This window comes from Malaclemys terrapin, chromosome 4 (assembly GCF_027887155.1).
Source record: "Malaclemys terrapin pileata isolate rMalTer1 chromosome 4, rMalTer1.hap1, whole genome shotgun sequence".
In the NCBI taxonomy this organism is placed as follows: Eukaryota; Metazoa; Chordata; order Testudines; family Emydidae; genus Malaclemys; species Malaclemys terrapin.
In genome coordinates, this window is record NC_071508.1 from 3146804 (window position 1) to 3262515 (window position 115712).

Sequence of the window (115712 nt, forward strand, 5' to 3'; positions counted from 1 at the left end):
ATGGGTGGATGAAGCTGATGGCGGTGTTGGAGTGGTTTCTGGATGAATTCCTGCCTGCCAAAGGCTGTAGGAGATATCCCCACTCCACATCCAGGGATGGGAGTTTGAAACTACGTACCAGAAAGGGGATTCCCCATCCCAAGAAACATCATAGAGGATTGAACACCCAGGACAGTGTCTGAGGAGAATCCCCAACTAGCAGCCAGCCTCCCTTCATTGAATTTAACATACTATCGCAGTTCAGGGAAACCTCACCTGTATTCCCCCACTCCTGGGCAGAGACCCTCATCTCTCTCCCGCCTGCGCATGGGTTTTCCAGGCTGCACAGTTCCCTGCCTACACTGTGATATCCCCAGCAAGCCAGATGGCCAAAACAGGCTAGCATCTGGGCTTTGTTTTGTCTCTAAATGCAGTGCCCAGCGAATTGCCAGCAGTTATCGGTTACCACACCACTCTTTCTAAGCAAGCACATTTATTCGTAAGGTTAAAGCATTACACAGAAAACATTAAAAAAAGAAAAGAACCTACACGCAAGCTAATCAGCTTACCAGAGACCACCCCAATCACTTCAGCTGATGAACAGTCCTTCAGATTCCACTAAGGAGTTGTTATGTGTTTACTAGTTTATAACATCTTCAGCTCAGAACCAGCTCCTGCACAAAGTGGTCAGTCTTTCCCTTATTTGGCTTGGGCCTTTGATCTTCAGATTCCAGTAACAGGTGATCAGCAGACAATGGTCCCCATCTCAAGGCATACAAGGCTGGATTTTTGTATAAGTGGAGGTGGGAATTTGCATTCACCTCGCCCTAGGTATTCCACCTAACTGTCTGACCCAAAAGTCCATTCCTGTCTGGCACATGGATAATACACTCCTTTGAAGTTCATACCACTTTCTAGGGTCCAGATCCCAACTCCCCCTTAGAGATCATATATAATCCTGGTCTACAATACTACATACCCTTTGCATTTAATACAATGGATGCCACAAATACTTAATCTTAAATCAATAAGGACTTTCCCAAGGATACAGCAGGAAATTGCCATATCTGTCACACATACCACATCATTTCCTCCAGGTACTGGCAGGAAACCTCGTCACCTTTGGTCATTACATATCAGCCTCATTTACCAACAATTTTACGTTTTCTTGCAGACCACCGATAAAACTATTAAATAGGATTGTGTGAATAACAGACTCTGTGGAGTCCCAGTGGAAACACCTTCATTTGATGGTGATTCCCCACTTACAATTCCTTTTTGATCTCCATTAGTTAGCCATTTAAAAAATCTATTTATTATGTGCTGCGTTGACTTTGCATATGCTATTTTTGAAAATCAGAATATCCTGTGTGTGGGGGACAAAGACAATTGGCGCTTAGTGCCTCTTGGACAGCCTGACACCCCTGCAGTGACTGAGGCTGTCTGAGCCAATAGGGGGCTAGAGTAAGACTGTCCCCTACAGAATCACCCTGGGTATGTCTACACTGCACACTAAGCCTGGGTCAGTGGGACCCAGCCTTGTGGACTTGGTGTTTCCATGCCCATGCTTGGGCTTCCACACTGAATTGCAAACCTGGGTTTACAGGTGCTGGATCCAGGACTCACTGCCATGCCAACACATGCATACTGTGCTGTGCAGACCTTCTGACTCGGGTTGGCAGTTTGACCTGCGTCCACACTGTAAAATGATAGAACTTGAACCTGAGTCACAATGAGACTTGGGCTCTGACACCCCCCTTCCCCACAGCAAGGTCTTAGGACTAAGGTCAGGAGTGCTTGCTGATCTGAGCCAGACTGATCTGTTTGTGCATGGAAAGGGGGCCTTGGGCTCAAACCTGAGTGAGAGCCCAGGCTTGTGTGCAGTATAGACATACCTCCCACCCCAGAGACAGGAGGTGTGGGGTGTCTGTTCCATGCCCCTCCACATACTTCCCTTTTCCCCCCAGTATCTCCAGCTCTGGGGGTCTCCCTGCTTGGGAGTGCATAGGGTTGCCAACACTATATTTCAAAAATAAGGGACTGTTTTCTTAGCACTCCTGCCCGACCCCTCCTCCTGACATTATTAATTGCTATTATTATTTATTATTTTATTGTATTTATTAAGCAGTATTCACCGATGTTTGTCAAAGGTATCTCTTGCTGCTTTTTGCAGCACTCAGCAACTCCTGAGATCGTTGTGCGGAGATGAAGAAATAAGGGACTGTTGACAGCCCTAGGGCAGCAGCAGCTGCCAGGGATGGGGGCCTGGGAAACGCCTGAGCTGCGGCTCGGAGCTGGGCCCTGCTGGAGACCCAAAGAGCCCGGCTTGGCCAGGGAAAGGCCCCCACCCCATCTTAGGGGAGAGGGGAAAATGTCTGTCTCCCCTGCATTGGGGGGGCTAGAAAAGTCCCTGCTGGGGAATGTAGCCTGTTTGCATCCTATGCTGGGGAGGGGGAGCTTGAATTATCCCTAAACCCCCACCAACACTGACCCCCTCACCCCCTTCCCCCTGGCCCCTCCATTTCCCCTCCTCAGCCACTCCCCAGCTCGTCTAGAATGTGCCATGAGGTGGCAGTTAAACCAGCAAACTATGGGGCAGCGGGGGGGGGGGGCACAGTGGGTGGGGGAGCTGCTGCTGTTCCCTTCTGTGCCCCATCCCCTCAGCCCAGCTGTGCCCCTCTGCCCCAGGCAGGGGCAGGACATTCAGGATGGGGCTGTTTGCTCTTCAGCCTCGGCCCCTCCTGGTTCGCTGCCCCCAGGGAGCTGCTGCCCCATCCCCTCAGGCTGAACTGTGAGGAAAGAGCCCTGAGCCGTCTGAGGGAGGGAGGCCGCGCCGAGGCCATAGATGGGAGCAGGGAGCAATGGTGGGGGAAGGGCATTCAGACACTTGGCAAGAGGCTTGTTAATCAGCAGTGTAGCAAATCTGTCCAGATGGCACAAAGTGAAGGTGCAAAAGGTGCATGGCGACAGCACCGCTGTGAATCACCGTCCTTCAGGGTCTAGCAGAGGGACTTGACGGGGAAGAGCCCTGCAGGTCTGGGCTGAGGATAGTTTCTTAGTGGGAAAGGACCAGGAAGAGCTGGGTGTTTCCTTGGAGGGACTGGACAAGACCAAGGTGCATTTTGTAAAGCCTGCCTGTCTTTGAAGCTTGGTGCTTTGGGGGCTTTTGGTCCTTCCAGACACCTTGGCCAGCATGTCACACGGAGACGGGCACTAGCACAGGGGGTGGCAGGCGTGGTTGTATTGAGCCCCTTAGATGTATTTTTTAGCCTTGATCAATTAATTTAAATAGACCTGTGCGGTTTATTGCCCACGTGGTGTCCCTGTGCACAGGACTAGGTCCTACTATCATGTGTGAGGGTCAGTTGGGCATCTGGCACACAACTGCCCCAACAGGAGGAATTATGCAGGAAAAAGTGTCTGGTTCCCCATGTGAGAACAAGGTCAGTAATGGGGTTCCTAGGGAGCAGTGCCACAGCTGGGGTTCTTTGTTGTATTTATTAACGACCTGCAATAAAGGAGTGAAGAGTGAGATGGGAAAAGTTGCAGATGCCAGTGAATTATTTTGCTTGGAGGGGACTGTGAGGGACTCCAGACAGGGCTACATACATAGGTAATTGGGCAGCATAATAGGAGGCTACATTCAGTGTAGGAAGTGCCAGGTGCTGCGTGCAGGAAGGAACAATGTAAAGTGGGTGATATGGGGTAATCCACTAAGCATCTTAGATTATCAGCTCTTTGGCGCAGGGAGCATCTCTTTGTTCAGTGTTTGTACAGCACCTAGCTTCATGGCATCCTGGTCTGTGCCTGGGCCTCAGAGGTGCTCCCGCAGTTACAGACAACAACAATTAAAAATAATTGATAGGGAACAAACACCACTTAAGATTTGAGAAAAGATTCCTCCTTTGGGACACTAGAGGGAGCCTTTCTCCCATTCAGTCATACTCTGCCCTTCAGGGAAAAGGGATTGGCACAGGGAGGGGACAGGTTTCATGGGTCAGAGTCTGAGCTGTGAATGTCATTATTGGTGATAGCTAATGTTACATGTTTTGATCACTGTCTGTATTTTTCTTTGTTTATACAATTTAGTTCCCCATGTAAGTGGGGAAAATCCTGGGGTTGAGGGTTGGCTGCTTTTCTTAGTGGCTGGCCCTGTGTATCCCACCCCATCAGTTATTGACTTGTAATGCATTATGTCTGGGCCCAGGCACTGCAGGGAGAACCTGTACAGATCAGGGCTCCTTGGAGCCTTCTAACTGTACCAACACCCTCCTTGCTGTGAAACTGGCCAAGACTGGGTGTCCATGTGCACTTGGGACCTGCAGCTCTGGGAAGGGCAGGGGCTTCTATTTGGGAGAAGCTCGCCTCCAAGTGCTGACCTGTTTGCTTTACTAACTGGCTGCGCTATTAAACTGATATTGAGAGGACATCGCTGTGTGTCTGGGTGTGAGAGCAGATTTCCAGAGCTCCAATTTATGGAGTGAGGGATGAGTGTCTTGAATATATCCGCATCCACATTGCTATTGCTGTTACATGATGTTAGCAATACCATTTCAGGGGCGATAGCCCATGGTTTTGTGCATCACAGGGAGATGCTCTAAGAACCGTTTTGCTGGTACTGTCTCCTGCCTTCACACATTTTTTGCTGATGGCAGTTCCTGCTCATTTCTCCCTTCTGCCGAACTGGGTGGAAGACATGATGAATGATGATCTAGTTCTGCTCCTGCTCCTTATTATGGGACAAATGTCTATGTGGTAGAGTAGGCAATCGATAAGATGCAGAATGGAACCTGGGCAGAACTTTCTGATGTGTCCAAGATGGCTGACCATGAGAGTGAATGACAATTCATTCATCTCCCATGGTGCAGATATGGTGAATGCCGGTATTGTTATGGCATGCCCGTGGGTGAACCATCACTTCTGATGCAGGAACACCAGCATTGTGTGGTAGTATCACATTCTGGAAACCTGCGATGACCAGCAGTGGCTTCAGAACTTCTGAATGAGGACACAGAACTTCATGGAGCTGTAGAAAGAGCAGGAGCTTGCACCAAATGTCAGCCCCAGAACACTTGATTCAGAGAAGCCATACTAATGCAAAAGCAGGTGGCTACTGCCCTGTGGAAGCTGACAACACCAGATAGCTATCAGTCCATTGCAAACCACTTTCCAGGGTTGGAAAGACCACAGTCAGGGTCCTGGTTGTGCAGGTTTGCGAGACAATTAACACTGTGATCTATCCATGTGTGGTTGCCATAAGAAGAGTTCCAGAAGTAATAGCTGGATTTCAGAGGACACAGTTTCTGAACAGTGCAGGGGACATCGATGACACTCACATCCCAATAATCTTGCTGAAAGGGACGAGTGAGTATGTGAACAGAAAAGATTATTGTTCACTTGTTCTGCAAGTCATAGTGGACCACAGAGGCAGATTTATGAATATCCACATGGGAAACAGTGGAAAGGTTCATGATGCCAGGGTACTGAAGAGATAGAGAGTGGGCCTGATTGGAGAAGAATGGACTTTGTTCCCCAGAAATGATATGGTTCTGGGTGTGTCTGTGCCAACTGTTATTTTGGGGGACCTTCACGTACCAGCTCCTAACTTGGCTCATGAAACCATACCCCAACATTAGTGACCCTGGAAGAAGGGAATTCAATGACAAACTCAGTAGCTGCAGAATGGTGATGGAGTATGCGTTTGCTTGACCAAAATCACATCGGTGCTGCCTATACACCCATCTGGATGCCAATGTGGCCAATATTTTGCATAATCATCATCTGTTGTGCTCTCTTTAACATTTGGGAGGGTAATGGGGAGTGATTCTGTCCTGAGTGGGTGCAGGACAAGTCTGGTTTCCAAATTGTATGCAGACAGCTGGATCCCACCCACATGCATGCTAGTCTGGGTTCTCAGAGGGCAAGGGAAATCAGGGATGCCATATGTGCACACATCTTGGAACAGCAGGGAGGCAGAGGATGGCCTCAGCCTGTGCTGAGAGACAACTTCACACCCTGTGCAGCTGATAGAAAAGCACATGTTGGAACATTGGGACATACTTGTGAGGCCACATAGCTTTGTGAGGGTTTTGTTCTCCTTAGCCAAAGTTATTATCCTTTCTGTTTCTGCAACATTGCATATATTAAAGACAATCATCATAGGACACCTTCATTGGGTTATCACTTTGGGATTGGGCTTGTCAAGAGGAGGATGGCAGCTGCATTGTGCAGTGGTTATTTTTCATTAGTTTTGTCTTGACTGTTCGTAATTGTTTAAAAACCTCTGTTATTGGGAGCACTCAGTGTTTCTTAGCAATCTTATCAACATTTGCTTTGGAGGTGGGAGGGAGGGGTTGTTATGCTTATAAGAAGCACACGGGATCTTTTTCAGGGGAAAAGGCAATACACCGCTTTTATTGAAGATACAACAATTAGCATATGCATTCAATCACACCACACACACACACACTGTCCCACCAGTTGATGTTATAGTTACCAGTCCAGAGTCTGGATAAACCTAGTGATCAGCTAGGTTGATCACGGGTAGGGAGGGGCCGGGTTCTGTCAGTTGTGACACGCTGCTCCGGGGAAGTCTTGGCAGGACGAACGCAAAGTTTCATGGCAAAGCACCCTGTTTATATAGTGATTTTCCTTCATTGGGACCAATGAGTTTTGCACCATCATGCTACAATCAATTGTTGTTTGATGAGTGCTTGGTTTCTTAAATTGTCCTTCTCATCCTTTATTCTAAATCATACAAAATACAAACATAAAATCCTACTACTACAGGGTGCACTCATTTTTTAACCATTCTTTGTCAGTGGTGCTAACTGTACTTAGTAGCTGTTATGGAGCCCTAATCCCAAAGCTGAAACTGTTCAAGGTTGTGGGAAAAGTAGTCATACATCCACCCAATTTAGGCTGAATCAATTTTTGCCTCTATTTATACAATTTCAGACAGATTTATGGTCACTTATAGAGTCTGAACATATATTTATGCAAGACAATAATAACAGACATGATAGAATTGGTATGGACCCAATTTACCACATTCTGGAGCACTAGGAAGTCCTTCCACCTTCTGTGATGATAATTGCCTCCTCTGAAGGATGTGACTGAAGGACCAGAGCAGGAGATCATATATTCATAGATCACACCTTTCTGGCCTTAGAATCTATGATCTCCTGGTCTGGTCCATCCGTCCTTTCCTTCAGTTTCTGGTCCAGTGTTTCTCCTATTTGGTCCTTGTTCACATTTGTTTTTTATTCATTTCCACATCCTAGATTACTTAACATTTTTCCAATCAGCATTAAGTACATCAACGCTTTTTTATGTAACCTATACAATATGGATGTGTTAGCTTCAATTTAGCCAACTTCTGCATTTTTTCTGCTGTTTTGCAGTTGTACATCATGTTGTTTTGTGTCACCCTGTTCCTGGGTTTTCCCAGTAAAAGTCTTCTTGTTGTTACAGATCTGTGTGGTTTTTAACATCAAAAACTTTCAGCACATTACTGTTGCTCTATAGACAATAAATCATTTAAAGCAGTTCAGCAATTCTATGTAAAAGAATTGGCAAAACCATATTTATGCCAGCAAGGTGTTGACTTAAGTGTGACCTCATATGAACTCGTTCATTATCCATAATTACAGATCATTAAAATATAACAAAGTTTTTAATCTTAACATTTACCATTTCTTCATTTTTATGTTTTAATATAATTCATTATGTGTTATCCTACTCTACCCTTTAATCTATAAAAAGGGGTGGGGGACTGGAATGCATGCTATGATTCTTTAATGTCAACATGTGTTTATCTTCTGCAAACTTGGGTTTTCAAAAGTGTTTTTCATTCAAAGCCTAGTTTTGATTGTGAATCATTAGGGGAAAAAAAGGTTCAATAGAACTTCCTGTGAATGCATTTTGAGGGGGTATCTCAGTTTTAGGGTCTTGATATTTAGATACTCTTTACAGATAAATACTAGGAGAGTGATGTGTTAGGTGTAGTGTGTCAGGCCTGATAAGAGTTGCTGTTATAGAAGCCTGAACCCTTTGCCACTGGGCACTGAGGGGCATTTAGGGTCACAGAGACCCATTGTGAACGAGACAATACTCAATTTGCTTGTAAACAGATAAATGGATGAACATCTCTTGTCTGACAGAGAACCTCTTTTTCACCTTTCCTGGTGACCAACTCCCAGACACAGACTAAGAACATATTTTCTGTATAGATACATAACTCCTTACATGTTATCCTTACATACATTTCACAATGATATTCATGACCAGTGTGACATTGGCATTTATTTGAGACCTCACATGACATTCTTCGATGAACTGGAATGCACCAGTCAGGCCCAAGAGATCCCCGTGACCCCTCTGAACCCCTTTTCCAGTTAGCATTGAAAGGTTCTTGGCTCACAGTGTAACTAAATATTGGCCCATTTACATAATTGAAAGAGAATAATTTGAATTACTCCTACATTGAGGTCTAAATTAACAGCAGCCACTCAGGAAACTTTTATAAACTAAGGCCTTGTCTACACTACGAGAGTAGTTCGATTTTACTTAAATCGAATTTTTGGAATCGATATTGCAAAGTCGAACGTGTGTGTCCACACTAAGGACAGTAATTCGACTTTGTGAGTCCACACTAACGGGGAAAGCGTCGACATTGGAAGTGGTGCACTGTGGTCAGCTATCCCACAGTTCCCGGAGTCCCCGCTGCCCATTGGAATTCTGGGTGGAGCCGCAAATGCCTTCTGGGTAAAAAAAAGGTGTCCAGGGTGCTTTTGGGTAACTGTCGTCATCCGTCCATCACTCCCGCCCTCCCTCCCTGAAAGCGCCGGTGGGAAATCAGTTCGCGCACTTTTCTAGTCAGTGACAGCGCGGACGCCACAGCACTGCGAGCATGGAGCCTGCTGCAACCATCACTGCAGTTGTGGCCGCTCTCAACGCCTTGCAACTTATCATACACCTTTCCCTGAGGCAGATGCAGAAAAGTCAGGCGAGGAGGCTACGTCAACGCGGTGATGGCCTGAAGTCTGAGAGTAGCACAGACCTCTCAGAAAGCAGGGGACCCAGCGCCGAGAACATCACGGTGGCAATGGGTCATGTTGATGCCGTGGAAAGGAGATTCTGGGCACGGGAAACAAGCACTGAGTGGTGGGACCGCATAGTGCTGCAGGTCTGGGATGAATCCCAGTGGCTGCGAAACTTTCGCATGCGGAAGGGAACTTTCCTGGAACTTTGTGAGTTGCTGTCCCCTGCCCTGAAGCGCAATGACACCCGGATGCGAGCAGCCCTGACTGTCCAGAAGCGAGTGGCCATAGCCCTGTGGAAGCTTGCAACGCCAGACAGCTACCGGTCAGTCGCGAACCAGTTTGGGGTGGGCAAATCTACCGTGGGGGTTGTTGTGATGCAAGTAGCCAAGGCAATCGTTGATGTACTGCTGCCAAAGGTAGTCACCCTGGGAAACGTGGAGGCGATCATAGATGGCTTCGCAGCGATGGGATTCCCAAACTGCGGTGGGGCCATAGATGGAACTCACATCCCTATCCTGGCACCGGAACACCAGGCCAGCCAGTACATTAACAGAAAGGGCTACTTTTCCATGGTGCTGCAAGCACTGGTGGACCACAGGGGACGTTTTACCAACATCTACGTGGGATGGCCGGGCAAGGTTCATGACGCTCGTGTTTTCAGGAACTCTGGTCTGTTTAGACGGCTGCAGCAAGGTATTTACTTCCCGGACCACAAAATAACTCTTGGGGATGTGGAGATGCCTATAGTCATCCTCGGGGACCCAGCCTACCCGCTAATGCCCTGGCTCATGAAGCCCTATACTGGCGCCCTGGACACTGAAAAAGAACTCTTCAACTACCGGCTGAGCAAGTGCAGAATGGTGGTGGAGTGTGCTTTTGGCCGTCTCAAGGGGAGATGGAGAAGCTTACTGACTCGCTGTGATCTCAGCGAAACCAATATCCCCATTGTTATTGCAGCTTGCTGTGTGCTCCACAATCTCTGTGAGAGCAAGGGGGAGACCTTTATGGCGGGGTGGGAGGTTGAGGAAAATAGCCTGGCTGCTGATTACTCACAGCCAGACAGCCGGGCGATTAGAAGAGACCAGCGGGAAGCGCTGTGCATCCGGGAGGCTTTGAAAGCAAAGTTCCTGAGTGAGCAGGGTAACCTGTGACTTTAAAGTTTGTGTATTGAGAAGCTAAACCTGCCCCCATTTCTTTGCCCAGTTAATGTTGACTATCCTATCCAGTTACATACCCCCTTCACCCCACTTCCAACACACGTTTCAAAATAAAAATAGTTCTACTTTGTTAAAGCACACCGTTTTCTTTAATACTGTATTCGCGGGAATTTTTTAAAACTGGGACGCAGACTGTGGTGCGGAGCGGGTGTACTGTAGTGGCGCGAATGCAGCTTCTAAACTCAAGGATTGACAGGCTCCGCTGCGGTGGGATGGTTGTTTCAACGGAGCCTGTCACTCCTCCTGATAGGGACTGTGTGTATGGGGGGGGTCTATGTGACTTTGTGGCAGGGGGAGGACGGTTACAGATCCCCTGCTGTGTGGCTCTGTGATCCTGCCTAAGGACCGCCGCTTAAGATCTGTAACTGCCCTCCCCTGCCACAAAGTCACAGAGCAACCCACCCCCCACCACATAACATGAAAACAACCTCCCAGACTAACCAGGGTAACTAGTCACTGCATCACTGCACTATGTATGTGCCCTGCTGCTGTGCCTGCCCCCGACTATATACCCTGCCAAAGGTGACTGTCCTGTCGAATTACCAACCCCCTATCCCCCCCTCCTGCAAAAGAACATGATGGAAACAGTAGTTAACAGAAACGTATTTTTTATTATCAACCAAACATGGAACTGGGAAAGTGAAACTTGGACGGGGGCTTGTGTCAGGCGGGAAGGAAAGAACTTGTCAAATTTTGGGGAATGAGAGCCTTCTGCTGCTCGAGCTCTCTGCAGGGGTGGAGTGAGAGTTAGCAGGGACTCTGCCGCCTCTCCTTCTGTGCACTTTGGGTGAGGGGAGTATGGGACTTGGTGGCGGGGGAGGGCGGTTAGAGATGGACTGCAGCGGGGCTCTGTCCTCCTGCCTCCGTTCCTGCAGAACATCCACAAGGCGCCGGAGCGTGTCCGTTTGCTCCCTCATTAGTCCAAGCAGGGTTTGAGTCGCCTGCTGGTCTTCCTGACGCCACCTCTCCTCCCGATCCATGTTGGCTTGGTGCATTCGGGTCAAGTTCTCCCGCCACTGGGTCTGCTGTGCTGCCTGGGCTCTGGAGCAGGCTATAAGCTCCGAGAACATGTCCTCCCGTGTCCTCTTCTTCTTATGCCTAATCCGCGCTAGCCTCTGGGAGTGTGATGACAGGCTAGGTTGTGAGACAGTCGCAGATGGGGCTGTGGGAATGGGAAAAAGGGAGTGAATTCCTCAGAAAGATAAATGTAGTTGTGAACAAAGAACATAGTCTTTCTCTGTTAACAAGACCATGCACAGCACCTCTCACATGCGCACTCAGCACAAGGTCGAATTCTCGGCCTTCGCATTCAGTGCCTGGGGTCTTCTACAGCACATTTGAGAAGCCTCTCAGGAGAACGGAATTTCTGTTGCAGGCAGACATGGTAAGCCGTAGACTTGTGGCAGCTTAAAACTTTAATATTAGCAATGGCCTCATTTCACATTGAAATCAATGTCGGTCCCTGCTGCCAGCAATTCGGCAAGCAGGAAGTCTGCTCCTGTCCCACACCCTCGCGGCTGTCCCCGGGAACGATCCCTTTCGGCTGCCCCTCTCCCGCCTCCACCGCGTGGCTGCAAACCAGCGGTTACAGTTCTGTAAAGGAACGGCAAAGCAGTCCCAACACTAACATTCCCCTACCTCATTCAAAGCAGGTCATCATGAGCGACATCACCCTCATGAGGATCTCTGACAGCGAGAAAGAGAGAATGCTCCGGGAAAGCCTGCAAAGACCAGGGCCGTATGCCGCCATGCTGTGCAGAGCAATGATTCCAGAGTACTTGATAGTCTCGTGGCGTGGCAACGTGTCCTACTACGGAGGACCCAATAAGGCCGCTCTCCCCAAGAACCTAATGCAGCGGATTTCCAATTACCTCCAGGAGAGCTTCCTCGAGATGTCACAGGAGGATTTCTGCTCCATCCCCGGACATATAGACCGCATTTTACTGTAGCTGCTGTAGCAGTGACTAACCAGTAGAGCGGCTTGGGCAGGACAATCATGCAAAACCGGACATTGCTAGATTTTTTTTCAATAGTTGCACTGCCCATGACTGAACCGTTAAGCTAATCAAACTAATCATGAGAAACCCATTTTTTAAATTGTTAATATTCCTGTTCTGTTACAAATAAATGTTTAGATTTTTACAACACTTACTGGCTGATCCTTCCCCAGATTCTGTGTCCGGGGTAACGGCTGGGGAGGGTTGGTAGGGGATCTCTGTAAGGGTGATGAAGAGATCCTGGCTGTCGGGGAAATCAGCGTTGTGAGCGCTGTCGACTGCCTCGTCCTCCTCATCTCCTTCCTCATCTTCCCCGTCCGCTAACATGTCCGAGGATCCAGCCGTGGACACTATCCCATCCTCAGAGTCCACGGTCACTGGTGGGGTAGTGGTGGCGGCCGCACCGAGGATGGAATGCAGTGCCTCGTAGAAACGGGATGTCTGGGGATGGGATCCGGAGCGTCCGTTTGCCTCTTTGGTCTTCTGGTAGCCTTGTCTCAGCTCCTTGATTTTCACGCGGCACTGCGTTACATCCCGGCTGTATCCTCTCTCTGCCATGTCTTTAGAGATCTTCTCGTAGATCTTTGCATTCCGTCTTTTGGATCGCAGCTCGGAAAGCACGGACTCATCGCCCCACACAGCGATGAGATCCAAGACTTCCCGATCAGTCCATGCTGGGGCCCTCTTTCTATTCTGAGATTGCACGGCCATCACTGCTGGAGAGCTCTGCATCGTTGCCAGTGCTGCTGAGCTCGCCACGATGTCCAGACAGGAAATGAGATTCAAACTGGCCAGACAGGAAAAGGAATTCAAATTCAAATTTTCCCGGGGCTTTTCCTGTGTGGCAGTTCAGAGCATCCGAGCTCGTACTGCTGTCCAGAGCGTCAACAGAGTGGTGCACTGTGGGATAGCTCCCGGAGCTATTAGCGTCGATTTCCATCCACACCTAGCCTAATTCGACATGGCCATGTCGAATTTAGCGCTACTCCCCTCGTCGGGGAGGAGTACAGAAGTCGAATTAAAGAGACCTCTATGTCGAACTAAATACCTTCGCGGTGTGGACGGGTGCAGGGTTAATTCGATGTAACGGCGCTAACTTCGACATAAACGCCTAGTGTAGACCAGGCCTAACAAAAACTCCCTATTACTGAATCCAGCTCTCTTCAAAGCTCTGCAAGGACAGTCAGCTTCAACCCTGACTGGTAAGTTTATTGCAAGGATTGCAAGAGATGTGGGTTTTGGGGAAGGCTCTGACTAAGGAAAGAAGGTAATGGCTTTGCAGACCAGTAGAGGAGAAGTGTGCCAAGAGTAGGGGTTGCAGTGGATGAAACCACAGAGATGGTTGTGGAGAAAATGCAAAAATACCGACTCGAGGCTGGCAATTAAACAGCAGGTGACAACACAGCAGTAGTAACAGTTTCACTTTTCACTCTTCCCAAGCAGCTGATACTCCTTGCAAAACAACTCAGAGATAAGCCTTATGCACAGTTTAAAGTCTAGATCTAGGGACTTATTAAGTGGACTGCAGGCAGCATGACATGGGAATCTACTGCTTGCTAAGTCTCTTTACCACACTCCCACTCATAAGCGATGGCGAGTGGGGGGGATGCAAGGTCATAGGGCCCCACCCAGATTTGCAGCTTGGTTTGTACTGAGGATGCGCACACGGACTGAGCATGCTCAGTAACACTGCTGAAGCCAGCTGCCATCACTCTCCCCTCCCCTGCCCACTGGCACACCCTTACCTTAGAGAGCTGGGAAGTTGCAGCTGAAATGCACAGCCTACAGGACACACCTCACAGGAAGTGAGATTCAGATTGGTGACCATTCTGTGTCCCTGCTTGCTTGGGGAATATCCCCAAAGGCTATGTGCCTGCAATGCACAGATAGATTCACACACACTCCCTCATGCTCTGTCTCCCTCTCCCTCACTCTTTCTCTCCCTCTTCCCACCTCACTCCATGAAAGAGGACCCAGGGAAATTAGCTCGGAAGGAGGCTGCTCCCAGCCAGGCCAGACCCCATAACTGCCTGGCCAGAGCCAGGGCCAGACAAGTTTGATATGCAAGGGATGCAATGCCTGGAACCGTTCATTTTCCAGGCAATCTCCCCCTGCAGGCCTGGGTATGGGCTGGCACTGCCCCCCCCCTTTCCTGCTGTATGGATTCGGCCAGGAAGAAGAGGAAGCTAGCCTGGGAGGCCTGCCCTAGACTAGTCCAAAACAGTAGCCTGCAAGAGGGTCCTGGCTGGGCTCCTGCCTGTGCGGCCCCTCTGTTTCTGAATACAAGTAGATAATTTTTTTTAAATGTCAAGCAAAGGATCGTTGACAATTTTCACAACTTTTCAGTAAACACAATACAACAAAGAAAATCAAGTACTCCAGAATTCAACAACATTTGCCCTCAACTTCAGAAATTGACCTAATTTGGACAAATCAAGTAGGCGAGTGCTCTACCAGTCCCTCCAAACTCTGCACCTTGACAAGAAGATTGTATCATAGAAGAATCAGAAAGGGAACATTCCGCTTTGGATTCTTCATCAGATGAAGAAGAGGTGGAAGGAAAAGAGTGGGCAATATGGTACGGTGAATGGAAACTGGAAGATAACTCACCTGGAAAATAAGGTAAGCCCAGGGAGTAAAATTCCACCAAGACCAAGTGATATTGTATAAATTGTATCTGATGCCCCAAAACAACCACAAACAAAATACAAGAATGAATGGCGTTCAGGTGTTTTATTATTCTGTTTTCAGTTCTCATTTGTTGAATATAGCAAGTGCAGATATGAAACTTGCTGGTCTGTAATTTCTTGGATCATCCCTAGAGCTGGGGAAATCCCAGGGATTTCCTCAGTATTACTAACAATTAAAATAAAAATGGAGAAAAACAAATCAGAGTTTTATAAGGCATGTAAATAGCCAGGCTACATGGCATAAATGAGCCACTAGCTAATGGGGGGTGTGGTAAATGGGGGGGGGGGCAACCTTTTATGGACACCCAGCCAGTCAGTTAGCTATAAAAATCCTTCTTAGTAGCTGTTTTCTACTTGCCTTACCTGTAAAGTGTTAAGAAGTCTCACTGAAATGCTTAGGTAGGAGGAAATGAGTTGGCACCTGACCAAAAGAACCAATAGGAAGACTAGAACTTTTTAAAATTGAGAAAAAACTTCCCTTCTTTGTGTGGTTGTTCTCTCAGCTAGAGAGACAGAGGGCAGCAGGTATGCTGTAAAAAGTTGGGGCCAGGTATGAAAATCATCAACATTGATACCCAGTAATTACTCATTTGGAACCCAGATATGTAAGTAGAACAGGAAATGTTTAGTTAGATGTGATTGGGTTTATCTCTTTATTTTGGGTTTGTGGCTTCTTCTGTGCTAAACACAGGTGCTTTTGTTTGTTTTTGTTTTGCTTTTGTTCTTTAAGTTGGACCCCCAAGAAAGCCATTCTTGGTGTTTAATCCTTGCAGTTGCTCTTTTAAAATCTAGCAACAGTCTGATTTTCCAGATGTTTTCTTTTTTTTTTTTTTTTTTAAATAAATTTACTTTTTTTAAGAACATGATTGAATTCCTGTGTCTTAGGAGGTAAAGAGGTTTGTGCATATGCTATTCATCAGCTGGTGGAAACAGCTGATTTCTTTTTTTCTTTTCCTTTTCTCCGCTCTTCCCTGAATGGGGGGAGGGGGGTGAAAGGGTTTGAGGGTATCCCACAGGAAGGAATTCCCTAGTGTGCCTTCCTGGGCTCTCAAAGGGGTTCTGCACTTAGGTGGTAGCAGCACTACTAACCAAAGTCAGAGTGAAGCTGTAACCTTGGGAGCTTAATACAAGCCTGGAGTGGCCAGTATTCATTTTTAGAGTCTTTGCGGGCCCCCACCTTCTGCACTCAACATGCCAGAGAGGGGAATCAGCCTTGACAGGGGGTTAGGAAGCTTTTCTGTGGGTAGGATATCGCATAACAGCCTACTGCAGGTTTCTGTGCACCTTCCTTGATGGAGCTAGTCCTGGCCACTGTCAGAACTTGGATGGATGCTGCTCTGAGCTGGCCTGGTAATTCCCAATTTCCAAAGCTTTCCACTTCATCAACCAGACACCCTCACATCCCCAACATAAATCTGAGGCACAACCTGCCAGTGGGTGGGATTTTCAAAAGCACCCAAATGATTTATGAGCATAAATTCCATTGGTCTTTCACTGGAACTTCTAGGTCACTTTGGCCTTCTCCACAGAAGGAAGTTGCACCAATTAGCTTAAGCTGATTAGGAGTAAATTTAAAATAAACCCAAATAAATCACTTTAAACTGAAATAAGTGGCCACACAAGGGCTTGTGCTAGGTCAACTAAATCAGCTTAAAGTTATAGCTGTGTAACTTTCTCATGTAGACAAACCCTTAGGCACTCCTGAAAAATCCCAACCACTAACTCCAGTAACGTGGAGAAGGAAGTATCTTACTGGCTCCATGAGCTGGCAGAAGCAAATTATCTTGCAGGCTAGGGGAGCCAGCAGCACCTTCTCCACATCTGGTTTTGCTGTGGAGCACCAGGCGCATTCCTGAACGGGCAGATTCTAATCTCTTTTGCCCTCAGGATTAGCCCTCCAGATCAGTGCTGAGCACAGAGAAACTACTGGTTCCCAAATACATCCACACTGAAGGTCATTCTGCCCCTCTTCTCTCCCCCTGTGCTAATTATTATGTTTCCTATTCATTTCTCCTTCCATCACTAATATATTTTGTCTATCAGCTCAGTGTATTTATTCTTGTTCCTCTCTTCAGAGACTATTCAGCCCTGCTAGGCCTGTCAGGTTGTCCAGTATCTGAACTTTATTCTTTGACTCATCCCCTTGTGTGTCTTTCCCTCTAGGTGGCCTCTAACCCCTTGACTCGTTTGTCTTTCCCATCATTGCCAACATTATTTTGTTTGTAGCGTGTAAGTGACCTTTGCATCACATGCTGGGAGGCATTATGCTTTTTCTCTGTAAAAGGAGTAAATTGTTTTCCCTTAGAGTCCAGAAAAAGCCCTGAGAGGAGATTGTGACCACGAGAAGCTGGGATTGGGTCCAGTAAAAGAGAATACAGAATAGGCCTGAGTGAGAAGTGGAGAGATGCCATCTTCCTGTTGTGGGAGTGAGTAGTGGAACCAGCTTGTACTCAGGGTGATCGTCTCTCAAAACCTTGTCTCTTTCTCTCCTGTAAGCCATTTCTCTTGTTAATTTTCCATGAAAATTCTTGGTACTCGATACACAAAATCAATCAACATCAGTCAAACATGACATTTTAGAATTTTATTATGTGAAATATAAATATGAAGGTAAATGAATGTCCAGTGATTGCCTGCCTCACATGACTGGAGAACAAAGCGTACCTCTGCTACCCGCTTTAATACACAACACACTAAGAAAGTGTAATATCAAATCAGATTACAGTGTTACCCAACTGTCATTCACTTCCTGCAAGAAGGTCTAGCACACCTCAGGGCATTCAGCAATCCTGGGTCCACGCTGCTCAGGCCCTGGTGCCCTTTGGCATAGTCCTGGGAGGAGAATCCTTTGACTCTGCGTCTAGGTCATGACCCCATTCATAACTCAGACTCAGAGGTCAGAGCTCAAGTTTTACCTCCTGACTAGGTCCCCCCATCAATTTTGGGTTGTCATAAATATAACCAGATTTTACTGGAAAATACATCAAAACAGAGAGAAATGTTGGGTGACCAGATGAGAGACGTGAAATATCGGGACGGGGGGGGGGGGGGGGGCACTGTGCCGGCAGAGAAAAAAAAAAAAAAAAACAACCTACGAGCCGGCGGCGGAGGAAAAACAAAAGCAAAAAAAAAACACAAAAAAAACCAGGAGCCGCTGGAGCATAGGAAAAATTGGTGAGGGCTAAGCTTCCACCGGCAGCTCCACCCCCCACCCCCGCACACCAGCTCATCTCCGCTCCACCTCCCCTGAGCTGGCTGCAGCTTCTCCCCCTCTTCCAGGCTTGTGCCGCCATACAGCTGATTAGCACAAGCCTGGGAGGGAGGGGTGAGAAGGAGGAATGCGGCGTGCTTGGGGAAGAGGCGGGGCCAGGGTGGGGATTTGGGGAGGGATCCAATGGAGCAGTGAGGGGGCGGGGCTGGGGGCGGGGCAAGGCTGGGAATTTGGGGAGGGATCCAATGGGGGAGGAAGGGGGCGGGGCCGGGGTGGAGTTGGGGAGGGGAGGGCCTGAGCCCCCTCCGCCTGTGCACCGGAGGCAAAATATCAGGACAATTCACATCCCGACCGAACATCGGTTGGGACGTGGGACAAACAGGTACATATTGGGACAGTCCCCATAAAATTGGGACGTCTGGTCACCCTAGAGAAATGCCACTAAACAATCCTTCCCTCCCCTCAAAGCACAAACCTCTATTCAGATATTACAGAAGGCTTTGTGAGGGATAAAAAAAGTGTATGTTACAAGGTATGGAAATATTATCTACAGTGCAGCATAACAGGTACTTTCAGATTACAGGGTGTCCATTTTTCTCTCAGCCTGTCACTTTACGCTCCCAGGAAGTGTCTGAACTCAGCCTATCTCATAGAAGAAGGAATCCGTGCCTAGGGTGGGTCTCTGTTCTAGGGGAACATGCTTCCTTTGTCTTCCCTGAAATCCCATCCCTCTGTAACTACAGTGACATGTTGCCCATTACATCACCCTCACAAAACCAGTTTGGTCTGACTCCAAGATTGTCCCATCCCCTAACAGGGTACAGAGTACACAGTCTCCTCTGTCAATTCTTATGTCTGAGAGAGAATGCATGGACACTGCCATCCTTGGTCAACCCATCTTCCAGTGATCATGTGTAGTGAGTGTTTGAGATAAGGTCCTGGATGGCCTGAACTGGGGCTTATACAGTATCTGAATAAGAAACAAATTAGATCAGGTGAAAATCATGACTGTAAATAGTCAAATCATCAGTATTTATGCAGCAGGTGAAAGTGATTGCAGTAAAGCTAGGCATTGACTGTCACAACTCCTTTAAAGCAATTATAAATCATGTTTGAAAACAGGAATTACTGTAATATTCACTCACATCTTTATAGCCACTTTCATCCTGAAGGATCCTTAGGAATGTTACTAACTGAGATGGGCCAAACCATGCCATGCACGCAGACAGGACGAAACCCAGAGACGTATCAGCCAAAATGGCAGTATGTAACATTCCACCTGTGACCACTTAGCTGCACTAACTGCCCTCTCTGGCACTCCCCACAGCCCCCCCCGCCATGCACAGGGGCTGCAGGCAATCACAAGGGGAGTAGCCAATAGCACCATGACTTCTAGGCACTATTGCCAAGGGTGAGAGGGGTGTGTGGGGCAGAGGGAAAGACCATTCACAGGGATGGGGTGGGTTTCCCTTGGATTCTCAGTGTCTTTTGGGGATTCCCTTTGAATCCTCAGGGTCTGTTGGGTTTGCTGGCTGCATCCTTCCCTTCCCTATTACGTTACATTGCAAATCTCTCTCCTTGGTGGTTTTGAAGTACTTTCCTCCTCCTGTGTTTTTCCCCATGGAAGTCAAGCCTCACGGCCAGGCTGTTTAGTGTCAGATTAGCTACAGTACAGGCTATTGATACTTTAAGTAGCAGAAGTGGATGGTTGGTGTTTGGGATCTCTTTGGAGGGAACACTCATCTGGGAGAGGTTTGCAGGTCACTTGATGGTCCCACTGCACCAGCAAAATCATAGAAGATTAGGGTTGGAAGAGACCTCAGGAGGTCATCTAGTCCAACCTCTTGCTCAAAGCAGGACCAACACCAACTAAATCATCCCAGCCAGGGCTTTGTCAAGCTGACCTTAAAAACCTCTAAGGATGGAGATTCCACCACCTCCCTAGGTAACCCATTCCAGGGCTTCACCACCCTCCTAGTGAAAAAGTGTTTCCTAATATCCAACCTAGACCTCCCCCACTGCAACTTGAGACCATTGCTCCTTGTTCTGTCATCTGCCACCACTGAGAACAGCTGAGCTCCAACCTCTTTCAGGTAGTTGATGGCTGCTATCAAATCCCCCCTCACTCTTCTCTTCTGCAGACTAAATAACCCCAGTTCCCTCAGCCTCTCTTCATAAATCAGTGGTGAGGACAGATTTGGGGTTTGGGTCACTTGCTCCTTAAGAAAAAGATGCAGAAATTCCATGTTTGAGTCTTTCCCTCATCTTTAATTGTGACGTAAAAAGTTATGTGATGTAAAATGTGAAAAAGCAGTGTTTATTTATCTGTTCGAAAGCTGCAAACTGTGCCTGATATTCTAAGACAAACAAAATTACATATTTAGAAGATATGGGATTTTCTTCACATGCCACATGTAAAGAAAATTAATTTCTGTAACTTTCCACTAACAGAGTTTCTCAGCCTGTTTCTGGCTTCCATGCAAAAGTTTCCTTTAGGCTCTCTAGTGCCTGCTCTTTGGTAATATCACCCCAGTCCTCAGGGAGATCAGCAGGGAGAGCATCAAACGCCTTAGCAAACTGGTGATTGAATTTCTTGAAAACAAACTTCCAGTAATCAGAAGCGGTGATGCTGGGATCTGGCTGGATGAGCCAGTCTGGAAAAAATTTGCGATAATCTTTATAAGGATGAGGTTCCCATTTTGTCTCTGAACATGTGAATGTGCCATTGGAAACCACTGCAGAAGAGCATATATCATAGGTAAGTATCTCTGTTTTGCTACCCTGGTATTCCCCTAATCCTTTAGGTCGATGCACTGCTGCAAAATGCTCCTTGTGCGCAGGGGCTCCTGCGTCACAGGGGACTTTACAGAACGGACACTGCTTCCCGCAGCCAAACACTCGCTTGAAGATCTCATCCTGAGGCTTCACTGTAAGTTTTGAGAGTTTTGCCTCAATGTCCAGATTTTCAAAAGTGGATAAAACTTGTTTTTTGAGGTCAGGAATAAAATGTAATATAAAAGCTGAAAATTGGTCTGCACGTGCTGTGTTTTTAAACAGTATCACTTCAAAACTGTCCCTGGGAATGACTAGATCCTGTTGCAGCTTTTCACAAAGGTTTTTTAGAAAGACAGAGACTATCTTAGTCTTCTCACCTTTGGAGTTTTTCAGAGCATTGTTGAGTTTATTAATTACTGGGGATAAAATCCTTTTCTCTAAATCTCCCAATCTTGCCTTCTCTCTGTAGTGTGTTAACAAGTGTTTCTCTATCCAGGTCTTGATTAAATCAGCATAATTCCTTGTGTATTGCACATAACTGTTAAAGTCATTTTCTTCCAACAGCTGCTTCAGAACAAAGAATTGGAAAAAGCTCCGGGTGCTGTACTCAATAGACCATTCACTGCTGAGAAAATCATCCACGATTTCTGTCCCAAGTCTCTTGTTCATGTAGTCCACCAGAGCAGGTCTCAGACACTGATCACAGAAATTCCAGGCCCTGTCTTGATACTCATCCTTCTCTAAGTACAGAGCTTTGAACGTGGAGAGATACTGAGGTTTCAGTTTCCTCAGACGTCGCTGAGGATCATTTTCTTTAATGAATTCTTCATGCATCTTCTGAAATGCACGTGCTGCATCCCCCAAAATGTGAAGCTTTAGGTCAACTTCAAAGTATGCACTGGTGTCAAGGTTTCGAAAATTAGCCTGCTGAAGCTGCTCGTTAATCATCCACAACAACTCTCTGCAATAAGTTTCATCATAATCTGCTTTACCATTTACTTTTCCTTCAGTGTAACTATTGCACTTATCTATTAAGGATTTAGCCAGAGCCTCTGTTTTATGCAAGTGTTCTTGTGTAAAGAATTCTTTCACACCTCTGAACACATTGGAGACTAAGTATTCCTTTTGCATTCTGAAAGATTGTGTTTTATAAGTAGGCAAGCTTTTGGCTTCCTCTAATCTCTGCCTTACTGCACTCCCCCTATTCGCTAGGTCTCTTCTCAGATGAAACTCCATATCTTCACTTATTTTGCGTTTCTGTAAAGGAATGAGTGATAATTCAGACAATGTTTCACTCCACGTGTTGTCAAATTCTTTCTTCAGTTCATTATTATTTAGTTTGCATTTGCTTTTCCTGCACTGGTTCAGAAGCCTATCAACTTGCTCTTCAATTTTTCTCTTGTACTCTGACATAATAGCATCTGTTTTGTGCCTGCCTTTCTTAATTCGAATCGCTTCTTGCCACTTACTCAATGAATAACTCTCCAGTTCATTCCTCAGACCATTTGCACTTCTACAAAAATCTTCTTTGTACTTTTCTATCAGGTGCAGATTTGCTGCTCCACTTTCAAAATATTGTTTTAAATGATCCAAAATCTTCTCTGCTTCTTGCCTCAGTTTGTCCTGTGCCTCATTCTTTAGTTTGGTTAAAACATTGGTGTCTAGTTTATCTGGTGGCTGATTTTGGATGAAAGTTTCCTTTTCAGATACCCAGAGATGCATCATCTTGCGGAAACCCCATTCCCATTCTGCATACTTCACAGACAGCTGGTTATAGGCTTCAGCGACGAGACTGTTTCTAAAGCTGAAGATGAAGTTCTCATGTTTTACAGCATTCCACAGTCTCTTCACCCATTCGATAAATTGGGGAATGTCCTTGGGGGATCTCTTTTGTGAAGAGCCTTTCAGAAATGCAAACACATTTTTCTTTAATTCATAAACCTTTTCACTGTATCCCACATTCACTGGAGCCATGGGAGGGACTCCAAGCCACAGGCCAGGGATGTACCAATTGTGTTGTTCCAGAGCATAATCCATTATATCAGAAAATTTCATCTCCCTGCCTTTCTTTTCCATGTTTGCTGCAGCTTTGGTCATTTCATCCATCTGTTCCAGGAGGTGTTTCCTGTCTCTCATGTTTTGTTCATCTGCAGACACATCACTGACGTTCTGATGCACAAACTGGCAGTTCGGTTTTTGCCCGATTTCCTCCATTCTGAGAAAAGCATGGACCACAATTTGCAGAACATCCTGCATTTCGGTGGCGTTCTCCATGGCCATGTTAACGATGGTTATGTCACTCAATCCAACCACCAGCGTGGCCAGCTCATTGTCACGTTGATAACTATCCTCTAATTTGGCCAGTTCAGGGGCTTTCAGGCCTTCTGTGTCTATCACCAGGATGAAATCACAGCCCAGCTCCTGCTGAAAGTTCTCTGCCACTTTAATGAGTGTCATGAAGGCTCCTCGTGTACATCGGCCACTGCTCACTGCAAACTGCAGGCCGAACATGGTGTTGAGGAGGGTGGATTTCCCAGTGCTCTGCACTCCCAGCACCGTTATAACCAACATTCTGGACCTTTCCCCCAGCTTGGCATGGAGCTGAGTCAGAACATCCGTCACCCACTGCAGTGGGATGTTGGATACATCTCCATCGATCAGCTCCATGGGAAACCCTTCCAGCATCAGGTCAGCTGCTATGCCTGGGAGGTGGCTGAATTTTCTTTGCTTTTTTGCCTTTTTGCCAACCATTGCGTGTTCAGCCTCATATATCTGCCCCAACTCACGCAGGAAATGCTCCACCCCTAAGGAACTGGCAGAGATTAATTTGTCTAGTTCTGCCAACTGTTTGGGGTCATCTTTTGAGTGTTTGCATTTCTCTTTATATTGATCCTGTAATTTAGAAATATTCTCCCGAGCAATGTGATCCAGGTCAAACTTCATCCATTTCAGGAAGTAATGTTTTTCCATGGGCGGCAGGTGTCCTATTCCCTTGATAAATGTACTGACACCATCAGTAGGGTGATGTGTATTCTGCTGAGCACGTAACTCTAATAATTTCTCTTTCAGTTGAGATTTGTATTTCTCAAGAGGGATGTCTCCTTGCCTTCTCATTTGGCACATTTCTTTTTCCACTTCAGCCAACTTTTTCCATGGCTCCCCCTGGAGTCTCAGATTTTCCCTCTTGTACTCTTCCACATCTTTTATTTGTACAGTGATTTTCTTTGCATATTTGCAGGTGCTCTGACATTCCTTACTATCCTCATCTACCTGGATGCCTAATTGACATGCAGTCTCAGCCATGGCTTCGATACTCACTCTCTTGGGAGAAGATGTCATTACGGCTGCTATTGCAGACTGCAGATATTTTACAAACGCTGCCTTATTTGTGGCGCGTCCTTTCTGCAGCACATGTGAGTTGTTCAGTTTTAGCACTGGGGCCAACTTTTTCAGGAAACCCAGTGTTTCCTTGGCTTCCCCAGACTGACTATTAAGGATGAAGTAGTATTTAGTGGCTGATCCCTGCAGAGATGATAAGAGTGCGTATTCTCTGTCACTGATGCTCTCAGTAACTATGAACACTGCTGAGGAAACCTGTGTTAAAAAACAAAACTGCAGCTGGTGCGACTCAATGTCTCCACGCAGGTTTGTAACCGCAACGGGTTCTGGGAAAAGATCTGAACTCTCCCTTCCACCAGGGAAATACCAGGAAATCTCAACCAGCCCATCTGCGATTTCCCGAGGGACGTTCCCAGACTCCATGTCCCGATGGACAAAGAAATTGTGCCTCTGCTGGGAGGGGCTCAGAATGTCATTAAGGAGTTTGGACTTGGAGAAGCTGCAGCTCCCCATCCGCACAAAGGAAATGGTTGGCATTGCTGTGAGCACCAGGCTCTCCTCTCTGAACCCTCTGCTCTCCGCCAGGGAGTGCGGCCTCCACTTCCTCACAATGTCCCTCATGGCCCACAGCATTAGAGTGCCCTTGGGGGTGTTGAGGGCAGGTAGCAGCAGAGGGAGGGCAAACTGGCACGTGGACATTTTGGACAGAATCTCCTGCTGTAGGAAACAGTCTGAGCAAAGCAGCACAGCACAGAGAACATCAAGGGGGTTCAGAGAATCATTGGTGACAGTGTCACTGAGAAAAAAATAATGTTCATGAATATCCAGCTCTTCTTTGTCCACAGTTAGTGTTTGATCAGTGGGTGCCCTGTGCTCAAGGCATGTGCTTCTTGCCATCCCACTCAGAGCCAGGAGCTTCCTCAGGAAATGCCAAGGTAAATCTTCTATTGTCTGAGGAGGCCGGTCCTCTAGACATTGTGGGGTGATTTCCAGGACATCGCTCAGCTTTAGTTTCTTGCTTCTGTATTTCTTCATTTTTAGCTTTGACTCGATGTACTGAATGGCTTTTGGTCTCTCTGCAAAAAGGTGATACAACAACAAAAGTTCTCAGATAGAATTGTTACTTTGTTATTAAGGCTGTAATGTGAAGGGAATTGTAATTACTGAACAAAAATCATGGAGGCCCGCATGTTCCTTTTAAGTGACAGGTACTTAAAAGAGTTGTGTAGCTGCTATTCCCAAGCACCATTCATTTGGAGCAACTTTCACAGATTGGATCCACTTGTCACACACACAGTCATCCTAACTGAAATGCCACACTTAAGTAGAGCTGGGCAAATTCTTTTGGACAGGTTGTGTATTCAGTGAAAAATGTGGTTTTGGTTGGCCTGAAATTATTGCAAATTTGACACAAGTAGCTTCAGTCATTCATAAAATGCCCAGAGGAGAAAGAGGAGGTGCTGCTGCTCTTCCCTCCCACCCCATAACATGTAGTCCAGTGGATGTGGGAGAGCAAGGTTTGAATTCCCGCTCTGGCAAAGGCCCCAATTGAACTTTTTAAGTCATCAAAAATTTTTTAAAAAATTGGATCTGGTTTAATGCAAACCAAATTTTTATTTATTTATTTATTTTTGGAACTGCCATCAAACCAAAACCTCAATTATTCATCCAGCTCTGCTCATACTTAGTCTTTCAGGCAGTGAACAAATTCCTCCTTATCCCCACCTCCGTTTACTAATCCGTTAGATTGTTTCCATGCCCCAACCTTTTTTCTCAGGACATCCTATTGGGGCAGGAAATGAGGATTGAATATGCAGTCAACAGTTAAGCTTCTTGGCCCATAGTAGCAGTACATTTTACCCAGAAGACATGACTTCCAAACTTCAGTAGAATAGGACTATAGCCTGGAAAACGGTGATTCAACAAAAAACAGAAGATGAGCTCATAGGGCAATGCAGTAAAAGGGCTAATGCAATCCTGATATTAATGAACCGTGGAGTGGTGAGTATGCATAGGGAGGTGATTTTATCACTGTATAAAGCATTGGTGAAACTGATACTGGAATATTGTGTCCAGTTCTGATGACTGTTGGTTTCACCAAGATGTTCATTAGGGTGGAGGGAGGAAATCAAAATGTTTTGTTTCGACATTTTTAAAATCAAACATTTTGCTTCTTCAATTCAAGATGACTTTTCTTTTAGAAATTTAGTTTTAGTTTTATTAAATACAATTCAAAATGGTAGAAATTGCTCTAAATCTAAATGAAACATGTCAATTTCAGGTGAAACAAAACACTTTGACATGAAACTATTTTTATCTTATTTAGATTTGTCAAACACTATTGTTGGGGTCCACTGGGCATAGCTACCAGGTAACTCGGGAGAGTGGAAGGCCAAAAGTGCCGATGAAGCTCTTCTTCTCTGGGCCTACCTGAACCACAGTGACTCCATCTTGGGAACTCTCACCTACTTCTGTGCTAACTGCTTACATGCTCTGAAGTAGGCTGAAGCAGAAATGTAATGTCAGCTTTTTAGCACATGGCTGCAGTTTCACTCACACTAGCAAAAATAATAGAGATAAGGAGCGGGGGAAAGGAGGGGTAGTTAGTTTGCAGACGTCTAATCCAAGGTCGCAAAGACTGGGAAAGTTTTCTCACAAGCTTATGTAGAGTTTATTGTAACAGTTGTCTGGATGGGAGGGGTAAGGAGGAACAGCCAGACAAAGAAATGTATGCAAACAGTTTAGAGTATAAAAGGTAAAATTTGTTTGTATTTGTTGCACTTGATTTGAGACATGTTGGTCTCCTAGTGCCATTTCAGAGCTCTGAAATAAACTTGGCTTGCTTTCTCCCCTCGGTGTCTTTATTGGTGCCAAGCACACCAGGCAACGAACCCCTGTTTGCCATCTCGAGGCCCAGTTCTGGGCAGGCAACACTATGAAAAATTTGATTTTCAGATTTACCTGAAATGATCCCCCACCCCCAATTCTTCTGCATTGCCAGCAAACCAAAAAATCCATTAATCACACTGCTTTACTGCTGGGCTCTTCAAGTACTTGAAGATAAAGACTCCCCTGGGTGGATGCTCTTTAAAATACATTGAAACAAGTGTGAAATGTGCTAGCACTCACCAGGCAGGGAATATTCAGAAAGCAGATTCATGCACTGACGTCCATGTTGTAGATTGTTTAAACTCTCCAGGAACTGCTGACATGTTGCCTCTCCCTCCTGAAGTACTTTTTCTATCACACGTCTGACTCTCTCCTCTGGCTTTTTAATTCTCCGCCAGGCATTGTGTTCCTTCACAGAGATAATGGACTGGGACCGTAACTCTCTCAGGAGAGCATCTGGCTTTCGTTGAAGAATCTCAGTTAATCTTTTCTGCTCCTTGAAGAGAATCTCTGAGCACTTGGCTCCAGTGGCCATTATTGCAGCATCAGTAGGACCTTGCACTGTACAAAACAAGAACCCAGAAAGGTTTGTCGGGAAGGAACAAGAACAAAAGACTTAATGTGCAAAGGGAAGTTGCTGTGTATGCGGTAGTGCAAAGGGCCTCTGCACTTAAGGCCTTGAGCAGGGAGGAGCAGATCAGGGGGACACTTCACCTCATAGATAAGGTTGAGTTGAGTGTTGCACCTAAAGCACGGATACAACCTGTTTGTTATGTGTGATACATACAGCATATCTTCTCCCCCCCCGCCCCCCAAACACACAGAATTATACCACTTACTCTTTGGGCACTGAAGGAATTTTCAGAGAATTTATAAATAAATCTGATCCTTAATTGAGGAATTAAAATTAAATAAAATATGAGTCCTTTAAGTAATTTAGCACACAGAAGTAGTAACCTCCCCCCCCTTTTTGCCCCTAATTTTCACGGTAGCAGAATAATACAGACTCTTCACACTTCCCATATGATTAATCCTCATTGGACTGTTGTTCATGTGCTACATTTAAATATGTTTTAATATGAATGTTAGCTTTTTTTCAATTATTCTTCATAATGAAAATTTTTCTTGTGAAGCAAAGGCTGAACTGTATAATAGTCTACAGCAGAGAATTCCACTGACAACTGCCCTCTTTCAAAATGGTTGCCCTCTTTCTTGTTCTCCATGGGACTGAAGCAATAATTGTGCTCAGTTATTGGCTACTTTTGATAGGGTTTCTTTCAGAGTGTTCTCAAGAGGACTGACTGCCTCCACCTCCTCACAGCATAGGAGACCACCATCTTCTTTGAATGCTGCTGTAGCATCAATCCCATTGAGAACAGTGGAAGATGGTGGCCATTTGGGAAGGAGGAAATTCTATCTGACAGAAACGTTCAAACATCAAAAACAATTACCATTAATCCCTAATATCTTTTTCAAAGCTACTTCCGACACCAGAAGTACTCAACAAGTGTGCCATGATAGAAGGGAGAACTATGGTGAATATATTTGCTGGCTAATATATGGAGGTGCTGAGGAAGGAGAACATAAGAACGGCCATACTGGGTCAGACGAAAGGTCCATCTCACCCAGTATCCTGTCTTCCAACAGTGGCCAGTGCCAGGTGCCCCAGAGGGAATGAACAGAACAGGGAATCATCAAGTGATCCATCCTCTGCTGTTCATTCACAGCTTCTGGCAAACAGAGGCTAGGGACACCGTCCCTGCCCATCCTGCCTAATAGCCATGGATGGACCTAGAATTTATCTAGTTCTTTTTTGAACCCTGTTGAAGTCTTGGCCTTCACACCATCCTCTGGCAAGGAGTTCCACAGGTGGACTGTGCATCGTGTGAAGAAATACTTCCTTTTATTTGTTTTAAACCCGCTGCCTATTAATTTCATTTGGTGACCCCTAATTCTTGTGTTATAAGAAGTAGTAAACAATACTTTCTTATCTACTTTCTCTACACCAGTCATGATTTTATAGATCTCAATTGTACCTCCCCTTAGCTGTCTCTTTTCCAAGCTGAGAAGCCCCAGTCTTATAAATCTCTCCTCATACGGAAGCCGTTCCATACTCCTAATCTTTTTTGTTGCCCTTTTCTGAACCTTTTCCAATATATCTTTTTTGAGATGGTGCGACTACATCTGCGCACAGTATTAAAAATGTGGGCATACCATGGATTTATATAGAGGCAAAATGATATTTTCTGTCCTATTAGCTATCCCTTTCTTAATTATTCCCAGCATTCTGTTCACCTTTTTGACTGCTGCCTCACATTGAGCGGATGTTTTCAGAGAACTATCCACAATGACTCCAAGATCTTTCTTGAGTGGTAACAGCTAATTTAGACCCCATCATTTTATATGTAGAGTTGGGATTATGCTTTCCAATGTGCATTACTTTGCATTTATCAACATTCAATTTCATCTTCCATTTTGTTGCCCAGTCACCCAGTTTTGAGAGATCCTTTTGTAGCTCTTCGCAGTCTACCTGGGACTTAATTATCTTGAGTAATTTTGTATCATCTGCAAATTTTGCCACTTCACTGTTTACTCCTTTTTCCAGATCATTTATGAATATGTTGAATAGGACTGGTCCCAGAACAGACCCCTGGGGGACACCACTATTTACCACCACTATTTATACACCACTATCTCTCCATTCTGAAAACTGACCATTTATACCTACCCTTTGTTTCTTATCTTTTAACCAGCAACAGAGAGTCCTGTGGCACCTTTAAGACTAACAGATGTATTGGAGCATAAGCTTTCGTGGGTGAATGCCCACTTCGTCGGCTGCATCTGACGAAGTGGGCATTCACCCACGAAAGCTTATGCTCCAATACATCTGTTAGTCTTAAAGGTGCCACAGGACTCTGTTCCTTTTTACAGATCCAGACTAACACGGCTACCCCTCTGATACTATCTTTTAACCAGTTACCAATCCATGAGCGCACCTTCCGTCTTATCCCATGGCAGCTTACTTTACTTAAGAGTCTTTGGTGAGGTACCTTGTCAAAGGCTTTCTGAAAATCTAAGTACACTATATCCACTGGCTCCCCTTTGTCCACATTGTTGACCCCCTCAAAGAATGCTAGTAGATTGTGAGGCATGATTTCCCTTTATAGAACCATGTTGGCTCTTCCCCCAACAAATTATGTTCATCTATATGTCTGACAATACTGTTCTTTATGATAGTTTCAACCAGTTTGCCCGGACCTGAAATCAGACTTACCGTCCTGTAATTGCTGAGATCACCTCTGGAGCCCTTTTTAAAAATTGTTGTCACATTAGCTATCCTCCATTCATCTGGTACAGAAGCTGATTTAAATGATAGGTTGCAGACTACAGTTAGTAGTTCTGAAATTTCACATTTGAGTTCCTTCAGAACTCTTGGGTGATACCGTCTGGTCCTGGTGACTTACTGCTGTTTAATTTATCAATTTGTTGCAAAACCTCCTTGTGACAGGTTCAGTCACAGAGACTCCCCTCGAGACTGTCACTCAATGAGCTGGGACACCACTGAGAACAACCTTCCTGCCAGAACCGGTGCCCCTCCACTCTTGTCTTGCTGCTGCAGACACATCAGTCAGCTCCAGCACAGACCCAGAGATTGTGCTACACCTCTCTGCAGTTCACTGTAATTGAGATTCACTCAGCCCAGGGGCTTCTCAGCTAACAGGGACTTTCCCAGCACCCAGTGTTCAGCCTTTCTGGGAGCCTGAACCCCAAATAAATCCATTTTACTTTGTTTAAAGCTTATACAGGATACATTCATAAATTGTCCGCCATCTATAACACTGATAGAGAGATATGCATAGCTGTTTGCGTCCCGTCCCCCCCGTCCCCCAGTATTAATAACTTACTCTGGATTTATTAATAAACAAAAGTGATTTTATTATGTGTAAAAAGGAGGATTTAAGTCGTTTCAAGTAATAACAGACAGAAAAAAGTAAGTCACCAAGGAAAATAAAACAAAACATGCATGTCTAAGCCTAATACATTAAGAAACCAATTATAGATATTATCTCACCCTTAAAGATGTTCCAATAAGCTCTCTTCACAGACTAGACTCCTTCCTAGTCTGGGCCCAATCCTTTCTCCTGGTACAGTCCTTGTTATATCCAGCAGACATCTCATAAGAACATAAGAATGGCCCTACTGGGTCAGATCAAGGGTCCAGCTAGCCCAGTATCCTGTCTTCCGACCAGTGCCAGGTGCCCCAGAGGGAATGAACAGAAGAGGTAATCATCAAGTGATCTCATTCCCAGCTGCTGGCAACAGAGGCTGGGGACACCAGGTGGTAAGCAGGGATTTTCTCATGACTGGCAGCCTCCTTTGTCCTGCTCCACCCCCTTTTATAGCTTTGGCACAAGGTGGGAGTCTTTTGTCTATCTTTGGCCCTCACCCCTCCTTCTAAATGGAAACGTACAAGATTTAAAATGATTTCAGTATCAGCTGACATGGTCACATGTCCCTGTGACCTCATTCCCCATTCCCTATGGGCTGCCCACATGTACAAAGGAAGGCGTTCAGGTACATAAATAATTTACAGCCAATTGTCCCGGTCAATGGGAGCCATCAAGTTCCTAAAGCCCCATTGACGGCCCTCAGCTGGTGTGACTACAACAATAATAGAAATTCATATCTTATATTTCTAACTTCAGATATAAGAATGAGACATGCATACAGTAGATCATAAGCTTTCTAATGATACCATACAAGGGGTATTTAGTGTAAAGCATATTCCAGTTACATCATATTCACATTCATAAGCATATTTCCATAAAACACATGGAGTGCAATATCACACTCCTCTAATGATACCTCAATCTGGGACAGTTTCTCAGATCTGTCACCTAAAAAGAATGGCTGAGGTTTTGGAATCTCCCTTGCATCCTCAGCCGTGAAGACTGATACAAAGAATTCATTTAGTTTCTCCGCAATGGCTTTATCATCCTTGAGTGTTCCTTTAGCACCTTGATTGTCCAGTGGCCCCACTGGTTGTTTAGCCCTCTTCCTGCTTCTGATGTACTTAAATTTTTTTTGCAATTATTTGTTGAGTCTTTGGCTAACTATTTGTCAAATTCTTTTTTGGCTTTCCTAATTGTATTTTTACACTTTATTTGCCAGAGTTTATGCTCCTTTCTGTTTTCCTCACTAGGATTTAACTTCCACTTTTTAAAGGATGCCTTTTTGCCTCTCACTGCTTCTTTTATCTCGCTGTTTAGCCATGGTGGCTCTTTTTTGGTTCTCTTACTATGTGTCTTTAAAAAGTTTCCATGCAGCTTGCAGAGATTTCACTTTTGGCTCTATACCCTTTAATTTCTGTTTAACTAACCTCCTCATTTTTGTGTAGTTCCCCTTTGTGAAATTAAATGCTACAGTGTTGGGCTGCTGTGGTGTTTTTCCTGCCATGGGGATATTAAATTTAATTATATTATGGTCACTATTACCAAGCGGTCCAGCTATATTCACCTCTTGGATCAGATTCTTTGCTCCACTTAGGACTAAGGGTATGTCTACACTACCACAGGAGATAGATCTAAGTTATGCAACTTTAGCTATGCGAATAGCATAGCCGAAGTCGACATACTTAGATCTCTTTACCGCAGTGTCTTCACTGCAGCAAGTCGACAGCTGATGCTCTCCCATCGACTCCACTTGCGCTTTTTGTTCTGGTGGAGTACTGGAGTCGACGGAGGGCTCAGTGGTTGATTTATCGCATCTATACTAGACGCGATAAATTGACCCCCGCTGGATAGATCACTGCTCGTCAATCCAGAGGGTAGTGTAGACAAGCCCAAGAATTGCCTCTCTTCTGGTGGGTTCCAGGACCAGCTGCTCCAAGAAGCAGTCATTTAAGGTGTCAAGAAACTTTATCTCTGCATCCCGTCCTGAGGTGACATGTACCCAGTCAATATGGGGATAATTGAAATCCCCCATTATTATTGAGTTTTTTTTATTTTAATAGCCTCTCTAATCTCCCTGAGCATTTCACAGTCACTATCACCATCCTGGTTAGATGGTTGGTAATATATCCCTACCGCTATAGTATTATTGGAGCATGGAATTTCTAGCCATAGAGAGGAATTTGGAGGTGGGCGAGTGTGTGCACAGGTTAAAGTAGGGAGATGCAAGAGACGGGAATTTTGGGTGTGCACACAGGGAAAATTAAGAGGGTTCAAAGGAATGGGGAATTTGGAGGACAGGAAGAAGAGATAAACTGTGGTGTGCACTCTGGTTGTTTCATGTTGCTCTGGTAAACAAAGCAGCTGTAAATGCAGTTTAACTATCTCATGTTCTGGTTGCTTTGTGCTGCTCCAGAATGGGATAAAGCAGCCAAAGTGTACTCTGGAATCTAACCATAACAATTAAAATAAAATAAAAAGATTTAAGGTTATGATACCTCCTGGCTCCACACTGTTAGAAATATCCTGTGGTACCATTATATTTGAGTTTTGTTTATTTTTCAACTGAGATTTTTAATTAAAAAAACCCAGGAAATTCCTAGGCAAAAGCTACATTAAAATGGAGTTAAGGTTGTGAGCACATATCAGTAATTTAGGGTAAAATAATTTTCAGGGATGATTTAATTATCCTCAAACCAAGCGTTACAAATGGAGGAAAATCAGAATTAAGGTTAAACTTAAAAGAAATCCAAACATGTTAAGGTCTGGAAATGTAGAATTAGGGTGCATAAGCAACCTTATTTTTGTCCTCTCAAGGACTCTTCCAACTTTCCACATAGCCCATGCCATGAGTTTTAACTATATTTGAATATAGGTAGGATTAATGGCCATTTCTCCCATTATTATCCTGTGACTGCATGACCGGGGGGGGGGGGGGGGGGGAGGGAATGAAAAACATCAAATGCAAGTTCAAAACTCAGTTAAATCTAATCTGGGTCCACAAACACTAAAATGACATAATCATATTATTGCATGACATCCCTACAGGGCAGAGTTTTTTGCTGAAGGAGAGAATCTTTCAATTATAAAGAACAATGGGGAAAAAACTAAAAAACATATTCAAATCTGCCAATAGAGAGGGGGCTGATCTCTTTTTGGCTCATTACTTACCAACTCCTGCTACATTGGTCAGTCTTTCTGCCAGATCTCTTCATCAATTGCTCTCAGCTCCTTGAACACCCTTCAGTCCTTCCTATAGTTGCTGATCAGCGGTCAGACGGCAGGCCTGAAGAATCTACTTTCTGCAGTTTTCGAGAAGATGTTGTCATATCCTGTCTTCAGCTAGTTTTCACTCAATTTGTCTTTAAATCTCTGGAGCCCTCATCCCTCGGCTCTTTTCACTGTCTTCTCCATGCTACTGGCTCAGATAGAACCCTGAGCAAACTTCTGGGCCATCCCAACCCGTCAGTCAGAAAACTGAGTCTGCATCTGTAAACACTCTGCTGAAAAAAGATTTGTTTTCAGAGATGAATCAAGGGAGAAAAACTGAAACTTTTGTTTCTTTCTTGCATTCTGCTCCCAACCAGCCCTCTGTTTTCTGGCTCCCTACACTAGTCAATGCAGAGCCTTTCAATTCACTTTAAATCCCCAGTGCAAAATCCTCACAGTCTAATCCAGTTCCTTCTGAAGTATTCTCCAGACACTTGGCTCTGTCCGTCTGATCACTGCCCTACTCTACTGCAGATAGAAAGAGACAGACAGGAGATAGCAAATTACAGAAATGACACTTATTAGGTTCATTAGAACAAAATTTACCAAGACAGAAAACAAAGAAAGAGACTAAAAAGGAGAGGAGAGGAGAAGGAAATACCACAAGGAGTGTGATGAAGGAAGTGTTAGCAGACTGGATTCTGCCCTATGCTGCAGTGCTATTGGTCTCTAGATATAGACTTTGAACTGTTCCAAAAGATTATCTCAAGGCTGGTTTATAAGGAGCAAAAGCTGTAAGTGCCTCATTCATCTTAAAGGAAAAATATATTATACGGGCTAAAGTCTGAGGTCAGGACAAGATTCTGATCTCAGTTATCCTGGTGTAAAATCAGAATGACCCCTGCTGTTATCATTGGAGTCAGGGCCAGATTCTGATTTCAGGATAATGAAGAGGGTTATAATCATTTTACGGACAAGAGAGATACTTCCCTGTTCCCAAGCATACAGTGGGTTAATAACAACTCAGCCTTGCATAGATGAGTCATGGAAAGGCCATAAAAGCAGTTACAGGAACAGGAGGGAGAAAGTGCCTGGAAGAAAACTGGACTTTCAACCTATGGCTGTGGGTCTGCCTTAGAAACCCTGACCTGGGATGGGTGATGGCTGATTTTAAATGGAAAGCCTCAAGTTATGAGGGAGGTTTTAAATGTATTATAGGAGTATAGATGGTTATTGGATTAAGGTTTTATGCTGTTACACAAATAATAAACAAAGTCCAGTAGTGGTTTAGTGTAAATGAAACAGGAGCGGATAGGAAAGGAACACAATTAACAGATCCTCCCAATGAGATGTTGAGTAAACAACAGTAAATGCTAGTTATGGCTGGAGGAGGGCATTGAATCATTTGCAGTCCATGTATAGCACTAGCCTATAGAGAGGCTGAGCTCAATAGTGTTATGGTCTCTGTCAACAGGCAGGAGGAGGGGCTTGTAGTGTAGTCCCCAAATTTGACATTCCCGAGTGTACCCCAGAACTTGACAGTACTGCAGTCAACCATTTTGTATGTCCAACTACTGCCAGCTGAAACCCAAACATCACATAGCTAGGGATAATCTTAGGCCCTGAGAGGCAAGGTCATGCAACTGCACGTTGTCAGTTTTGCTATCAAAATGAAAGGTTGGCAAAGAAAGTTAAAGATTCATGAAAATAAAAAATGTTTGGACAGCCGACTTTGGTTTTAGACACCTCTGACGTAAGTTTTATTGTTGTTATAATTAAAAATGCTCACTAATAAAAAAATAATGAATTGTTTTTGGCTGTTGCTAGAAAAATTGTCAGTCTACTAGGGGCTATTCTAAGTTATGTGCCTTGTTTAAAAAAAATTATAAAAAGTTTAGCTGAAAAGTGTTCTTTGAAGCAGTCCCAAAGAGAGCTCCTTTAGGCAAGATTCTGACATTTAAGTTATCCAGCAGCCAAAGAGTAGAGTGCCCCGCATCCCCCCAAACGTGGCTGTTAAGCCCTCAAAACCATCTCTTAACTTTAGGTAAATAGAAATGTTTTGGGATGCTCTAAACCTCTGACGATAGCATGTGTGTGTGTTTGCTTAAAAATCTAATACAAATAATTTTAAATAAAAGCACTCTTACTTATATCAATCATATATCAAATAATAATAAAAAAACCCGTATATCCTCCCCCTTATTTTATTCCTAACGCTGCCTTAAGAAAAAAGAAAAAAAAAAGAAAAAAGAAAGGTACCCCTGCTTTGGGTTCTAAAAATCCTGGGTAACAGTAGGTGAACGTGACAGTATCTTGAACTATCACAAAGTAGACGGAGCTGGGCTGTGGGATTTTGTGCATCCTCACAGCAAGAGGAATTGGAAATCAAAAGTAGGATTTAAAAAAGTGACCATTTCCTCCTTCAAATCAGGACAGAGTTGAGTTTGGGTTGTGAGACCCACAAGACAATAGAAATATTTGGCAGGCTGATGTACAAAAACACCATAATGGGGCAAGATTTGCACAGACCAGCAGGGAAATGGGGGAAGAATATCCGTGGAGATACCCTTCTCTGTCCCTGACAGGCCCCACAGGAGTGGGTAATGTGTGGAATATTTCAGTGCAATGTGTTGCTTTCACTCCAGTGACATCAGTTTTTCTTCACCCCATCTGTTTGCTAAAGATTACACAGTATTGCGGGGGGAAAAGAGAAAAACCTCAGGCTTCTTAATTTAAAACTATAGAGAGGGTTTGTCTCACTGGGAGCACAGATTTCCCGCAAGACCTCTTTCTGTCCTAGGCAAGGGCCTTTATAGCGCCCCTCAGATTCCAGGCCAATCCCCGATTGGCTGCTCCAGCCTCCCTATATGCAAATGAGCCCCCTGACCACATCTGCTGAACGTAATGTGGGTGCACGTGGCCCCAAGTGGTGGGGAAGGCGGCTCATAGGATGGCCAGGTACCCAGTTTTTGACTGGAAAGTCCAGTTGAAAAGGGGACCTGGGAGTGTCCAGTCAGATGTAGTGACCGGACACTGAAAGTCAGGTTGCCATGGGGGAAGGTGCTGGGTCATCAACCACACCAGCCTCTGCTTAGCCCGGGCCACCTACTACCTGCAGGCAGGTTCTAAGTCAGGCTACAGCAGCTCCTGTCCTGGAGCAGAGGGAGCCCAGCTGGTGGGGGAAAGGAGGTGGCGACAATCCAGTTATGGGGGGTGGAGAGCAGTAAGCAATGGGGGGAGGAGAGGAAGGAGTGAGTGGGGCACAGGGCCTTGGGGTAAGGAGGCAGAACAGGGGTGGGATGAGGCGGAGCAGGGGCAGGACCCGGGGGAATAGGAGGATCAGGGTGGGGGCCTAGGGGGTCTGGTTTTCAGCCTAGAGAAAGTTGGCAAAGTAGGCTCAGAATGTCCGAGGTGACAGTTAAACTGACATAACCGATGTCTGGGGATCGGGGGGGGGGGATTTAGGAAAGGAGGATGGGGGCAGGGAAGTTGGGGGGATTCAGGCCTGCATAGAGGAATAGGTGGGAGTAACTTACAGGGGCAAAGAAGGGAGGGGATTTGAGGGATGGGGGTAGGGGTGACTCTAGAGGGGGCAAAGTAAGGGGGAATGTGAGTGAGCTTGGGGAGGCAGAGGAGGGAGGATTTGGGGAGTTGATGGGATGGGGTTTGGGATGGGGGAGGTTGGTGGGGCAGAGGGGAGAAAAGAGTCCAGAGAAGGGGGCAGATGAAAAGAAGGAAACAGGAGGAGTCTGGGAAGGAGAGGATTTGTTTTGAAAAAGCATAGTGCAGTGGGGCAATTTACTGGGGGGGGGGCTATTAAGAGGGTGAGGGGCACTGTTTCCCCAGCTACTTTCCAACCCCCCAATGCTGGGAGGGACAGACATTTTCCCCTCTCGCCTGAGACAGGGCTGGGCCTTTCCCTGGCTGGGCTGAGCTGGGCTCCTTGGGGCTCCAGCAGGGCCCAGCTCCAGTCTGAAGCTCAGACCTTTCCCAGGCCCCCAGCCCTGGCTGCTAGAGCTGCCCCCTGTGCCCCATCCCATCAGTCCAGCTGGGCCCCACTGCCCCGGATGGGGCGCGGGACTCTCAGGACGGGGCTGTTTGTGCTGCAGTCTCAGCCCCTACTGAGTGCCTGTCCCAGAGAAGCTGCTTCCCCATCCCCCTCAGGCCAAGCAGCCCTGGGCTGAAGGGGAGAAGATGGTGACTGAAAAACAAGCAACCATGAAAGGGCTGGTTGCCTCCCTGACCTGGAAGTGGTGGGGGGGGAGGAGAGAATTGGGTTGTGTGGTCAGTCCCAATCCTGTCCCAGTCACACATTTCTGTCAGTTTGATTTAGGGTGACCAGATGTCCAGATTTTATAGGGACAGTCCCAATATATGGGGCTTTGTCTTATATAGGCATTTATTACCCCCCAACCCTGTCCCGATTTTTCACACTTTCTATCTGGTCACCCTAGTTTGATTATAATTTAAAATCCTCTCAGCTCCCCTGTAGCTGGGAAAAATCCCACTCCTGAGGTTGGGGTTTAGCTATTTACTCCAACAACTCATTCACTGCTCCTGCCTCTGTGATGATTCACCTGAGCCCCATTGGGTTTGGGCCCCCCTCTGAGAATCCATATGGCCCAGATCTCCCTAGAATGTATTCACTGCAGCGCCCCCTTTCCTCAAGGTGAGCTGGGTGTCCCTCTATCTCTATGGTACTGTCTGACTGTGTGAAATATTGGGGGTGTCTCTGGGAACATCTCACCCCAAATCACTGACCAACCAGCTTTCCTTACTGGACATTTCCTTAAAATAAATTGTTATTGGAATTGTATCTATTCTAGCATTTATGTGGCCCTCATCACCATAATATCTGACCACTCCCACAAGTTAAAAAATGGATAATGTTATTCTGTCCTTTCCACTTATGGCTCTGTCACATTTTCAAACACAACCCAGTTTCCTAATGCTAATAGGACCCCAAAGTGAGGCTTAGAAACTCTGGGCTTTTTATTTTATTTTAATGAATCTGTGAGATTAAGGATGCTGTTGGAGGAAAGTTTGGGGGAAGAGGGTTTTGCAATTTAGATTAATGATCACTCTTGTTTCTTCTGGCAGGAAGCTTCCAGTTCTTGATCCAGCTCCAGTGAATGGCCCATGTCCCCAGATTAATTAAACAAAAGCTCCATGGCACTGTAGGGGTAAGTACGTGTGTGTGAGCTTTCTCTCCACAGCTTTCTCCGCTATAGTACATTGGAAATGAAGACTTGCCTACAGCCACACTGGAACCAGTTTAACTAAATGGGTGTTTTTAAACTGATTTCATTAAATTGGAGCAAGTGTGGGTGTAAACATTTTTAAATTTGAGTGGTTTATTGTAGTATAGTTTATGGGCTAGTCTACACACAACTATTCTTTATGCTCAAGGAGTTGTTATGGTTGGCTGTCAAACTGGGAGGGTGTATCTAGTGGGGTCATGCAGTGGTCAGTCTTGGGTCTGGTACTATTCAATATTTTCGTTAATGACTTGGATAATGGAATGGAGAGTATACTCTTAAAAATTGCAGATGGGAGGGGTTGCAAGAACTTTGGAGGGCAGGTTTAAAATTCAAAATCACTTTGATTAATTGGAGAATTGGTCTGACTTGAATAAGATGAAATTTAATAAAGATAAGTGCAAAGTATTTCACTTAGGAAGGAAAAATCAAATGCACAACTACAAAATGGGCAATAACTGACTAAGCAGTAGTACTGCTGAAAAGGATCTGGGGGTTATCTGTAAAAGGATCACAAATAGAATATGACTCAACAATGTGATGCAGTTCCAAAAATGGCTAATATTCTGGGGTGTATTAACAAGGGTATTGTATGCTGCTTTACTTGGCATTAGTGAGGCCTCAGCTGGAGTACTGTGCCCAGTTTTGGGAGAGAGAGAGTCTAGAGGAGAGCAACAAAAATGATCAAAGGTTTAGAAATCCTGACATATGAGGAAAGTTAAAATAACTGGCATACTTAGTCTCGAGAAAAGAAGACTGAGGGAAGACCTCATGACAGTTTTCAAACATGTTAAGGGCTGTTATAAAGAGGACTGTGACCAATTGTTTTACATGACCACTGAAGGTAGGACAAGAAGTAATGGGCTTAATCTGTAGCAAGGGAGATTTAGGCTAGGTATTAGGAAAAACTTTCTAAGTCTAAGAGAAGTTAAGCTCTGGAATAGGTTTCCAAGGAAGTTTGTGGGATCCCGATCATTGGAGGTTTTTAAGAACAGGCTGGACAAACACCTGTGAGGGATAGTCTACTTGACCCAGTCCTGCCTCAGCAGGACTTGACGGACTTGATGATTCCTCAAGGTCCATTCCAGCCCTGCATTTCTGTGATTCTTTGATTTTAGGACCTTGGAAAAAGCCACCTGGGAACTGTACAGAAGATCAAACAACAACCAACAAATATAGCATTTTAGAATTTTATTTTAATGAATGTAAATGCAAAAATAGACTCATTACCCAATGGCTTCCTTTGTGTACCTGGAAAATAAAACCCACAGATATAGTATATATAGAAAAAGCTAGAAAAGCTTTCATAATATTGTAGGAATTGCAACATGACAAACCTAGAGTGTGCATTTCAAGCAATTTGAAAAATCTGTTTTAAAATATTAGAAAGAAAAAAAGCGATTGTGTGGGATTTGCTGCTGTGGGAATATGGGACACAGTTTCACCTTATAGCCAGAATATCTGACACTGGACACCACTTAAAGGAGTTAAAGTTTCTAAGGGCTGCCAACCTGGCACCTTTCATCAGTTCTAATTTCACTCTAAACTACTGCATACGTTTAAAAACAACAACAACAACAACAACAAAAAACCTGACATATCTTCCCTCCCCCACCCCTTAGCTCAAGATAATTGTTCATTCCCAGTTGTGCAACAGCCCCGGTTTATAGTGGTGGAAGCTGGAGCATCTGCAGAGATGAATTGTACATTGTACCACCCAAACCGCTAAAGAATCCTGACGTTGTATCTGTATGGTACAGCAGGAGAATAGGGAATGATGTGAGTGTGATGGAGAAAATCACAGAGACAGACAGAGACTGAAAGGCCGATTCAAGCTCACATGGATGGAAAATGTCTCTTCCAGCACCCTGCACATTCATAACCTGCAGGAAAATGACATGGTCATTTACCACTGTCAGTTCTTCATCTTCCTCTTCAATCCACCCTGCATTTTAGATGGGAACGGGACCAGACTGAGTGTTACAGGTACTGTACGTTTGGGGTTTTATTGGGTCACACTCACTGTTCAGAAGGAACTATTTGAAACAGATGCATAGCAGGAGGCAGGCAATCTTTGATGTGACGCAATTGACTTCAGTTGAGTCACTTCAGATTAACAACCATGTAGATGAGATCAGAATACAGCCCTAAATGTATTGACTTCAGTGGGAATGCTTTGCAGTTACACCTGAGATCAGAATCTGGCCCTAACCACTTTGACTTCAGTGTCCGCACTCCAGATTTACATCAGGATCACTGAGATCAAACTCTAGCCCTGACTCCATACGGATCACTCTTGTTATGTCTCCAGCTACCAATAAGCCAAATAAACTCCTTCCATAGAACTAAAATAACTTTAATTTAACAAGAGTAAACACAACAAGGACACAACAAAAAAAGGCTGCAAATGAGAACAGGTCAGTCTCCCTGTTAAGCTACTTTCCAGGGCACACCTAGCTTCAGTCTCCTCACAACCCAGCTGACTTCTAACTTGCAAATTTTGAGCTCTGCCACTCTGAGAGAGTTGCAGAAGTTAAAGGTACAGGAGCAAAAATAAAACTATCATATTTTCATAAAAGGTGTTTACACCACAACTCTCAGATCCCAATCTGAGTTTGCAGGGCTTCTTACAGAAGAAAAGGTGTTGTTGTTTTTTTTAACTTGTTAACTAAACACATTTGATACAGTATTACTGAGACACAATAAATGTGGAGCCCCACAATGTCATCTTCACAGTAATTTTTCAGAGTAGAAACACACTTTAAAGGGGGACATTCCTTGAGCAATCAGGAAGAGAAAGAACATTATTAAAATGGGCGGGTGATTCTCTCTCAGGTTGTGTCTATGCTAGCATATTTTGTAGTTGCGATTCACCTTTGGAGTATCTTTATTAGCAGTAGCAACAATAAAGGTTGAAGTGCAGGCAGGTGGATTCAGGCTCAGAGCAGGGTTAGACGGCATGGTCGTAAAAATATCTGAGCTGTGTCTATACTACTATTGCGGCCAGCAAGGAAGCTGCCTAGTGGTGAATTAAAGTTACAGGTGGAGATTTTAAAAGTAATGGAGCTAGGTGTCTAACTGTGGTTGGTGCATTTGAAAACCTTCCCCAAACTACTGAAGAGTCAGGGTGGTGTACAAAGGGTATGTGCCTAGGGACCCAGGTAGGACTGTACTCAGGTGGCTTGCCTGTCCTGCTGCCTATGCCACTGAAGGTACACTTCATTTTTAGTGTGCTAGCTTGAGGAGAACTAGTGTGTGTATGTTTACCGAAGCTGTAAATTACACCCAGCTCCAGCGTAATGCAGCGTCTACTCACTCCATGCCTTGCCTCGTGTTCTTTCCCCCTTTGGGGTAGGCAGTTAGCACACCACAAGATGATGATAGGGAATAGTCCTACACAGAGAGCTCAGGATCTGCATCTAAGGCCAGTACCAGTACAAATAGTGCAAAGTGCAATCCTTAGGCCCCACTTAGGTACCATGTGGGCCCTGTTTGTATATTATTTTGTCTGGAGGTTACCCAGGTTATACTAATATTAAAATGTGTTTTTACACCTTGATGTTGCACAAATGGGTAAATGCTCTATTCTTGGAGCTAACATCACAACTGGAGCACTTCACTGGGCGCTAGATGACACTTTCTTCCACTGAAACTCAGCTGCCAAAGACAAATTTTCTAGATGTATCTAAGGTAGTTAGATGAGTTCAGAAATCCCAATTTTGAGTGCTTTACTTGTTATTTGTAGGACAAATTGTCATGAAAAAAACCTTTGTTTCTCTGTTGATCTCCATGTGGAAGCTACAAACTCTAACTGAGTTTTCTCACATGCCGTTTAAATACTCTGTAGGAAATATATTTAATTGTTGTAGGTGTACCAGCGTATACATCCCATTTAAACAGGCTCTCAGTATATTGGCTATTTCATACTGAAGACTTCCTCCAGGCTCTCCAGTGCCTGTTTTTTGGTTATTTTCCCCCAGTCTCTTGGGAGATCAGCTGGTTCAACATCATACTCTTTAGCAAACTGTTCATTGAACTCCTTAAACACAAACTTCCAGTAATTGGAAGCAGTGAGGCTGGGATCTGGCTGAATGCACCAGTCTGGATAATAGCAACGATAATCTTTGTAGGGATGAGGTTTCCATTGTGTGTCTGAATTTCTAAATTTCTCATTAGAAATCACATCTTCAGAACATGAGGAATGTTCAAGCCTTTGTGTGTTATTACTTCCATCTTGCCATAATCCTTTAGGCCGATGTACAGTTGCAAAGTGCTCTTTATGGTCAGTACCTCCTGCTTCGCAGGGGACTTTACAGAACGGACACTGCTTCCCACAGCCAAACATTCGCTTATAGATTTCATCCTGGGGCTTCAACGGCAGCTGCGAGAGTTGAGTCTCCATTTCCAAACCTTTAAATTGAACTAAGATTTCCTCTTCCAGATTAGGAAGAAAAGACCGAATAAAAGCAGAGAACTCATCAGTATTTTCTGTGTTTATAAACCGTATCCCAATTAAATTTTCCTTAGATATGATCAGGTCCGTCTGCAGCAATTGACAAAAGTTGTCTAAAAAGGCAGAGACTGAGTCAATCTTTTTTATTCTGGAGTTTTCTAGAGCGTCCATGACTTTTTTTATTATCGTGGACAGAATTTCTCTTTCCAAATCTTCCAAACTGTCAGTCTGTCTATAGTGATCTACCAGGCATCTCCATACCCATGTTTTGACAAACACTTCATAGCTTTTAATATATTTCACATAGTTACTGAAATTCATCTCCTCCAGCAGCTTCTTCTGCATAGTGAACTGGAAGGAGCTCCGGCTGCTGTATTCAGTGGACTGTTCCCTCCTGAGAAAGTCTTCCACTATCTCTATCCCTAGTCTCTTGTTGACATAGTCTAGCAGGGCAGGTCTCAGACACTGATCACAGAAATCCTTGGCCCTTCTTTGGCAGGCATCCTCCTTGTGCAAGTAAAGGTCTCTAAATCTTGAGAGATAGTGAGGTTTCTGTTTCTGCAGACGTTTCTGAGGATCATTTTCATTGACAAAATCTTCGTGCATTTTCTGAAATGCATGAGCCACTTCCCCCAAAATGTGAAGCTTCAGATCAACTTCAAAGAGACCGCTAGTGTGAAGTTTTGAAACATCCTCCTGTTGGAGCCTCTCATTGATCATATACAATAATTCTCTGCAATAGGTTTGATCATAGCCGAGTTTGGAATTTACAGTTTTTTCACAATAACTTCTGCACTGGTCCATTAAGGATTTGACAAGTTCCTCTGCTTTATAGCAGAGTTCCTGTGTCAAACCTTTTCTTCTGGTTTTCAAACCACGTGTATCTATATACTCCTTTTTCATCCTGAAAGAATTCATTTTATAATTCAACAAGTTTCCTGCTTCTTGTAGCTTCTTATTCACTGCACTTCCACGATTCCCCAGGTCCCTTCTCAGCTGGAACTCCACATCCTGATAAATGTCACATTTCGGTAAAGAGAAAGGGTTTAATTCTCTTAATGATTTTTTCCACATTTTTTCAAATTCTGCTTGCAGTTCTTTATTGTCTAATTCACATTCTCTCTTCCTATGATCTTCCAAAATCCTGTCAACTTTCCCTTCAATTAGTTTCATATATTCAGTCAGGATATTGTCTATCTTGTGTTGGCCTTCTTTGATGTGAATGGTTTCCTCACACTTGCACATGGAATAACGTTCAAGTTCTTCCTTGAGGCTCTTTGCACTCCTGGTGAAATCTTCTGCATACTTTTCTATCAAGTGAAGATTTGCTGCTCGACTTTCAAAATACTGTTGTAAATTATTCAGAATCTGCTGTTCACCGTACAATAATTTCTGCTGCATCTCATCTTTTAAGTTACCAACGTGCAGTTCATCAGGGGTATGATTATGAATTAGAGTTTCTTTTTCTAATACCCAGAGATGCATTTCCTTGCGGAAACCCCACTCCCACTCTGCATACTTGGCAGACAGCCGGTTATAGGCCTCAGCTATGAGGCTGTTTCTGAAGCTGAAGATGAAGTTCTCATGTTTTACAGCATTCCACAGACTCTTCACCCATTCGATAAATTGAGGAATGTCTTTGGGAGCTCTGTTGTCTGAATATTTCATTAATTCATACAGGTATTTCTTTAATTCACACACACTTTCACTGTATCCTATATTCACTGGAGCCATGGGAGGGACTCCATGCCACAGCCCAGGGATGTACCAATTGTGTTTTTCTGGCTGATACTCCATAATATCAGAAAATGTCATTTCCCTGCTTAGTTTTTCCATCTTTGCTGCTGCTTTGGTCATTTCATTCAGCTGCTCCAGGAGGTGTTTCCTGTCCCTCATGTTTTGTTTATAAGCAGACACATCACTGACGTTCTGATGCACAAATTGGCAATTACGCTTTTGTCCTATTTCCTCCATTCTGAGAAAGGCATGGACCACAATTTGTAGAACATCCTTCATTTCAGTGGCGTTCTCCATGGCCATGTTAACAATCGTTATGTCACTCAGTCCAATCACCAGAGTGGCCAGCTCATTGTCATGTTCATAGCTATCCTCTAATTTGGCCAGTTCAGGGGCTTTCAAACCTTCTGCGTCTATCACCAGGAAGAAATCACAGCCCAGTTCCTGCTGAAAGTTCTCTGCAACTTTAATGAGTGTCATGAAGGCTCCTCGTGTACATCGGCCACTGCTCACTGCAAACTGCAGGCCGAACATGGTGTTGAGGAGGGTGGATTTCCCAGTGCTCTGCACTCCTAGCACAGATAAAACTACCATTCTGGACCTTCCCCCCAGCTTGGCATGGAGCTGAGTCAGAACATCTGTTACCCACTGCAGTGGGATGTTGGATGCATCTCCATCGATCAGCTCCATGGGAAATCCTTCCAGCATCAGATCAGCTGCTATGCCTGGGAGATGGATGAATTGTCTTTGGCATTCTGCCTTGTCTCCTTCTTTAAACATTGAGCATTCAGCTTCATAAAACTGCCCCAACTCACGAATGAAATGTTCAACACCTAAGGTACTGGCATCTTCCTTGAAGTTATCCCCTAATGGTTCACATTTTGATTTATATTCAGCCCATAGTTTAGAAAGATTCTCCCTAGATATACAATCCAAGTCAAATTTCAGCCAGTTCAGGAAGTAATGTCTCTCCACTGGAAGTATTTGTCCTATCCCATGAAGAAACTTACTCAAACTATGAGTCAGGTTGAATTGATTCTGCTGTCTACGTAATTCCAACCTTTCCTCTCTCAGCTGCGATTTATATTTTTCTGTGGGGGTGTTCAACTGCCGTTTCATACGGCACAGTTCTTTTTCCACCTTAGCCAGTTTTTTCCAGAGATCTCCTTGGAGCTTCAGCATTTCACTCCTGTACGTTGGCAAATCTTTTACTTCCTTAGTTATTTCTTTAGAACACTTCCTTGCATTCTGACATTCCTCACACTCCTCATCTATCTGGATTTTTAATTCTTGGGCTGTCACAACCATGTCTTCAATACTCACTGTCTTGGGAGAAGAGTTCATTATGCTCCCTATAGTGGATTGCAGTGTTTTAAGAAAAGCTGTCTTATTGCTGGTGCTGTCTTTCACCAGTAGTTGTGATCTATTCAGTTTTAGTACTGGGGCTAATTTATTAAGGAATTCCAAGGTTTCGCTGTGTTTCCCAGCTTGGGCCTTGAGGATGAAGTAGTATTTAGTTGTTGATTCTTTCAGAGAGGATAATAGTTTATATTCTCTTTCACTGACTCTGTCAGTAACTATGAACACTGCTGTCGAGATCTCTGTTAAAAAGCGAAACTGTAGACTGTGAGACTCAATGTCTCCACGCAGATTTGTAACTGCAATGGCTTCTGGGAAGATATCTGAATTTTCCCTTCCTCTAGGAAAATACCAGGAAATCTCTACCAGTCCACTGGCAATTTCCTGAGGGATGTTCCCAGACTCCATGTCCCGATGGACAAAGAAATCCTGGTGCTGCTGGGAGGAGCTGAGTAGCTCATTGAGAAGTTTGGACTTGGAGAAGCTGCAACTCCCCATCCGCACAAAGGAAATGGTTGGCATTTTGGTGAGCACCAGGCTCTCCTCTCTGAACCCTCTGCTCTGTGCCAGGGAGCGCGGCCTCCACTTCTTCACAATGTCCCTCATTGCCCACAGCATTAGGGTGCACTTGGGGGTGTCAAGGGCAGGTAGCAGCAGAGGGAGGGCAAACTGGCACATGGACATTTTTGACAGGATTTGCTGTTGCAGGAAACTGTCTGAACAACCCAGAATGGCACAGAGAACATCGAGGGGGTGCAGAGAATCACTAGTGTCAGTGTTCAGAACAGTGAAAATATCATCAATATCCATATTTTCTTCATCTTCATTGGTTCCTTGATCATCAGATGCCATCTGCACTAGACTTGTGTTTCTGGCTGTCCCATTCAAAGCCATGACCTTCCTCAGGAAATGCCAAGGTAAATCTCCTAAAGTCTGAGGAGTCCAGTTCTTTAGACTTTCCAGTCTGATTTCCAGGACATCCCTAAGTCTGAGCTTTTTGCTTTTGTGCTGCTCCAGGTTTAACTTGGAGAGGATGTTCTGGAATGCTCTTCTCTCTACTGAAATATGTTAAAACATGAAAATTAATTTCAGAATTGAATAATTTGTTATACATAAATTTTTACACATTTTTATTTTGACATTGAGGTGGTTACTTGAGGATTATACCATTAGGTTGTAAATGCCAGCTATATTTAATGTTGCTTAACTTGTTGCCACTAGCACTCATATTTAAAGTGACCTACAATTATTAGGGTGTACATATGGTGTTCTCCGTATCCCCAGTATATCTGAAGAAGATTTTTTTAAATATATGCAACTGTGTAATTTTTATATCTCTGGTAACCTTGCCATTTAATCATTCACAGGTTTTACGTTACCTTTTCACAAAGCTGCATGGGAAAACTTCCATAGCAAGAGAGATTGAAAATATGAAGCTTGTGTGCTTTAGAGAGGAGGTGAATAAAAGGAGACATGATAGAAGGTAATTTGGTGCAGGGATTGCCTCTTTTATATGCTTGTACAGTGTTCAGCACAATGGGGCTCCAATAGCTATAGTGACCTTTGGGCACTTCAGTAATTTAAATATTGAATAATAATGGAATAGAAAATAGTTCCTGTGGTAGAGAAGGTAGATCAGGTGATGTGGTAGATCAGGTGATGCCCTGAAGGCCTCCTGATGTCCTATAACAATTCTGTGTGGCTCAGAGCTCCTGGCAGACCCCTCATGCTCCCATCATTCTGCTTCTAAGTCACCCTTTCCTCCCTAGACTCAAAAACGAAAGCAAAAATATTTTAAAGTACATCAGAAATAGTGGGGCCGCTGGACGATCAAGATGCTGAAGGAGCACTCGGGAAAGATAAGGCCATTGCAGAGAAACTAAATGAATTATTTGCGTCAATCTTCATTGCAGAGGATGTGAGGGAGATTCTCACATCTGAGCCATTCTTTTTAGATAACACATATGAGGAACTGTCCCATATCGAGGTGTCATTAGAAGAGGTTTAGGAACATATTGATAATTAAACAGTAATAAATCACCAGGACCAGACGGTATTCATCCAAGAGTTCTAATCTCAAAGGCTATGTCTACACTAGAGAGCTTACAGCAGCGCTACTGCACTGATGTAGTTGCGCTGATGTAAGATGTAGTAGCCGTTCTAAGATGATGAGAGTGAGCTCTCCCATTGACATAATTAATCCACCTCCAATGAGTGGCAGTAGTTATGTTGGTGGGAGAAGCTGTCCCCACCTGCGCTTATGTTGGTGTAACTTACGTTGCTTGGGGGGAGGTGTGGTTTATTCACAACCTGAGCAATGTAAGTTATACCTACTTAAGAGGTAGTTTATACATAGCCAAATATGAAATTGCAGAACTACCAAGTGTGGTATGTGATCTATAACTTAAATCAGCTTCTGTACCAGATGACTGGAGGATAGTTAATGTGACACCAATTTTTAAAAAAAGATTCCAGAGGTGATCCCGGCAATTACAGGCTGATAAGCCTAACTTCAGTACCAGGCAAACTGGTTGAAACTATAGGTAATAAAAGAATTATCAGACACCTAGATGAACACGATTTGTTGGGGAAGAGTCAACATGGCTTCTGTAAAAGGAAATCATGCCTCACCAATCTACTAGAATTCTTTGAGGGGTTCAACAGGCATGTGGACAAGGGGAATCCAGTGGATATAGTGTATTTAGATTTTCAGAAAGCTTTTGACAAGGTCTTTCACTGAAGGCTCTTAAAGAAACTAAGCTGTCGTGGGATATAAGTGTACTCTCTATGCCATGATCTAAATAGTTGACGAAGACATTGAAAAGAACCAGACCCAGGACTGATCCCTGCTGAACCCCACTTGTTATGCCCTTCCAGCATGACTGTGAACCATTGATAACGACTCTCTGGGAATGATTATCCAACCATATATGCACCCACTTTATCGTAGTTCCATCTAGGTTGCATTTCCCTAGTTTGTTAATGAGAATCTTAACAAACTAGGGAATCTTAGAGTCGTAGTGGATAGTTCTCTGAAAGCATCCCCTCAATGTGCAGTGGCAGTCAAAAAAACTAACAATGTTGGGAACCATTAGGAAAGGATAGATAATAAGAGAGAAAATATTGCCTCTATATAAATCCATGGTATGCCCGCACCTTGATTATTGCATTCAGTCCTGTTGTCTCACCTCAAAAAGATATATTAGAATTGAAAAAGGTGCAGAGAAGGGCAACAAAAATGATTAAAGGCATGTGTCAGCTTCTATATGAGGAGAGATTAAAAAGACTGGGACTTTTCAGTTTGGAAAAGAGACAACTAAGAAAGGATATGATAGAGATCTATAACATCTTGAACAATGTGGAAATGAATAAGGAAGTGTTATTTATTCCTTCACATTACAGAAAAAACAGAAATTAATGAAATTAATGAACCAATGAAATTAAGAGGCAGCAGGTTTAAAAGAAACAAAAGGCAGTACTTCTTCACACAACACACAGTCAAGCTGTGGAATTTGTTGCCAAGGATGTTGTGAAGGCAAAAAGTACAACGTGGTTCAAAAAAGAATTAGATTAGTTCATTGAGAATAGGTCCATCAATGGCTTTTATATGCTTAGGGATACAACCCCATGCTCTGGGTGTCCTTAGCCTCTGACTGCCAGAAGCTGGGAATGGACAGCAGGGGATGGATCACTCAAAAATTGCCCTGTTCTGTTCATTCCCCTTGGGGCATCTGGCATTGGCAGCTGTCAGAAGACAGGACACTGGGCTAGATGGACCACTGGACTGTTCATATGTTCTTAAGCACCTTGTTGTTTGTGGAGTATTTAGGAGCAGCTCAGTGGGTGCAGGAGGAGAAGATATAAAGAAAGCAGTATCACAAGGCACACTGATGTGTTGCCTGGGGCTGCCTTCTTCACCTGATTAACCTGCTGTGGTCTGTAGGAGCAGAATTGTCATCTGATGAGCCATACAAGATTCACTGGAAGTAAAAGGAAGGAGAAGGGGCTAGTTTTTCACCATTGCTTTCTCCTCCTCCCCACCTGGACCTTCTGCTTCTAGCAGCTCCTGCCGGTGGAAAAACCAGAGGCTGTCTGGTTGGGTGAGAGAGGAGGATGTGGGAGGAAGCTGGTCTCTTGTTGAGTGGAATGGGTGTCTAGGCAGGAAGGGAGGTGCAGGAAGAGACAGTGAGAGAAACCATTTCCCTGCCTTTTTAACATGATAGACATACTGTGGTTCTTCAGAAGAGAGTCCCACTGCTTTAAGTTGGTTCACCACTAGAGGTTTGGTTCACCACTAGAGGTTCCCAGGTATAGAAAGAAGGGAAGCGATGCCTTTTTGTGCAGGGTTAAACTGCTGCTAAGCAGAAATCATTCAAGACAACCTGTTACACTAGATAACACTTCAATGTGCTGTCCCCCACACCATGCATATTTGTCCTGGCTGCTGGTCCATCATGACAGATGGGTGGCCAGGCCAAATCTGCTGGTCTAGGCAGCTGCCTAGAAATCTGCCATTCTCAGCAGCTGCCTAGTCCGACTATATTTAGAATGGCTTCTTCTATTAAGATACCCCCATCTAGCCTGCTCTGCTCCTTCAAGCACCCAGTATTGCCACCAATACTCCCGCCTAATCCTTCTTTCCCATATAACTCCCTCAATCACTTAGAGCCCACAAGTATGAGATCCATGGAGGTAGTGGATTAGTGGTACAAGGCTCCTAAAACTTATAAGTATGGGGGTCCCATCAAGCCTCATAAGTCTTGTCAAGGTGTTGATGCACTGAACCAGGTGGAGTTCTGCAGATCTTAGGATGTTTGAAGCCATGGTAGCACAGGAGGCAGTGTTGTCTAGCTGCCTGAGTACTATCCCACCCAGTATCCTGGTTACATACTCGACCAATTAGCCCGTGCAGCCATTTTCAGTGAGCTAGACCAATCAAAGCTAACTTAGATCTGTCTACATGAGTTGCAATTGCATCTCCTGAATGCAGTGTACACACATCCTAGAAACTTTTGAAATCCCCCTGCCCCCGCAATTTATTTTTTAATCCAACTAAGCTCTTGGCTTCAATAATATCTTTAAGGTGAAGTTAAATTTTCTGGTACCTACAGTATATAATTAAGTAATAATAAATATCAGATTGTTTTCAGAAGCATCATAGAGCCAGCTATTAAAGGTGTTTAGGCACCTAAGGATGCAGGCAGGTGTCTACTGGGATTTCAAAAGTGCCTAGCAAGTTAATGCCTAACTCCCATTGATAGATCTTTGAAAATCTAGTCTCTGGGAGCCTAAGTCTCATTGCAGGCTTCCTGGAGTTAAAGAAACTCCTATGGAATATTCATTAATTGTTCATGATGGGTTTTCTTGCACTGGTACTGGTCAATGTCAGGTACAGAGTACCAGACTAGATAAAACATTGCTCTGACCTGGTGTGAGTTACAAGCTTTCAAGCTACATGGAGCTCTTCTTCAGGTCCAGGAAAGGTACTCTGTGACACTCCGAGTACTTTTCCCAGACCTGAGGAAGAGCTCTGTGTAGCTTGAAAGTTTGTCTGTCTCACCAACAGAAGTCGGTCCAATAAAAGATATCACCTCACCCATCTTGTCTCTCTAATATCCTGGGAGTGACACATCTACAACAACACTGCATACTGATCTGGTATGGTAGTTCCTTTGTTCCTATATTCCTATGTGAGGGGAGAGGTAGTAGGACGAGAGTGCTGAGAGCTGCAGAGAAGTCCGGGTGCTCAAAGAGCATGATGCATGACATAGTTTAAGAACCTTAATGAAACAGAATTCATGATAGTCACTTAAGGGCTGATATGTACAGGGAATGTGGCAAATGGGTAACATTTAAGGAGATGATGTGGTGTGGTGGAGAGACAGAATTCAATTATGAAAAGGTCAGAGAGGGAGCAGCGCTGAGTGAAAATGAGGTCAAGTGGTTATCATAGTGAGTTGATCCAGGGTTGGAAATCAAATGAAGAAATAAAGATGAGAAGTTAGGAGGCAAGAGGGTACATGGGACATTGATGTGGAAGGTGGAATAATTCAACATGAAGGTTGGAGACTGAGATGAGAGGAAGTGGAAAAGCCAGCTATCAAAATCAGAGATAAAGGTGTTTATAGGCGAGTCCTGGAGGATTAGATAATAACTATAGGGCAGGAGATAGGATAATATACTTTGAGGCAGTGCTGTTCAAGAGAATAACCAGTATGTCATCAGAATATGCACACAAACTCTCCAGCATTTTTTTCACTGAGTCATATTTTTCAGTTTTGAGAACAGAAAGTATGTCTCACCCCATTCATGCTCTGGCTCATTTTGTAGAGTATTTGTAATCTTTATTTTCTTCTTTGGTAGAATTTCCTCTGAAGAGTCTTCCCCACTAGCCATTTCATCCAAACTATGAATTCTGAAATAATTAAATCAAAGAAAAAGTGTTTGTTTATGAGAGCAAGATGATGGATTTGTGAAGCAGCCAGAGTTAGATTTAATTGAGCAGGTTGCATTATAGGGTAAGAACAGGTTAAAAATATTTAGATAGGTCAGATGTATTCAGGTTGGCAGGGACTGATAAAATTCATCCTAGGATACCTAAGGAACTAGCTGAAACAATCTTGGAACTCTTAGCCATTATTTTGGAGAACTCATGGAGGACAGGTGACGTCCCAGAGGACTGGAGAGGGGCAAACATAATATCTATCTTTAAAAAAGGGAACACCGAGGACCTGAGGAATTATAGACTAGTCAGTCAAACTTTGATACCTGGAAAAATACTGGAACAAATTATTAAACAATCATGTGGTCTGGGTGAAATTACTATAAAGTGGGTGCACAACTGGTTGAAAGACCATACTCAAAGAGTAGTTATCAGTGTTTAGTGGTCAAACTGGCAGGATGTACCTAATGGGGTCCCGCTGGGGCTAGTGCTGGGTCTAATACTATTCAATAATTTCATTAATGATGTGGATAATAATAGAGTGGAAAGTACGCTAATAAAATTTGCAGATGACATCAAGTTGGGAGGGGTTACGCTTTGTAGGATGGGATTAGAATTCAAAACAGCCTTGACAAATTAGAGTACTGGTCTTTATTGAATTTCATCTTGTTGATTTCAGACAGTGCAAACTACTACACTTATGAAAGAAAACTCAGATGCACAGCTACAAAATGGGGAATAACTGGCTAGGCAGTAGTATTGCTGAAAAGGATCTGAGGGTTATAAAGGTTCACAAATTGAATATGAGTCAATAATGTGATGCAGTTGCAAAAAAAGCTAAAATCATTCCGGGGTGTATTAACAGGATGCTTTATGTGAGACACGGGAGCTAATTGTCCCACTCGGCACTGGCGAGGCCTCAGCTGGAGTACTTTGTCCAATTCTGGGGGCCCCACTTTAGGAAGATGTGGACAAATTGGAGAGAGTCCAGAGGAGAATAACAAGTATGATTAAAGGTTTAGAAAATTTGACCTGTGAGGGAAGGCTAAAAGGAACTAGGTATGTTTAATCTTTAGGAAAGAAGACTGAGGTGGGATCTGATAAGTCTTCAAATATGTTCAGGGCTGTTATTCAGAGAATGGTGGTCAATTGTTCTCTATGTCCACTGAAGGTAGGAGAAGAAGCAATGGGCTTGTTCTTCAACAAGGCAGATTTAGGAAAAACTTTCTAAATCTCAGGGTAGTTAAGCTCTGGAACAGGCTTCCAAAGGAGGTTGTGGAATCCCAATTACTGGAGGGTTTTAAGAACAGATTGGACAAACACCTGTCAGGGATGGTCTAGGTTTCCTCAGTCCTGCTTCAGCATGGAGGAGCTGGAGTTGATGAGCTCTTGAGTTCCCTTCCAGCCCTATATTTCTATGATTCTATAATTATGGGAATGTCACACCATAAGAATTGCCACACTAGATCAGAGCTGAGCTCCATCTAGCCCAGTGTCCTGTCTCTGACGGGTGGCCAGCACCAGATGCTTCAGAGGAAAGTGTAAGAACCCAGCAGAAACAGATGTGGGGTAATCAGGCCCCCACATTAGGTCTCATCCTTGTGTCTAATAGTTACAGATTGTCTTAAACACTAAAGACCAAGGCTTAATATCCCTTTCAAAATTGTATCACTAATTATGATAACTCTCATTATTGTTGATATCCATATAAATGTCCAATTCTTTTTTGAATCTTGCTAAGAGTCCACAATCTAATTACAAGTGGTGCAAAAAAACTGTACAAGAAAACTTAGAGTTTCATAACCTAAGCTCCGGCTGAAGTAAGTTTATTGTCTAATAAAAAATAATAATGGCAACCATCCTGAACTTAACATCATAATTTCATTTTAAATCCCTGTTTTCAGGTTCTTATTATGTCTCAGAAGACATTTACCCTTTGGTTGATGTTGGTGGTGGAGCAGGGCTCTCTGGCTTGTCGTCCACGTCCATCACTGATGATGTGTCACCAGCTAGTGCTGGACAGCTAGTGCTAGCACTGTCCATGTGTCTTTTCACTGGTTCTGAAAAGCAGGAGGGTAAAATTAGTAGTTCAGAGATGTTATTTAATGAGGTATAAAGAGAGAAATCTTCGGGCCCAGACAAGTTCTGTTTTATTGAGGTCCTGAGAGGATTAAAGGTGGCTCTATGCCAACTTTATGCCCACTCCCAAATCCTGTGGCTGGCCTAGCCTCCTTTACAAATAGAGTGGGATCTACATCAGTTCCATAGCACCATCAATAAATTATCCTTTGAATGAAAATGTCTGTGAACAGACAAAAAGTCATTGGAGATGCTGGATATTTCACAATACAAAATGCCCTTTATAATCATTGTACAAATGACTGGGTTCTCCCTTGATATCCCTTACTTCTCCCACTCTGCCTCTTTCAGCTCTATGAGTCTCTTTCTGTATTACTTTCTTCTTCTTTCTCGTATTACTCCTCCTTCTAAGTTTTCATTTCATACAGATCAATAAAATAGGAACTGCCAGACTGGATCAGAGCTGAGGTGCATCTTCCACTGTGCTGTCTCCGTCAATGGCCAGAACCAGGTGCTTCAGAAGAAGCTGCAAAACCCAGAAGTGGCAGATGTGGGATAATCTACCCCCACATTAGGTCTTATTTGGTTTCTAATAGTTAGATATTGGTTTAAATCCTGAAGCATAAGGCATAGTATGCTCTCCCCACTAAATGTTTATAATGAATTATGATAAATCTAGATGTTCTTGATACCCATATACAATTACTAATTGCCACCTCAATCGTGTAATATTCATTCGATTAATTAATTTAATTATTTTACACCAATAATGACAAATGCTTTGGACCAAATTGAATTTTTTTCACCCATTATTGGTTGCTAGTGTCAAGTGAAGTTTCATTGCACAGACTTTATCCCATCTGCTCTGTCTGGAAATGTGTGTAGTGTTGTATATTTATAGAAATAAACGAAACATTTTAAAAGAAAACACAAAGATTTTATTAGTGACTGCAGAGGGGACCCTGCCTTCAGGAACTCAATGTTGTCAACCAAAAGCATTCAAAAGTCATGAGTCAGACTCCCAGATATCACAATTGTCTTTGAAATCATGAGTTTAAAAATATCAAAATTATGGTTTATAAATGTTATTTATTATTTGCTATTTGCCATCTGGGTTTTGACTTTTCAGAGGAAAGCTGTTCACCTCAGTGTATGTGTGTGATCATGTCAGGTTCAAAATTCAACTTGAAGTGAACGTGAAAAACTGAAATTTATGTGGCACCCATGAGGTTGGATCGAGGACCCAATCATTTGCTGGAGGCTTCTGGGCTGTGACTGGGCCCTGAAAAGAAATGGCCTCTCTGCTGATTCCTCTTATTTTTTCCTAACCCCTGGAGTGAGGGAGCTGCCATTCCGTCTTTCTTCCTACCCCCTCCCTGCCTTTTCATTCACCATTCTGCCTCCCTCCCTTTTCCACCCAGTTCACCCCACTTCATGTTCTTCCTCCGTGCTCCTCCACACGTTCCTGTTCCCAGCTTGTTCCCTCTATTCGCCTGCCCCACATGTTCCCTCTCTTTGCCTTTACAGTATTCCACTCCTCGCATTTTCCCCTCTCTGCTATCCTCTGTTCCTCTGCTTCTCCTTCGCCTCCCAATCCCTCTAAGCATCCCTCATGCCCCCCATGTTCCCTTTCCTCCTCAGTCTCCCTCCTATAACACCTATGTTTCCTTGCACTGCTTCTTTCTCTCTCCTAGTCACAGTAACTGCCCGTCTCCTGACTGTTTCCCATCCAGCCCCATCACCAGACTGTGACAGCCATCTTTCCCTGAACACAATGGGAGATAGTGGCCATCTTTGCTGAAGCAGCCTGACTTTCACATGAAAAGATCTGGGAAAATGGCAGACATCTTAAGTGAGGGCAGTTTGGTTTCAGCCCTGTTGAAACAATGGAAGATGGTGGCCATTTCAAATCAGAAGAAATTGGCAAATTTGAAGCCAGGAATCTTGAGATCATGGGGAACTATTTTTAAAAAATACTGTATATTGTGAGACTTGTGATAAAATCTTGTGACTTAACAACACTGGGATCTTCCAGTATGATCTCTGTCTGTCTGTCTGTCTGTCTCTCTCTCTCACACACACACACACATGGTGGGGGATGAGTAAGGAGTAGGAGCTGCCAGTAACTGTAGAGAGCGGGTGAGGCCATGCAGAGTCCCTGCAAGGAGGCCCTCTCTTTAAACACTTTTTATTAACATGGACTCTATTGGCCTGATCCAAACCCCTTTGAAGTTTTTTGATTGTCCTTTCTGATCAGGCTCTGTCTGACTGGCTAATCCCCCCACCCCCATTCCCTATAGGACTTTGCACTGACCCTGAATCTATGGCATTTGGTGAGCAGGGTGGGAGGAGGGCACATTGGAATTGTGACATCAGAGCAGGGTGATACCTGGACAGAGGAGAAGGACATAATTTTTGATAAGTGTAGGGGAGGAAGAAATTAAATTAGCAAGACGTGTAGCACATACTGCCTTGGACATTTTGCTTATGTGGTGTTTGTCTATAGTTATTTATCCACTTTGATTATTTAGATTGTAAGCTCTTTGGGCCAGGGCTGTCTCTTCTTGTGGGCCTAGCACATGTTAGGCACAACCACAACATTAATAGTATTCATTATTATTATTTTCTATTAAGATGAAAAAATGAAACATGGATCTGAAGAACGTGAAAAATATGAACCAAAATCATAAAAAATCTGGGGAGGTCTATCCCACCACTCCTGACTTCTCTCAAAGTTCCCCTAGCAGCACAAAGGCCATTTTGCAGCTATGTTCAACTCAAGCATATTTAGGAAATAATCAGTTCTAGATAATAGACAGTAAAGTTGAAGATGAAAAGACAGAGGTGCAAACTTGGCTGCATTGAATTCAACAGGGGCTTTGCCCGATTACACCCAAGTTTCCCTGCCTGATGGGGGCTGCTGTCCTCTCCTAAACAAAGTTTCTTACCAGCTTTTTTGCTTCAGTGAGATTGTCTGCCAGGCCCCTCAGGTTGATGGCTCAGCACCTCCACAACAATCTTCTCACCATAGTCATTCACATAGCAGCTGACCAGCCAGGCTTTCCTGTCTCCAGTTTATTCCAGTGGCCTGAGTTATACTCTTTTTCCGCCTTGATTGCATTCAGGGTGGATTTGTACTTCCAGAGATTTGTCTCCCCCAACTCTTCCAAGGTCTCCAGCAGATGATATTCCACTCTGTTCTCCTGTGCTTCTCAGACGTTACCTGAGCTGACTCCTGGAGTAGAAGAAATCAGGGATATGCATCTGCAGATAGAGATTTTTTATGTAAATGAAAGCATCTCTCTAATGCGTTCAAGCTCAAAGCAACCTCCTCCACCATCATATCCCACAAATCTGAGCAGTTCACTTAAATCCCAAAAGCAACATCCCAAGCCCAGTGCTAAACCAATTCCATCTCTTATTTGCAGGAATTTACCAGTCTCAGTGTTATCACTGCCCCACTCTTGTGCAGATGGAGAGAGAGAATGGAGATTTCAAAACAGAGAGATGATATTTGTGCAGATCCATTGGGGAAAATCTAGGAGAAGAGAAAGGGAAGGAGGAGAAAACAGGTGGAACTGCCACTTGGGTGTGTTGTAAAGAGACTTAGCAAACAGCTGATTCCAGACTTTGAACTGTGAGTACAAGTTAACCTTGCTTATCTCTGAGTTGTTTTGCAAGGAGTATTGGCTGCCTGGAAAGAGTGAAAGTTGAAACTGTTAGATCTGTTCTGGACTCTATATTTGTCTGTTTCCTCCACCGCCATCTCTCTGCTTTTCTTTACTCCACCTTTAAACCATGGCACACCTCTCCTGAGCTGGTCTGCAAAGCCTCTGCCTCTCCTCCCATTCAGATCCCACTTGTAAACCCACATTTTTTGCAACCCCGGTAGAAACTTCCAGAGAAGTAGTTCCTCACTATTATTTTATCTCTTTAAAAATAAATCTGCTCATCAAGCTCTCTTCTAGTCTTCACTTAGTAATGTTGTATTAATTTAGATGGAATATACGGGCCCAAAGAGTCAAAGGTGTTAACATGACCCTATAATGGACCAGTGTTAAAAAAAGATTCGGGGTTTAGTATAGAGCCTTCAGCCTGCTTAGGGTCATGGCAAAGACATCATTTAAACATCTTTTTAACCTTTTATTAAAGACACAAAAAGGAAGGAAACCGTTAACGCGTTTGAAATGTAAAGTATTAATAAGGCTTTCATTTTAACAACTTCCCTTGTTGCCTTTCCCTTTAGCTGGAGGGAGTTTTTAGAAGGAACCTCCCCTGCCCCAGCTCCCCCATTGGACAGTCCTTTAGAAGATGATATTAAAGATACATTGAAATGGGTTGGACCTGTTATTGTTGCTATTGTTGTTAAAGTCTGATCCTGTTTCCTAGAAGACAAAACAAGACAAACACACAAGACAGAAGAGAAAACAGGAGCAAAGATAGAATATGCAGTTTCTGTCTCTGACGTTGACTCTTCTTTGCAACCTCACTGCTGGAGAAACACATGCTCAGCACAGGGTCTGATCAGCCATTCTGAGACCTGGCAAACTTGTACTATCATGGGACTGTCTAGGGGGGGCATTGTTTTTAACTGTCTCTTTCTGGTCACAGGCTCACAAGAATGTTGCAAAGTATACAGACTTGGCTGGATAAGCCCAGGCTCTCGTTAAACAGAAGGCAAGAAAGGAAATAAGGTGGGGAAAGAAAAGAACACACAAGGGTGTGTTTGTGTGTGCCAGTGAGGGAGAGAGATAAAGTCTTACATCCCCCAGCTGGTGTTCAGGAGTTAGTCGGAACTTGTATAAACACATAATCTGGGAATTTCTTCCGATGTATATTACCTCATCAGTGATAAATTTCAACATTCCATTTCTTCTCTTGTTAATGGAGTGAATTGCTCTGCTGGTTGTGAGAATCCCAGTTGAGAGGGAAAGAACATCACACCATGTGTAATCCCCATGAGAGTTTGTGATCAAATTGCTGTGTCTCCAGTCAGCCAATTGTGCCTCTTAATTTAGCCAGAGTGATGTTAACTGGATCAGAACCTCAACAGGAAGATAAAGTAACAACAAATATGAATCAAGTTCACACAGTGAAACGATCTCTCTTGAAATTACCCCACCTCCACATTATGCAAATTAAGTCTTCGATTTATCCTCAAATGCAACTGCTGTTAACTGACAAATCTAATCACACACACAGTCATCATGCCTGACATTTTAAAAACCCATTTGTTCTCATCAGAAAGTTTCTATGTAGTAGCATATACAGCTTAGAAATTTTAGAGGTTAATTTTCAAAGAGGCAAATGAGGATTTTAGCATCATGGGCACCATTGATGTTAATGGAAGTCACAGAGCTACAGCCATGTTCTCAGCTTTGAAACTTGATCCCCGTGGTTCTACATACACCCAACAAAGAAGGGGCAAAAAGTGTTTAAAGTGGGGATTGCTTTTGTAGTCTAAACTAAAAGCAACAGGTGCAGGGAACGTTTAAAACATGACTGAGGAAATAGATGGTAAGAAGATAAAGCTGCTGGTTTATGGTTTTATGATTTAATAGCTTAGTTGAAAATACAAGGCCAGCAGTCCAAAGACAGGAAAATGGTGTAAATGAGAAGTGAATGGCTGTCATCGACTCTGCAGGGCCCCCAGCAGCCATGCAGGTCTGGAAAGTTTCATGGGCTCCATATTCAAACTCTTTTGCTTATTGCTGAGGCCCCATTCTCTGCACAGGGGAACAATCAATCAGAAATCCTACGAACCAAAGTCATGTATATTCCAGTGCCCTATGTAGGAATCCCATGTATTGGGGATTAATTGCAAAGGCTTGGGATAAAATCCCTCACAAGAGGCTGTTAAGGAAGCAGTGATCACAGGGTCAGAGTTAAAGAGTTAAAGCTCTGTATTGAACTGATATCTGGTTTGGACATGGGGATGGGAAGCACTGGCACCAACTGACCTATTGGAGGTTGTTGGTGTAACTGACAGACAACTGAGGCTTTCCCCGTCTGGTAGTTGGGAGTGTTTGAGGGATGTTGGGTTTCTGAAGGTTCCTGTCACAGGTTGGCTGGCCCCTTAAGAATAGCTTGGCTCAGCCACACCTCTATCAGATTAGCTATCCCTCATCTGGACCTGATCAGCTGGGTGATTTCATTAAAAGGGCTGATAAAACTCAGTTTGAGTATGAAAACATAGGCAGACAGGCTCCTGTGAAAGGACCTGAATGCAAACCAAAACTGTCCAGAAAGGAAAGTGTGAGTCCAGACATAGGAGAGTGTCATGGAAGGTTGGGTGTTTCCTATTGGTGAACAGAGGAGAACAAGGTGTGTATTATAAAACTTACCTGATCATGATGCTCAGAACCCTCATATTTCTCTAATCTAGACCTACATCTATCAAACCAAGAGGTTTACTGGAACCTGAGAGCATCATGCACGGCCACACTGATTGTCTTTTGGAGATCCTTTGCCATTTAAATAGTCCTGTGCGGTTCATTGCCCAATGCATTGGGGTGACTCCACGTATCTCGGAGTGGCTCTGGGAGTCTGGGTATGGAATTGTTCCTTCCAAAAACAGGAATAAATGGCCAACTCTCAGTGTAGGAATGATGTTAATGCTATGTGGGAAAGAGAGGGGAGGTGATGCAGTTGATATGAATGGTTGTTTTAAGTCTGCCCACACAAGTGGGCCTTTTAATTTTTAAAGGGTGGAGGGCCCTTTAACCATTTCAGCTCAAGTACTCCAGACTCCCCTCTTCTCAGGAGCTCAGGATCTCCAGAAGTTGCTGGGGGTGGGGGGGAAGGAAGTGGGGTTCAGCTGCTATCGTGCTCCCTAAAGCTTTAGGATAATAGTAGGGAGAAGGGAGAAGAGCCAGAGATCTCATTAAGTCCACTAGGGACCTCAACATTGAACATCTATCTTACATAGGAGGTGATCAGATACTATGGTGATGAATGGCAGTACCAGATAGAAAGATAAAAGATGATACATTGAAAGTATCTAATATCTCAGCTAGTCAAACTCTGAAGCACTTAATGATTTAAGTGCATAAATGCTTAATTGTTCTTGTGCTTAAGTGGCAGAGCCTTAATTCAATTTGCTTCTAAACCCATAATACAGTGAGATGCTCAATAGGGTAAAGAACTACCCTTAGCTGCCAGTGTGTACCAAGCTCATCAATTTTATGGGGTTTGTGGTCATGGATTTCTTTGAAAAAACAATTTTTAATGTCTCCTTCTTATATAAACTTCCATACAGTCCTCACATATACACAAGAGGGAGATAAATGTTAAAAGTTGTTTTCTATTTGGAAAGACATCCAAATAGAAAACCATAGCTTAAAAAAAGGAATGCAGCACCAGCTACACCACTTTAGCCCTAATTGAATTTTTGCATGGAAAATATTGATTTTTTTTCTTTTTCATCAAAATGTGCAAAACCCATTTTCCAACACGTTCTTCTTAAACAGCCAAATTCATTACCCGCATGCTCTGCAATCCCACTGAAGCCAATGTAATTTCCTGGGGTGTAATTCACAGCTGAATTTGATCTATTCTCCTGCTACTTCTTTACATGTAACATCTTAAACCCTTTCCTTCCTCTCCACTCCCTCAGCAAAACCATGGTTGACAATTCAGTTACCTCGCCTGGACTATTGGAACCTTTTCCTCTCTGGCTTTCTTTTATCTCCCCAGAGTCCATTCAAAATAGTGCAGCTCAAATCCTCTTCTCCCATTGCTTTGACCATGTCATGTCACCCCACCCCTTGAATTTCTTCACTGACTTCCTTTCTGCTTCAAGTTCAAGATTCTCCTCCTTCTCTTCCAAGTCCTGCACAGGTTCAGTGCTCGTTTCTTCATCTCTTCCACCCATCTCCTCTAAGCACTTTCTGTCACAGTACCTGCTGTCCTTAGAATAACCTCCAAGTGACCTCCCTCTCTTCTTTCCATTCATTCATCAGATCCACTTCTCTTGTCTGGCTTTTCATCACTGATCAATATTGACTGTGCCCACTCCTACTCTTTTAAATTATTTTTTGACCAGTTTAGATTGTAAACTCTTTAGCAAAGAGACTTTGGGTGAAATTTTCAAAAGACCAAGTCACATTTTCAGAAATGAATAAGAAACTTGATGGGAAGTGCCTACAGATCTTTAAAAAATCTGTCTCTAAGTCACTTTTGAAAATGGGATTTAGGCATTTTTGAAAATTGTCCTCTTTCAGTAGTCGGTAAAGTGCCCTGTATGGTAGACCTATGGTTCTGTATAAATAGTCCATCATAATAATATAACCACAATTTAACGTTAGATGAGTTTCTGCATTTTAAAAAGTAAAACCAGAGATGCTAAGTAGAATTACTTTTTAACCACAAACATAAACACTGTTCAGATTGTTCCATTGGTTATACATTTAGCTGCTCTTTCCATACGGTCACTGCTCTGTCTCTGATCTGGCCCTGCCTGTGCTAGATCTGATAGAGCCCTTCTTTTGCAACACTCCGACTGCAGTGGTTTGCACTTCTTGACAAGTCTCTGATGTCAGAAGCGAGAATCTCATCTCTGGCCTTTGACCACACGGAGCAGAAAAACACGACGTCTTTACTATTTATTCTAAACCTTTTCCTATGAGTCTCTGACCTACCAAGAGATGGCCATCTACTTGTACAGGGGCACAATGAAAAGATTAACTCACTGAGATCAATTAACTAAAAATATCAGTGGAGTTCTATAGGGCCAGACTGTGCCATGAAGGTTACAGCCGTGAGCCGGGGGAAAGTGTGGAGCTGCCCTGCACCAAGAGGAGCTCTAGGAAGCATTGTTTGTCACAGATCTCCACTGTGCCACTACTTAAAAGGGCAGTTCTGCTGACCAGGAGATGTGGAGGGACATGGACATCGAAATTCCTTGTTTCCTTCTCATCTTCCCCAGGTACTAAAGTTATCTGTATTAGTTTTAAAAATACACCCATACGTGGCTGATCGAATCAGTGAAATTTGACTTTTTTTTTCATTTCAGTCCCATTTTTACTAATCTATTCAGCATGCAAAAGTACTACATGAACAGAACAAATAAATAATTACTAATCTAAGGGTTATTTACAAAATATCTGGGATTGGTATTCAGGATCCACTTTGTCCCCCGTCACTAACAAAAATGGTTTTTCATTACTTGATCAGCCCCAATTAAACATAATAACAAGCCCTACAAAAAAACTGCAAGTGCTGAATGGGATCTTATTCAGAAAAAAGCATTCTGAGTAATCTGAATAGTTAGTAGAGTAGCATTATGCCAGTTCTTGAAGCTACCAGAAGAGAAGACCTGATTTCATGTGTTGAAAATACTTGGCTAGAATTAGAGGCCTTATTTCTTATGTTGGAATGGGCCTACCAGATAACTCAGTAGGGTTCCATAGCAACCATCAAAAAGGAGTGGAGTGTGATTGTGCATCTTGTAGCCCTAAAAAATAAGGAGAAAAATGTATCAATAATGGGTTGAAAAACAAAAAAACATAAAAAACTGCTAGCTTGGCTGACACTAGGGATTGAACCGGAGTCAAACTATTGAGTTGCTACAACTATAGAAACTGGCTCTGTAGCTGGGCCTGTTACTATAGACTCACACATTCTATAGAAATGGGTGCACAACACTCGCTGGCAAGTAGGTTACATTTGCCAGGTGGAATCACTTACTTGGGATGTGATTGTGACGGGTTCCCCTGGGGCTGCCACTTGGAACTGGGGTACCTCTGACCCACCAGCATGGGCTCCCTTTCACATTGTACTGCTGTGACAAGCTGCCAAACCTCCCAGCCTGCACATTCACCAGCATTCACCCAGGTAGGGACACACCCAGCTGCAATTACATGCAAGCTCTCTAACCAGTTTCCCAGGCTAGGACCCCAGAAAAGTACTGTCCTGCCCTGGTCAAATCAAAACCTAGTCCTCTTCTCCCTCAATGTGAAGAGGACAATGCATACCTGTGGTAACCAAGCAGAGATTTTCCCCAAATGCTCCAGTCAAAGAACACTGGTTTAGATTAAAACATTAACAAATTTATTAACTACAAATATAGATTTTAAGTGATTAAAAGGGATAGCAAACAGATCAAAGCAGATTACCTAGCAAATAAACAAAAACGCAAACTAAGCTTAACATACTAGATAGATTGGAAATGTATTAGCAGATTCTCACCCTAAGAGAGATGATATGAGCAGGCTGCAGATTCTTAAGGCACAAGCTGCATTAGCTTTACAGGTTGAGTGTCTCAGGTCTTCATCACAGACTAGAAATCCAATTAGCCTAGGTCCAGCACTTCCCCCAGTTCAGTCTTTGTTCCTCGGGTGTTTGCAGGAGTCTTCTTGTGTGGGGAGTGAAGAACCCAAGATGATGTCACTCCCCGCATTACATTGCTTTAGCATATAGCAGGAACCCTTTGTTTCAATACTTTGTTCCCAGACCAGTGTGTGGAAAATTACAGACATCCCAAGATGGAGTCCAGAGACATGTGATCTGGTCACAAGCCCTTGCAGTGTTATAGCTGCCATTGTTTACAGGCTACCTGGAGCGTTCTCAGGAAAGCTCACCAGGTGGAAGATAAGCTTCTCCTAAGGCCCACTGTTTTCCCTAATGGCTCATCACCATGAATAGGCCCTTCCCAGCCAGCTATCTAAACTGAGCGCATTGCCCAGGTGTAACTACATGTGAAATACAAATACACAGTCAATATTCATAACTTCAGATATAAAATGATACATGCACACAAATTGAATAATCATATTCAACAAACCATAACTTTTCCAATGACGCCTCACATGACTTATCTTGCATAAAATACATCACCATTATGCTATAATCATATCATAATGATATCACTATGAAGAATATGGGGTGCAGTGTCACAGTGATGCTGCAGTACAATGGAAGAAAGACTGTGTAAATAAAAACTAGGCCATTCCATAACCATAGCAGACTACTCAAAGGAACCAAATGAAGATATTTGCACGGGGACAAATTCTGATTTTTCCGCTCTATTTTATTAGTAACTTGCTATTATCTTCAAGAGACTTTGTGAAAAAAACAGCACTGTAGATAAAGAGCCTGGTTCTGCTCTCTATTTTACTGGGGTAAATCTGGAGTGACTCCACAGAAGTGAGTGAAAACCTGGAGCAGCATCAGCTCTATAAGGGCCAATCCTGCCAATCCTTACTCACCGATAAGTCCTTATTCACATTGTGTGCTCCTTACAGGGAGAAATAGCACCTACAATTAGTACCATTGAGGCATGGTTTGTGGAGTCCACAATCTTGTTTGATTAAATGAAGAGCTGCTCAGAGTATTTTTCCCCATGAAAAAATTCAATCAAAAAATCTTCATTTGCATCAAAATTTTAAGTGGAAATTTTTGAAAAAACCCAACCCAGTGAAACAAAAACAGAATTTTTTTTGGTTTTCAGGCAAAAAAACCTTCAGTTTTCTGACAAAAAGAATAAAAAAACCTTAGAAAAATAAACTTTCTGTGAAAATATTTCTTTAGTCAAAAACCAATTTTCCATCAGTGACAGATACTGCAACTACATGCAGTATCTTATAGGGACCATATTGTAATTTGTGTTAAAAGCATGAAATCCTCACAAAGCCATTATACTGGGATGGGCCAAACAGGGTGAGCTGTACAACATTCACAGCCCTCTGTATCACTACAGGTGATTTGTATTTGTGCGTTCCTGGCTGGGGAGGGGGGCAGAGTAGAGTGTTCCTACAAAATCCCAAGGCTGGCTATGTAGATTCTCCAGACTTTGAATCTTGACCTCCTAGGGAATATGGGGAGGGACTGGTTTTACCCATTTGTAGGAAGTTGGGGACAATTAAGCAAGTTAAGCAGTGGCTTCCTTTTTGATTCAGCACGTGGACAGGACCTTCTGTCCAAGGAAAGTCCCCAAACCTTGCTGATTGATTGGAAGGGATATTGGCCTATCAGACTCCCCATGTGGAACACAGGTGATCATTGGTGTGCTTATTAGTAAATGTATAGGAACGTTTTATTGTTTTTAATGTGTTTTCTCTGTAATGCTGCTTCTGCTCTAAGAATAAATGTATTTTGCTTTGTAAAAGCTGGCCGGTAACTGGCATACTGTTGCAGCCCATGAAGAAAAGTTAACTACACGTGCTGGACCCCAGTCAGACTTGCTGGGAAATCACAGTGCGGTGCAGAGGGATTGCAATCCGAAAGCCATATCTGGATGGAAAAAGATGTAGGTCTCCTCCCAAGAGAGGTAACAGCTGGGAGCCTTAAACCTTCAGGAAGACCAGGGGTGTGTGTGTGTGTGTGTGTGTGTGTGTGTGTGTGTGTGTGTGTCAAAAGTACATTAACTCTGAAACTGTGACACTATCGAAAAAATGTTTCAAAGGAAATTTTTTTACTAGCCCTGTATATATATGCACCCCCCTATATTTTATAGATATATAAGTTAGATAAATATAACAACAACATTATAGGAGCATATGAATGTCCATAGCCCTGATCATTGGAATCTATCCATCATGTATGTGTACCCACAATTTACAGACTATTTTTTGCCTTCTTTCTAAAAAAAAAAAATGGAATTAAACCTAGAGCCCTCTGTCACTAGTTCCTTATAAAGAATAAATAAGGACTTTAAAAAAAGAATTATGCATGATTCTAACATTAACATTAAGCTTCAACTAATTTAAGGCCTCAGTTCAGGACTGCATCCCTTTCTAGGGCATAAGTTAAGCAAGTGCTTAAAGTTAAGTACTGTACATGCTTACGCATTTTCCTCAATCAAGGCCTAAAAAGGGGACATCAGATTTCACAGTAGTTGTGAAATTTCAGGGGTATCTGTTGATAGTAGATTGTGTAGTGAATATTGCATTAAACTTTTAATTCCTATTTGGATTAGTGTATCTGCCAGTCTACCAAGATATGTATTAACCACACACAGAGATCTTAAGAAAGAGCAATAATTGCTAAATATTGTTTTGCTTCTCTTCTCCTAGCTGGTGCAGTAGAATACACCCATTTTCTTTAACGATATGCTGGCAATTAAATCTATTCTGAAAAGAATGACTGTTCCATCTGTTCCTTTTACAAAATTATGAATTTCATTTTTCAGAGTGTTAATAACACAGCCAGATTGAAAATATGACATCTAGTACTGACAATGTCATTTCCCTTGCAGTGTCACCGCTATGTATTTCAAGCTTCTCGAGGTGTGTGGCATGTCCTTGCCAATCCAGTCTGCCAAGCCATTCAAATACATCTTATAAATCTATTCCTTCTATGAAGCCTACAAGAAGTGAGGTCATAATTTTAAATCACTGTACTAAAAGCTATAAGCTAAAAGCCACCTCCTCCTCCAGCCATATTTTGAATGGGACCTGCACTGGTAGGCAGCCTGCGATCACACCTATCTGATTGGGCCCCACGGATGAGACAGGCACTCCTCCACCTGTCTTTTCTCAGTTTGAGGATCGTGGTGGATCTCTGGTGGGAGATAGGTGTCCAGGTGCCTAGAGTGAGGCAGCAGTGCATGTTCCCAAAAGAAGAAACATGGGTGCCTAAGGAATTTTACAACTATATTTTAGATGCTGAGTGAGTTTAGGCACATACAGGGTTAGGCTGCAGCTGTGAGTGGTTTTGTGAATCGTCCAAATGGGGATTTAGGCACCTAAAGCTGGGGCTTAGATGCCTAAGTGCTTTTGTGGACCTGAGCCTTGATCCTGCCTCTCCCCTGCCTTGCCATCTTGTGTCACCCATTAGACTTGCACAAAGTGGATGTAAAATCATACAACCTGTGAAAATGGATAGGGAATTCTGATTAGGTAGCATTCTGCACCACTTTGTAATTAAGTCCACAAGATGCAAAGAAGGGGATAATCAGGCCCTTTAGGGACTGGGCTTTGATGGCCAGAGTAAGGACTAAAACCTAAATCCTGCAATTTGCAGAAGTAGCAATGTTCTGTGGGGTGGGAAGGTCACAGTGCTCCATAATGGCACCCTCTGTGCCACCACCCAGATGGCTTTGGAGGTCAGGATAGGCCAGGGGAGAGGCAAAAATCCACTGGCCAAAATCCCCCATGGAAAGGAGGAATAATGGAGCTAAAAGTGCTGTTGCAGTCCTAAAATGCCACAGCAAGGAAAGGGAGAGTCTGTGCATCTCTTTCCTGTGGGGAAACCTGCACAGAGCTCTTTTATTTGGGTTTGCTCAGGGGTCATGATTTTGCCCAGTACGAATAAATTTACTGATTTTATAATGTTTTAAAAACATATAAAACATTTCTCCAAGGCTCCTGCCTACCCTTTGGTGTTCTAATCTCACAGAGGTGAATGAGGTAGCAAAGAGATAAGTTCACATCTCAGTGGAGCTAATGGTGTGGGGGGAGGTTTGAATTCACACCCTTCCTGCTGCTATTTTCAGCTGGAGGCAAGTTTTCTTGCAGTTGGTTTAACTGGATAAACATGCATTGGTTAACACAATGGAGTCCTGGGCAGGAAAAAGCTACAAAACTTCACTGGGATTTTCAAAGGAGCATAAGGGAGTTGGGGTATGTACATAACTCTCACTACATGCCTTGGCAAATGTTTTATTATGGCACATTTTTTGCATTCAAATAGCTCAGAAGTAGCTGAAATTGAAGGGTCATATTATCCTTTCAAGGCTTGTCTAGCTGGAGAGTTAGCGTGCTAGCCACAGTGCTTCCCCGCTCCTCCCCCTCCCTCCCAGAAACTCCTAAGTGGGGGAAGCGCTGGAAGGGAGTGGGAGGAGGCGGAGAAGAGGAACTTGTGCAATGCTCCCTTGTAAAGTTGCTGCTCTTCCACAGAATCTTAGGCCTTGTCTACACTACGAGAGTAGTTCGATTTTACTTAAATCGAATTTTTGGAATCGATATTGCAAAGTCGAACGTGTGTGTCCACACTAAGGACAGTAATTCGACTTTGTGAGTCCACACTAACGGGGAAAGCGTCGACATTGGAAGTGGTGCACTGTGGTCAGCTATCCCACAGTTCCCGGAGTCCCCGCTGCCCATTGGAATTCTGGGTGGAGCCGCAAATGCCTTCTGGGTAAAAAAAAGGTGTCCAGGGTGCTTTTGGGTAACTGTCGTCATCCGTCCATCACTCCCGCCCTCCCTCCCTGAAAGCGCCGGCGGGAAATCAGTTCGCGCACTTTTCTAGTCAGTGACAGCGCGGACGCCACAGCACTGCGAGCATGGAGCCTGCTGCAACCATCACTGCAGTTGTGGCCGCTCTCAACGCCTCGCAACTTATCATACACCTTTCCCTGAGGCAGATGCAGAAAAGTCAGGCGAGGAGGCTACGTCAACGCGGTGATGGCCTGAAGTCTGAGAGTAGCACAGACCTCTCAGAAAGCAGGGGACCCAGCGCCGAGAACATCACGGTGGCAATGGGTCATGTTGATGCTGTGGAAAGGAGATTCTGGGCACGGGAAACAAGCACTGAGTGGTGGGACCGCATAGTGCTGCAGGTCTGGGATGAATCCCAGTGGCTGCGAAACTTTCGCATGCGGAAGGGAACTTTCCTGGAACTTTGTGAGTTGCTGTCCCCTGCCCTGAAGCGCAATGACACCCGGATGCGAGCAGCCCTGACTGTCCAGAAGCGAGTGGCCATAGCCCTGTGGAAGCTTGCAACGCCAGACAGCTACCGGTCAGTCGCGAACCAGTTTGGGGTGGGCAAATCTACCGTGGGGGTTGTTGTGATGCAAGTAGCCAAGGCAATCGTTGATGTACTGCTGCCAAAGGTAGTCACCCTGGGAAACGTGGAGGCGATCATAGATGGCTTCGCAGCGATGGGATTCCCAAACTGCGGTGGGGCCATAGATGGAACTCACATCCCTATCCTGGCACCGGAACACCAGGCCAGCCAGTACATTAACAGAAAGGGCTACTTTTCCATGGTGCTGCAAGCACTGGTGGACCACAGGGGACGTTTTACCAACATCTACGTGGGATGGCCGGGCAAGGTTCATGACGCTCGTGTTTTCAGGAACTCTGGTCTGTTTAGACGGCTGCAGCAAGGTATTTACTTCCCGGACCACAAAATAACTCTTGGGGATGTGGAGATGCCTATAGTCATCCTCGGGGACCCAGCCTACCCGCTAATGCCCTGGCTCATGAAGCCCTATACTGGCGCCCTGGACACTGAAAAAGAACTCTTCAACTACCGGCTGAGCAAGTGCAGAATGGTGGTGGAGTGTGCTTTTGGCCGTCTCAAGGGGAGATGGAGAAGCTTACTGACTCGCTGTGATCTCAGCGAAACCAATATCCCCATTGTTATTGCAGCTTGCTGTGTGCTCCACAATCTCTGTGAGAGCAAGAGGGAGACCTTTATGGCGGGGTGGGAGGTTGAGGAAAATAGCCTGGCTGCTGATTACTCACAGCCAGACAGCCGGGCGATTAGAAGAGACCAGCGGGAAGCGCTGTGCATCCGGGAGGCTTTGAAAGCAAAGTTCCTGAGTGAGCAGGGTAACCTGTGACTTTAAAGTTTGTGTATTGAGAAGCTAAACCTGCCCCCATTTCTTTGCCCAGTTAATGTTGACTATCCTATCCAGTTACATACCCCCTTCACCCCACTTCCAACACACGTTTCAAAATAAAAATAGTTCTACTTTGTTAAAGCACACCGTTTTCTTTAATACTGTATTCGCGGGAATTTTTTAAAACTGGGACGCAGACTGTGGTGCGGAGCGGGTGTACTGTAGTGGCGCGAATGCAGCTTCTAAACTCAAGGATTGACAGGCTCCGCTGCGGTGGGATGGTTGTTTCAACGGAGCCTGTCACTCCTCCTGATAGGGACTGTGTGTATGGGGGGGGTCTATGTGACTTTGTGGCAGGGGGAGGACGGTTACAGATCCCCTGCTGTGTGGCTCTGTGATCCTGCCTAAGGACCGCCGCTTAAGATCTGTAACTGCCCTCCCCTGCCACAAAGTCACAGAGCAACCCACCCCCCACCACATAACATGAAAACAACCTCCCAGACTAACCAGGGTAACTAGTCACTGCATCACTGCACTATGTATGTGCCCTGCTGCTGTGCCTGCCCCCGACTATATACCCTGCCAAAGGTGACTGTCCTGTCGAATTACCAACCCCCTATCCCCCCCTCCTGCAAAAGAACATGATGGAAACAGTAGTTAACAGAAACGTATTTTTTATTATCAACCAAACATGGAACTGGGAAAGTGAAACTTGGACGGGGGCTTGTGTCAGGCGGGAAGGAAAGAACTTGTCAAATTTTGGGGAATGAGAGCCTTCTGCTGCTCGAGCTCTCTGCAGGGGTGGAGTGAGAGTTAGCAGGGACTCTGCCGCCTCTCCTTCTGTGCACTTTGGGTGAGGGGAGTATGGGACTTGGTGGCGGGGGAGGGCGGTTAGAGATGGACTGCAGCGGGGCTCTGTCCTCCTGCCTCCGTTCCTGCAGAACATCCACAAGGCGCCGGAGCGTGTCCGTTTGCTCCCTCATTAGTCCAAGCAGGGTTTGAGTCGCCTGCTGGTCTTCCTGACGCCACCTCTCCTCCCGATCCATGTTGGCTTGGTGCATTCGGGTCAAGTTCTCCCGCCACTGGGTCTGCTGTGCTGCCTGGGCTCTGGAGCAGGCTATAAGCTCCGAGAACATGTCCTCCCGTGTCCTCTTCTTCTTATGCCTAATCCGCGCTAGCCTCTGGGAGTGTGATGACAGGCTAGGTTGTGAGACAGTCGCAGATGGGGCTGTGGGAATGGGAAAAAGGGAGTGAATTCCTCAGAAAGATAAATGTAGTTGTGAACAAAGAACATAGTCTTTCTCTGTTAACAAGACCATGCACAGCACCTCTCACATGCGCACTCAGCACAAGGTCGAATTCTCGGCCTTCGCATTCAGTGCCTGGGGTCTTCTACAGCACATTTGAGAAGCCTCTCAGGAGAACGGAATTTCTGTTGCAGGCAGACATGGTAAGCCGTAGACTTGTGGCAGCTTAAAACTTTAATATTAGCAATGGCCTCATTTCACATTGAAATCAATGTCGGTCCCTGCTGCCAGCAATTCGGCAAGCAGGAAGTCTGCTCCTGTCCCACACCCTCGCGGCTGTCCCCGGGAACGATCCCTTTCGGCTGCCCCTCTCCCGCCTCCACCGCGTGGCTGCAAACCAGCGGTTACAGTTCTGTAAAGGAACGGCAAAGCAGTCCCAACACTAACATTCCCCTACCTCATTCAAAGCAGGTCATCATGAGCGACATCACCCTCATGAGGATCTCTGACAGCGAGAAAGAGAGAATGCTCCGGGAAAGCCTGCAAAGACCAGGGCCGTATGCCGCCATGCTGTGCAGAGCAATGATTCCAGAGTACTTGATAGTCTCGTGGCGTGGCAACGTGTCCTACTACGGAGGACCCAATAAGGCCGCTCTCCCCAAGAACCTAATGCAGCGGATTTCCAATTACCTCCAGGAGAGCTTCCTCGAGATGTCACAGGAGGATTTCTGCTCCATCCCCGGACATATAGACCGCATTTTACTGTAGCTGCTGTAGCAGTGACTAACCAGTAGAGCGGCTTGGGCAGGACAATCATGCAAAACCGGACATTGCTAGATTTTTTTTCAATAGTTGCACTGCCCATGACTGAACCGTTAAGCTAATCAAACTAATCATGAGAAACCCATTTTTTAAATTGTTAATATTCCTGTTCTGTTACAAATAAATGTTTAGATTTTTACAACACTTACTGGCTGATCCTTCCCCAGATTCTGTGTCCGGGGTAACGGCTGGGGAGGGTTGGTAGGGGATCTCTGTAAGGGTGATGAAGAGATCCTGGCTGTCGGGGAAATCAGCGTTGTGAGCGCTGTCGACTGCCTCGTCCTCCTCATCTCCTTCCTCATCTTCCCCGTCCGCTAACATGTCCGAGGATCCAGCCGTGGACACTATCCCATCCTCAGAGTCCACGGTCACTGGTGGGGTAGTGGTGGCGGCCGCACCGAGGATGGAATGCAGTGCCTCGTAGAAACGGGATGTCTGGGGATGGGATCCGGAGCGTCCGTTTGCCTCTTTGGTCTTCTGGTAGCCTTGTCTCAGCTCCTTGATTTTCACGCGGCACTGCGTTACATCCCGGCTGTATCCTCTCTCTGCCATGTCTTTAGAGATCTTCTCGTAGATCTTTGCATTCCGTCTTTTGGATCGCAGCTCGGAAAGCACGGACTCATCGCCCCACACAGCGATGAGATCCAAGACTTCCCGATCAGTCCATGCTGGGGCCCTCTTTCTATTCTGAGATTGCACGGCCATCACTGCTGGAGAGCTCTGCATCGTTGCCAGTGCTGCTGAGCTCGCCACGATGTCCAGACAGGAAATGAGATTCAAACTGGCCAGACAGGAAAAGGAATTCAAATTCAAATTTTCCCGGGGCTTTTCCTGTGTGGCAGTTCAGAGCATCCGAGCTCGTACTGCTGTCCAGAGCGTCAACAGAGTGGTGCACTGTGGGATAGCTCCCGGAGCTATTAGCGTCGATTTCCATCCACACCTAGCCTAATTCGACATGGCCATGTCGAATTTAGCGCTACTCCCCTCGTCGGGGAGGAGTACAGAAGTCGAATTAAAGAGACCTCTATGTCGAACTAAATACCTTTGCGGTGTGGACGGGTGCAGGGTTAATTCGATGTAACGGCGCTAACTTCGACATAAACGCCTAGTGTAGACCAGGCCTTACAAGCAGTGGACAGAGCAGGCAGCCAAATGACGTTGTAAGGGAGCATTGCACAACTTTAAACGAGCATGTTCCCTAATTGAGCAGTGACGTAACTTTGAAACAACATTCAGCGGGAGGACGTTAAGTGAGGAGTTACTGTATTGGGTTTTTGATTAAATAAACTTTTTCATGAAAAGTGTCTGCTTTTGCCAAAAAACCGCAACCAAAAATGGAAACGTTTTTGTTTTCAGCCAAAAAAAAGAAAAAAAATCAGAAAAAATTTAAATTACATTACATTAAATTAATTAATTAGTATTGAAAAGCCACTGCAATGCCTCATGAGAGATCTACCACCTGACTGCATCTCCCACAATGCACTATGGTCAGGGACTCCCAGGATGCACCACATCAATTCAGCAAGAACAGAGACCATGATGTATCATGGGAGATGTAGTCTGGCCATGAAGCCTGGCCCATAGAGAAGAATGGGATCATGAGACATTCCAACTACAACTCCCATTAGGCATCATGGGGTGATAATTCCAAATTGAAGGTTTTGGTCAAGAGTTTTTGGCTGTCAGCCAAAAATTATCAGTTTTCAATTTTTTGCTGAAAATTTGACATTTTCTTTGGAAAAAATTTCTGACCAGCTCAAATTGTTATACAAGGTTAAAGTTCTGGTTTTACTTTTGGCTGTTTTTTTTAAATTTTAGAATGTCAGTGCATCTTCATAAGAATTTATTGCTGCAGATGCAATTTCACATGAAAACTTTGATATAAAAACCATGCAATTTAAGTGTTTGATTTTACATATGTCTATTTTTTCTGCTCATTCTTATCCTGCTACTTTTTATTAAAAATCAAAGGAAATACAATCTCTCTCTGCATAGACACCACTTCATCCATCCGTCATCATCTTATCTGCTGATTTTAGTAGCAAAAATAAGTTTTTCCTACTTTTCACTCCTCCTAGCTCTATAGAGCCAACACAGCTATGACAAAGTGAGTCAGATTCTAGTCTGGCTTCTCAACAGATTTGTTCACTGAGTTCCACCGGCAAGACCAATTGGATACACCTGTGCAAACCCACTTGTGACAATAGAGATGGCACTGGTGCCATTGAGGGCAGAAACTGAACACAACAGGAGCCTGTGGAGAATTTGGCCTGAAAATTCTTAATTACTGGTCATAATGTGTGAGAAGAAAAGACCCGAGCTCAGAACCCAGGGAAGTTAACAAAACTGAGCACATTTGATCTGGAGTCCTTGAGACGCAAGAAGCATGGGACCGAACAATTATATTTTACAGTCACTTTTCAGAGTAGAATTGCATTTTAAAGTTGCATTAACATAGGCTTTTGCATTTAATTCTTTTAAGGTTAAAAACATTTGGAGTCAGCTCTTGCAGGCTTACCTTGATTAATGCCCAACTCCCTTTGAAATCAGAGGCACTACTCATGGAGTAAACTACTAAGTGTGAATAAGGGTGGCAGACTTGGGTTCTTAGCGTTGGGTTGAGCCCTGCAAGTGTTTCATTTGGGGTTTTTTCACTCTTATAGCTCCTCCCAGGAGGAAACAGAGATACTAAACTCTTCCTCTATAACCGTACTTATGGTAAGGATTTCAAAGTGATAACACCCACTCTTGAAGAAATGTATTTTTTGGTGTGCATGTCCATTCTGCATCTTCTCAAAACTTGCTCACAGGAGACCAGTAAGAGATTCTTTTAAAACTCACATTTTGATTTTACATATTGTCTTAACATTGTATTATATTGTGCACTTTTAAATTATTTATATGAATGTGTTTAACCTGATCGTTTACAATGATTTTAAGAAAAATCAATCTTTTGTAGGAAAATAGCTGTTATTTTATCGTTTTCTTCTACAGATTTCTACGTAATAGTTTGTGTAATATTTAAATTTTCTTTTACTGAGGTGGCCAGTCAATGAAGGTGAAACATCATATTAAACAGAGTGCTAAATGAAAGTCACATCGTTCTGATTAAATTCTGACAAGGTGCTTGAGGTAATACCTTTTATTGGACCAACTTCTTTTTACCTTACCCACCTTGTTTGTTTAATATCTTAGGACTAACACAGCTATAACAACATGAAATGTTGACAGGTAGTTTAGCTGTGTATACTGGTATATTTTACTAAAAATATCAAATTCTGACTGTCTAATGATGACTCCTTTGGCACTTTTTTTTTATTTGACTACATTTGTAATGAAAATCCTTCTTGTCAATCAGATTTATTTTTTTTTCTTCACATGCATAAACAATTATATTAGTGCTTTGTCCAAATATTTTCAAGAAGTAAGCAATTCTTGAACCAGACAATATTCCAACTCTCCAGAAGCACGGACTCCACGATTTCTCTTCTGAACCTAATGTGCGCAAATGATGGGAACTGAGAAAAAGAATTTTTTACAGATAGAATTCATAGCTTAAAAAAGATGAAATGGTCTAAAAGAGATCTAAGAAGCTTTGCAGAAAAATGAATTGTATTTTAAACAATATTTGTTTCTAATAAAATACCAAATTGATTTCACTTACTCATTATGGGAGCCACGTACTGTTCAAATGAAATACTAGGATATTAAGATCTGATTCTGATCTCAATTATCCCTGTGTAAATCCAGAGTGACTCCACTAAAGCTAATGAAGCTAGGACCAGAATCTGATGTCATTTACACTGGTACAAAACCAGAGTAACTCAAGTGAAATCATAGGGGTTATATAGGATATATAATAGGATAAATAAGAACAAAATCTTAGTTTATCGTCTAGTAGAGTCTGTAGCTGATCCTGTGGTTGACAGATGGACCTTTCCATCTCTGCAATATATAGGTTTTTAAAGGTCTAGTTTAAACTGAAGTTTAAACACACTTAAACAATATTTTCTAGAAAACGATTTCACCTCTCTTAACATTTCTGTGAGGAGGACTTTTGTATCTAGTTGTTGATTACACTGCATGTCTGAAAAGTAAATCCAAACTGCTTACAGTCTGCACCGTACCAAGGTTCACTTTATTCTTTCACAACTATGGCATAAGGGTCAGATTTTCAAAGATATGTAGGTGCCTAAAGATGCAGATAGGTGCCTAATGGAATTTTCCAAAGCTTTTAAGCAGGTTAGGTGACAAACTCCCTTTGAAATTAGAGGGAGTTAGGCAACTATCTGCACCTTTGAGGCACTCAAATACCTTTTTAAAAAATCTAACCCTAAGTGTGTTAACTGAGGAAATACATCCCCAAAGAGATTTGTACAAAGTCAGTTTTTGAGTGAGACAGTTATGTGAGGGAAGCCTGTATTATGAGCTCCAGAGTTGTTTTTTTAAAGACATTTTAAAATGATAGATAATGTTAACAGAAAAATCTTTCAGATACATTGGGAATTGAGAAATTCATTCCTGGAAGCCATCCACAACAATCATTTTTCAGTGAGCCTCCTGTTGGAAATTACATTGTCCATTTAGCCTGTATTGAACCAATTTCTCCATAGGCACATTTGAGGATTTTATTAAGGTGCATTGGAGGGGATTGTTTTCTCTGTGTTGTGAAGATCTTTGGCTGATGCTACCTGTCCTGTAGCCACTCTAGAATTACCCAGGGAGTTCACTCCCCAGGGCATGGCTGAGGCACACTGGTGTGGGGCTGCTTTCTATGTGTTTACCCTGCTGCTGTCCATGGGGTTAAGTAGATTCAGTTTCTAAGGGCTGCCAACCTGGCATATTTCATCTGTTCTAATTAAACTACTGCATAAGTTATCCCCCCCAAAACACCTGACATATCTTTTCCCCCCTTAGCTCAAGATGATTGTTCATTCTCAGTTGTGCAACAGCCCCGGTCTTTAGTGGTGGAAGCTGGAGCATCTGCAGAGATGAATTGTACATTAGTACCACCCAAACCTCTAAAGAATCCATACATTGTATCTGTATGGTACAGCAGGAGAACAGGGAATGATGTGAGTGGGATGGAGAAAATCACAGAGACAGACAGACTGAAAGGCCGATTTAAGCTCGCATGGATGGAAAATGTCTCTTCCAGCACCCTGCACATTCATAACCTGCAGGAAAATGACATGGTCATTTACCACTGTCGGTTCTTCATCTTCCTCTTCAATCCACCCTGCATTTTAGATGGGAACGGGACCAGACTGAGTGTTACAGGTACTGTAAGTTTGGGGTTTTATTGGGTCACACTCACTGTTCAGAAGAAACTATTTGAAACAGATGCATAGCAGGAGGCAGGCAATCTTTGATGTGACTCCATTGACTTCAGTTGAGTCACTTCAGATTAACAACCATGTAGATGAGATCAGAATACAGCCCTAAATGTATTGACTTCAGTGGGAATGCTTTGCAGTTACACCTGAGATCAGAATCTGGCCCTGACCACTTTGACTTCAGTGTCCGCACTCCAGATTTACATCAGGATCACTGAGATCAAACTCTAGCCCTGACTCCATACGGATCACTCTTGTTATGTCTCCAGCTATCAATAAGCCAAATAAACTCTTCCATAAAACTAAAATAACTTTAATTTAACAAGAGTAAACACAACAAGGACACAACAAAAAAAGGCTGCAAATGAGAACAGGGCAGTCTCCTTGTTAAGCTACTTTCCAGGGCACACTTAGCTTCAGTCTCCTCACAACCCAGCTGACTTCTAACTTGCAAATTTTGAGCTCCGCCACCCGGAGAGAGTTGCAGAAGCTAAAGGTACAGGAGCAAAAATAAAACCATCATATTTTCATAAAAGGTGTTTACACCACAACTCTCAGATCCCAATCTGAGTTTGCAGGGCTTCTTACAGAAGAAAAGGTGTTGTTGTTTTTTTTAACTTGTTAACTAAACACATTTGATACAGTATTACTGAGACACAATAAATGTGGAGCCCCACAATATCATCTTCACAGTAATTTTTCAGAGTAGAAACACACTTTAAAGGGGGACATTCCTTGAGCAATCAGGAAGAGAAAGAACATTATTAAAATGGGCGGGTGATTCTCTCTCAGGTTGTGTCTATGCTAGCATATTTTGTAGTTGCGATTCACCTTTGGAGTATCTTTATTAGCAGTAGCAACAATAAAGGTTGAAGTGCAGGCAGGTGGATTCAGGCTCAGAGCAGGGTTAGACGGCATGGTCGTAAAAATATCTGAGCTGTGTCTATACTACTATTGCTGCCAGCAAGGAAGCTGCCTAGTGGTGAATTAAAGTTACAGGTGGAGATTTTAAAAGTAATGGAGCTAGGTGTCTAACTGTGGTTTGTGCATTTGAAAACCTTCCCCAAACTACTGAAGAGTCAGGGTGGTGTACAAAGGGTAGGTGGCCTAGGGACCCAGGTAGGACTGTACTTAGGTGGCTCGCCTGTCCTGCTGCCTATGCCACTGAAGGTACACTTCATTTTTAGTGTGCTAGCTTGAGGACTGCTAGTGTGCGTATGTTTACCGAAGCTGCAAATTACACCCAGCTCCAGCGTAGATGTACTCTTAGTCAGTTATACTAGAATTATCTACAGAATTGCAGCTGCAAGGCTCATTGCATCCTAAACGGAGGACTGTTCACTATACAACTTTTTCCTTTCATTTGAAATTAACAAAGTTTACAAACATTAATCCCAGCCTCCCATCAGGTAGGTGAGTATTATTATCACACCAAATGGGAGAACCAAGGCAAAGAGAGAAGACAGGGCTTGCCCAGCAAACCGAGGAGTCCCGTCTCCCAGATCCCTCCAGGCTCTAATCGCTAGACCCCACTTCCCTCCCAGAACTGGGTATTTAACCCAGGAATCCTGACCCGCAACCCTCCACACTCTAGCCCACTAAAATCCATTCCCTATCAGAACTGAGAATAGAAACCAAGACTTCTGTCTCTCAATCCTATGCTTTAATCACAAGACCGACCAAGTAAAAGTGATTGAAAGTTGAACGGGAACTGGTTCTCTAATTTACCTTTTCTCCTATAGAAAGTTCCACTCCAGAAAACACAACACAACACAAACCGAATCAGATAGCAGATGAGATGCCTCTCTATTGGAACATTCTGTTGGTTGTGATAACAGTAGTAATTCTTACCATGGCATTACTGGTGTGCTGGCGCAAGGGGAGTAGAGGTGAGAACTAGCAATTAAAGTTTAAAACTCTGTCAATGAAAAACTTTTCTACTGAACAACTGAAATATTTGGGCTTAGAATAGCCTCTTTAATATTATTATGGTGAAAAAAATGCAATGGGCATCATTCTCCTCTTGTTGTCTGGTGTAACTCTATTCACTTTGGTTGTGTTATTCTTGAATTACATTGCTGTAACCAAGATCAGAATCTGACCCTATCTCCATTGATTTCAGTGAAGTCACTCTGGTTTCACACCTTTGTAAATGAGATCAGAATCTGACCTAGCTTGGTTGGCTTCCCTGGAGTCATTCTGGATTTACACAGGTGTAACTGAGACCGGAATATGTCCCTAATTCTTTTTTATTTTCATTTGTAAATAAATGTGGTCCAGCATCTGCCATAACATTAACTGTTCTAAAGTTATAACAATGATCGATCCTAATTCTGCAGATTTATACTGGTCATGGTCACCATTAGGTACCTTTTTTCCTTCTATGGAACATTATTTCACTGTTAGCTATGTTACGGAGGTTTACAACTCCCTTTGGAACATCCATTCATGTTGAAAATAAGATACCAGACTAGATGGTCTATTTGACTAGTCCAATAAGACACCGATCTTGGACTAGATGGCTCATGGATCTAATCTCCCAATATATAGGTACATAGATGTTAAGGCCAGAAGGGACCATTAGATCATCTAGTCTGACCGCCTGTATACAAGTCTCCCCGTATACCGCTGCTGTTAGAGCCCCGGTGCACCATCCATCTATCAGCTGCTAAGACACCTGTGCTCCTCCTCATGAAGCCCAGGCCAAAGCACATGAGAAATGGACATAACCCAATTGTTGCCAAGGGGAGCTGCCTATGGAATAAATTTTCTGAAAGGATTAGACTAATTCACAATCAGAGCATCTTTTGGTCAAACTGAGATACTTTCCTCTTCAATGAAGCTTTCCTACCTAATCCAGAATGACTTTTAAGTTAAAGATTGCCCTTATCAGCTCCCCACACCTCACCTTGTCCATCAAAAAATGTTATTCTAAACAGTTTCCTGTACCTGAGAAGGAAAAAGAGCCAAAGACGCTATGATGGCTCTAGGTGATAGGCCAGTGGTTCTCAAACTGTGGGTTGGGACCCCAAGGTGGGTCAGAACCCCAAAGTGGGTCACAGCTCCATTTTAATGGGGTCGCCAGGGCTGGCATTAGCACTGCTCGAGGCCAAACCCTGAGCACTTCAGACCTGGGTGGTGAGGCTCAGGTTACAGGCCCACTGCCTGGGTCTAAAGCTCTTGGGCTTTGGCTTTGGCCCCCCATGAGGCAGTGGGACTTGGGCTTTGGCTCTGGTGGGCTCAGGCTTCAGTCCCCACTCCTGGGGTCATGTAGTAATTTTTGTTGTCAGAAGGGGTTGTGGTGCAATGAAGTTTGAGAACCCCTGTGATAGGCATTAGTGCAAAACCATTAGATAGGAGCTGGTGCAAGGTGGGTTGAGACTGAGTCAGGACTCCTCAGTTCTATTCCAGATCTGCCACGAATTCCTTTGTAACCCTATGCAAGTCACTTCCCCTCTGTGTCTATGGGTTTCCCCATCTGCTAGATGGAAGATAATCTGATGGGGTTAGTTTAATTAGAGTTATCTTGTACAAAGCCCCTTCTAGACTACCTTCTATCTTAAGAAGCCACTCCAAAAAATCTACTCCCTCTCTTCCCATTCCTGGAAGGCTATCTCCTTTCATATATTTTAAGGCTAGAAGGGCCCATTAGATCATCTAGTCCAGTGTTTTTCCAACTTTTTTTTATACCAGGGACTGGCTTGCTGCCTTCCTAAACTGTGTCAGGGAAATCTCAGGGACCTGTGCTGGGGTCCACAAACTGGTCATTGAAAAACACTGCCTGACCTCTCATATAATGTGTGTCAGAATTTCACCCAGTTCCCCCTGAACTGAGCCCAATAACTTGTGTTTGGCTAAAGCATCTTCCAGAAAGGCATCTGATCTAGGTTGGAAGCCACCAAGAGAAGGAGAATCTACCACTTCCCCTGGGGGTTGGTTCCAGTGGTTAACCATCCAAGCTGTTATAAATTTGTTCCTCTACATTCGTTATAGACTGTATCAGTCTTCTGGAAGATAATGGTTCTGATTTTTCTTATTTTCCATGTAGTCCAATATAACTTTCCATTTGTTTAAAAACAGGTCTTGCATCTGCTATAAGACAGATGTCATCCACTCTAAGAGCAGGTGATCTGACTGATTCCACACCTCCAGAGATGGAGGTGAGTCTGCAGTTCACATCCTCATTATAAAGTGTTGGCTGTCGTCAGTGGATACAACTCCATAGGACTGGCTCACCCTATGGGCACATCGTCCTGTGTCTGTAGGAGTAGGTGCACCAGAGGGCAGATTTAGCCCTAGGGAGGATGGTGCTAGTGTTGCTGCCAGTCTTTTCCAGAGATTTCCCCTTGGAAAGGGCAGTATCTTTTTATAGCTAGGGCTCTAGAAGAGTCAAACTGATGGAAGTGGAGAGGTGCTGAATTCAACAGGTCTTCCATCCAGCCTGGCCAAACCCGATCCTTGTTCCTGTTAGAAAGAAAAAATGCTTTCTTTCATTCTCTCTCTCCATTGTCAATACTGAGTGATCAGCTTAATTGTTTCATTGTTTCCTTGTGCACCCCATCAGTCTGTCTGTATCCACCTGCTGGTTCTTGTCTTAGACAGTAAACTCCTTAGGGCAAGGACTGTCTTTTAGCTCTGTGTTTGTACAGCACCTAGCACTATGGGGTCCTGGTCCATGACTGGGGCTCCTAGGCTCTACCATAATACACCTAATAAACAACAGTAACAAATAATGTCACAGGAAGTTTCATTTTCAAAATTGAAAAATTTCATTTTCAAAAATTTCTAATATCTCAAATCATAGAAATGTAGGGCTGGGAAGGACATCAAGATGTCATCTAATCCAGCCCCCTGCACTATGGCAGAATTAAATAAAATTAAATGAAACTTTTCTGCAGAAAATGTACAATCCGATTCTTGCAAAACACAACAAGAAGAAAAATCCTTTTGGGTTTGCTGAAGTTTCTGCATCTTTTCACCTATTTTTCCGGCCAGCTTTAGTCCTGACATGACATGTTCAAATGGTTTTCGGCCACCTGTTCCAGTTTCTTTTATTTTCAGATTTGCCACATTTGTGTAGCTTGGTGATATAGTCACAAGAAGCTCTGATTGTAAAACCAAATTCTCTGTCTTGCAGGGATCCCCACCTGAACCAGGAGAAATCATGTATGCAGACCTCAGTTTCCAAACAAGGATGCAAAGAAAGACTGCAGCAGCAAGCTACAGAATTAAGGAAACAGTTGGAGTGGAATATGCAGAGCTAAGATATTCACAGCAGCACAAAGTATATCATAATTAGGGGACATATTGTGAAGAAAGAAGACCACAATCCCAATCTCTTTCCACTGTCCCAGAGAAGTATCTGATTTTTTTTGTCTAGGCATATTAGCTTTCTGCTACAACACTTTCTCCCAATACAAGTTAGTTTTACAGCACCAATGGCAGAAAAAAGAATTAATGTAATATTTAATTAATTTGCTAGTCGGTATATAGTATATTAGTCAAATCATAGAATATCAGGGTTGGAAGGGACCTCAGGAGGTCATCTAGTCCAACCCCCTGCTCAAAGCAGGACCAATTCCCAACTAAATCATCCCAGCCAGGGTTTTGTCAAGCCGGGCCTTAAAAACCTCCAAGGAAGGAGATTCCACCACTTCCCTAGGTAACCCATTCCAGTGCTTCACCACCCTCCTAGTGAAATAGTGTTTCCTAATATCCAACCTAGATCTCCCCCACTGCAACTTGAGACCATTGCTCCTTGTTCTGTCATCTGCCACCACTGAGAACAGTCTAGATCCATCCTCTTTGGAACCCCCCTTCAGGTAGTTGAAAGCAGCTATCAAATCCCCCCTCATTCTTCTAGAGTTCAACCAACACTGGAGCTGGTGCAATACTGCAAAAAGTATTCTGAAAATAAAGTATTAAATGAAAATTGCTGCAATTAGATGACTAACATACTTGCTGAATATTGTTCATCAATTCTATATAGCAGCAGGTCTAAATCCAGGAGTATCACCCTCCACAAAATTGCTTGTTCTTTATTTCTTCCAAATAGATTTTTCTCAGCTGCTACTCAATCTGTTAAACCACATTTCAACTTTCCAGTCATTATGTTTAATCTACATCATTAGACACAAATTTATAACACTCCTGGATTTAAAACTAGCTTCTTGTATGAAGCCTTCAAACAATAAATCACCAAGGAAAGAAGTGTATTATTGGAAAGAAAATATATTTGTATTAGTATTGACAATCATGTAATCATCTGGTGCGTTGGAGGTGAAATCACGGCCCCATTGACTGCAAAGGAGTCAGGATTTCACCTTGTGTGTCAAAGCTGTTCTGTCTGTCTAGTTTAGATTGTAAATCTTTTGGGGGCAAGGATAGTATCTTCTTCTGTGCCTGCACACTATTGAGTACGCTACCGGTGCTCAATCAATAAGAACAAGAAGAATGATGATGATTAATTTGTAAAGCATTTAGGCCCTATCTGTATTGGGTGACAATTTTCTGATATTGACATGAACAAGATCAAGGTTCTGTTTCAATAGCCACTTTTCCCAGCTCTTACCGCCTCAGTTTCAGTTACTTCTATTAGATCTTTTTGCTTTGATTAGCCATCCATAAAATCTTTCTGGCTTTGTTCTAGCTGTGCTGTTCATATGTCAGATAGCTACATCACGTAGCAATCAACTTTTACATTTTGTTGGACCCAAGCCTGCTCCCACTGAAGTCATTGGTAGAACTCAGTGGACTGGGCTCCCAAAGTTCTGTGACATACCCCCGATTCAGTCAAAGCATAAACATTTCCAATGGAGTCAACAGGACTTAGCACTTGCTGGCATTTCCTGTATATTCTTCCATCAGTGCAGCATCAACTTCAAAAGAGCTCAACTGTTCTGCTCCCAAAACATACAAATCCCCTGCAAATCTACATAAACCTCACAGGATCCACTGGAGATCCCATGCCTCCACACTGGCTCCAGGGTTGCTTGGTGCCCTCTGCAGCTCCAACCCTCAGTGAGCATTTCACAGTGCAGAGGGGACAGGAGCAAAATTCAACACTGACTTTAATACCAACTTTTTCATGGATTCCCTCCAGAATTGGTGGGGAGATGTGGAAACGAACAAGTCCTGGCTTCTTCCTACAGATCTCTAACCTTGCAGAGAACCTGTCCACCCCTGTAAGGGGGCTATTTGGGATCCTGTGTATTGTTAGCCATTTTTACAATGTTCTCACTGTGGAAATCACCACAGGAGAAAGTCAGAGGGTCAGTCTAGTAACTGTGTCCACAATAAACTTGACAATGATTAGGCAGCTGATGTGCTCAGACCACAGCCCGTTATGTTGACCAACACTGTCTCATTTTTTTTGTACTCTCCATTGGTCTGTCTGTCATGACCTGCTGTCTCTTGTTTTATACATTGATTGTAAGTTGTTTGGGCAGGGTCTATCTGTTTGTTCTGTGTCTGTACAGCACCTAGCACCATGGGGTCCTGGTTCAAGACTCGGGTTCCTAAGTACTACCAATATAAAACACAAACTAACGTAAGACCAGCCGTACTGGGTCAGACCAATGATGCTGTGGTGCCAGGAGTTAGAGCAGGGCCAGTGGGGCTACTGGATAAGTATTATATGAGGGACAGTGTGGCCTAGAAGGTAATGCCCTGGCTTAGGTTTGAGGTGACCTGGCTTCTACTCCTGCCTTTGCCTCTAGCCTGATAGGTGACCTACTTTCTTCTCTGTAAAATGAAGATAATGATCCTGATCTCCTTTGTAAAGCACTATATAAATATTATTTATTATAGATACAATTCCCACCTAGGGCATATTTTGATAAAATATGTATTTATTGCATGTTTTTGATGCTTTAGGCAGGAGGGTTGATTTCCCTGCCCCTTGCCCATGAACAGACTTGGATGCAGTGGAAGATGTATCCCTGATATCAGACTAAGTGGAGGGAAGGAGTTTGGGTCTCTTTTCCTGGAGGCTGGACACATTTTGGGGATGGTGGAGCTGTCTCTCTCTCCCCTTTCTAAAAAGACAGGCTGCATCTGTGTAGAGGGCGGTCGGAGTGTCATTCCCTGGACTACTCGCTGCTGGAAAGGGCATAATTCCTTATTCACTTTTTTATTGCTTCAAAATACACATGTGACTATGACAATCTCTTCTCAAATACGCACACACTGCAGATCTGTGCTCAAAGTCTATAGTTCACCCTGCAATTCCTCAGAGATAACACTGGGAAGGTAGGGCAGCTGGCACTGCATAATAGATGCAGCCTGAAGAATGTCCTCTGAGGAAGAATAAAAGGTAAGTCTAAAACTTAAGGAAACCACCTTTTTATTATTTTCAGAAGGTTCGAATTGGCCTCTCATGGTCCCAACTTTCATAATGTTGAAGTGTTATTTCTAGAAAAACCTTTCTAGCTATACTTTATAACAAATTTGCTTTCAGTTTTACTTGCTAAGTAACAAATGAAGTTCATCTCCAAAGAGTGTGCTACTAAATGGTCTATTGTGTTCTAAATGGATGACAGAACATCTTTTTTCCCCCTCCTTGAAGTTTGGCTTGCTTTGGAACAAGATCTGGCTTCTCAAACGAATGTCTATCTGTAGGAAAGACCCACTCTTTAGTATTTTGTTTTCAGATTTGCTCAGATGTTAACAAGACAAATGTGGGTATGAAGGAGTAGGACTAAGAATATTTACTTAAGTTATAGCTGGCACCAAGCTATTTGTTATTAGGACTGGCTAAATAATAAACAATATATTATTTATCAGAGGGGTAGCCGTGTTAGTCTGAATCTGTAAAAAGCAACAGAGGGTCCTGTGGCACCTTTGAGACTAACAGAAGTATTGGGAGCATAAGCTTTTGTGGGTAAGAACCTCACTTCTTCAGATGCAATATATTATTTAAATTTCACTAGTGTATATATATATATACACACATATATATATATATATATATATATATATATATATATATATATATACATACATACACACACACACACACACACACACACACACACACACGATAAAATAATTAAATTTCAACTACATTCAACTACATTCTTAGCAGTTATGTAATATATCATCAATGACTAATATTCTATGACAATTAATTGTATGAAATAGTGGATATTTCTTCCTAGTATACTAAAATAGCAATGCATCATATCTATTAATAACAAGTATAATACTAAAATGTCATTAGTGTATACACACACACACACAAAATCAAATATATTCAACTTTCAAATATAATGTAATATCAACAGCAATGATTAATATTACATAATTATTTAATATAATTTCTGGCTATTTATACTCAATATACTAAAATAGCAATGCATAATACATATTACTAGCACATGCACTATTTTAATTTCACTAGTATATATATATATCAAATATATTCAAATTTCAAATATATTAGCAAATTGTGTGTGTGTGTGTGTGTGTGTGTGTGTGTGTGAGAGAGAGTGAGAGAGAGACACACAGTGACATGCATACACATGACCAGATTCTGATTTCAGTGCCAATACACATATTCATTCTCTCTCTCTCTGACATTTACCATATAAAGCAGTTTTCACTCATATAGAATTTTATAAGAATTAAACTTCCATTATAACAAACACAAATCAAATCATTTTAGACACATCCGTTTCTCACAATTAAATATGTATGTTTCCATTAAAAATCAACCCTGTTACAAGAATGTTAATGTTGAATAATTAAATATGCAAAACTCCAGAAACATCAATGTTAAGATTGCATCCTCAATCAGGAGAAGGATGGGGGGGAGGTCACTTTTTACCCGGTCTGATGTTTCCTCAAAAAAAACCCTGGAAATAGGTTTGGGCAGGTTTGAAGTAATTTAAGTGTCTCAGAGTTTGAACATTTAGCTAAATCGTCCTGTATAGCTTACCATACTTTCAACTTCGAAGTTTTGCAAAAAATAATAACAAATTATAATAATAATATCCATGGTATGATGTATGCAGAGTGCAGTTTTGAAAGGCTCAAAACACTCAAATCCAAACCAGTTTTCACAGGAATACTCAAAGGGCGGATTAGACCCACAGCCACATCTCGCTGCCAAATTGCAATTTTCTACCATCTCCATTTTCAGAGAGAGAATTAAAAAAAAAAAAGATTTTTGTTTTGTAATGAAAAAAAAAATGTATTCCCCCCACCCCCACTCTCTACCAAAAACTCAGGAGAGCCACAGCTCTCCATGATATTGGGTTTTAAACCACGACTAAGGTTAAAAGCAGCAAAACAATTTTGAATTTTGTGATCTGAAAAGTTCAAGAGGAATAAAGGGCAGTAAAATATCTTCTGTCTCATAAATTACTACAAAGAAACTGCCTGATGTTTCTGCATGATAGCAAGAGCAGCTGAAGAAGGAAACCGGTCTACTTCCTGACTCAGAAAGTAAAGAAGACTATAGGGCGAAAGGGTTTTAAATTAAAAAAAACCTATCAAGATTAGTTACAAAGGCTCTGAACCTGGAAAGCACTTAAGGATACAATGATAACTAAACATGTACACAAGTGCTTTGCTCAGTAGGCATGAATTTAAGCATATGTTTAAGACTAACCACGTGCCTAAATACTTTCCTGAAGCAGGCCAGAGTGCTTAGAGCTCTGCTTATATCATTGTACTGCATTTACTTCAATGAAATAACTTGCAGTTGTAGGCACTATGCTTGATAGTAATTGTGGGATAGGAACTCTATTTTGTTTGTGTGTGTGCGCGTGTGTATGTATATATTCTTTAGGGTTAAATCCCAAGGCCTTTTACTTATTTTTTTCCTCATTCAGGCAACTGAATTGCTCTCTCTTTCTCTCTGTAATTTAGTAAATCCCAAAGGTTTGCATCACAATCTCAAACTGCAGCACAAATGTTTATATGTCTGAATATTTGTACCTGAAAACGAATTGCTTATCATTTGCTGTAGGTTATTCACCATTAATCATTCTCCTGTTTAGAAAGGTTCCAGTCATTCAGTCAGGAAGCAGACTTAAATCATGTTACTTCGATAACCAACCACATGCCACAAAGAGCAGAGTCAAAGTGAGCAGCTCCGTCACAGACTGAAAATCATTCATGAAAACAATTCAGTGAATAGTTACGAGTGAAGCAGGTTACAAAATTCCAGCAAAAAGGAAATGTCAGCAAAATGCAAAAGTGAAAATGTTGGTGATTTTTTTTTTGAGGAGCTCTAGTTAAAAGTAATGAATATGTTAGCAATGAACATATTTTAGAGTGAAAAATCCACCCACCTCTACTCCAGCTGTACCCTAATCTCAATAGCAGATCTGTTACACATAGCACTTAAAATGAAAGAATACTAGGCAATAAGCATTCATGGTGCTGTATACTACCCCATTGCCTCTGTTCATCTTACCTTGAACTAAATACTTATTTTAAAATACTGAACTATTTATACTAATATTTATAAGTATGTATTTTATAGCAGACTTTCTCTGTCTCTCCAGCTTTCATCACACTTTACCCTTCTTTGAAGATGCCCCAGCTGGCTTGGTGGGTACTGTTTCTGGCATGTGCCACTCCTGGTGAGTTATAAATGGTATCTCCATCATGGTGGGTCAGTGACCCACTTCAGTCTGAATCAAAGTTTCCAAAATCTGAGTTTAATCCTTTCACATTTTCTTTTTCTCAGCTGTTCCTCTTCAAATTAGTGAAACACCAGAGCTTGACTCAAAAGCCAGAGAGGACGTCACTCTTCACTGCAAATTCAAGATAACCGCAAGCTTTGAGCTGCAGAACGTTCGGATCTTCTGGCTCCTGTTCAGAAACGGGAAGAGAGCCAGAGTGCACAGTTACTACGATGGAGCAAACAGACCAGAGGATCAGGAAGAGGAGTTCAAAAGTCGAACTCAGCTCTTTCTCCAACAGCTCAGTCAAGGGGGGACTTCTCTGACTCTCAGCAATGTGAGACCTTCAGACAGTGGGCTCTACAGGTGTATAATTGCAGACAACCAGGATGCGACTATTAGAGAGACTCTTCTGCAAGTAGCAGGTAAATGAACATGTCACAATGGGCAGAGACTGGTGGAATATGTTGATCTACACATAGACAGATTTAGTACCTCTGACAATAGGATGACAAACTGGCTTCAGACCAAAAATCAGCACATTTCTATTTTGTGTTCTAAGCCAGGTGCTTTGCTACCCTTTACCAAAAGGCTGTTTCTTACATTTATTGCAAAGTGCCCCCTTGCCAAAGCAAATGACGGGGAGATAAGGTACAACCTGTCTTGTACAAATTAAAAGGAGGAGATTGATGACCATTAACCAAAGCAGACACTCAAGAATGACTATAAAGGGCCATTATGCCCATACAAGACTAATTTCCAAAACCAATCCTTACCAGAAAATGTCTGAGGTACTCCCATTTCAACTGATCAAAGGCTTTCTCAGCATCCAAAGAAAGTAGGGCACGGGAGAAATTGATAGAACTGACATTATAAATCAATTCAGAGTTCTTCCAATATTATCAGATAGGTACCAGCCAGCAATGAACCCACACTGGTCAGGGTGAATGTATTTGCGCAAGATAACATTCAATCTATTGGCTAGCACCTGGGCATAAATTTTAGCTTTCACATAAATTAAAGAAATAGGTCTGTATGATGCACAATTTGTAATGTCTTTTCCTTCCTTAGCAATTACCGAGTTTTGCCTCTTCCCATGAATCTGGAATCTCATTCCCTTGCATTATACCACTAAACAATTCAGTTAAAATAGGTTTCAGAGTAGCAGCCGTGTTAGTCTATATCCACAAAAAGAACAGGAATACTTGTGGCACCTTAGAGATTAACAAATTTATTAGAGCATAAGCTTTCGTAGACTACAGCCCACTTCTTTGGATGCATATAGAGTGGAATAAATATTGAGGATATATATATACACACACATACAGAGAGCATAAACAGGTGGGAGTTGTCTTAACAACTCTGAGAGGCCAATTAAGTAAGGGAAAAAAACTTTTGAAGTGATAATCAGGCTAGCCCAGTACAGACAGTTTGATAAGAAATGTGAGAATACTTACAAGGGGAGATAGATTCAATGTTTGTAATGGCTCAGCCATTCCCAGTCCTTATTCAATCATCAGTTGATTGTATCTAGTTTGCATATCAATTCCAGCTCAGCAGTCTCTCGTTAGAGTCTGTTTTTGAAGTTTTTCTGTTGTAATATAGCCACCCGCAGGTCTGTCACTGAATGACCAGACAGGTTAAAGTGTTCTCCCACTGGTTTTTGAGTATTATGATTCCTGATGTCAGATTTGGGTCCATTAATTCTTTTGCGGAGAGACTGTCCGGTCTGGCCAATGTACATCAGTTAAAATAGGGACCAACGCTTGCTTTAGAGTTCTAGAATACGCCACAAAAAACCACCAGAACCTGGAGCTTTATTGAAATTTAAATGTTCAATTACAACTTCAACTTTCCCTGCAGCAATTTGCCTACCAAGAGCTGCCACATCATCCTCTGGGAGCTGAGGTAGTTTCAGGCTTCTCAGGTCTCTATTTATAACTTCCGGATTTGGATTTTCTGAAGCTTACAAAGTATGGCAAAGTTAGCAAACATTTCAGAAATCTGTTTGATGCCACTTAGCGAAACTCCTTTTTTATTTCTAATCAGAGGGGTGGCTGATTTATCCTGTTTCTTTTTTATATTTCTGTCTAAAAACCTATCAGCTTTATTGTCCTTTTCATAGTGTTTTTATTTAATATATTTAAGTATTTGCTCAGCCTTACCTGTTTGTAACAGGTTAATCTTCCCTCTTAACTAAATTATTTTCTTATATATGCCCATGGATCCTATAGATTTATGTTTAAGTTCCAAAAAAGTACAGAAAGTCCTTCTTCGACTAGCATCCCCACGGGTGTTCCACTCTAGGTGTGCTTGAACCTCTTTGCACCTGTGATTGGAGATTTATCATAGCAGTATCCATTCGGCTCATGCATGCATGCTAGTCAGCCTGTTGCCGCATGGCATTGTTATATAACACTGTAGGGGGAACTGCCCTCATTTCCTTCTCAACTGCCTCAGCCTGAGATGGAGCTCTGGCAGTTGTCCCCCTTGAGATTAACTCAGCTGTGTCCCGGTTTCTACTGTAGTAGTTAGTTTGTAGTAGTTCTTAGTATTAGGGTAACTAGTAAGTAGTAAATTAGTAAGTAGACTTATCTTTAACTTCCTAGTTTAAAAATATTTTTTCATATAAGTTATATTTAACTAGATATTATTTAGTAGATAAGGTGGTTCTTGTTCACTGGGAGGTTATGCCTGGTTCTCCTGGTTTCAAACGCTGTCTGACATGATGGGAGGTGATCACGGTCAGCGACGGGCACTCCTGGGGCATCCATTGCCTCAGAGAATTGAACATGGCCCAGAAGTGTAATTTTGGTCTGGCATTGAAATCTAGAGCCAGAAAAAACAGGGAGATCATCATGAGAAGACAAAGTTTGGAGAGCTCACTATGCCTGGCTTCTGACCCAAGTGCAGGCCTAGGGCCCCCCGGCCCCTGTACACTGATCTCTGAGCAAATATGCTGCCTCCACTATTCTGAGTCACACTCCATGAGGGTATCTAAGAGGAAGACCCAAGACTCCTCTCATGAGTCTTTCAAAGACTGTGCCCTGGGTTTACCAGGTGGGGAATCTACCTCAAAAAAGCCAAGGTTGTCGGTATCTTCAGCTACTTCACCACTGTCCATTCTCATCTGGTATCCACGAGGTTGCTGGTTCCTCAGGTGTACCAAGGGCATTGTTAGATTGAAAGATGGCAAAGCCTGGGGCCTGGAGAGATCTTGGTACCATCAGCAGAGTGAGGCAGCAAGAAGAGCTTTTCCTCTGTTTCCGCAGTACTAAAAAAGCCTGCTTGGGCTCCGACCGCACTTCCCTCAGGGTGGCCGAGGCTCATGGTACCATTAGTTCCTTGACCACTAATATCAGACCACAGACTCGGTATTGACAGCATGCTCAGTACCACAGGAGTTTCGCTTTCCATGGGACTTGGTGGCAGCTGAGACACCTAATTCTCCGCTGCTCAGCTCCTACATATTTTCGGTACCAAGGACATCAAGATCACCAGAAGTTCACCCAGTACCAATGGTTTCACCTCAAATTTCTCTGGGCACTCCATCACTCTATAGTGAGTTTAAGGAAGAGGATTCTGATGAAGACCTTGCCTCAGTCTCCCAAAAATTGATCCAGGGCTCTCCTCCTTATTCCTATAGCGGCCCCTTTCCAGAAATCTCTGATGAGCCTATGACCACTCATGGCACAAGGTTGCAGTCACCACACTGCTGTAAGCACCCATGGGTGCCCCATCCCATGCCTTATGCACCACTTCCTTGGCCATACTGGGACCCTTAAGTAGCACATCATCAATAATTTTCAAGGGCTTTGAGCACCACCTGTTGTGGCAGACATAGGCAACCTTCATTGCCTGCTCTCTAAGAAACCTGATCCACAAGAAGAAACCTTTGAGGAGCTGGAAGCTAGAGCCTATGCAGAGATTTCTTCAGCCAACATCTCCTCTTCATCTCTAGATGAAGCAGTTATGCATCCTCCTCCATCTTTGGTGGATGATTTTAAGCAGCTCCTGGATCTGGTCAAGAGAATTGCCAACTCCTTGCAGATCTCTCTCAAGGATGTTAAAGAACCTCATCATAAGCTGCTTGATATCCTTCATTCACCATCATCTGCCTGCATAGCTTTGCCTGTCAGTGAGGCCCTTCTGGACGCCGCAAAGATTGTCTGTTACACCCTAGCTAATATTCTGCCTACATGCAAGAAAGCAGATAAATGTTATGTTTCAGCAAAAAACCTCAGAGTTGTTACTGTCTCATTCCTTTCCTAATTCTTTGGTGGTTGACATAGTTAATGAACATGGAAGGCAGCACCATACTAAATCCACGCCCCATGAAAAAAGATCATAAGCGTCTAGACTTACTTCATTGAAAATCTTATTCATAAGCCTCCTTACAATTTAGAATTGCCAATTACCAGGCGTTAATGGTAAAATATAATCATATAATTACACCAAACTGAACTCTTTTGCTGATCACCTATCGGTGGAGCACAGAGTGCAATTCCTGGCAATCATTACGGAGGGCCAGCTACCTGCCAGAAATAGGGTCTTTCTCCTACACTGGGGTGTTCCCTTGAATTGACTTCACAGGCAACTTTTGAAGCCATAGATCTCTTCCTCAACTTGGGCCAACAAATGAATATTCAAAAACCCACTTCGACCCCTATGAAAAATTTAGCCTCTGGATTGGGAGCATATACATTGGCTAAGATGAGAAGTTTACCTTCCAAGGACCCCTTAGTTGAAATATATCTGCCCGCTATCTCTGAGTTGTTCTGGAACAATAAAAGGGAAGTGTTTAGCCAAGAGTATTGCCACCCCTTTTATATTAGATTGCCCTGGAGATTAAACAAAGTACAGAATGGATCCTTCCCTATGGAATCATATATCCCTAATTATAGAATCTCATGTCCTTTATCACTTGCATTTAGTACATAAGGGTTTGTGGTGCCCTGAGTCATGTCCGTGTTCTTGCCTTTCAGCTCCATATGAACCCCCACAGATAACAGCCCTGTGCAACAAGGAAGATAATGTTCTCCTCCAGTGCAAGTCGCAAAGGGGATACCCTGAGGCAGAATTAACGTGGCAAGATGGGAATGGAAATGAACTGACTCCATCAGAGCCTACAGAATTCCTGAGGACCAGTGAGGGAGTCTTTCAGGTTCTCAGCAACCTATCAGTGAGCACCAATAAAGTTCCCATTGTCTGCTGTTCTGTTATCCACAAAGCCTTGCTTCAAAACTTGACTAACTGTGAGAAGATAACAGGTAACTAAACAAATAAATCCTAACATGATAATGACATTAGTAATAATTCCTTTGCGTACATTTCTGCCCATCTAGATATCTAAGCACTGCACAAAATTAAATATGGAAAATTAAAAAGGTTCTTATTTATTTTTCTCTCCTTTTCTCCTCTCCCGATCAGGATATTTTAACGCTGGTTATTTAACAAAAGCAACAGATCTGTATGGTGCTTTACAAAAGTTGTACAAATAAAGGTGAATTCCCTGCACCAAAGAATTTACAATTTGAAGCCCCAGGCCTGCAAAAGGATCTGCTAGCATGGACTGTTGCACCCATAAGGATTGTCCTCTTAACGTCAGTGAGATCCCTTTCACATATGAGGGTCAATGAGACTTACGGACAGATCCACGAGGGCGACTTCAGTGCCTAAGTCCAGCATTTAGGTCCCACTGACAATCACAAAATCACTCAGCTGCCACCTAACCCTGGAGGTACCTGAAGTCCCCTAGACACCTGAATTTCTGTCAGTAGGCATGCATAAAGCCACCTAACTCCTGACAGCACCAGCTGCTCTGCATCTAGCTAATGACTATGCCTTGGCAGCATTCACAGACTAGGTGTCCCACTCCCTATCCCACCTGTGAGGCCTGTCCAGGACCTGTGCTCAGCACACTTATCCCACACAGAAGGCAACTGGGAAGGAGGTGGTGATGGTGGCCTCTTTATACCCAATATCCCAGTGCTTAGACCTCTCGAGTAGGATGTGGGAGACTCACATTCAAATTCCTACTATACTTAATTTGGAGCAGGGACTTGGATTCTCCATCACTGACAATTTTTAAATCAAGACTGGCAGTTTTTTCTAAGAGATCTGCTCCAGGAATTGTTTTGGGGAAGTTCTCTGGCCTGTGTGATATAGGAGGTCAGATTAGATGATCACAATTGTTCTTTCTGACCATAGAATCCATGAATCAGACAGAGAAGATTAATTTGTTTTGGAATTCTCTCTCCAGCGCTGCACCCAGACATAGCTTCATACCCAGTCAGATTAAGTGGATGCAAGTTCTTCCTGGCTCTAGTTGATACATGGTTATATGAAGTAGGTAGAGGCAGGAGAGTTCAAAAATCTTCAGGTATTCACCACACTTGGGGGAAGTTACTTCTGAACATATGGTACTTTTTGCAACTCACCCTTTAATCTTTTCCATTATAGCCTACAAAACAGAGAGCTCTGTCTCAACAGAAATCTTGCTAGCATATGGACTTGTAATAGTTGCTGTGGTGTTGATAACAGCTGGACTAATTTACTGGAAGATTAAATCAAAACATCAGAAAGGTAAATATCCATAAGAAGGGCCATACTGGCCCAGACCAATGATCCATCTAGCCCAGTGTCCTGTCTTCTGACAGTGACCAGTTCGAGAAGCTTCAGAGGGAACAAACAGAACAGGGCAATTATCGAGTGATCCATCCCCAATTTCACTCTTTATACAAGGGTACATGTATTAAGCGTAACCTATATGATTGTATATATGCATGGTGGAGAAATGACTACTTAGATTATGGAGTCTTTCCCACATGCTTGCCATTGATGAAAGGCACTTAAAACTCATTCTTCAGGACTTAAATCAATCCCTAATTATTTGTGATCAAAAAAAGACCTATGTGGGGGCAGAATACCCCACATCTGTTACTATGGGGTTCTTACACCTTTCTCTGAAGCATCTGGTGCTGCCACTGTCAGAGACAGGACTCTGGGCTAGATGGACCTTGGATCTAATCCAGTTTTGGCAAGTCCTATGTTCCTATAAGGTATGGAAGCATATAAGATTCACTCTGAGAACTGGCATACAGTGCCCTTAAGTGCAGATGGGGGACTCAGCAGAAAGACTGGCAGTATTGATGAGCCCTTTCTCATATCATAGGGGAAATTTGATTTCATTTGTACTCTGCTGTGCTATATTTTGAAAACCCAATTAACATTTCAGAAACAAAAACCTGAATTCCAAATAGTAGACATGTACAGTCCCACGGTGGGTATGTCATTGTGTAGATTGGACAAATCACCCCACCCACCGAAATCTACACTGCAGACTCCTGCTCATTTCAAAATCCTCCTAGTCTTTGAAACTCTGCATTTTCCGACCTACCTCCTCAATCTCATCTGCCCATTCCTATTCCCCATCCTGTCCCCAATCAACTTAAATCTCAGCTACCTTAATCTTCTCCTTCCTTCCTGTTTCTCAGAAGACTGAGGCTTTCCCTCCCCCATGGTACCACCCTCACATCTGCACCAGCATCACCCAAACTCTTTCCCTCTACCTAAACAATTTGCCCCCGACTCAGTTCCAGTCCCACTGCTATTGTGTAACTCCAAACCCACTCCGACAAAACCATCAGATCTTATTCTCTGAACTGTGCAGTTTCATGACCCCCCAGTCTCCCTGAAACTTGGCCCAGTCCTGCCTCTTTAACCCCTGCCCTACCACATCTACAAGACAACTGGTAGCATATATTCTATGCAACACAGCTTACAGTCTGTAGAGACAATTGCAAGGAATAGCTTGTGAAATGTCCTTTCTAAGAATACACAGAGAATACATATTTCTGGATTGCCTGAGCTCTGACTGATGACTATATTCCTCATTTCAGATCCACGTGGACCCCAGTTTGAGGAAAATAAGGGACTCTTACAGCACCATTTTGATGGTAATTGTGATTGTTTGCCACTATAAAGCTGGATTCTGTGAATCATTTTGGGCCACATTCCCTGCCTTGCCGAGTTTATGTTGGGCACAGCAGAGGGTGGGGGGCATGAGGGAACTATAACTGATTTTCTACCTGATTCCCCAGCCCAGTTGCTGGCTAGATCATTCCTCTAACTTGTGCCAGCTGATAATAGACCAGAAGGGACCATCCACCAGTTGAGCAATGTGGCAGCCCACTGCCAGTTAGTCCCTCCTTCTATATAATAATAAATCCTTAACTGTTATCTAGAGCTTTTCCTCAGTAGATCTCAGAGCACTTTGCAAAGCAGGCCAGTATCATTACCCCAATTCACAGATGGAGAACAGACAGGGGATGTGACTTGCCTAAGGTCATCCAGGATTCCAGTAGCAGAGTCAGGAGTTGAACCCAGGTCTCCTGAGTTCCACAGCAGTGCTCTATCTATACACACACAATTATTTTTATATATTATATATAAGGCTCAGATTTTGTCAGGGATATTTTTAGTAAAAATCACAGACAGGTCATGGGCACTAAACAAAAATTCACGGAAGCCTGTGACCTGTCTGTGATTTTTACTAAAAATATCCCTGACAAAATGGGGAGGGGGAATGGTCCAGAACCCACAGCAGCTGGGCTGCTGCAGGGAGGGCTCCTGCCACCCACTGCAGCTGGGTGGCAGCAAGGGGGAGCTCTGGGGTCCCCCTGCTGCCTGGGGGCTAGAAGCTGCTGTGGGCTGCTGCCAGTAGTGGCTGAGAGCTGTGGGGCTGCCTTCTGACAGTGCCAGCCCCGGGGCAGAAAATGTTACAGAGGTCTCTGGAAGTCACAGATTCTGTAACTTCTGTGAAATAATCGTAGCCTTAATTTTTTTAAATACACACACACACACACACACACACATACACTTATACCAGGCCTATCATCATGTTATCTGAGCACCTGTCCTTCCCACCCCATGTGCTAGGGACTACAGGGTGGGTAGAGTAGGAACCACCTATGCCAGCTCTACAGATTCTGGGAATTTGTCCACACTAGGTGAATCTCCATCTGGGGAGTTACGGATAGTTTCAGTGGCATTTGCATTGCCTGAATGGACTGAGCCAGAGAATCTGACAGGTGCGATACGGCATGAATTTTACTGTGTAGCATTGATTTAACTGGCTTACAACTGTGCTCTTGATTTCAGCTCCGCCTGGATCACGACTGGATGAGACAGAGAGTCTTTTACACTATATGTCTGAAGGTAAATCTGTCTATCTAGATAAGGTACTTATTTGTCCCCCATTTCCACAGTATGTCAGCACCGCACAAACTCTTCTGTATTTATCTTCCAAACATCCCTGTGTAGTAGGGCAGGGCTATTACGTCCTTTGTACAGGTGGAAACTGAAGCACGGAGAGACTAAGTGATTTGGCCAAGGTCATACAGGGAGTCTGTGGCAGAGCAGGGAAATGACTCCAGGTCTCCCAAAGCTCAGGCTCATGTCCTAACCCCTTGGTCATCTCCAAAATCTGAATTCTGTATTATTCTTTGTATTAACATGTGATTATAGTTTGAAAAACACAAAATTCTGTGAATAATTGTTCACATTTCTAAAAGAATTCACTTTAGCTGTGTTTATATCCTCTTTGTGTTTGCCTTCTGTAAACATTTGTGTGATAGTTTTACTATCACTAATGGTCACAGGAAGTGGCTTTTAAGCTCACTCATTTGGATACTCATGGGAAGCATATTTTATATGAATCGTTGCCCCTGAAAGCTGATTATAAGAATTATTTTTCATCAAATCATGGAAAAGATACAATACCATGTGACTTATGCAGACAATCACAACTAAACACAGCTTGAATAGTAAACCAGATAGCAAACTAAATTAGTTAAAAGATATTGGAAGATATGCTTTAGTCAAACACAAGTCATTGGGCTCAATACAAGAGTGGAGTGTGTGGGGGAATAACTGATTTTATGCTCACTGACAATTGCGAAAAAGAAAATTCATTTCAGGTCAAAGGAAATGTTTTGTTCCTTTTTTTAATTTTAAATAAAATTGAAGGAAATTTCAAAAGGAAACATTGTTTTGAATCAAAAACATCTAAACAAAATGTTTTAACTTTTTCATATTCCCCCCCCCCCCCCAAAACAAACAATTTGGCAAGCTGACATGAATTTGCAAAATGTTTTGATGTCACCAAATATTCATTTTTTGTCAAAAAAAAAAAAAAGTTTCAGCCAGTGCTGTACAGGAGTAAGTGGGTGACACTCTCTGGCCTGTTCTGTAGAAGAGGTCAGGTTGGATGATCTAATGGTCCCTTCTGACCTTAAACTCTATGAACAATGAAAAAAATACTGAACAACAAAGAAAACTTGAGAAAAATCACCCTATGCTTATAGATAGTCTGCCAATGGAAAAGACTGATCAAATGGACGATTAGTTTTGAATTATCCATTCAGTTCTGGATGCAAGATACAGAATGTCTAGAGCTATGTAGCATTGGTTCCATAAATCTTACAACTATATTCTTGATTTCAGATGTGTGTGGATATATACATTATGAAAATGAGGCCCTCTTGCAATCTGAACCACAAGGTAAATATCCTGAAGATTAATTCAATATAGTTTAATGTCTGTTACTGTCTATCACCATTCCCTACCGCAACAATGCTAAAACAAAATCAATCTAGCTGACATTTCACAAGCATTGCCTTATGCCGCAGTAGATTTTTTCTGTAACTCTATGAGCCAGTAGAAGGGAACTAAGAGTGACACAATGTTAGCGTGGGTAAGACATGGGTGTGCCATCTTCCAAAAAGGGATGTCCAAAGCTACATGTTGGTTAAGTGGTGTCCCTGGTCAGGTATTCCTTCAGTTCAATTGAATATCTTTTCTTATATACATTGTGCCTCCTTTGCCTCCCTGTTGTAAGAAAGATAACCCCAGAAAAATGCAATGAAAAATAACAAAAAAATTTCAAGAAATATATACACACACCCCTGTAGTACTTCACTTTCATGGCAAAGTGCTGTGCATTGTGAGATTGCATAGTGCAAACTGACTAACCTAATTCTGCCACAAATCCTTCAATGCTCTTTCTTTGCTACAACTAAGCTGGCCTAAAGTGCAGTAGTGGTCTGGTCTGCATAATGTCTATTATTCTTAATTATTTGTATTACCATAGCCAAAAACACAAAATAAAAGACAGTCCCTATCTTAAAGAGTTTATAATCTAAGTCTAAAATGAGACAAGAGGTGGACACAGAAAGACAGACAGGGGTCCCCAATGAAACAATAAGTCAAAGAGACCCATTCTTACTCAGACTGTGTGAGTGTTATTGCTGCTGGCTTCAGTGATAAGAGAAATGTTTTCTTGATTTTTTTTTTACTCCCTTAGCCCTGAAGAACCATCACAGCTATGGAAGACAGAAATAAGTAGGCTCAAGCCAGAATAAATCTAACAGAATTGTTTGCTAAATTCAATTTAAAGGAAATGGGGGCTGCATAGGTACCACAAAGGACAGAATTTAGTCTGTAGAACTTTTATTACTGGGGGAGAAGCAAAGGAAGAAAATAACCCTATGTTTGTCCCAGTTTTTAGCACTGGCATTTAGAAAATCCATTGTTTCATTTGATTATAGGATACAATAAATGTGCAATAGACATTGTCACTTTCAAACAGTCTCTTCACATAATGAGATCAGCCTCGAGGTCAGGGCCGGCTCTGGCTTTTTTGCCTCCCCAGGCAAAAAAGCCTCCCGCCGCCCCCTGCCCCCCTGGCAGGGAGCGCGGCAGGGGAGGGCGCCAAGCCCGGCCAGGGCCCCGCTCTCCCTGGCCGGCCGGAGCGCTGGGAGGAGGGCGGAGAGCCCAGCCGCGGCCCCGCTCTCCCCGACCGGCCGGAGCACCGCGGGGAGGGCGGCGAGCCCAGTCACGGCCCAGCTCTTGGGCCGGAGCGCCGCCCCCCTCCAGGTGCCGCCCCAAGCACATGCTTGGTAGGCTGGTGCCTGGAGCCGGCCCTGCTTGAGGTATGCACCAGAGATATGATTCAAGAGTTGAAGAACAACATCAGAAAAGAGAAAGTTAGAGAGTAAGAGTAAAATGAGCATTTTTAATAATGTATCTCCTTTTCTTTTTTCAGCAAAATGGACACCATTTCAGGAACTCCTAGAAAGGATGAAAATGGAGAAATATAGCAGGAAAAAGCTCACCCTAACCCACATCCTAGAAAGTTTCAAAGACCAGACACCCCATGCATTAGAAGATTTACCTCGGAATTTTCTGAGAAAGGTCATGGCTCTGAATGGGACAGCCAGAAGCACAGTCATAATGCCCAACACATCTGAGGAACAAGGAAGCAATCAAGAAAAGGAAAAGGGTATCGATGAAACAATTTTCTCTTGCAGTGACCCTGACACTACTGATTCTCTGCACCCCCTCGATGTTCTCTGTGCTGTGCTGCTTTGCTCAGACAGTTTCCTACAGCAGGAGATCCTGTCCAGAATGTCCATGTGCCAGTTTTCCCTCCCTCTGCTGCTACCTGCCCTCAACACCCCCAAGGGCACCCTAATGCTGTGGGCCATGAGGGACATTGTGAGGAAGTGGAGGCCCCACTCCCTGGCAGAGAGCAGAGGGTTCATGGAGGAGAGCCTGGTGCTCACCAAAATGCCAACTATTTCCTTTGTGCGGTTGGGGAGCTGCAACTTCTCCAAGTCCAAACTCCTCAATGAGGTTCTCAGCCCCTCCCAACAGCACCATGATTTCTTCATCCATCGGGACATGGAATCTGGGAATGTCCCTCGGGAAATCGCAGATGGGCTGGTCGAGATTTCCTGGTATTTCCCTGGTGGAAGGCAGAATTTGGATCTTTTCCCAGAGCCCATTGCAGTTACAAACCTGCGTGGAGACATTGAGTCCCACTGGCTGCAGTTTCACTTTTTAACAGAGATCTCCTCAGCAGTGTTCATAGTTACTGAGAGCATCAGTGAGAGAGAATACGCGCTGTTATCATCTCTGCAGGGATCAAGAGCTAAATTCTACTTCATCCTTAATCCTCCAGATGAGAAATGTACTGAAATTTTACAATCTCTTAAAAAGTTAGCCCCACTGCTGAACTTCAACAAATCACATCTATTGGTGAAAAATGGTGCCATAAATAAGGCACAATTTGTGAAAAGGGTGCAATTCACCATTGGAAGAATAATGAACTCCTCTCACAAGAGAGTGAATGTGGAAGACATGGCCATGACAGCACGTAATATAGGAATCCAAGTAGATGAAGACTGTAAGGAATGTCAGAGGGCAAAAGAGAGGACTGAAGAAATCACTGGGGAAATAGAAGATATTGCAAAGTACAAGAGGAAAATGCTCAGACTCCAGGGGAAACTCTGGAAAGATTTAGCTGAAGTGGAGAAAGAGCTGTGCCGAGTGAAAGGGCAAAATGGCAACCCTGTGGAGATCAATACATCTAAACTGAAAGAGAAATGGTTGGAGCTACGTACAGAGCAGAATAAATGTGATTTGACTGGTGGCCTAGCTAAATTTACTGAAGGAATTGGGCATCAAGATGCAGTGGGGAAACATTACTTCCTGAAGTGGTTTAAATTGAATCTGGATTGCATTGCTAGGGGAAATCTTTCTAAACTGCTAGATGAATATGAGAGGGCATGTGATCCCATAATATTAGCAGAATTAGATGAATCACTCTCTGCCAGTTCCTTAGGGGTTGAGCATTTCATACGTGAGTTGGGGCAGTTTTATGAGGCCGAATGCTCGATGGTTAAGGAAGGCAAAATGCCAGAAAGCCAAAAAAAATTCAGCCAGTTTCCAAGCATTGCAGCTGACCTGATGCTGGAAGGGTTTCCCATGGAGCTGCTTGATGGGGATGCATCCAACATCCCACTGCAGTGGGTGACAGATGTTCTGACTAAGCTCCATACCAAGTTGGGGGGAAGGTCCAGAATGTTGGTTCTAGCGGTGCTGGGAGTGCAGAGCACTGGGAAATCCACCCTCCTCAACACCATGTTCGGTCTGCAGTTTGCAGTGAACAGTGGCCGATGTACGCGAGGAGCCTTCATGTCACTCATTAAAGTTACAGGAAACTTAAAGGAGGATCTTCATTGTGATTTCATCCTGGTGATAGACACACAAGGTTTGAAAGCCCCCCAACTGGCCCAACAGGAGAATAGTTATGAAAATGACAATGAGCTGGCCACACTGGTGGTTGGGTTAAGTGACATAACAATCATTAACATTGCCATGAAAAATGCAACAGAAATGCAGGATATTCTGCAAATTGTGGTTCATGCATTTCTCAAAATGGAAGAAATTGGGCAGAAGCCCATCTGCCAATTTGTGCATCATAACATCAATGATGTGTCTGCGGAAGAACAAAACACGAGAGACAGGAAATATCTTGTGGAACAGCTGAATGAAATGACCAGACTTGCAGCAAAAAAAGAAGAAGGATCCAGAGAAGTGGCCTTTTCTGACATCATGGACCATGTCCCAGAAAAGCATAATTGGTACATTCCCAGCCTGTGGCATGGAGTCCCTCCCATGGCTCGAGTGAATATAGGATACAGTGAGAATGTGTGTGAACTGAAGAAATTCTTGGTTGATCATATGAAAAACCATTCACTTAACACAGCTCCCAAAGACATTCCCCAGTTTAATGGATGGATGACAAGCCTGTGGAACTTTGTGAAATATGGAAAATCCCCCTTCACCAAGAGTCTTGTAACTGAAGTCCTATAATCAACTGTCTATGAATGATTCTGAGTAGGAATGAGACATTCCAATTGAATGCATTTTAATGTTTTAAACACTTACCATTTTTATTCCATCATACTCTTGAATCTTTATACCTTGAGAGAAATTCTTCCTGTATTTATGGCAAAGAGTTACTTTGAAGTCTCTTGCCCTAGATTATGAAGTTATCCTTATATTCATTCTATATTCACATCTTGTCAGTTACTTTTCTGAAATATCTCAGAAATACATGCCTCTCTAAAATCATAGGGTAAAATCTTGGCTCCACTGAAGTCAATGCCCCAAAGAGCCTATGATCTGTATAAGACTAGACAAATAACCATAAGATAGGACACAGGATAACAATTCAGGAGATGGATTGCGGAAAGAAAGGCAGGGTTTGACGTAGGACAGATTGCTGGGAGAGAAATATGTTTGAAAGATAATTTGCAGAAGAGAGAAGGTGCCAGGTGGAAGAGGACAGTATGTGGGTCCCAGACATAGGGTTGAGTGTGAGAAGACAAACAGCCAGGAATAGAAGGACACAAAGGACTGGGAAGAATGTGGAGTGAGAAGGGGCATCGGGAAGAAATGAGACCAGGGGCGAGAGATGAAGGTGAGGAGCTTGAATTTAATAAGGTCCATACTATCTTGGTATGAATATCATATGGAAAGTGTAACCATCTCTGGGTAGGGTCTTTTGTGGGGTCTCTTCTTCTCCTGACTGGCCCTCCTTAGTTTGTTCTCAGTCAGGGCAGTTCTTGGACCCTTACCTCTAATTAAGTCTAGCAGTCTGCTTCAGTCTCTTGGCTGTGTTCATGCAGGCAGCCTGATGCAGGGGTATTGCCCCTTCGCTGTCCCAGGCCTTTCTCCCCTTTATAGCAGGCCTGGTTTCCTCTATTGGCTGCAGATATGGGTGCCTGCCTCCATGACTGGCAGCGGCATGGGGGTGTGATCAAGCTGCTTGCTTGTAATCAGGAGAGGCTCTCCTTCCGCCTCTGTCTATGGTCAGTGTGGGGTTTGTAGACCCCACTACAGCAAAATAGAGAAACCATTTCATAACAATGAGAAAAATATTGATCTTGTATTTTTATTCTCTTCTACTATGTAAGCATTTGTACACACGTACAATTTAATTATTCTGTTAAGTATAATTTTAAACAACTTTGTAAACAATAATGTTAAAATAAGTTGTAAGAGAAAGTGAGACAAATTAGGTGAGAGCTGCTAAACCTTGAATCTTCCTTTCCTGCAATTTAAGGTACTTTCATTTGCCGTGTAGACGTATGATTGGAGCATGGGTAAGTATAGCTGTGCTAGCTTTAATCTAGTTAGCACTGGTAATGATAGAAGTGGTGGAGGCGTGGTGTCATGGATGTCAGTGCAAGCTACCAACCTGGGTATGTCCCCACGGTTCCCAGGGGGCTTGTACTGGGGTATTAAGCTGTGCTGAAGCCCGTGCTACCACATCTTCACTACATTGTTACTATGCCTACGCACACTACAATCATACTGTCATTTGCTGTGTAGAAATAACTTTAAAATTGTTGCTTGAGAGCCTAAACCTGCATCCCTTTTCTCCTCTGGAGACAACAGAAGTTCTGTGTGCATAAGGAGTGCAGAATTGTGCCAGGAGTGAGAATGTTGTGTTGCTAATAATCTTTGATAATTACTGAATTAAATCTTTATTGTCCTAAAATAAAACATAGGGTGATTCTCTTCTCACGCCATTTTCATGCTAGTGTAATTCTACTGACTCCACTGAAGTTACTCCAGATTTCTATCACCGTGAGAAGACAATTGGATCCAAAATGGGGAGACAATGTTATGCACATGATCAGAACTCTAGTAATAAAGGGCAGATCCATAAAAGGATTTAGGTACTTAAATCTAGGCTTTAGATATCTATGTCCCAATTTTAGGCATCACTGCAATACACAACCCCCCTTTGCCCCCAGGCTGCCCAACCCTATTGTCTAACCTCACTCAGTGCCTAATTTGTTTCTGTAAGATTTCAGAGTAGCAGTCATGTTAGTCTGTATCCGCAAAAAGAACCGGAGTACTTGTGGCACCTTAGCCTACTTCATCGGATGCATACAAAGTAGCCCACGAAAGCTTATGCTCAAATAAATTTGTTAGTCTCTAAGGTGCCACAAGTACTTCCGTTCTTTTTGTTTCTGTAAAAAAATTCCTAGATACCTAAATCTCTGCCTCTGGGCATGAGCACTGCCAGAGGTGGATTAGGGGTTTGTGGGGCCCTGGGCCAGAGTAAGTGGGGGCCCCTCCCCACCCCTTCCTCCTGTAGTTGTTCCCGCACCCTGGCACTCCTGGTGGGGAGTGGGGTTGGGATGTGGGGGCTTGCCCTGCTCTGCCCAACCCCACTCCCCAGTAGGAGCACCAGGTGGGTGGAGCAGGTTGGAACTCTGGGGAACTCATTTTTCCTGGGGTTCCCCAATTGGCCAGGGCCATTGGGCATTGGCCCCATTGGCCCAGTGGTTAATCCAGCACTGGCACTGCTGCTCCACTCTAGGCACCCAGTTGCCTATCTCATGCCTAAACCCCTGCATGATCCTCAAACAAGGTGAAGATAGGCATTACCCCACTTTTGTTGCCTGTGGGTCCTGATCCAATCAGATAGGTGTGCTCAGACCTTAGAGCTGTGGGGGACTGTCTGAGTCAGGGATAGTCAATAGGTGAACCATTGGCCAAATCTGGACCACCAGATGCTTTTGAACAGACCCTGAAATCTTATTTTCTTATTATCATCATCATTGTTATTGTTGTTTTTTTTATTATTTTCTCTGAAGTTTGGACCTTGACTAAGAAATCTGGACCTTGACAAAAAGTACTTGACTATCCCTGGTCTAAGTCACAGCAGCCTCCACTGGCTGACCTATGGGCTGTAGCTCTGCCTGAAATCTCTGCAGCAGCGTGTGCTGTGCTCACCCCCCAAGTGTGCCCCTTATACCTCCAGCCTCCTATAGAGGGGCCTGAGACAAGGTCCTAAGGAAACAGCTTTATGGATGTCTGCCACCATGCCTGCACCAGGGGGATCCTCCTGCAGACAGATATGGAACTGTTAGGGTTCCCATATGCCACTCTGGGCCCTTTTACCTAATGTAAAGGGGCCAGCGCAGGGTGAGGATCTCACCCAGTGACTTTTTTTTTAAAGTAAGTTTCTACTAGCCCTGTTTTATGCAGAAAGACTTTTAAATTTAACAGATGAAAACCAGTCACTGGGACCGAAATGCTGTCACTGTGATTATGCCCAAATATCATGGTTCCCACTATTGCCTCTGCCCTTGGGGACCTGAGAAACCTATGGTTATGGGTCCCTTGTTATTCTGGGGGAGTACAAACCAATTTGTTGCTATGGTTCCACCTGAGCTGCAACAAGCTCCTTCTGTGAATCCTTGGTAGGAGGATGCTGATGAATTAATCCAGGCCCAGATCCTCAAAGGTATTTAGGCTTCTCACTTCCATTGATTTCAGTGGAAGTGAGGAGCCTAAATACCTTTGAAGATTTGGGATTCAGAAACCAATAAATAGCATCTTTGGACACTGCTGTTATAGTCCTTATAAAGGTAGATAGATATAGTCACTACTGAGGATAAAAATACCTCGATTCCTTGAGCACCTAATTGTGTCCATGCTACTTTTTCCCAGGGAGGAAAAAAATGTATTAAGGAAACAAAACCTAGGCCCAAACCTGTTGCCTGCGCAATCAAATTCCCACCTTCAACATAAACTCAGCTCTGGGCTGCTGCTATATTGTCACAACAAGGGTGGGAACGACTGCTGTTGTCTGCAGAAGGAATAACTCCACTGCCATTGGCTGGCTCCATGTCAGGAACAAGCCCAAAATAGCAACAAATCTCCCACAGAATTGGAAGATTTTAATATTTTAATACCTGGTTCCAGTGCTAGAAGAGACCACTGTAATTATCTACTCTGACATCCTGTGATGAAAGACCTTCATGCAGCAAGCAGATCGGATTAGCTCTAGTAATGGTGATATCTATCAATTTTCTCTCTTTTTGTTTTTAATAAAATTTGATTTTGGCTTGGTAAACGCTGCCACCACCCAAATGAAAAAAAAAACCCTTTGAACTTGGGAATTCCTCCCTGTGGGGTACCCTCAAGCCCTCTCCCCCCAACCCCTGAGAGCAGAGAAAGAAAACAAAGGAAATTAGTTGTCGCTACCAGCTAATTAAACAACATTCACAAACCTCTTAGGAAACCAAAAATCTAATCCTGTTTTTTTTAAAAAAAGGTAAATTTTATTAAAAACAAAAAGGAAGAAAATACATCTGGAATTTAGGCTTTTGCTAGATTTTAAAAGAGCAATTCCAAAAATTAAGTACCAAAAATAGCTTTCTTGGGACCCAGCTTAAAAGTTACAAGCAAACAAAAGCATTTTGGGGTTAGCACAGAGAAGATCCACAAGCCAAAATAAAAAAATAAACCTAATCACGTCTAGCTAAACATTCCTAATATACTTACATATTTGGGGGGTTTCAAATAAGTAATTCTAGGTAAGATCTGATGAATTTTCATACCTGGTTCAAGCTATTCCTACTTATAGCATTGCTGCTCCATGTCCCTGCAGCCCAGAGAAAACAACAGAGAAACAAAGGGAAAGCTTTTTCCCCATTTAAAAAAGTTCTAGCCTTTCCATTGGCTCTTTTGGTCAGGTGCCCACTTTTTTTCTTTACCTGGGGGACTTTTTAACCCTTTACAGGTAAAGGAAGTAGAGAACAGCTACCAAGAGGGATTTTACAGCTAACTGGCTGGCTGGGTGTCCATCAAAGGCAGCTACCCCGCACCCCCTTATTTATCACAGAGGCTATCTGAGCCAATAGTGGGTCAGAGCAGGACTGTCCCCTACAGAATCACCCAGGATATGTCTACACTGCACACTAAGCCTGGGTCTCTGGGACCCAAGTTTGTGGACTTGGTGTTTCCAAGCCCATACTTGAGCTTCCACACTGCATTGCAAACCTGGGTTTACAGGTGCCGGATCCAGCTCTCACTGCCATGCCAACACATGCATACTGTGCTGTACAGATCTTCTGACTCGGGTCTGTGGCTTGACCTGCTTCCACACTGCAAAATGACAGGGCTTGGACTTGAGTCACAATGGCACTTGGGCTCTGACCCACCACTCTAGCAGAGTCCTAGGGCTCAGGTCAGGAGTGTTTGCTAATCTGAGTCAGACTGATCTGTGTGTAGATGGAAGGGGGGCTTGGGCTCAAACCTGAGTCAGAGCCCAGGCTTAGTGTGCAGTGTAGACATATCCCCCCAGAGACAGGAGGGGGGAGGGAGGGACTGTACCATGCCCCTCCATATACTCCCTTTGATCCCCAATTTCTCTTGCTCTGGTTGGGAGCGTGTGTGTGTAGGGTTTCCACCATTGTATTTAAAAAATAAGAGACTGTTTTCTTAGCGCCCCTGCCTCACTCCGCCTCCTGATATTATCATTATTGTCATTATTATTATTTATTTATTATTAAGCAGTACTGACCTGCATTCACCATGGATATCTCTTGCTGCTTTTTGCAGCACTCAGCAACTCCTGAGATCGTTGTGCGGAGATGAAGAAATAAGGGACTGTTGTTGCCAGCCCTAGGACAGCAGCAGCTGCCAGGGATGGGGGCCTGGGAAAGGCCTGAAACACAGCCTGGAGCTGGGCCCTGCTGGAGCCCAATGAGCCCGGCTTGGCCAGGCAAAGGCCCCCACCCCATCTCAGGGGAGAGGGGGAAATGTCCATCCCTCCCATATTGGGCACTGGGAAGCCACTGCTGGTGAATGGAGCCTAATGGCCCCATGCTGGGGAGGGGGAGCTTGAATTATCCTTAAACTAGCCCCCCCCCATGCCGACCCCCTCACAAATTCTGAATCCTTCCTTCCCATGTCCCCTTTGACTCACTCCTCTTCCCCCCAGCCCCTCCATTTCCCCTCCTCAGCCCCCCCCAGCTTGTCTAGAATGTTCCGTGAGGTGGCAGTTAAACCAGCAAACTATGGGGCGGAGGGGGAGGGGGGGCACAGCGGAGGATGTGGAGTGTTTGTAGGGTGACAGTTAAACTGATATAACTGGGGTGGAGGGGAATGACAGCTGAGGGGTGTGTGAAGTGGTTGTAGGGTGACAGTGAAACCACCAAAATGGACGCCCAGAGGAGGCTGATGGGAGGGCTTGGGAGTGTGTAAACGAGGGGAAGAAATGGGGTCTTTGTGGGGGGAGGGGAGAGGGAGAGCAGCAGTGGGTGGGGGAGCTGCTGCTGTTCCCTTCTGTGTCCCATCCCCTCAGCCTAGCTGTGCCCCTCTGCCCCAGGCAGGAGCAGGACACTCAGGACGGGGCTGTTTGCTTTTCAGCCTCGGCGCCTCCTGGGTCCCTGCCCCTGGGGAGCTGCTGCCCCATCCCCTCAGGCTGAACTTTGGGGAGGGAGCCCTGAGCAGCCTGAGGAAGGGAGGTCAGGAGTCCCACCCTCAGCCCCTCAGCAGCCGCAGGGGAGAGAGCCCAGCACTGAGACCATACACAGGAGCAGGGAGCAATGGTGGGTGAAGAGCATTCAGACACTTGGCAAGAGGCTTGTTAATCAGGAGTGTAGCAAATGTGTCCAGATGGCACAAAGTGAAGGTGCAAAAGGTGCATGGCGACAGCACCCCGTGAATCACCGTCCTTCAGGGTCTAGCAGAGGGACTTGACGGGGAAGAGCGCTGCAGGCCTGGGCTGAGGATAGTTTAAGGCCCTAAGTGACAAGCCCTAAGTGCAAGAGGGCCAGGAAGAGCTGGGTGTTTCCTTGGAGGGACTGGACAAGACCAAGGTGCATTTTGTAAATCCCGCCTGTGTTTGAAGCTTGGTGCTTTGGGGGCTTTTGGTCCTTCCAGACACCTTTGCCAGCATGTCACACTTAGACGGGCACTAGCATAGGGGGTGGCCCACGTGGTTGTAGAGTCTCAAAGATGTATTTTCTAGCTTTGGTCATTTAATTTAAATAGACCTGTATGGTTTATTGCCCACATGGTGTCCCTGTGCACAGGGCTAGGACCTACTATCATGTGTGAGGGGCAACTGGGCATCTGGCACACAACTGCCCTAACAGGAGGAATTGTGCAGGAAAAAGTGTCTGGTTCTCCATGTGAGAATAAGATCAGTAATGGGGTTCCTAGGGAGCAGTGCCACAGCTGGGGTTCTTTGTTGTATTTATTAATGACCTGCAATAAAGGAGTGAAAAGTGAGATGGGAAAAGTTGCAGATGCCAGTGAATTATTTTGCTTGGAGGGGACTGTGAGGGACTCCAGACAGGGCTACATATGCAGGTAATTGGGCAGCATAATAGGAGGCTACATAAAGTGTCAGAAGAGCCATATGCTGCATGTGAGAAGGAACAATTGAAAGTGGGTGACATGGGGTAATCCACTAAGCAGTTTGATTGTCAGCTCTTTGGGGCAGGGACATCTCTGTTCTGTGTTTGTACAGCACCTAGCACTGTGGGGGTCGTGGTCTGTTCCTGGGGCTTGTAGGTGCTACCACAGTTACAGGTAATAACAACAGTAATAATTGACAGACAGGCTACAGCACTTAAGAATGTAGAAAGATTTCCCCTTTTGGACACTAGAGGGAGTCTTTGTCCCATCCACCCACACTCTGTACCCTACAGAGAGAAGAGATTGGGGCAGGGAGCCGATAGGCTGTTGGGCTGTGAATGTCATTACTGGTGATTTCTAACCCTGCACAGTTAGATCACTGTTTGCATTTTTCTTTTTTTTTAAATACAATCTAGTTCCCCTTGTAAGTGGGGGAAATCCCTTCCCTGGGGTTGGGGTCTAGCTGCTTTGCTGTGTGGCTGGCCCTGTGTATCCCACCCAATCAGTTATTGACTTGTAATGCATTGTGTCTGGGCCCAGGCACTGCAGGGACAACCCATACAGCTGTTGCCCGATCTTTAATTTATGTATTAATTACATTGATAACTGGGGATTCTTAAGTAATCACTTTGAGGGTTGACAGGTTCTTGCCATAAGATCAGGCCCAGTATTATTCAAATTATTATATAGTTGGGAACCCTGATGTGCACAGTTGCAACACTCACACTATAGGAACTTTTTTATATTTACAAATATAGTTTATTAATACATTTGGCACAGTCACAAAACACCCCAACACAGTAAGGTAGATAGAGATACTACAGAATGTACATCTGCACATCCATATACTGACACCATCCCTTGCAGAACAACCTGAAGTGTTAACCAGCATCTTCCTCATCACCATCACTTTCCCCATCATCACCAGTGAACATAATTCTGCCACCTCCCAAGGACTACATCGCCTTCTCCTACTGCCCCCGGCTGGATGCCACTTTTATAATGTTAGGTCGATGCATATTCAGTATGGGATTTTTCCTCTTTTCCTTATTTGTATTTCCTCGCCTTACTAATGTTGCAGTGTTTTTTTCCCCCTATAGGTTAATATATACGTTTTCCAAACTTATCATCATATATGTCAATTCATTACTATGCCCCTTTTGTGGTTAGGTATCACATTGTTATTTCTGTCCTAACTGGTTATTTTGGTTCTTTTCCAAGTTCCAAGTTGTGGTGAACCTGTTAAGTTTAAAAGAGTATGAACTTAGGAAAGCCCCTATGCCAACCTACGTCAACACATCCTCTATGTTAACGGTTGCAGCCATATATGGACCGTATGCTTTAGCTCATCACCATCTATCTAGTTGAAAGGTCTCAAACATATCTATACTAACTTTGCCTTAGCTCCACATACAGGATGTGGCCTGCAGATCCCTTGTGTTACGGCCCAAATATACTCTAATATAAACCTATTATAATAAAACAAATAATCAAACCCAAAAGAAACGTATAAGAAAAGATATAGAGGCAAGCAAGCAAGCTAGTCTTGGGCCTGGTCTACACTACGAGTTTAGGTCGAATTTAGCAGCGTTAAATCGAATTAAGCCTGGACACGTCCACACCACGAAGCCTTTTTTTCGACTTAAAGGGCCCTTTAAACCGGTTTCTTTACTCCACCTCCAACGAAGTGGTGGGGCCTTCGGCAGAAGGGGCAGGGATTGGGGGGTCAGAGCCAGCCCCATCCTGCCCTGTACCAGTAAGTGCCCTCCCCCTCCCCCGCCGGGGTAACAGCGGCAGCCGGGGGCTCTGGCAGCCATTTAAAGGACCCAGGGTTTGGCCGCTACTATCGCCCCGGGCCCTTTAAACGGCTGCCGGAGCCTCCAGCCCCCAGACAGGGTAGGCCCATTACTCAATGAAGAGGGAAAAACAATAACAGAAACTGTGAAAATGGCAGAAGTGCTAAATGACTTCTTTGTTACGGTTTTCACCAAGAAGGTTGGTGGCGTTTGGATGCCTAACATAGTGAGTGCCAGTGAAAATGGAGTAGGTTCAGATGCTAAAATAGGGAAAGAACAAGTTAAAAGTTATTTGGACAAGTTAGATGTCTTCAACTCACCAGGGCCTGATGAAATGCATGCTAGAATACTCAAGGAATTGTCTGAGGAGATATCTGAGCCATTAGCTATTATCTTTGAAAAGTCCTGGAAGACAGGGGAGATTCCAGAAGACGGGAAAAGAGCACATATAGTGCCTATCTATAGAAAGGGAAATAAAGGCAACCCAGGCAATTACAGACCAGTCAGTTTAACTTCTGTACCAGGTAAGCTAATGAAGCAAATAATTAGGAAATCAATTTGCAAACATCCAGAAGATAATAAGGTGTAAGTGATAGTCAGCATGGATTTTTTCAAGAAGAAATCATGTCAAACCAATGGGATAGCCTTTTTTGACAGGG

The 115712-nt window shown here is 43.7% G+C and overlaps 3 protein-coding genes across 3 annotated transcripts; 1 reads left to right on the forward strand and 2 right to left on the reverse strand.

Annotated features, from left to right (window-relative positions):
- Positions 1–20595: 20595 nt before the first annotated feature.
- LOC128835560 (up-regulator of cell proliferation-like) lies at positions 20596–27676 on the reverse strand. Its single transcript, XM_054025096.1, has 2 exons — positions 27382–27676; positions 20596–25328 (listed from the first exon to the last, which is right to left on the reverse strand). The coding sequence occupies exons 1-2, from the start codon at positions 27674–27676 to the stop codon at positions 20596–20598; spliced, it is 5028 nt and encodes a 1675-aa protein (XP_053881071.1).
- Positions 27677–43475: 15799 nt separating this feature from the next.
- On the reverse strand, positions 43476–63502 carry LOC128835561 (up-regulator of cell proliferation-like). Its single transcript, XM_054025098.1, has 2 exons — positions 63388–63502; positions 43476–48166 (listed from the first exon to the last, which is right to left on the reverse strand). Exons 1-2 carry the CDS (start codon positions 63500–63502, stop codon positions 43476–43478), a joined length of 4806 nt encoding a protein of 1601 aa, XP_053881073.1.
- Positions 63503–79289: 15787 nt separating this feature from the next.
- On the forward strand, positions 79290–105895 carry LOC128835562 (up-regulator of cell proliferation-like). The gene is made up of 13 exons (XM_054025099.1): positions 79290–79485; positions 81284–81430; positions 83622–83701; positions 84679–84825; positions 91033–91132; positions 91240–91599; positions 95013–95312; positions 96160–96444; positions 97637–97759; positions 99076–99132; positions 100337–100393; positions 101681–101737; positions 103281–105895. The coding sequence occupies exons 1-13, from the start codon at positions 79290–79292 to the stop codon at positions 105893–105895; spliced, it is 4524 nt and encodes a 1507-aa protein (XP_053881074.1).
- Positions 105896–115712: the final 9817 nt, after the last annotated feature.

Coding starts and splice junctions, on each gene's coding strand:
- LOC128835562 (XM_054025099.1), top strand. CDS start 79,290: ATGGAGAAAATCACAGAGACAGACAGACTGAAAGGCCGATTTAAGCTC. Junction 97,760..99,075: donor TAAATCAAAACATCAGAAAG/GTAAATATCCAT, acceptor TCCTCATTTCAG/ATCCACGTGGACCCCAGTTT. Junction 101,738..103,280: donor CTTGCAATCTGAACCACAAG/GTAAATATCCTG, acceptor TTCTTTTTTCAG/CAAAATGGACACCATTTCAG.
- LOC128835560 (XM_054025096.1), bottom strand. CDS start 27,676: ATGGCCACTGGAGCCAAGTGCTCAGAGATTCTCTTCAAGGAGCAGAAA. Junction 25,329..27,381: donor TTCTGAATATTCCCTGCCTG/GTGAGTGCTAGC, acceptor ACCTTTTTGCAG/AGAGACCAAAAGCCATTCAG.
- LOC128835561 (XM_054025098.1), bottom strand. CDS start 63,502: ATGGGTGGAAGAGATGAAGAAACGAGCACTGAACCTGTGCAGGACTTG. Junction 48,167..63,387: donor GAAGAAATTCAAGGGGTGGG/GTGACATGACAT, acceptor AACATATTTCAG/TAGAGAGAAGAGCATTCCAG.